Source organism: Tenrec ecaudatus, chromosome 1, assembly GCF_050624435.1.
Source record: "Tenrec ecaudatus isolate mTenEca1 chromosome 1, mTenEca1.hap1, whole genome shotgun sequence".
Lineage (NCBI taxonomy): Eukaryota > Metazoa > Chordata > Mammalia > Afrosoricida > Tenrecidae > Tenrec > Tenrec ecaudatus.
In genome coordinates this window covers 178,888,236-179,019,883 of record NC_134530.1, presented here as the reverse complement: position 1 = coordinate 179,019,883, position 131,648 = coordinate 178,888,236, and the positions used below count along the sequence as shown (strand labels likewise).

General features: G+C 46.8%; 1 protein-coding gene across 2 annotated transcripts; it reads left to right on the top strand.

Annotated features, from left to right (window-relative positions):
• The first annotated feature begins 22,868 nt into the window (after positions 1-22,868).
• Positions 22,869-113,872, top strand: ILDR2 (immunoglobulin like domain containing receptor 2). 2 transcript variants are annotated; one of them, XM_075564415.1, is made up of 10 exons: positions 22,869-22,975; positions 54,000-54,332; positions 55,373-55,492; positions 85,131-85,187; positions 88,243-88,389; positions 89,393-89,566; positions 99,251-99,364; positions 103,839-104,055; positions 105,389-106,046; positions 107,618-113,872. In XM_075564415.1, exons 1-10 carry the CDS (start codon positions 22,930-22,932, stop codon positions 107,651-107,653), a joined length of 1,902 nt encoding a protein of 633 aa, XP_075420530.1. In that variant the 5' UTR covers positions 22,869-22,929; the 3' UTR covers positions 107,654-113,872. The 2 variants fall into 2 exon arrangements, with proteins under 2 accessions (XP_075420530.1, XP_075420522.1); XM_075564407.1 differs by lacking the exon at positions 85,131-85,187.
• The last annotated feature ends 17,776 nt before the right edge of the window (positions 113,873-131,648 follow it).

The following is a 131,648-nucleotide window of genomic DNA, read 5'->3' as shown; positions in this document are numbered from 1 at the left end:
TGTATTTAGTCCTGTTGACCTCTCATTGGTTCAAATAGCATCCCTTGATTCTCTTGGATTTTCTACTTAAATAGGTGTTTCCCAGAGGAAATTACCTCATAGTTTGCTAAGTGTAGTATACATTTTAAAATCAGAAATGGGAGTTTGCAACATAATCATCAAATGGTTTTTCTGCATCTTTTGAGATCGTGTGGTTTTATCTTTTGCTAAAATAGTAGTAGTGGGAACATTTTTCTCATATCGAAGCAACCTGCTAGCCCTAGTATAAACACTCCTTGATTGTGATACATGGCTTTGTGGTGGTTGTTCATTTTGTTTGTGAGTTTTAGTTCTTCGAGCTTCTCACTACCACCGAGTTGCTTCAGACTCATAGTGACCGTAACAGGACAGAGTAGAATTGCCTCCTGTGAATTTCTGAGACTAAATATGGGCGTGGAAAGTCTCATCTTTTCCTCCTGGAGTGCCTGGTGGTTTGGGACTGCTGACTTAATGCTTAGCAACCCAACTCATAACTCATTGTGCCACTAGATTGAATTATAAATAATTTTGTGCTACCTTTACTGAATGTTGGTCAGAATTATGATAGTCCGTAAAATGAACTGATATCTTTTCCTCTGGTCAGATTGAACAATAAATATAATTTATCTATTCTTTGCTGATGTCAGATGGATCTTAACTAGAAGCTGAGAATACCAGAAAGATGTTTATCTGAGTTTTATTGACAATCCTAGGGTGAGGGTCATTCTTAAGAACTCTACTTCCAAAGAGCCCCAAATTAGAGAATCCAAATATTCATCAATAAGTTCATTGAGAAATTGTGGTACATACATACAGTAGGCTGTTGCTCAGCAACACAAAGGAATAAAACTATTGAAACACTAACATGGATGAACTAAAAATAGTAATTTTACTGAGGTCAAAGCTACTTGCATAAAAGAGCATATTTTGTATAATTTGATTCATATGAAACTTGAGAAAGGCAAAACATAGTTATAGAAATCAGATAAGTAGCTACCTGAGTCAGGTTGTGGGTAGAGGTTTGACTTGATAACGAGATACAGGTGGCTTGCTTCTCTCTCTTCCAGTCTCTGGTGCTCCAGGAGTCTCAGGCATCAGTGCAGCCAAGTCCAAGAACCACATCATGCCCAACAAATATTGAAAATGGCACAGAAATGGCATCAAGAAACTCCCATCACAGGCCTGGTGGGAAATGATCAAGGGTAAGGTTGCTTAGAGAAGAGGTATACTCTAGCCCAGGTGGCGATGAAGCATGGTGGTAGGGCAGGAGGAAAGTCAAGGGAGATGGAGGAAAGAGCTAGGAGTCAAAGGGCATTCATGGAGGTCTAGACAAAGACATGTACATGCAAATATATATAGGAGGATGGGGAAATAGATCTATGTGTCTATATTTATAGGTCAAGTATTAAGGTGGCGGAAGGACCTTGGGCCTCTACTCAAACACTCCCTCAATGCATGAATACCTTCTTTTATTAAATTGGAACTCTATGATGCTCACTCTCCCGACACAACGGCTGGAGCCAAAGTGGGTGAACAAGTAAATGTGGTGAAGAAAGCTGATGGTGCCCGGCTATCAAAAGAGATAGTGACTGGGGTCTTAAAGGCTTGAAGATAAACAAGCGGCCATCTAGCTCAGAAGCAACAAAGTCCACATGGAAGAACACACCAGCCTGTGTGATCGAGTGGTCCCAAAGGGATCAGTTACCAGACATCAAAGAACAAAAAATCATATCATTGACTGCACACCTCCATGATAGGATCGCTGAAGACAAATGGGTGCATAAGCAAATGTGGTGAAGAAAGCTGATGGTGCCCGGCTATCAAAAGAGATAGTGTCTGGGGTCTTAAAGACTTGAAGGTGAACAAGCGGCCATCTAGCTCAGAAGCAAATAAGCCCACATGGAAGAAGCACACCGGCCAGTGCGATCATGAGGTGCCAAAGGGACCAGGTATAAGGCATCATGCAAAAACAAAAAAAAAGATATGTGTGTGTATGTATGTGTATATGTATATATGTATGTGTATATATGTATATATATATATATCATATTAAATGAAGGGGGAAGTGCAGAGTGGAGACCCAAGGCCCAAGTGTCGACCAATGGAGATCCCCTCATAGAGGGGTTTAGGAGAGGAGATGAGTTAATTAGGGTGTGAGGTAGTATTGATGAAGAACACAGCTTTCCCCCAGATCCTGGATGCTTCCTCCCCCCAACTACCATGATCCGAATTCTACCTTGCAGGGCTGGATAGGACAGAGGCTGTACACTGGTGCATATGAGGGTTGGAGGTACAGGGAATCCAGGGTGGATGATACCTTCAGGACCAAGGGTGTGAGGGACGATGCTGGGAGAGTGGAGGGTGAGTGGGTTGGAAAGGGGGAACTGATTACAAGGATCCACATGTGACCTCCTCCCTGGGAGAGGGACAGCAGAGAAGGGGGGAAGGGAGACTCTGGATAGGGCAAGATATGACAAAATAACGATGTATAAATTACCAAGGGCATATGAGGGAGGGGGGACTGGGGAGAGAGGGGGAAAAAAAAAAAGAGGACCTGATGCAAGGGGCTTAAGTGGAGAGCAAATGCCTTGAGAATGATTGGGGCAGGGAATGTATGGATGTGCTTTATACAATTGATGTATGTATATGTATGGATTGTGGTAATAGTTGTATGAGTCCCTAATAAAATGTAAAAGAAGAAAAGAGAAAATAAAATAAAATAAACAAAGAAAAGAATGATGGCAACATATGTACAAATATGCTTGATACAACTGATGTATGGATTGTCATAAGAGCTGTAAGAGGCCCCAATAAAATGATCTTTTAATAAGAAAAAAAAAAAAAAAGAAACTCCCATCACAACCCTATGAATCACCTAAGGAGTGGACCATAAGTTCCTGAGGAACACATGCTTTGCCAAGAAGCACAACAAGGACAAGAAAATTCAGGCCCACACCACCAAGGCCATGGATGCTCATGCCAAGGCAATCAAGTCTGTTGTCAAGTCCAAGATCTTAATGGGCGTCAACCACAAGCTCAGTCGGCAGGCCTGCATTGCCTGTCCTAAACTTGGCAAGTAGGTGTGGGCACATACCGCCAAGGGTCAGAGGCTCTGGAGACCAAAGACCAAAGTCAAGGCTCAAAGAAAGGCAGCTTCTCCAGCCAAGGCCTCAACTCAACCTCAAGCTCCCAAAGGTGCTCAGGCTCCCACAAAGTAGAGTTCTCCATCTGAGGATGAGAATGACTGGGCTGCTGTTTGCATGGAGCCAGTGTCCTCCTGTGCTGTTTTTACAAATAAACCTAAAAGGTGTGGGGGGGGGGAGGGAGAAAGATACAAGGAACTTGATTGTGGTGATGGATATAATATAAAGGGTATATATTTATTAAAAGTAGTCAAGCTATATAGTTAATCTATAAATTTTACTAAATAAAGTTAACTTTTAGCTAATGTATCTGTAAATCATGCCTCCATAAAAATTAACTTTTAAAAGATCTCATAAATATATATAGCATTTCTTGATATTTAAATATCTATCCTCTAGTTTTCTCCCTTCTCACTCCTAATGTTATACCTTCATCCTTTTTATTCTTCCAGCTTTCCTAAGTTTGTCTGTGTGGAATGGTATGTGGCCACATCTAACTTCTGCTGCTCAGAGGGAAGGAACATCAAACCCAACACCAGGCTGAGCTGATTCCCATGAAGCAGAATTCAGATGCCTCCACCATACCTAGCCTTCTTTCCCCTACTTTAGCACCAGCCATCCCTCCCGCAGCCTCCTGCTTTTCTGCTGGTTCGATAATCCATTGCAACATAGGCCACAAAGGACTCAAACAATATTCACAATAAGGAGGGGTTATGATGAAGGAGGGGTTATGATGAAAGCTAACAGGTTAGCAGTTAGCATCAGTCATCTTAACACAGTTCACTTCTTCTCAGCTCTTCTTAGCCATGTTCACCGCCACTTCTACCTTGGATCCTCTGTGTCTCAGTCATGTCTCCCTCTGGCCTCTGTTCTGCTTAGGCAAGGATTACAAAGTTCTCTAGTGCTGATAATGCCCAAAGGGCACCCAACATCCTGCCTGAAGGCACTGAGCTTTACTCCTGCCGGGATACAGAAATTTCACTGCTCTGCCTTGTCGTCGTGTCTGTGCTATGGCAGCACTTCACACAGGAATCTGAAACGTGCTTCATCTATACCTCTTTTTTTTTTTAATTAAAAGATCATTTTATTGGGGGCTTTTACAGCTCTTATAACAATCCATACATCAATTGTATTAAGCATATTTGTACATATGTTGCCATCATTTTCTAGACATTTACTTTCTATTAAGACCCTTGGTATCAACCCTTCTATTTTCCCTCCCTTCACCCCCACCCTCATGAACCCTTGATAAATTATAAATTATTATTATTTTCATATCTTACACTGACCGCTATCTTCCTTCCCCCACAGTTTCTGTTGGCCGTCTCCCTGGAGGGGGTGTGTGTGGTTTGTGTCAATCATTGTGTCAATCTGGTCCCTCTTTCTCACCTTCTCTCCCCACTTTCCCCCTATACTTCTGGTATCACTACTCCCATTCTTGTTCCTGGACTCTATGTGTCATGAGCTCTTATCTCTTATCTGTACCTGTGCACATGCTCCGGTCAAGCCCTCAGTTTGAAAGGCAGTAGTGGGGTCATGGTGGTGGGGGGGTGAGGAAGCCTCAAGGAACCAGAGGAATATTGTGTTTCATCAGTGCTTTATTGTGCCTTGGTTGACTCATCCTTCCTTGGGACCATTCTGTGATGGGACATCCCATGTCTACAGATGGACTTTGAGTCTCTGCTTCGACCCCCCTCTTTCTCAACAACATATTTGTTTCGGGTCTTCTGATGCCTATTGACCAGTCCTCTCAACACCTCATGATCACAGACTGGTGTGCCACTTCCATGTGGGCTTGTTGCTTCTGTGTTAGATGGCCGCCTGTTTAACTTCAAGCCTTTAAGATGCCAGCTGTTCTATCTTTTGATAGCCGGGCACCATCAGCTTTCTTCATCACATTTTCTGCTGGTTGTGGGAAACTCTGTTCTTGCTTCTGCCATGTCTCATTTGCATGACAAAACTGAACAATCCTTAATTTTGAGAATTTTACACTTTATTAGCAGGCTGCCACCCATTCATTTGGTAGGAGTTACAAATATTAAGGATAAAAGAACCATACCAAGCAATTTCACATCACTGCAGTCTATTTTGTTGATTTTTTTAGCAAAACAAATTTGGATTTCAACAATCAACTTTATAATTTTCTGAGTTTTTTTCTTTTTTTCACTCATTTCTGCTTTATGTTTATTAATTCATTCTTGCTACTTTGGGTTATTTTACAAGTTCTTACCCCACCCCCAGTTTCTTGAATAAAATACTGAGTTCCATTCTTTTCAATCTCTTTGTTTATTGGTTTATTATTTCCCATTTCTGCTTTTGTTGTTTGATCGGTATTTTTGTTTTCATTTCTCTTTCTCTGGTTTCAAAGTAAGTTTTCTTCATTCAGTGTTTATTACCCTTCCAATTTAATATACATGTTAAGCTAACTTCTGAAATTAAGAGATTTTTAGATCCTCTCTTCTCAAACAAGAAGCTTAGAAAATCTCTTTTTTTCCCCACTCAATTCCCATTTCCATTTTCTGTATGGATATCACCAGGAATTTTTGCTTCAGATTTCTTTATTAATACAAATGATGAGACATACATTCATCTCACATACTTTGGACATGTTGTCTGGGGAGACAAGACTCTGGAGAAGGAAGGACATCATGTTTGGTTCCTAAAGAGGTAGTGAAAAAGAGGTTATCCACAGGTTATGATGGTCCACACAATTGAAAGTCTTTACACAGTCGATGAAACTCAAGTAAACATCTTTCTCATCTTCTCTGCTTTGAGACAACGTCCATCTGACATCAGCAATGATATCCCTTGTTTCATTCCTCCTGAATCCAGCCTGAACCTCTCTGGCAGTTTGCTGTCAATGTACTGCTGCTGCAACCGTTGTTGGGTGATCTTAAGCCAAATTGTTTTTGTATGGATATCAATGATAGCTTTCTATATTTTGAGCATTCTGTTGGGTCCCCTTTCTTTGGAATGAGCACAAATGGATCTCTTCCAGTCAGTTGGCCAGGTAGCTGTCTTCCAAATTTTCTGGGATAGACCAGTGAGTGCTTCCACTGTGTCTTAAGTGTTCAGAAATATTTCAGTGGGTATTCAGTCAATTTCTGGAGTCTTGTTTTTGGTGAATGCATTCAGTGTAGTTAGAACTTCTTCCTTTAGCACCATTGGTTCTTGCTTATATATTACCTCCTCAAACAGTCTACTGTTGACTAGTTCTTTCTGGTACAGTGATTCTGTGTATTCTTTCTGTCTTCTATCAATGCTTACTGCACCATTCAATATTTTGCCTATAGAATCACCCCAAATTGTAATTTGAGGCTTTAATATTTTCTTGAGTTCTTTCAGTTTCAGATATACTGAACATTTTCTTCCCCTTTGGTTTTCTAATTATAGGTTCTTAAACATTTCATTATAATACTTTGCTTTGTCTTCTCAAGCTGCCCTTTGAAATTTTCTATTCCGCTCTTTGACTTCATCCTTTCCTCCATTTGCTTTAGCTACTCTATAATTAAGAGTAACTTTCTGAGTCTCTTCTGACATCCACTTTGACCTTTTCTTTCTTTTAAGTGACCTTTTGCTTTCTTCATGATTGATGGTCTTGATGTCCTCCTGCAGCTCAGCATGTCTTCTGTCATTCGTGTTCAATGTGTCACATCTGTTTTTGAGATGTTCTTGAAACTCAGATGGGATAGACTCAAGGCCATATTTGACTCCTGTGAACTGGTTTTCACTTTCTTCAGCTTGAGCCTGAACTTGCATATGACCAATTGATGGTCTGTTCCACAGTCAGCCCCTGGTCTGGTTTTAGCTGCTGACGCCAAGCTTCTCTCCATTGTATTTCCACAGATGTAATCAATCTGGTTCTGTGTATTCCAGAAGTCCATGTGTATAGTTGCCTTTTGTATTGTTGAAAAGTTATTTACTATGAACAAGTCATGTGATTTCCAGCTTCATTTCTATTACCAAGTTCATATTTTCCAACTACCATTCCTACCTCCTTGTTTCCAATTTTTGCATTAACTATCAATACATCTTGATTGCATGTTTGATCAATTTCCAACTAAAGTGGTTGGTAGAATTCTTCAATTCCTTCATCACTAGTTTTGTGATTGGTGCATAAAGTTCAATAATAGTTGTATTGATTGGATTTCCTTGAAGTGGATAGCTATATTCTGGTCACAGCATTCGACTTCATGATGGATTTAGCAAGATCCCTTCTGCCAATGAATGCCACACCACTTCTGTTGATTGTCTAATTCCAAGCATAGCAAATCGGGATTTTCTGATTCAAAATGACCAATTCCAGTCCATAGGCTATCGATCTTGATGTGTTCCATTTCATTTTGTCAACTTCCAATTTTCCTAAATTCATGCTTCCTGCATTTCAAATTCCAATCATTGGAAGATTTTGCAGCTGTTTCTCTTTACCTTGAGCTGTGTCCCATCAGCAAATGAAGACCCCGAAGGCTCCCCTCCCATAGGCTTTACCCGACTTGCTTCACCCTTGTCAACTCCCCTCCAAGAGGTCAGCTCCTCTTCAGTCATATTTCCAGTGACCTAGGGTCCTAGGGCCTCTGGCCCTATCGCTGACAATATTCTGCTTCCCTTGTTTAGGCTTTCAGTATTTGACAATGTTTTGAAGCGATGCATACGTTTTTTCAGCAGCTTCTTCCTCTGAAGTGGGGAGCCAAGTCCTTCTTTGATGTCTATTCTTATTCTGGAAGCTCTGCTAGAACCTGTTCTCTTTTGGTGACCTTGCTGACACTTGAAATATCAGTGACGTAGCTTCCAGCATTACAGCAACACACAAGCCACCACAGTATGAAGAACTGGTGGACAGCAACATTACTTGGGAAATATTTGAGGCTTGCTTCTTGCTCCTTTTGAAGCTAGCTTTTATGCTATGTTGTTTGAGATCAGAGCGACATTTAGAACTCATTTTCCTTTCTATCAGTATAGCAGCTCTTGGAAGACTACCCAACATCCCATGACTCTGGAAGTTTTCCCAATTCGGCTGATTGGAGCACAAACTATCCCTAGTCAGGTATGGTTCCCAAAGGATTTTTCCTTCTAATCCAGTGGTTCTCAACCTGTGGGTCTTGACTCCGGTGGGGCGTCGAATGACCCTTTCTCAGGGGTTGCCCAATTCATAACAGTAGCAAAATGACAGTGATGAAGTGGCAACGAAAATAATTTCATGATTGGGGGGGGTCACCACGACACGAGGAACTGTATTAAAGGGTCACGGCATTAAGAAGGTTGAGAAACTTGTTGTGACCCTGTCAGGTGTTCTTTCCCAGGTGCCATGCAGTTTCTTTCAAATCATGCACTGATCAGTATTCAGTTGAACTTCAGGAAAGATCTCAAGCAAATTTCCTGAGATCTTGTTTGTGTGTGGGCGTGAGTGTGCCACATACCTTACTCTCTGTTTTATGGTGCACCTCTCTACAAACTGTAGGCAAGGTCACTTTTCTTGGAAATTGAGCTCTATCCCTTCCATCCAGGGAGATCAGTGGCTTCTACTTTAGCTTTAGCTCTCTGATGTTGTGTCCTGGAAATATTTGACCCACAGCATGCTGTGACTCACTTTTGTTTGTCTGTCTCTGCTTCTTTCTCTCTCTCTTTTCCCCCGACAAGGTTACCAAAATTCCCTGATGTTCGACATCTGAAGACATTGCTTCATATATTTGTTGTTAGCAGTTATTTTTTTGTTTGTTTGTCCTTTAAGCTATTTCAAGATGCAGGATAAATCTGTTCCTTAACATTTTGTCTTAGCTAGAATTCATTTTCCTATCATTTTAAAGCAACGTTTGGATCTAACACCTACATCTTTTGATAGGTGATCTGGGAAAACCTCTCTAAGGAACAGATGGCATTCAAGATGAGAACGGTTCAAAGACATGGAGCATGGCACGAGTCACACGAAGAACTGAAAGAAGAGTGTTACAGGCAGGAGGGAAGCATATGTGAGGGCCTCAGACAATAAAGGTTGGGTGTATGAGGGGGCATTCCCCAAACCCGGATTTTTTTCCCCAAAGCAGGAAAAATGTGTACTGCAGAAGTTCTGCCCATTGTAGCTTTATTCCATTTTTTGGGGGGGGTCTTTTTGAGGGGTTACTCCCTCCTATTAGGAGAGCAGAGAGAAGACAGGTTGATTCAGCTACCGTGTAGTTAGCATGGTGTGTGCTGAGGTCGGAGTGATCTGAGTAAGCCACTTTGAGTCCTTGTGAGGAGTTCAAATATTGCTCTGTGCAATCATTTAAAGATCTAAAATAAAATGACCAGGCTATGGTTTGCAGTTTAAGAAGGGAAGCCTTGATGCTCTTGGATGAGCATGGAGATGCCAGTTCAGAGGCTCCTCCTGGAGTCCATGTGGGAGAGATAATGGTGCCTTGGAAGAAAGATGAAGCAGCAGAGATGGAGGGTGGGTCTCAACTGTACTGTGGGAGAAAAATAAGATTTAATGTGGAAGTGAGAGAAAGAGAGGAATTCAAAGATTTTGACTTGGGTAACACAGTGACAAATGGTAACTTTTAATAAAATAGGAAGAACCGAGGCAGTGATAATACCAAGTGAAGGTGGGGTGGCGAATTTCCAAAGCGTCATCATAATTTCCATGATCTGATCCTGCCCCACTGTTATAAAAAATGTTTTTTTTCAATCTTACCCAAGTAAAATTCTATATAAACCGATCATTTGTCTCTCCTTTCCAACATGATTGCCTTTCCTATGCAGAAATTCTAGAGAATGGCAGGTCTTTGGTTGGTGTGTCTGTGTTGGACAGGTCAATCATGAGTTCAATTATGGACATCATCTCATGCTAATTTTGAGCTGCCAATTCTACATTCAAGTGGAGATGTCAAAGTGGGCAATTGGCCATGAAATCTGGACTTGTGGGCTGGAATTAGAATTTAGAAGCAAGCCACAGAACAATGGTCTTTAAATTCATTGGGGATGGACGAGATCACCCAGGAAGAGGGTGAAGAGCGCGGATGAAGTCCTGAGGGCCACCAGCATTTAGAACTCATTAGATAAGGCAGAGCAAGGAGACGTGGCTAAGAAGAAGCACCAGGGAAAGCAAGAGGAGAACGGTTTTGAGAAGACAGTTCATTGAGTCAGTAAATCATTTTTATGAGCCTCCTGGGCGCCAGTGCCTTGATCTATTCTACAGGACTAGGTGGAACAAAGCAAAATCCCCGTCTTCATGAGGTTTAGAACACACTTAAGACGTTAGGCAAGAATGAAACATTATATATAAAATAGAGGGTAACAACAAGTGCAAGGAGGAACAATAAAGCCAGATATGAAAGTAGGCATTGTGGGGGACAAGCTATGGGGGCTCAGAATAGGTTCTTATTTTAGGAAATGAATTTTCCCAAAGGCTAGGAAGAAGAGCGAATGCTAGCCACCCAGGTCCAAGGGGAAAGAGTATTCCAGGCAGAGTCACGGTCAACTGCAAAGACCCTGAGGTTAGAGCATGCCTAGTTCATTTGAAGAACAGCGGGGTCAATCTCAGGGCTGGAGGCTTTTAGAGAGGGAGCGAGGACCAAATCATACAGGACTTGCACAGACATCCTAAGGACTCTGGACTTTGGTCAAAGTTAATGATGACATTCAGTGCATAAAGTGTGAGGGCATTTGTAGCAGAACGAGTATCGTGAAAACCACCCAAGAAGACTTTAGCATTGCATGCCTTCTTTTAAATCAAGTTTAAGTTAAGGATCTCACGTTGCTCAATGTATATCGTCCCACCAAGGCTAGTAGCAGCTGGAGTAATAACTAACAATTTAAAGGTAAGTTGTAAGGCTCTGCTAAGCGCTCCAGAGGGGTCTCTCATTCCCTTACAATAGATGCTATGATCAAACCCCATTTTGGAAAAGAACAAATTAAGGCTTGGAGTGGTAAAGTGGCTTCCCAAGGTCACTCAGCCCACGAACGACCCTGAACTCTGCTTCTTTAAGACTCTTATTCCAAGTTGTTCATTTATAGTCAAGGATGCTTATCCTATGATGCTTTGCCAAAGCAAACATGGGAATTTCCAAGTATCTTCAGGACATTTCCTGGATACGCCATCACATTCTTGAGTCACTCAATGTGGTGTGAATGTTTCTAAATCGAACTGGTCAGTCTACATACATCTGTTAGGGACTGAATTGTGTATCCCCCACAATAGTGTATGGAATCCTAACCTCAATATCTGTGAGTATAACTCCATTTGCAAATAGGGATTTCTTTGTTTTGCTAATACAGCCCTAACAATGGAGAGCGAGTTACCAGGAGTCTCATAAACCTAGAGATGAGGGAGCACACACTAGGACAAGATGGTGCCATGTGAGGACTGCCAAGGAATCGATTAAAAAAAAAGGAAGCTGCCCTTATAGCCAGTGCCCTGAATACAGGCTGCTAGTCTCTAACTGGGAGAAAATCCATTTCTGTTCTCAAAGCTATTCATTTGTGGTCTCTGTGTTTCAGCAGCCCTGGGGGGGGCTAAGATAACATCTGACCTCTTATCAGGTGTGGATTCTCTCCTGATGCCTCCTAAGGTCTATTTTGCTTGCTGTTTGCTTATTCCTGCTGCCTAAAAGCCTGGCTTTGTTACATGTGTGGAGGCTGCTGTAATAGAATTTTTGCTGAAACAAAGGTCTAATCTTGTTCTTCTGCTTACAAGTCCTTGGGGGGGGGGGGGGTGTCCATTCTCTATAGAATGAAGTCCAGGCCTGCTTTTCTTGTAGCCCAGAAGACATACCCTGCCTTGAGATGGGCTCATGAACACGACAGAGAAATCCCTATTTCTAAATAAGCTGATATCCACAGGAATAGGGGGTTAGGATTTACAACCCACCCACACATTATGGCGGTGGGGGTGGCGGGACGGCACAGTTCAATCTGTAACAGCCTATCTGACAAGCACGTCTCCGGGCTATCTGACCCCCCCTTCCTTTGTGCCCCCACCACTATTGTTACTGTTTGGTGCTTTCAAAGCAGTTTCCACTCGTTGCAAGCTGACGGATAACGGAAGGCAACACTGCCCAGTTGTGTGCCGCCCTCACAATGATTGTGGTGTTTGAGCCCACTGCGGCAGCCACTGTGTCCATGCAGCTCAGTGACGCTCTTCCTCCTTTGGCTGACTTGCTACGTTACCAAATGCGATGTTCTTTTCAAGGACTCATCTCTCTTGATTACATGTCCACAGCAAGTGAGACAAAGTTTCTCATCCTCCTTCTTTTTTAAGGAACATTCTGGCTGGACTTCTTCCAAACGGATTTGCTTGTTCTGGCATTCCAGAGTACTTTCAATAGTCTCCACCGGCAGCCTAATTCAAACGCATCCGTTTTTTGTTTTTCCTTCTTCGTTGCACATGCATATGAGGCAATCGAAGATTCCAGGGCTTGGGTCAGGCTCACCTTAACCTTCAGAGTGATATCCTTGCTCTTTACCGCTTTACAGAGGTCTTCTGCCCAGAGCGATGCATTATTTGATTCCGTGACTGCTGCTTCACAAGCGCGGGTCACGGATCCAAATAAAGTTACCCTCTTGACAAGCTCTCTTGGTCACACCCTTATCGCAGTCTCCTTACGGTGCTTTCAAAAAAGGGCCAATTAAAACAGTGGCTTCCAATGGGATCTGTTAGGATCATTAAATTCCAAGCAGAGAGGTCAGCTCATAAAGTGACCATTTTGAGGGGACTCCAAAGGGGACTTCATAGATGTTCTCAAAGGACACAGGATGATCAGAGACAGGGCTTCTTAGAAAGAAACTTTAAGAAAATTGAGTCTTGAAGGAATGAAACTATGGGTAGAATAAGGAATTCCCCAAGGAGACTAAGGCAGGTGCATTACTGAAAGAACTTGTCTGCAACTCCCCATGATAGCAGACCCATGATTAAACACCTTTTATTTGGAATAAGCCCATGCATGTATGATCCAGGACTCTAGTGATACATTTTTACTTACTGTAGTATACTAGGGGTGTCAAAAAGTTCTTGAAACAATTCCTTTCAATTATCTTTCAATTCCATTTTTCCATGAGCTTTCTGAAGCCTTCTCATACAGTCACCATTTCTATGTGTAAGGCATTCACTCAAAATGGGGGTGTTGTTTTCATTAGTATCAGGTGCTATTGAGTCACTTCTGACTCAGCAACCCGAGTACAACAGAAAAAAATGCCGCCTGGTCCTGCGTCATCCTCAAAATTGCTGTCGCATTTGAGCTCATTGGAGCAGGCACTGTGCTCACCCATCTCAGGGCAGGTCTTCCTCTTTTCTGTTGCCTCTCCACTTTCCCAAGCATGATCACCTTTCTTCAGAGACTGGTCTCTCCTGACACCATGTCCAAAGTATGTGAGATAAAGTCTGAGCATCCTTGTTTCTAAGGAACATTCTGGTTGTACTTCTTCCCAGGCAGATTGGTTTGTTCTTCAGGAATGCCCGTATGTAGACATTTAAACCGAAGAAGGGAATGCTGCATGAGTTAAAATCAGAATTGGGGTAAGGGTGCAGAATGAACACTTTGGTGAAAAACCCACACCCTAAAACTCCAAGACAAAGGTCAAGTTCTTTAACACTGTTTTTTAATTTCCTTTTTTCTTTCTTTTTACTTTATAGAGACCCCTTTATTACGTCTTCAACAGGACAAGACAAACTCAATCATCTGGCTGCGGGAGCCCATCAGCAGGAGGCCCTAATGGAGTCTGTAGTACTGCTTTGGAGCTGCTTCCGTCCACGCTGCTCAGAGTACTGGCCTCCTCCTCCCGGTTCCCTTCACAAAGTGTGAGGTCAGTGAGGGTGCCCCTGTTCTGGCTCACTTCCTCCCTTGAGGCTCTGTCTTGGATCTGTGTCGGGGGAGAAGGCCTTGAGGAGATGCTTAGGGCTCCATGAAGCCAAATTCTGGCTTGATCACCAAGAGCTAGTGGCTGGGGTTTGGGTGAAGCACAGGCAAGTCAGGTGCCCTTTCGTCTTTCTCCTTGGGCTGAAAGGAACTTCTTTGCCACTGGAAGCAGAATCGACTCTGTTACTGACTTTAGGGAATGTAAATGCACGCCTGGTCTCTGAAAGACATAAACAGTGAAACAAGAATGAAAAAAACAAAACAAAAAAACAACCAAACTCACTGCCATAAGATTTACTCTGACTCACAATAATAGGACAGGCTAAAACTGTCCCTTAGGGTTCCTAAGACTCTAAGTCTCATTTTCCTTCCAAGGAAGCTAGTGGGTTCAAACCAAGGGTCTCCTGGTTAGTAGCTCAGTGCATAGCCCACCACGCCACCATGGCTCCTCCGTGAAAAAACAAACTGAAGTCAAACCCCAAGACAGACCGCAAATGACAAAGCAGCCGTACTTCATCTTGTGCTCCATGACTTACAGTGAAATTATAGGATGAGCATCAGCCAGTAAAGGCTCCCAGGGCTTCAACTGCTCACAATGAACTTGATTAACTGCTCACGATGAAGCTATGGAATGGCAGCAGGTGTGCAGTTGGGGGCTTTATAGTTCGCTAACGCCATAGGCCTGCCAAAACACCTGTCGTCCTTCTCTCCTTCCCCTAGGGATGCTCCAGACACTGAGTACGTTTTGGCATGCTATTCAACAATGTTTTCTTTTGTCCAGCAATTTTCTCTGCATTGTAAACATATCCAGAGTATAAAAACGTAGAAAGAAGAAACGATATAAAAAAATGACAAGCCTGTTCCGAGAGAATCCTAGTTACTCTCTTGTGATTTCCTTTTCCTGTTTTTAATGCATTTACCTTTGCTTTCCTATACATTGGATGGTCCTTAAGAATTGGAATGTATTGTCTCACAGTTCTGGAGACCAGAAGAAGAAATCAAGGTCATGGGCATGCTGATTTTCCCCCCGAGAGCTCTGAAAGAGAACCTAATGCATGTCTTTCCCCAGCTCTCAGTGGCACCCAGAAGTCATTGGCATTCCTTGGCTTGCAGCTGCATCTGCCTCCCTTATCACATGGCTGTTCTTCGTCCTCTGCCTGTCCCTGTCTACCGTCTCTGCTTTTATAAAGACACTAGTCCTGTAGGTTAGACCTGCTCTATTCCAGGGTGCCCTCCTAGCAACTGATTGACTTTCCAAAGGAAGACCCTGTTTCCAAGTGCCTGGCCTGAGTCATGGTATTTTCAATCACCTCATATGCGTGTGAAAGTTGGACATTGACTAAGGAAGAATGGTTCTGGAGAAGATTGTTGAAAGTACCGTGGACTGCCGAAAGAACACGCACGTCTGTCTTGGAAGACGAATAGCCTTGGAAGCAAGGGTAGCAGGGCTTCATCTTACACACTTCGGACATGCTCTGAAGAGACTGGTCCCTGAATTGCAGTGCTGGAGAAGAAGGACGTCAAAGGACAAAGCGATCTGTCTTGGACCAAGTGTGTCAGAGTGCTCCTTAGAGGACATTTGTCAGGAGAGACCCGTCTCTGGAGAAAGTCATCGTGTTTGGAAAAGGAGAGGGGCGGGGAAGGAGAGGAAGGCCCTCTAGGAAATGGATCGATATCATGGCAGCCACATGGGCTCGAGCACAGGAACAATTGTGAAGGTGCTGCAGTACCAAGCAGCGATTCGTTCTGTTGCGCATAAGGCTGCTAAGAGTGGGAACCAATTGCATAGCACCTAACAACAACAAGAAAAGTCCCTGCTAAGAGGAGAAGCGGGCTGTCGTGGTTATATGTTGGACTGCTAACAGTAAGACCAGCAGTTTGAAACCACCAGTTGCTCTGTGGGAGAAAGACGGGGCTTTCTACTCCCGTAAGGAGTTACAGTCTTGGAAACTCACAGAGGGCAATTCTCCGCTGCCCTGCAGGGTCCCTATGGGTCAGCAGCGATTCTGTGGCAGCGAGTGAGTGTGTTTCCCGGGAAAGTGGAGGGCAGTGAAAAAGAGGGAGTTCCCAAACAGGAGGGATTAACATGATCAACGGCTGCACCCATGAGCTCAAATAAGAATGCCCGTGCGGACGACACAGGACTGGCGGCGTTTCGCTCTGTCGTACATAGGGTTTCTGTGAATCAGAACCAGCTTGACGGGCACCTGACAACATTTCCAAACAAGGTCACATTCCAGGAATTGAGACCTCTGCATATTTCTTTGGAGGCCACGATTCTGTCCATGGCATTATTTTCTATCCTTGCGGCCATGCTATAAATAAAATGTCATGTTTTCCTTTTTTCCTCACATTCTCCTTGGCTGGGCCTTTCTGCAGCAAACACCATCAGAGGACGAACTCAGGAGGAGGTTCCCCTCTCCAGTGAGACGGGGCTCCAGGAGATGGCACGGCAGGTGTCCGCTTGGCCGGCACCCAGCACCGCTGAATCCTGAGAGAGCAGGCTCTTGGGATGAATGTGCCTCAAATGAGTGGCATGCGCAGCACCTCCTCCCAGCCGTTTACTTATTATATACTTACCGCTGTTCTTGGCAGTTCCATACCCTTTTTTTTGGCACTGTGCACTGTGCATTTGCATTTCCTTTCTTTAAACCACTTTCTTAATGAAAAGAATTTATTCCTCAATCCGAAAGGGCTTCCAGACTGAAAATATGCCCCCATTTCCAGTATACGGTACATACAGTCTCCAGTTATATTTTTTAACATTTAAATCCTTAGTTTAATGTAGATTTCTCAACGTGTTCATTCCGGGTGGTTTGGAAGATGAGGAGGAGGCGAAAGAGAACACATCTCAGCGGGAGCTCAGAGGCAGGCAGATGAACAGAATTTACAGAAGAAACCTGACCCCTGTATTTAGGCCGGACCTCTTATGATCCTCCTGGAACTCAAGATCAGAGAGAGAAAGAGAAACGGGACGTTGTCTGTGAGCCCCCGAAAGATGTGCATTAAGCAGGATTCATGTGCATGCATGCCCGTGTGTCTGCAGTGGAATCATGTTTTGAAGAGAATTCAGCTGCATTATATTTATAACCTTGTGGTTGCTACCAGCTACCAGCATGTCTCATTACAGTGGTTCACTTCCCATTTCTCCGTGTCCTAATTCTGTTCGGAAATGTGCAGATTTGATGGAGCAGCTTGTTAGGCCACCCCTCCTGCCAGCTCCGGTTTCCTGGGAATTCTGCTGCGGATGTACACAGGACGAGGCACTGTGTGTGTGTCTTTAGTTTCAGCTGGAAGCTGAGGTGCTGGAGATTCAGAGGCTTCCTTTTCCTATGATGAGTCAGTCTCTCCTGAAAGGTCTTGTTTTACACGACCATGACAAATGGGCACCTGAAGCTTACATAGGAATCCTAGTGGCACAAGGGTTAGAAGCACTCAGCTGTCAAGTGAAAGTTTGGTGGTTCGAGCCCACCAGCTTCTCCAAGGAAAAACTGTGGCGATCTGTTTCCATAAAGATAGATAGCCTTGGAAACCCTATGGGCTAGCTCTCCTTGCCCTGTGGGATCCCTATGCATTGGAACTATCTCGACGGTAGTGTGTCTGGTTTCTGGTTTAGAGCGTACATGAACTCTGGGCTCAGCTGTAGACATCAACTCGACAGCTTTCTTGGAAAACAAAAAGATGATGGTAGTGTTTCTTAGACATCAATGTGCATCAGAAGTATGGACTTGAGGAAAATGGTTAATATGCAGATCCCTAGGCCCCCACCCAGAGATTCTGATACTTTGGTGTTTTGTAAAGCCTGTTGATTCTATATATTTAAGCAAACACTTTGTGATTCTGATGCCCCCAACACACACACACTTGGAAGACCAATCCTTCATGACATACCACCATCAGTAAGGCCACTGGGCCAACCTCCTTCACCTGCTCCCCTCAGGGCGCATGTTTTCAATCACGAGTTCAACCCTTTTATATGACCTGGTCACCTTGGCAATGGCAATTGTTGTTGTTCTGTGTGGTCGCGTCCTTTCCAAATCATAGCAACTCGTGGACAGCAGAAGGACTTGCTGCCCAGGCGTGCACCACACTCACCACCAGCATGCTTGAGCCCACTGTTGCAGCCTGCGCTAATCCATTTCATGGACGGATGACCTCCTACTTCCCCAAGGCTGGGGCCCTTTTCTGAGGACTGGCTTCTCCTAGTAACAGGCCCAAAATGCATAGGGCCAGATCGCGTCGTCTTCACTTCTAGGGAGCATTCTGGCATCACTTTTTCCATGACAGGTTTGTTTGTTCTTCTGTCAGCCCATGATACTTTCAATATTCTTGGCCAACACGCTAATTCAGATGTATTGATTCTTCTTCCGTCTTCTGTATCCATTGTCAAACTTTCACATGCATACGAGGCAATTGAAAATACCATGGCTTGGGCCAGGCATGCCTTAATTCTCCACGGGGCATCCTTGCTCTTCAAATACTTTGAAGGTCTTGTGCGGCAGATTTGCAATTTCTGACCAACTTCAGTCTTTTCAGTTTATCATGGTATTAGCTACTGGTCCGGTTATGAAGACTTTGTTTTTCTTCACATTGAGCTATAATTCACACTGAAGGGTACAGTCCGTCATCAACAGTGCTGAGCAATAACAGATGTGCTTAGGAGGGGCATTTATTGCATTTTACTCCAGTTTAGGATCCTGAGGGATGGTCTGATGTACCATCCACTCTGGAAGATCCGGGATTAGACCAACTGGCCCTCCTTTCATACCACTGGGCAGATGTACAGAAAACAAATTCCCACAATGGTGGGCGAGGCCCCTTGACTTCTATGGCTCATTCTGGCAAAGTCTGACTGATCCTGTATTAAAGGGCACATAGAGACACATCTAAAGCTCACTTCTGTGTGCTTCCACCTTCCCTTCACACGTGCATTCAGCTTCTCTTCACCCAGCTGACCTCTTAAGCGTGAACCTGCCTTTTGTTCGAGTTTTGCAGACTGTCACTGCTAACTGTACTTAGCTATAAAACAGGGTCCAAGCTCTTTCTCACACATACACTAAGTGACAGAACCTAATACAAACAAAACACATCATCACTTCAAGTCCCAGGTCTAGGTGTCCATATGATATGGTACCCAAAAAAGGGCGTAGGCTTTGGAGTCACAAGAACTGAATATAAACCTTTACTCTGTCATTGACTAGCTACCTGATGTTGTTTTCTCTTCAGAATTAAGTGAGAAAGCTTGTAACACACCTTGAACTTTACCTAGATCATCATAGGCACCCCACCAACGTCAGGTGTCCACTTTGTTTTTACATTCTATTTTTCCTTTCTTATGTCTGAAAGCAAATAGTCCTCTCTCACACACTGTATTAGTCAGGGTTCTTCATTGTAAAAAACTGAAATTATTTCTGACCAAAATAGATAGAGGGACTATGAAAGAGTCTTTGGGTGGCTCAAAATTGTCCAGGAGGCCACAATCAGAAAACAGCAGCACAGCCAGCTCACACCTTTGGGCTGGGTGGCGGCTTTGCCTCTGCCACCCACCGTGGGCCTAGATTCTGGAGGCCACTGCTGGCCCAATGGCAGGCCCAGTTCTCCTCTGTCGGCTTCTTGCATCGCTTGCTTCAGATGAAAAAACTCTACCTGGGGAGATCAGCCTGGAACCTAAGCCTGCACTTCAGCTGGGTTATCAGGGCAGGTGTGAGGGTGGAGTGGTGGTGAGCATGTGCATCTTAACCTTTTGGCTTCTGGGGCTGGAATTCACCAAAAATAAGAATGGAGTTCCTATGGCAGGCAGCCTTATGTCTGCTCTCCCCTTCGCTCACGCGTTGATCCTCCTCCTTTCATGGCTACATCCTGCCGTTTTCTTTTTCTCATGAACTGGGTGAAGGCTTACAGAGCAGATCAGCTTTCCATCCAACCGTTCACACACATGGATCTCATCTCCTGGGCTGCATTCTCCACCGAGTAACAGCACATATGCACTTCCTTCACGGACTTCCTATGCCGATTGCTCATTCTTTCCTAACCCTCCTGAATTTTGTCCGTGGGGATGCTGCTCTTTTGACCTGACATGGTTGGTTATTCTAAGGTGTGTGTACCTCACTAGGGTTATTGTTCCCCTTATACACCTGTCGACAGTTGGGTTGAAACCTGGGCTCTGGGGGTAGATGACAGTGTCAGGGGTTCCATTTGTCCCTATCCAACCAGTATAACCTGATCTTTCTTAGGATTTTGAGTTTTGTTCTACATTTTCTCACACTCTGGTGCGTTCCCTTTTGCAGCAGCTGGTAGAAGTAGCCGGGCACCATCTAGTTCTTCTGGCTTCAGAGTCATGGCGATGAGGTTTGTGGGGTCCCTTAATTCGTCCGATGAAGTGTTTCCATGAGTCTTCAATTGTCATCACCCTTCTTTTCTCTGGATGGAGAGAGACCAATCATTGTGCCTTAGATGGCCACTTAGGAGCTTTGAAGACCCCATTTACTTCTCATCGAAGTAGCACCCAGACCTACCATAACACAGCCTTGTTGACTGTGCTATGTCGTTGACTTTGGTGTACTCAGAGACTGATCCCCGAGGCCCAGTGTTTGCTGTATCTAAGACATTTTCATAACGTTGCCCGCCTCGCCCCCGTGTACTTCAACACACTCACAGCGATACTTGCAGCAAAGGTGAAACTACAAGACTACATATAGCTGGGGGTGTTGTAAGTGATCCAGGAACTCCTCTCAAGTCTCAGACCACTTTGATCTCCGAAAATTGCTTTGCAGTCCAAAGCTTGCTCATTAAGCAGGTGCAATTCTATTGTCAGGACTCCCCCTCCTTCTCCCGTGCTCCCAAAGAGCTCTCTTTCTATTGCCATCATCACATGTATTCTGTTTAATGGTCTGATCTTCCTTCCTCCTTTCTAAGTAAGCTGCTTGTCCTGAAGGCCAGAATGTCTGTCTTATTCATGTTTCTGTTCTTGGTTCCTGACACCTAAAGCAGTTTCCATGGAGTTGATTCTGACTCCTGGAGCTCCCATGTGTCAGGGTTAAACTGTGCTCCATTGAGTTGCAATGGCTGCTTTTTCTGGAAGCAGATCTCCAGGCATTTCTTATGAGTGCCTCTGGGTGGACACAACTGTCCAACCTTTTGATTGGACATTTAATTAATGTCCGAATGCTTAATTAACCCTTTGTGCCACCCATAGTATCTATTAGGTGTTGAATAAGCATTTATTACCCAAAACATACATACCTCAATGATCTCTCCTTTTCTCCACCCATGGGAAAAAGATGAGGCTGTTTTCTCCCATTAACATTTATAGCCCCAGAAATCCCACACAGGGATCCGAGGAGTCAGGATGGATTAGATAGCAATGGGTTTGTTTTGGAGGGTTTCCTACAGACACAAAGCAAAATGGTCTTGTTTCTGTTTTTTAAAATCATTTTAATGGGGGCTTGTACAGCTCTTATCACAGTTCATACATACCTCCATCGTGTCAAGCGCATTTGTACATACGTTGCTATCACCATTTTCAAAATATTTTCTTTCTACTTGAGCCCTTGGCATCAGCTCTTCCTTTCTCCCCTCCTCCCTCCTCCCTCATGAACCCTTGATAATTTATAAACTAATATTATTTGTTCATGTCTTACACTGACCAATGTCTCCCTTTAAACATTTTTCTGTCCCCCAGGGAGGGGGCTATATGTAGATCATTGTGATCTGTTCCCTCTTTCTCCCCCACCTTCCTCATACCCTTCGGGTACCGCTACTCTCATTATTGGTCTTGAGGAATTTATCTGTCCTGGATTCCCTGTGTTTCCGGTTCTTATCTGTACCTGTGTACATGCTCTCTTGTAGCCAGATTTGCAAGGTAGGATTGGGGCCATGATAGTGGGGTGGTGGTGGTGGTGGTAGTGGAGAAGCATTAAAGAACTAGAGGAAAGTTGCCTCAAAGAAAAAAAATTTCAACTAAATAATCCATGTGGATATGACCTACAAGTTATCCAGTGCTGGACAAACACATACCATTGTAACGGTTCATTTCATCTAGCTGTGCATCTTCTTACTTTACAATGTTTAAACAAGGAAAAGTTATTCCGTGGGATCCTGCCTACCCTTTTCCATTCTGCTGAGCCTTCAGTTCCCTGCACTGCCAAAAAGAACCAGATTTGGGAGTGGGGGGGGGGGGGGAGGGTACGCAGCACAATCAGAATCCTTGCCTAGAGGACTGCTAATATAAATCCCATAAATTAGGCCAAGTCCTTGCATGCAGGTCCTCTGCGTTTGTCCCTCTGTCCGTCTCGCAGGTCAGCTTGGCTGCAGCACAACCACGCAGAGACTCTCCCGTCCTCGAGCCCCCAATCTGGCACTCCAGTTCCAGGACTGGCTTGGGTACAATCACCCAGCATTCCGGAACGATGGCTGCTTGGGGACAAGCTGCCACGGGGGCTCCCTGCGCGGCCTCCCCCGTGGCCCTCGCGGCCTCTCTCCGCCGCCCCTCTGCCCACTCCCCCCGGGTGGACTTTGCTACTCCGTGGTGACCTCGGGGCTGCTGGGGGCAGGCACGTGACCAAGAAACTTTGGAAGCGCGGGCGGCGGGCGGGCGGGCGGGGCGGGGAGGGGAGAGGGGCGGCGCGGCGGCCTGGCTCCCGGTGCGGGCGGCGAGGAGGCGCTGGCCCGCGCCTGGCTGCCTGCGCGTGCGGTGCTCCGGCGCGGCCCGGCGCGGGGGGCGGGCGATGCGCCGCCCGAGGCCCGCGCGATCCCCGGGCGCCGGCGTCTGCGCGCGTCCCCCAGGCGGCGCGGTCGAGCCCGGGGCTCCGCAGGCTCGCTCCCGTCCGCCGACGCTGCGCCGCGGCTGCCCTCGGCCGAGCGGCTGCACCGAGCCGCCGCGTCCCCGCGCCCGCCCGCTCCCGCCGCCCTCCCTCCTGGAGCTGCCGGGGAAGTTGGGGAAAATGGACAGGGTCGTGTTGGGGTGGATTGCGCTCTTCTGCCTCACAGGTAAGAGTCATTTTCTACAGGAACGAATAACTTTATATAGGTGTGTATCTGCGCAAACATATATGTATGTATCTAGAATTACCCTGTGATACTGTACACCCACCTGCCCCTCATCCTTCATTTTCAACCTGTTTGTGTTTTAAAGCTGTTGGGCCGGCTGGTTTCAGGGGGGGGAGGGGAATGTGTGTGTGTGTGTGTGTGTGTGTGTGTGTGTGTGTGTGTGTGTGTGTAAGTGGGTGATGGGGGAGGCCCGTCCCGGAGGGGGTAAGCCGGATGGAGACGCAGGTGTTTGGCTCTTGCCGCTGTGGAATGATTCTTCCGAAGTGTGCCTTTCCTCTCCCCACACAGCCCTTCCCCAGTCTTTTCCCGAGTTTGGAATGCTGTGAGTCTCGGGGAAAATCTCCTGGAAAAATGAAAGCTCCTCCGGGAGACCGATTAATTGAGAGAACTGATTTCCTGGGGGACGGGAGGTGGAGCTCCTTAATTCTAACCTACAGGGGTGGAATGACCCAAGGCATTCTCTCTGTGGCTTCCTTATGGGGTGCTAGGGAGCTGGGGTGGGAAAGAAGATGGGTTGGAGTTTAGGGATACTGGGTACCATTTGGACAGGGGTCCCACAGCTAGAGGAGAAGAGCCTTCCTAATGGAGGAACCCCGCCTCCCAACCCCCCCCCCCAACCCTTACCATCCGCGGTAATGTAGAGAGATTCCGAGTCAGTGCTCAGAGCTTCCGGGAAAGAAGGAGGGTTTCTCCCAGGTTCTGGATTCACTTTGTCCAGCGGGGTCCTCTGCTTCCTCCTCTTCCTTTTTGTGAACTTTCAAGGGCTTGAAGGATCCAACACGGTTTGATCCCTCATATGTTGTCTTGCGTGATGATGAGTCAGTATAGTTGGGGGACAGTTGGGGGGTCAGGTGGCCAGCCTTGAGAGCATCACAAAGCAGCCCTGTTGAGGAGGGCTGAAAGAGGTTTGATGGCTTGGACTGGGAAGAGGAAACCCAAGGAAGGTGGGATGGAGGAAACGGAGGCAAGGTGCCAGAGGATGAGGAGATGAGAGGAGGAAGGTGTGGAGGGCAGGAAAGAAAACAGTACCCCAAATTAAAACTTTGTCCCCCTGTCGGATTCCAGCCAGGAGCCCTGGTGGTGTTGTCAGGTAAGCGATGGACTGCTAAATGCACTGTTGGCGGGCTCAAACCCACCAGCTGCCCCAGGAGAACGAGGAAACTGCCTCTGTAAAGATTTATAGCCTGGGAGACCCTATATGTGAGTTGGCATCAGCTTGATGGCTGTAGGTTTGGTTTTGGTTTGGGGGCACCAGCCAGAGGAAGATTTGGAAACATCAAGTCAGCAGGAAAAGTGAAAAAAGCAGTCTAAATGTCATAGCCCAAGGTGATCATTGAGAGAAGGAGAAAATGTACTTAAGAAGAAAGGAAAAGATAAAAAGCCTTATTTCCTTTAGTTCAATATCATTATTGGTTATTCCAGGGTAGGATTCCTACCACTCACTCTTGTGCCCCTGATGGGTTTGGTTGGGGAGGGTGGGCCTCAGCTCTTCTCTTGGCTGCTGCAAGTTCATCCCGCCCACATTATTCAAATATGAATCATCCCTAATTTCAGGATTTGGCTGATCCATGCTCCCGCCTCCCTGGCCTCCCGCTGCCTTCCACTCCCACCCTCACTGATTCTAAACGTCCTTATCTTGCCCTACTCAGTTATTATATTTGAGGGCAAGTTAGGCCTTGAGCCTTTATCACGCCAGTCAGGCATCTGGGGAGGGAGGGGTTCCCAGGCCAGAAGGTGGTGGGATCAGCCCAAGAGAAGCATTTCTAAGAGAACAAGGGGACTCTTATGTCGCTTAACAGCTTATGTACGAAAAAATCTTATCCCCAGAAGGGATCATAGGAAATCTGGTCCAACTGTCTCATTTAATAGATGAGGAAACAGAGGCCCAGAGAAGCAGTATGTACAGCTAATCCCAGTTCTCCCAGAGCCCTGGCCAGTGTCTTAGAGCACCCTGCTGAGCAGCCTCTCTGGCTGTTGCCTTTTGGGATTTTTGTTTTGAGGGGGGTGTTGCTTTGTCTGTGGCTTAGGTCATCTGCACCTGCAGAGGCCACTTCTGCTGGCAGCAGGCAACAGGTTAGTTATCAGGCCATCTCAGCTGTCAGGTGGTCCGGACTTCTGTCTCTGCAAGTGCAGCTGGCTCCTGAGATCCTCTTGATCATCCCCTGGTGTCCCCTGCTCCCAGCTGCTGCCTGACCTCCCCCTCCCCCTCCCCCCATCACAGTGGCAGGAGGTGACTGTGGAGGAGCTGCCTCTGATCAAAGTAGGGGAGCTGACAATGGCGGCTGGGGAGGGGAGGGAGCAGAGAGGCACAGTGGAGGGTGAAATGCATTCAGGCTTGTTCTTCACAGAGAAACCTTGGGAGGAAAGGTAAGACATTTTAGTCCGGCTCAAATCCGTGAATTCTTCCTTGAGGGGGGCTGGAGAAAGGAAAGGACTGATTAAAAAAAATGAGACCCATTGCTGGGGGGGGCGGGGGATCATGTTAATTCTCTTCCTCCCTTCTCCCCCCCACCCATTTTTTCCTCTCGCTCTTTTTCTCTCTCTCCCCGCCCCTCCCCTGGCTCCTCTCTTTTAATGCAGGCTGAGCATGTTCTAATCAACACTTCCGTTTGTCCCCCCAGGCTCTAGCAGCTCCTTCCTTGTCATTCATTGCTAAACTCCCGTATTTCTCTCAGTTGTATATTTAGCCTCCTGATTTCTTATTGTCGTTGTGATGCCGCTTCCTGTAATAGATTGGTTTTTGTTGTTGTTTTGAATAAAACAAAATGCTAACCAGCTGCTATTTTGGCAACAGGTACCATCCAGCATTAGGACTAGAAGGAAGGCTCTGTCCCTGAACGTGGGTGGCCTCTCAGCCTTCCCTAGCAGCCAGGATGTAGAGCTTCTGGGGGACACGCTTGGAGTTGGGGACGTGTGCACCTGGAGACTCTTGTGGGTCTTGTCGATGGCTCGCTCTATTAGCATTTCTTTTGTTTCGCTCTGTAGTCCTTGGTCTGCAAGCATGTGGGACCTGTCTGCTAGTCTTCAGGACTGTGCTAGATGCCCAAGGACCCCTGGTGACGTCAGGGTAGCACTTTGAGCCCACCAGCTACTCTACAGGAGAAAGAGGCTTTCTACTTCTGTAAAGAGTTCCAGGCTGGGAAACGCACAGGGCAGCTCTGCTCTGTCTTCATGGGTTGTCATGGGTCACAGTTGACTTGCCTGCAGTGAGTCCATGCTCCTTGGGGTCTGATTGGTTCTGAGAATAAGAGATGAACAGCAAGCCCTTGCCCTCACAGGGTTGTCAGTCTGGTCAGTGACTCAGTATGTTTTCAGGTGATTTTGTTAGGCTGGGAGGCGAATTACCAGAAGGATGATGACCGAACGAAGGCATTTGTTCATGCACAGTGAGTTGCTACCATGCCTCAGGCATGTGTTAGGGTCAATAAGAGAATTGAGCCAACCCTGGGCTCCCAGGAATTCATAATGTGGTGGCGGAGCCAGGCCTATGGGCAGATAGATGGTGATGGAGTAGGATTGTACAAAAGCAGCAACAACTGTCGGCACCATTTTGGCATGTTTTGAAAGTGCTCCTCAACACCGAGCGGGAACGGAGGTTGCTCGTGACGGCATGAGGACAGCCTTCTGAATGGGGACTTACAGTGGTGTTAGCCCTGGAGACTGCTGACACTGCAACCTCCATCATCTCCTTGGGTTCTGTCGACCCTCCAATTTCCCTCTACCTCTGTCCTGCTTCCTGTCATGCAACAGACTTTGCACCAAAACCTCTTTCCATTTTATCACAGGGCTCCCCCATTCACCTTCCCTCCGGGCCCTCGTGCGTCTCCTAGCCTGCAAGAGGGTGGTTGTTTTCCGTGTTCCCACTGCTCTTTAGACTCACAGGGCTTCTACTGGGTGCGCTGGTTTGTTCAGATTGGTTCAGATTGGTTCAGATTGGTACTAGTAGTCTCAGTGCAAGCTAGTATGCAGGCTCTTCAGAAAGTGTGTAGAAAAATGGAATGAAATGTCGAACTTTTTGAAGCCCCTCTTTGTTCTGTTGGTATTCTTAGGAAGGACCAGTACTTGGTTAGTGGGAGTTGAGGGTTGGATTCTAATGCCATCTTCTCCAGAAATGAAGCCTGTAATGATGGCTAGGTCGCTCGAGGTGGTTTCCAAGGTCACTTTCACTCTGAGATAGTTCTGAACTTCTCCTTGGGCGATACATCTGGAAGTTGGAAATCAAAAGTAAAGAGCAGCATGTCTGCAGGCCCCGTTATCCTTCTCTCAGGAAAGAGCCATTGGCAGATGAGTTCCGCAGATTTCTTCATTCCTGTCGAACCATTCATGATTGGAATCAAAGCTGGGAAGAGAGAGCTCCTGTTAGGTTTTCAGAGGAACAAATGAAGGAGAGTCCAGTATTTGATGAACAGGATCGTGTTTGCTTTAAATAATGAAATGTGTTCACACTGGGGGCTAACAGAGAGAAGCAAGAAGGCCCAATAGGCTGAACCTACTCCAACCAACACAGCCAAGTTGGCCTTGTTTTTTTCTTCCAGGGTTCACCCTTTACCCCTCTCAACTATTTTAGTTCTTTGACTTCATTTTTATCCCTGTCAGGAATCTAAAGAAAAGCATATGGTTGTTAATTATCTTTATTAATTTCCAGGTTATAATACTTTTCTCAGTTAAATTGATTTTTATATACACCATCCTATTTGATCCTTCTAAGCATAGGGTCACTATGAGGGTGATGAGTTTGGTTTTTTGGAAGTGAGACTGGTTGGTATCGGTTACTCATCCCTAAGAAGACTAAAGTCTCAAAGGGAATGTGGCTGGTCTAAGTCTGTGATATCTCCTCATTAAAAGAGTAAGAAGCATGGTTGCTGACGTAATAGGACCTGGTAGTTTCAAATGCATGTATCCAAGGAAAGCTTTCTCCTCTGACAGAAGTGGATTGCACTAGAAAGACCATTTTAAATGGATACACTGTTTCCTGCTACAGGACATCAAAGTTTAAAGTTCATAGGATTTGGGAACTATTGCAGGGAAAGGGCACGGAGGGATGACAGTCAGTACACCAATGACGTCCGGACATGTGTGGGAAAGGAATGAGTGAGGAGTGGCTGGACCACACACAGGGAGCAGAGGATGTGCCCCAGTCACAAGCAGAAACTGTCAGGGCCTGTGTGGAAACGGCGCGTCCAGAACCCACACAGGACGTAGCTGTGGCATATGGGTGCTTAAAATCTTGGTCTTGAAGAGAGTTTTTGACTCTGCACAAATGAACGAAGGCATGTTGGATGACGAGTTCTTCATGGGCCAAGAAGCAAGGCTGAACCCAGAAGAACCCGCTGTAGCTGCTGTTCTCCTTCAGTGCCTGGAGCCCTGCAGGAAGTGGTGCTGAGTTAGAAGCAACACCTTCCCGTGCAGCCGAGATCCTGACGGATTAATCCTCCCGGGCCTTCACTGGAGCAGATGCAGAAGTTGGAAACTCCTCAGAGAGCCTGAGACGCCGACTGACTTGGATTTGGATGCCAGCTTCACATCTCTTACCTTGTTTTCTTTGGCTTTAAAAGGGAAGCATATCGACCTTATGAGGTTATTTGTGGTCCTTGAAACAAAACCATGTAAAACTCCTAACAAAAATGTGCTCAGCACTTTGGAGATTGGCTGACTTGAGTCCTTACTACGTGTCTTCTCATCCTAAGACCAGTTACTGTCTGGGTCATGGTGCTCGTGTGACTGTGGGGTCGTGTAGACCTAAACCACTCCAGTGCCACTCAGGCTTCTGTTTAAGGGTGCCTTCGGCCACATGTGCTCATGTTATAGTGACCAAAGAAAATCAAGCAACCAAGTGCATAGTCAATGCGTGGGAAGTATATTTTACCTCCAGGGAATGACGCAAGGATGGGAGGCAACAAGTGGCTGGGAACAAAGAATTGTTGCTGGGTGCTGTTGAGTCCATTCGAACTGATAGCAACTCACGTGACCAAGCCCTCCTAGGGCTTTTTTAGCTGCCCTCTTCACAGGCGCAGAGTGCCAGGTGGATTCAAATGGCCAACGTCTTGGTTAAACACCGAGTACCTGAAGGTTGTGCCCCGGGGCTTCGGGAACAAATGATGCATTTATTTACTGGATCGAGTCATTCACCAAATATGTTAAATTTCAGGGCCTTTTCAAGTCTGCATGAGGGGACTTTGTCTTAAATGAAGGAGACTGATGACTGAATAGGACATGGTCAGATACTGTGACATGAGCCCCTGCATGCTCCGACTGCAGTAAGAGCAGGAAGGGGCTCCTAGAGGCAGCGGGAGCGGCGCGGGTCCTAAAGGAAAGGCAGGAAGAGAGGATGGATGGAAGGTGAATTTGCAGTGGGAACAGTGTGTGTACGGCCAGGAAATAATGGGAGGTGTTTTGGTTTTTTTCTGGGCAACTACAAATCCTTTGGTATGGTTGGAGCATTTAGAGATGCAGGAGAAAGGGAGGTAAGTGACTCGCCTCAAAGAGGCCTTCGTGCTCATTAAAGTTGGTTGTCTAAGAAGTGAGGTGTCCTAATTAGTGTTCTCGGGTTTACTTCTCTTGATTGCTCTGGGTTTCAGTAGCCATTGTGTTGGCTGCACATTCATGATTAAAGGGTTTATTAAGGATGTTAAGTTGTAATACCAGTGAGAAATGCTCAGGGTAGTGGTTACTAGTACTCCTTACAAAGTTTCAGGTCTGTTATAAACGCTGTTGTAAACCTCAACCTGAAGGCATTCACCTTAAGCTCTGTGGGTCAGCAAACCACACTCCCTGAACTAAGTGCCCAGAGGCACCGCACTCCTGTAAGCCTCAGCTAAGGGCACTCAGCTCCACTTCTGTGGATCAGCAAGTGCACTTGGGGAAGTCCACCTTCCCAATTAAGTGCCCAGAGACACCCTACTCCACAAGCCAGCCTCCTGCACAAAAGCATTCATTGTAACTTGCTTCCTGGGTTGGGAAATCCATCACTCTCTTCCATGCTCTGCCTCCTGGTTCTGTTGCTGCTGCTCTCCTGGTATAGCTGTCATCTGGATCCAAGAGGTTCACTCCGCAGGGATCTCGGGTCCAGGGAATGCACTCCAGTCATGACTCTTGCTGGTAATAAGACCCTCCTCCTACTTCTCAGAGAGCTTATTTTATACACATCAGCATGGACTCCTGTTCACAATTACAGGTGAATCCTATCAGTATCATCCCCACCTTCTTACCAAATTCATGCAGAGAAAGGTCATTGGTGGGAGTTGGCGCCTTTGGTTAAAAGAGCCATGGTAAGTAATTCACTGCCCCGCCAGAAGTTTCTGACTCAGGGCAACCCTAGAGGACACAGTAGACTTTAACCTCATAGGGCTCCCGAGGCTTCAAGTTTATGGCAACAAAGTCCCAGGTCTTTTCTCCCATGAAGCCCCTGGTGGGTTTGAACTTCCCACCGTACCCTCAGCAAGCAGCCAAGCTCTTTAACCATGTCACCAGAGCCCCATCTTTTTAAAAAATCATTTTAATAGGGGCTCATACAACTCATCACAATCCATACATACATTAATTGTATAAAGCACATTTGTACATTCATTGCCCTCAGCATTCTCAAAACATTTGCTCTCCACCTAAGCTTCTGGCATCACCTCCTGTTTTTTTCTCTTCCCTCCCCACTCACACCTCCCTCATCAGCCCTTGATAATTTATAGATTATTATTTTGTCATATCTTACACTGCCAAATGTCTCCCTTCACCCACTTTTCTGTTGTCCATCCGCCAGGGAGGAGGTTATATGTAGATCCTTGTAATCATTTCCCCCTTTCTACCCCACCTTCCCTCCACCCTCCTATATTGCCACTCTCACCACTGGTCCTGAAGGGATCATCCGCCCTGGATCCCATGTGTTTCCAGTTCCTATCTGTACCAGTGTACATCCTCTGGTCTAGCCAGATTTGTAAGGTAGAATTGGGATCATGATAATAGGGGGTGGGGGTGGTGCGGAGGGAAGCATTTAGGAACTAGAGGAAAGTTGTATGTTTCATCATTGCTACACTGCACCCTGACAGGCTTGTCTCCTCCCTGAGACCCTTCTGTTAAGGGGATGTCCAATTGCCTACAGATGGGCTTTGGGTCTCCACTCAGCACTCCCCCTTATTCACAATGATATGATTTTTTTCTTCTGATGATGCCTGACACCTGATCCCTTCGAAACCTTGTGATTGCATAGGCTGGTGTGTTTCTTCCATGTTGGCTTGTTGCTTCTGAGCCAGTTGGCCACTGTTTACCTTCAAACCTTTAAGACTCCAGATGCTACATCTTTTGATAGCCGGGCACCATCAGCTTTCTTCACCACATTTGCTTATGCACCCATTTGTCTTCAGCGATAGTATCAGGGAGGTGAGCACACAATGATATGACTTTTTATTCTTTGATGACCAGGATCCCTTCTTAAAGGCTAGAGGGAAAGGGTCTTATAAAGGTCATAACAAGGTAGTGCCATGATCAAATGTGCCTTTTAGAAAGGTCATGGGGACCTCAGTGTAGACAGCAAATGAATAAATGTACTTCCAATGAGTCACTTTTGACGCATAGCCATCCTATAGGGCAGAGGAAAGCTTCCTCTTTGGGTTTCTGAGAATCTTTATGGAGCAAGTATCTTTTTCTGGAGGAGTGGCTCCTGGGTTTAATTCATTGACCTTGCGTTTAGCAGCTCCGTGCATGACCCACACCACCAGGGCTCGCTGGAGAGTAGATTTCAGATAAACTCAAAGTCATAGCCATTGAGTCAGTGCTGACTCAGGGCAACCCTGTAAGGACAAGGTAGAACTGCCCCCATGGGCTTTCAAGATGGTCACTCTTTATGGGGGTAGACAGCTTCATGTTTCTTCCAAGGAGAAGCTAGGGGTTTTGAACTGCTGACCTCAAGGTTAGCAGCCCAACACATAACCACTATGCTCCCAGGGCTCCTTGGAGAGTTCATTAGTCTTGCAGTTGAATCTCGCTAGGACATCCTTGCAGAGAGGCAAGGCATAATGAGTGCCTGCAGTCACATGGTGCTGAAGGGGCAGGAAGTGGACAGAGTGACCAGAGGTGGGGGTGGTAGGACTGGGTCCATTGGATGTAGAGATTGAAGAGGAAGGATGGGCAGAGATGTCAAGTTTTTTTACTTGGGTTGAGGAGGATGTATTTAAAAGCCATGGACTAATGCAGGAACAGAGACCTGTAAGGAAGGAACAATGTTAAAGTTTTTCTTTTAAAAATCATTTTATTGGGGGCTCTAACAGCTCTTAGCACCATCCATCCATCCATCCATCCACGGTGTCAAGCACATTTGTACAAATATTGCCATCATCATTTAAAAAACATTTTCTTTCGACCTGAGCCTTTGATAACAGCTCATTATCCTCTCTCCCTCATTCATGAACCCTTGATAATTTTTTTTTCATGTCTTACACTGACCACTGTCTCCCTTCACCCACTTTTCTGTTGTCCATCCCCCTGGGAGGAGTTAATATGTAGATCATTGTAATCACTCCCCCACCCCCTGGTCTTCTTCCCCTCCTGGTATCTTTACTCTCATTATTGGTCCTGAGGGATTTATCTGTCCTGGAGTCCCTGTGTTTCTAGCTGTTGTCTGTACCAGTGTACATGCTCTGATCTAGCCATATTTGTAAGGTAGAATTAGGACCATGATAGTGGGGGGAGAGGAAGCAAAAAGAACTAGAGGAAAGCTGCGTTTCATCTGTGCTACACTGCAAAAGTTTTTTTCAAGTTTTGTTTTTGGTATATTAAAGCACAGGCAAAGCTACTATAATAAAGAGACCCCCAAACATGGCAACTCACATGACATAATTGATTTCCTCTCTTGTAACAGCCCCATTGTGAACGGTCCACCTCTAGTGAGGGCGAGTCTGCCTTTTCCAAGAGGTGGCTCCAGGCTAAGGCTGCTCCAATTGTAGCCTTTTTCTCACCCCGTAGGTGGAAGGAGAGCAGATGTCCAGGGCAAGTAGATCGTCTGAGGAGCAGAGGGTGCAGAAGTTGACACATCGCTTCTCTGCACAACCCTTGGTCCTAAACTTAGTCACATGGCCACAAGTAGCTTCAAGGGAAGCTGTGGAATGAATGTAGTCCTTGACTGGTTTGGCTGGCCAAATTAAAACCCAGAAAGTTCTCTGCTCCTCAAGAGGAAGAAAGAACTGGTAGGCATCTTCACCTGAAGGACGATGAGTGATGAGTTTGAGGTGGGGCAATCAGCTGCATAATGAGACTGTCTATTTGGGTTTGGTGCTCAAGAGAGAGAGCTAGACTGGAAAGAAACATCACCCATAGACAAAAAGGTTGACAAAACCCTTCTTACAGGATTATCCTCTGTCCAAATGTCTGCTCCATTCCAGAAATCTGACCCATTTGAACCAGGACCGCTTCCAAAGTATTCTGCCCCGCAGAGCAGAGACTGGCCTCTTTTAGCTTTGCTTCTGTCCCATTGTAACAGAATATGAGTCAGCTAGAGGTGAGTCCATTTTAGATCGCAGGAGGACCGGTGAATCACACAGAAAGGAGATGGGCTCCTGGCTTTAATCTGCATAGTAGCAACAGAGAATGGGAAGGCAGGGCTCAGCTGGACACACGGAACATATGCTTAATGAATAGCAAGCACTGTGTGCACCGGCACCAGAGGTTCTTGCAGCAAATGATAACTGAGCCATGTCTAGCTGAGCAAGGGCGGTGTGGCATTCACTGTGGTCACATGGAAAGAGGGGCTTTTGGGGAAAACATGCAAGAGTACTGTCATGTTGCTTAGTCTCAAAATGGTACATCTGGTCACCCTAACCCTAAAGTGGACCAAGCAATCAAGCGCCTTGGTAGCAAACAAGAGAAACTAATTCTGACCAATTTAATCTGGAAAGACACTTATAAGAAGGCTGTTGATTACCTCACGAAATCAATGAATCAGGCTCTGAAAAAGGGCAGATACCAAGGGAAAGCCAACGATGTTTAGTATTCTTCTCTTAACTCAAGTATATCAGGAATGTGAATGATTCTCATTTCCGAAAAAGAAAAATGGGGGAGAAGGGAAAATTGAGCTGCATTTCTTTGGCTTTAAACCTTGAGCCTGTAAGTCAACATTTCCCAGGGCTTTGCACCCATCCTGACACAGCTAGGAAGCGATGGCTGTGTGTCCTTTCCTTGTCTATACTGTGGACCAAACCTAGAGTCCCTCCTACATGTAGAAAGCCTACGTATCAGCTGTCCCCCCACATTGAGAAAACATTATAAAAATGTGGAGACAAAAGACAGATTTCTTAAAGAGGACCTAAATTGAAGACAAGGAAAAGGTTTTTGTATCTCAAGTGAAAGAAAAACCTTGGGAGTCTTTAAGGCCAAGCTATACTGGGGAGTTCTGAGGTCTGCGTCTGCTCTGGGATTTAGAAAGTTAGGGAATGCTTGTCTCTAACATTGATAGTCTTCTATGATCGTAGCAGCAATCTCGGTTTCTCTAAAATGGGGCTGTACTTAGAGATCTGCCTCTCAAGGCTGCTGGCAGACATGGCTTACGACTAGTGGGGAAAAGGAACTTGCTTTGAGAAAAAGAAAAAAAAGAAAGTGCTAAAAATAAGAACTGCATCACTTTAGATGCTGCTTTGTTAATCTTTCAAGAGCTTAGTTCATCATATATAGAATCATTGTCTTTACATGAGAACTGGGCAGGACCTTCTTTTGCTACATGCAGCAAAGCGGTGTCTGCACTTGGAGCCGAGCCCGTCTTCCCTGGCTCAGTGACTACTTGCCCCACAGCGGAGGTGGGGGCTGCTGCTCTGAGGGGACCCACTGAAGGCTTCCCTCAGGTGACTTTCCCCATTGATTGACCAGAAGTCCTTCTCTCCACTAAGTACCTACTGCTAAGAAAGTCCCCTCCGACGCCCTCATCCATTTAGCTCCAATATTCATTTCTCAGTCTGTCCATTCCACAGACATTTTTGTGGATTTCAGTACACTGAGTACAAAGTACATATGTACAAATGTATGTGCTTGATACAAGTGATGTTATAAGAGCTCTAAGACTCCGCAATAAAATTATATATATATGGAGTACAGTCAGCTAACTACTGGTCCTTGCCCTCAGGGATTTGTAGATAAAAAACAAGTTTCTATTGGATTTCCATTAGGATCAGTGACTCACTTACTCACTGCCATAGAGTTGATTTGTATTCAGCAACCCTGCAGGACAGAGTAGACCTGTCCCTAAAAAGGCTGTGAATCTTTATAGGAACAGAAAGCCTCATCTTTCTCCCATAGAGCATCTGGTGGCTTAGATCCACCATCCTTGTGATTGGCAACCCCACAAAGACCCACTCTACCAGCAGAACTCCTTAGATGAGAGACCAGTAATTGTTTGAATCTATTTTCCAGCACTTAGAGTAATTTTTTGACTGAATTTTAATTGGATGATCCAGGACCATTTTCTGTAGGTCAGAGGTGTGATAACAGCGGACAGAATAGTCTAAGAGTGATGAGTTGAGGGACCGGCCCCAATCACAACTACATGGACACCTGCTCCTTCCCCCAGAAGAATTTATTTCAGAGAACAGCACTGAATCTGCAGCTCCAGGAGAGGGACATGTCTGCTCAGAGCACACGGGAGCAAATGAAGGGGGAGGAAGAGAGAGTAGAGCACATCCTGGCCCACCAAGCCTTGACAAGGAGATTCCCGCTCACAGCAGCCAATTCACAGAGAGGAACACTATGGCCGGCCCCACTATGAGACACAGCATCCCTCACTGACCCATAGCCTTACAGGGGACAACACTGGAGCCACAGTGTGAGAATTGAACCCAATCTGATCCCACCACACCAAGGCAAAGCACTGAGGGTGTGGAACAGAGCAGCGGGGGGAACAGAGCAACAAAGTCCCCAGGGAATGCCAGGGATAGACTTTGGGGCCAGGGCTTGGTACTCCATCAGACTCGACCGGAAAACACTCCTAAAGGTCAACGAATAGTCCTTGAACTAACTGCCAGCTTTTCTTTCTTGTTGTTGTGTTTTTTGTCATTGGCTTGTTGTTGTTTTCTTTTCTTTTGTTGCTTGGTTTTGCTCTGTCTTCTTTTTGTGCATGTTGTTATCACTGCAGGTCAGTCTAGATAAAATGAGCTGGATGAACAATCTGGGGGAGAAAACAACAGGACTGACAGTTCCATGGGGGCATGGGAGATGAGGAGGTGGGGGAAAAGGTAGTGGTGTTAACAAACCCACAGACAAGGAAGCAACAAGTGATCCAAATCCGTGGTGAGGAGGGTGTAAACCTGGTAAGGCATGACCAAGGGTAATGTAACCTAGAAGAATTGCTGAAACCCTAATGAAAGCTGAACGTGATAGTGGGACAAGAGGAAAGTAAAAGGAAATAGAGGAAAGAGCTAGGAGACAAAGGGCATTTATAGAGGTCTAAATATAGGCATGTACATATGTAAATAATTTATATATGAGGATGTGAAAATAGATCTATGTGCATATATGTATAGATTTAGTATTAAGCTAGCAGAAGGACATTGGGCCTCCACTGACTCCCTCAATGCAAGAATACTTTGTTCTATTAAACTGGCATTCCATGGTGCTCACCTTCCTGACACAATCACTGAAGACAAAGTAGGAGCATAAGCAAATGAAGAAAGCTGATGGTGCCTGGCTATCAAAAGATATAGCATCTGGAGTCTTAAAGGCTTGAAGATAAACAAGTGGCCACCTAGTTCAGAAACAACAAAATCCACATGGAAGAAGCACACCAGCCTGCGTGATCATGAGGTGCCAAAGGGATCGGATATCAGACGTCACAGAACAAAAAAATCATATCATTGTGTGCTCACCTCCGTGATAGGATCGCTGAAGACAAATGGGTGCATAAGCAAATGTGGTGAAGAAAGCTGATGGTGCCCGGTTATTAAAATGTATAGAGTCTGGGGTCTTAAGGGCTTGAAGGTAAAAAGTGGCCATCTAGCCCAGAAGCAACAAATCCCACATGGAAGAAGTACACCAGCCTGTGCGATCACAAGGTGTTGAAGGGATGCTGTATCAGGCATCATCAGAACAAAAACATCATATATATTGTGAATGAGGGGAAGAGCAGAGTGGAGACCCAAAGCCCATCTGCAGACAATTGGACATCCCTTTACAGAAGGGTTGCAGGGTGGAGACAAGCCAGTCAGGATGCAGTGTAGCAACATACAACTTTCCTCTATTTCCTAAATGCTTCTTCTCCTCCCCACCCTCCCCTCCCAATATCATGATCCCAATTCTTTATAATTGTGGTTAGGCCAGAGGATGTACACTGGTAAGATAGGAACTGGAAACACATGGGATCCAGGGCGGATGATCCCTTCAGGACCAGTGGTGAGAGTGGCAGTACCAGGAGGGTGGAGGGAGGGTGGGGTGGAAAGGGGGAACCGATTCCAAAGATCTACATATAAGCTCCTCCCTGGGGGACGGACAACAGAAGAGTGGGTGAAGGGAGACGTCGGATGGGGCAAGATATGACAAAATAATAATTGATAAATTATCAAGGGTTCACGAGGGACGGGGGAGTGGAGGGAGGGGGGAAATGAGGAGCTGATGCCAGGGGCTTAAGTGGAAAGCAACTTGTTTTGAGAATGCTGAGGGCAATGAATGTACAAATGTGCTTTACACAATTGATGTATTATGGATTGTGACAAGCGGTGTAAGAGACCCTAATAAAATGATTTTAATAAAAGTATGATGAGTGCTTCTGCAGGTGGAGATACCTCCCTGGGTCCTGCAAAATGCAGAGTGGTGTTTCTTTCTATAAGGCCCATCCCTCCTCCCTTTTTTCCCTTTTACAAACAGGACTTTGAACTGGTTCAAACTGCTTCAGTTATGGCCAGGGAAATGAAGCTGGAAGAGACCTGAATTTTAAAAATTCGGGCTAACAGAAATGAAAACCAAAATGAGAAAAACAGAGACAAAAGACCACGGTTCTCCATCCTGAAATGGAAGACTCTGAAGAGGCATAAAGAACTCTTCAAGAGATAGATCCCTAACTGCTTAGGCAGAGTAGACACAGATGTTGGGTGGCATTCCTCCACCAGTTGGACTTCAGAGGTGAAGCAGGGATTGATGTGTTCAACTCTTAACTCTTCACTCTTCTGGTCTTTAAAATCCAACACATTGGCCTTTTGGGGGGAATCTCTAGAGCAGCGGTTCTCAACCTGTGCGTCGCGACCCCTTTTGGGGTCAAACGACCCTTTCACAGGGGTCGCCTGATTCATAACAGTAGCAAAATGACAGTGATGAAGTAGCAATGAAAATAATGTGATGGTTGGGGAGTCACCGCAACATGAGGAACTGTCTGAAAGGGTCACGGCGTTAGGAGGTTGAGAACCACTGCTCTAGAGGGTGCTTTCCATCTATCCAGATCTATCCTGAGCTCAGTGTCAAGGTTCCCTTTGTGCCTGCATATGTACATATGCCCATGCATGCCAGTGATGGGGTTATTGGCAAACCTGCCTGCAGAGAGCGACACATTCAGATTGAGGGGTTGGCTGCCGTCTTTGAGCCGCTTGCTGTATTTCCCACTTGGAGTGCAAGTTGGTTGCCATGCAAAGCACACACTACCTTAAGAGGGAGATTACATTTCTAGCAGACCTGCAACCTCGAATTTCTCTTGTTCACTTATTGCTCCACTTGACTGAAATTTTAAGAACTGAACTGGGCTGAGCCAGTTTTAATTTTTACAAGCTTGTTCTAGACCACAGCTTCTTAAGCTGTGGATTGGGACCCCATGTGAGGTCGAGTAACTGACTGTGGGTGTTGTGAAAAAATTGGCAACAGTAAACAGTTTCTGAATGTGAAACAAGCAAAAATTAATTCAATAGCAAACACATCATCAATCTTAGGTGTTTCTGTCAGTGTTTACCTGTGTTGCAAATTTCGCCGTCCAAAAGGAGTTTCCAGGGGAAGACGTTTGAGAAGCTCTTGTTGGACAGTAGAGCGTATCTCTCCCCTCGCTCTTTCTGTCGCTGTCTTGGCGCTCGGCCTTCAGCTGCCGCTGTTCAGGTCTGCCACAGCGGCTCTCGGCTGTAAGATGAGCTCGCACGCGTTTGTCCTGCACCTCGCTTCTTTCCCTTCTCAGGGATTTAAAATTCAAGTCCCTTCTGATGTCCCTGGTGCCAGGACAGGCTGGGTGTGGATGTGTGTACACAACCTGCATTCTGTCTTTCTCTCTCTGCGTGTTAGATATATAATCGTTTGTCAATTTGATGATTAAGAGTGAACGGGTGAAGTCTAGTCTGTCAACCGGATCATAGCCAGTGAGGCCTCTGTGTGGGCATGGGCGTCTCCTGAAAATTCTGGAACTTTCCTCCTGGGAGGAGGAAATCTAAGCTGACTCCCTGGAGAGACGCACTACTGACAAAACACATGGCACTACGCTGACAGACCCGGTGCCCTGGGAACTGGAGCAGCCACATAGAGACCCCTGCCAGCGCTGAGATGCACCTACCACCACTGGATCCACAAAACTGCACCCACTGGTCTGTGATCTTGCTGCATTTGGCATCATTGAATGTATTTTGTGAGTCTGAAGAAGACTTTATAGATTGATATCAGACATAGGTGCTAATTAATATCGGATTTAATGACTTGATCTGGACTGGGCTGGGATGTTTTCTCAATACGCAATTGCTCTTGTATAGAAACCTCTTTCTTATACATCTATGAGTCTCCATGAATGTGTTTCTCTAGTCAACCCAGACTTAACACACTGTGTAGCCCTAGGAGTCTGTGACATTTCTCCAGATAGAATAGCGTATCTCTCTATTTATTTCCTGAGTTTTATTGACATAGAATTCACATATCATACAACTCAATAGCTCAGTCGTATTAGAAGAAGAGTTGTACAACCCTCACCACAATACATTTTTGAACAGTTTCTTCTGTCTTGTATTCATTGTTAATAGCTCCACAGTTCCCACCAACCTCTCCTGCCACAGCCCCAAGAAACCATTAATCCAGTTCCTGTCTACAGATTTACCTATCCTGGATTTCATGTACAGAAAGGCATGCCAGAGAACAACAATAGCCAAGTAAAACCTCAGTTGAAAAGAAATCAGGAAATATTAAAAACTAGAACAAATTTAAAATGTGTCAAGGGAGAGATCAAATGATAAGATGTTAAATTTTTACCTAACTGCAGCTGCAATAATCCACTTTCCAGTGCACGCTGTGTGGTAACAGGGCTGTTCACACCCCTGTTCCACGGTCGGAGGGGACTCGCTGAGGACTTAACCCACATGTATTTCCCCTTACTTTTTTTTTTAAACTGAAACAACTAAGATGGGGCCAAAGGGAGATCAAGTGGTAAGAGATTACCTTTTAGCCTAACTATAGCTGCCGTAAGTGAGTTTACAGTGCTCTGTGTCTGAGAGCAAGGCGACTCACATCCCTCAGTTATGGCCAGAGGGGATTCAGCAGAGGCGTCATCCATGTGTATATCCTGAAAATGGGTTTGGGGTTTCCATTGTCATCCACAGCTTTCTTCAAGCCAGGTGTTCACTATTTGAGCTCTAATTCCATTCCCTCTTCCATATTTGGACTTTATTGAGAATAGCTTATTGATAACTGGATCAAACCAAAGCTCACTGCCATAGAGTCATTTCTGACTTGTGACAATCCTATAGATAGAGGAGAACTGCCCCTGTGGATTTCCAAGGCTGCAAATCTTTATAGAAGCAGAAAGTCTCATCTTTCTCCTGTGGAACGGTTGGTGGGTTTGAACTTCTGACCTTGTGGTTAGCAGCTCAGTGCCTAGCCAAGAGATGAAAAATATTTCAGTATGGCTGGAATGTGTTTGGGCCAAGAAATACATAAGAATGTATACACCATACAATCCAAAGGATTTGGGTAGGGAACTGACACGAATAGCTACGTGTTTTTAAAAGGAATATCCTGGGGAAAACTGTGTGGACTGGATTAGACTGGAAGTGTGGGGACCATGTAGGAGGCTACATAAAGCCTAGGAGATCATAAGGACCTGTGTATAAAGAGCTGATTAAGAACCGGGGATCCAGTCAGCCCATCTGCAAGTGCTGGCCCGACAGTGTTAGTCGCCATACACACATTCTCTGAGAGTCAGCCTGGTCATCTACACAATGGGTGTAATAAACACACACACACGCACGCACACACACACCAGTTGCCAGCAAGTTCATTCCAACTCGTGGGGGCCCCATGTGTGCAAGCGTCAAACTGCGCTTTTGGTTTGCAAGCTTTGATTTCTGGAATCCATTCGTGTCTTTCTTTCAAGGCACCGCCAACTGTTTCAAACCATCAATCTTTTGGTTACTGGTCAGGTGTTTATCCATTTGTACCACCCTGGGACTTTAGTGTAATCATAATTATACCTATTTTATAGGATATTTTTGAGGCTTAATTAAGATCCTGGGTAAAAGTGCTTAGTATAATCTCTGACACATAGCAAACACGTAATAGCTATTATCTAGGATCAGGAATCAAGGACCGTTTTAATGGAGTGACAGTGGACGTAGAGATGGGGTAAATTCGAGAGATATTTAGAGTTAGTGACCAGCCGATGTAGCTAGGGACAGCAAGTTAATTGCCCAGACGAAGATTTCTATCTGGGGCTGGTGGGTAGGTTATATACTGGAAAAGATCTAGGGATGGAAAGAAGGTTGGCTTCTAAACAAGAATGGGGGTGGGGAAGAAGGAGATGATGAATGAGGTTTAGACATGTTTAATTTGAAGTGTCTGTTAAACATGCAGATGAGGCTCAAGGGAGTCGAGAGCCTGAGACATAACTGGTAGCTGGAATCATGGGAATGAATAAGACTTCTCAGATAAAATACGCAGATCAACACTAAAAAGAGATTGACAAGTTCTGATTTATTTCCCCTGCAGTAAAAGTTATAATGAGATATATCTATTATCATTCTGTGTAGACTCCAGCATAAGACAGAGTGTAGATTTTGCATTTGAGGTAAGTGAAATTGGGAAAAACAAAGCAAAGGTATTCCCAGGTCAAAACTCAGTGCCTTTGGGGACCTCAGTCCACTTGGCTATCTCCTTGAAAGAAAGTCCTGATGGGTGAGGGGGGTGGGGATGGGGGGAGGAGGAGGAGGAGGAGGAGGAGGAGGAGGAGAGAGAGAGAGAGAGAGAGAGAGAGAGAGAGAGAGAGAGAGAGAGAGAGAGAGAATGAGAGAGAGAATGAATGTTAGTGTGTGTGTATCTTGTAAGAAGTGGTATTTAAATTTGTGTAGATGGCATCATCCCTATTGGAAAGTGGACCAGTCACACAGGAAGGACATAGCAATACTCCACTCACAGGAGATGGGGGATGATATTAAGGTAAGAAGAGCAGAGTTCAGGACAAGACTTCAGGCCCAAGAGGGCATATGAATTATTAATGAGGACATCAAGATGGAACGCTAGTCTGTGGTATTAAGTACCTGGGGTCTGGGGTGCAGACTGGAAGGACAGGTTCCTATTTGCTTGGGCAGGGTAGACTCAGACATTGGTGGCATTCATCTGGCAGGTTGAAGCTTTTAGAGGTGAAACAGGGATTGGCATCTAGCTTTTCACTCTTATGGTCTTCAAAATCCAACACATTGACCTTTCCTGGGAATCTCTGGTAGAGTCCTTCCCAAATATCCAGATCTTCCCTTAGCTCAGTCTTAGGGTTCTCATTGTGTCTGTATATGTATGAAGTCTATATGTGCACACACACAAGCATGTGCTCTCTTTCTCATTTCTATGGGTCCTTTGTGATTGTGTGACTGGAAGATATCCGTATTTATGTCCATTCCAAAGAAAGGTGACCTAACATAACGTGAAAGTTATTTAACAGTATCATCAATATCACATGCAAGTAAAATTTAACTGATGATAATCCAACAACGGTTGCAGCAATGCAATGACAGGGAGCTGCTAGAAATCCAAGCTGGATTCAGAAGAGGATGGGAGGACATCGTTGCTGATGTCAGACAGATCTCTGCTAAAAACACAGAATTTCAGAAATGTTTCCTTGTCTTATTGACTATGCAGACACATCCAACTGTGCGGATCATAACATATTGTGGATAACACTGGTAAGAAAGGGAATTCCAGGACACTTCATTGTGCTCGTGTGGAACCTGTACAAAGACTAAGAGACAGTCATAGGAACAGAACAAGAGGATACTGCATGGTTTAATATCAGGGAAGATGTGCGTCCGGGTTGTATCCTTTTACCATACTTACTCAATTTGTATGCTGAATAATTTATCTGCGAAGTTGGGCTACATGAAGAAGAACATGGCATCAGGATTGGAGGGAGGCTTATTAACAACCTGTGATATGCAGGTGACACAGCCTTGCTTGCTGACAGTGAGGAGGATGTGAAGCGCCTGCTGAGGAAGACCAAAGACTGCAGCCTTCAGTATGGATTACAACTCAATGTCAAGAAGACCTAAAGCCCCACAGCTGGACCAATCGGTAACATCATGATATGCAGAGATAAGATTGACATTGTCAAGGGCTTCATTTTGCTTGGATCCACAGTCTATGCTCATGGAACCTCCAGTCGAGAAGCCAAATAACATATTGCATTGGACAAGAGCAAGGATGTCACTTTGAGCGTTAAGATGTACCTGAGCTAAGCCATGGTATTTTCAGTCACCTCGCATGCATGGGAAAACTGGACGATGGATCAGCAAACCTAACGAGAATTGATGCATTCGAATCCCGGTGTTTATGAAGACTATCCAAGTACTGTGGCCTGTCAGGAAAAGCAAACAGCTTAACTGTGGGAGAAGGCCAGTCAGAATGCTTATTGATGTGAGGACCCAAGACTTCATCACACACACTGCGGGTATGTCGTCAGGAGAAGCCAGGCCCTGGCAAAGGCATCATGCTTGGTCCAGCAGAGCGCGCGTCAAGAAGAAGACCATCACGGAGACGGACTGCCACAGTGGCTGCAATGAAGACCATTGTGACGATGGCAAAGGACTAGGAGGGGTTTCATTCTGTTGTGCATAGGGCCGTTGAGTTGGAACCGTCTCGGTGATACTGAACAACCACAACGATGAGCATACCATTCCCCGTCACCATTGAACTAGTAACGACATAGCCTACCATTCCTGGGCCCTGCACACTCAGTGACTCCCATACTGCCAGCTGGGCGTACTCCGCTCTAGGGTCCTAGCCTCCTAAACCCACTGCCAAGTCGATGCCAACTCATAGTACCCTACAGGACAGGGTGGAACTGCCCCTGTAGCTCTTTGCGGGTGTACTAAGCCCCACCTTTCGAGTGAGGGGCAGCTGGGGGGTTCACATTGCTGTCCTTACGGTGAGTGGCCCAACTTGTAACCACTGCATCATCAGGGCTCCCAGCTTCATAAAAGCCAGCGCTGTTCTTGGTAACAACAAGTAGCTACGCATACTGATCGATGATTATATAGAAAGGAGCCTTTGGTGGTACAATGGGTTAAGCACCTGTCTGCTAACCATAAGATCAGCCGTTTCTGTAGGAGAAAAATGTGGCAGCGTGCTTTCATAAGGATTTTTAGCCTTAGACATCCCACAGAGCAGTTCTGCTGTCTTATAGGGTAGCTTCGTGTCAGTCAACTCAAGGGCAGTGTGTTTGGGCTACTATATACAAGGTACTGCCCCACATGCTTACAAGGAGATCTCTAACCCCACACAGCTCCATCAGGTCGTTACTATTACTCTCACCTTACTCCTGAGAGAACGGAAACTTAAGGGTTGAGAAATTTGGCTGAGGTCATGCAGCAATGATTTGTTTCTAATTTAGGACTAACTTCAAAATCGATGCTGTAAGCCAGCGGTTCTCAATCTGTGGGTTGCCACCCCTTTGGGGGTCAAACAACCCTTTCACTCGATTCATAACAGTAGCAAAATGACAGTGATGAAGTAGTAACGGAAATAATGTTATGGTTGAGGTGTCCCCACAACACGAGGAACTGTATGAAAGGGTCACGGCATGAGGAAGGTGAGACCCACACTGCCTTAAACCATCATGCTTTAAAAAGGCAGATGTTTCTGAGGATGGTTTGTCACGAAAGAAGCTGAGCATTGACTAACCTCTATTAATAATTAAGGAAGTCCACTGGCTTGCACAAGTGGCCAATCTCATTTGAACAGAGAAGAGCTGGGAAGGAGGTTATTCTTAGTAATGGTCTGGTGAACAAAGTCCCTTACTTAACTGTCAAAAGGAGAAGGAAAGAAAAGCCACAAGGCTTTTGTTTGGCACCTGCCCTCTTTGCTGGCTTTATCTATCCCACAAAGACCAGGAAGTGGCATTTCCCACGCAGAACCTGAGTAGGGAACTGAGCAGCAAGGTGTATCGTCAAGTACACTGCATTGTACCGGGTATAGTGACTACTGCGAATTGAATTTCTTCCACCTCCCTGTCCCATTTTCACTACCTAGACAAGAAGAGTATGAATAGGGGCTTAAAGGAGAATTGCACTTCATTAAAAAACCCACGTCCGTTTAGTGCAAGGAGTAGCCACGTAGAAATGGATTTTCCTTATCCAGCTGTGTGAGTTCAGTGAAAGCAAACCTACTGCCATCGAGTCGATTCCACTTCATGGCGACTCTAGGACAGAGCAAGACTGCTCCTTGGGGTTGGTTGCTGTTGTTAGGTACCGTGGAGCCGCTCCGACCCATGCCGACCCTGTACACCCCAGAACAAAACACCACGTGGTCCTGCACCATCCCCACAGCTGTTCCTCTGCCTGAGCCGTGGTTGCAGCCACTGTGTCAGCCCATCTGGTCAAGGGCCTTCCTCTTCTCCACCTCCACTCTACCAGCATGATGGCTCTCTCCAGGGACTGCTCTCTCCGGACAGTATGTCCAAAGTGTGTAAGATGACGTCTCGCCAACGGTGCGTCTAAGGAGCACTCTGGCTTTATATCTTCTAGTACAGACAGGTTTGTCCACAATGCAAATGCAAACCCCAGTCTTTTACAAGAGTGTAAATCTTCACAGGAGCAGTTCCTTTTACTCCCGTGGAGTGATTTGTGGGTTTAGACCTCCCATGGAGTGGCCAGTGGGTTTGAACCGTCCATCTTGAAGTTAGCAACCCACTATGCCATCAGGGTTCCTTGTGTGCAGCAAGAAGAACAAAGTCAGACACATCGACATTTGGGGAATGTTAAGGGGTCAGTGGCACCTGAGAACTAGGTGTTGTCAGTGAATTTCCGGATGTGCATTTTCTCTTTCATGGTGGGACTGATCTGAATAATCTGGCTGAGGTAAGGCCTATGGATAGTGGGTCGTCTCCAGGATCCTGGAGGCTTAGGATGGGAGATGAGGGGAAAGGCAGGAAAGGTGAGGGAGGATTAATAATGGAGGCTCTACTCTCTGTCAGTGACCGTGGTCTATTCCGGCCTACTCTCTGTAGGTACTCACCCAGATATTGTGAGTAAGGATGTTCATTTTAAAGGTGAAGAAAACTAGTCTCAGAGATCCTAGAGATGTGGTCACAAATTCATGCATAGTATGTGACCCTAGGAGAGTCACCAAACAGACTCACTGCCACCCCCTTGATGCGGACTACGAACAAGCCTACCAGACGGGGTGGAACTGCCCTGTGGGTTTCGAGACAGTAACTCTTTTTTTTTTAATAGATCATTTTATTGGGGGCTCTTACAGATATTATAACAATCTGTAAATCAATGACATCAAGCAAATTTGTACAGATGCTACATCATCATTTTCAAAACATTTTCTTTCTACTTGAGCCCCTTGATGTCAGCTCCTCTTTGTTCGTTTTATTTAAACCAATTTATTGGGGTCTTGTACAGCTCTTATCACAATCCATCCATCCATCCATTGTGTCAAGCACATTTGTACAGATGATGCCATCATCATTTTCAAAACATTTTCTTTCTACTTGAGCCCTTGGTATCAGTTCATTTCCCCACTTCCCCACCCACCATCCCTCATGAACCAGTGATAATTTATACATTGTTTTTCATGTCTTACACCAACCACTGTTTCCCTTCACCCACTTTTCTGTTGTCCACCCCCTGGGAGGGGTTTATATGTAGATCACTGTGTTCGATTCCCCTTTTTTCTCCCCACCGTCCCCCTCCCCTCCTGGTATCTCATTATTGGTCTCATTATTGCACATCAACCTGTGGGATCATGAGGTGTCATTGGGGTCAGGTATTAGGCATCAAAGACCCAGAACAAAGATTCAAATCAGTGTGAATGAGGAGGAGTGCAGAGTGAAGACTCAAAGCCCACCTGTAGACAAATGGACATCCCCTTACAGAAGGGTCACAAGGAAGAGCTGAGAGCCAGTCAGGATGCAGTATAGCACTGAAGAAAAATACAACCTTCCTTTAGTTCTTTCATGCTTCCTCTCCCCCACTATCATGACCCCAATTCTACCTTACAAACCCGGCTAGACCAGAGCATGTACACTGGTACAGAGAGAGATGGAAACACAGGGAATCCAGGACAGATAACCCCCTCAGGACCAATGAGAGTAGCTCCTCTTTATTCCCTCCCTCACCGTACCACCCTCGTGAACTCTTAAAAAATTGTTGTTACTTTTCGTATATCTTACAGCATCCAGCGTATCCTTTCAACCACAGCTCTGTTGTTCGTCCCCCTCGAGGGCGTTATACATCCATCGTTGCTGTCAGTTCCCCCTTGTGCCCCTTTTTCTCCCCTCCTTCCTGTACCCACATGGAATCATTACTCTCATTACTGTTTCTGTGGGGTTTATCTATCCTGGATTCCGTGTGTCGAAAGCTCTTATCTGTACCATGTACATACTCTGGTCTAGCAGGATTTGTGAGGTTGAACTGGGGCCATAAAGAGGGTGGTGAGGGAGGAAGCATTAAAGAACTAGAGGGATTTTGTGTGTTTCGTTGGTGCTACGCTGCACCCTGGGTGAGTCATCCTTTCCCTTCTGTGAGGGAGTTTCCAATTATCAACAGATGGACTTTGGATCTCCAGTCTGACCCCTCACAATGATATTGTTTTATTTGATCTTCTGGTTCCTGAGCCCACCAACACCTCATGATCACACAGGCTGGTATACTGAGACTGTAACTGTTTATAGCAGTGGTTCTCAACCTTCCTAATGCTGCGACCCTTTAATACAGTTTCTCATGTTGGGGTGAACCCCCAATCATAAAATTATTTTTGTTGCTACTTTGTAACTGTCATTTTGCTATTGTTATGAATCGGGTGACCCCTGTGAAAGGGTCTTTTGGAACTGCTGCTTTAGGGGAATAGAAAGGCCTGCCTTTCTCCCGAGGAGCAGCGAGTGATTTTGAACTGCTGACTTGAGGTTAGCGGCCCAGTGCACAACCACTGTGCCACCAGGGCTCCTATGAGAGTCAAAAGCTTGTCTGCTTGTTGCCCAAACTATTTTACTACTATGACTCTTTTAATCAGTTTCTTCTGCATTCTTGATTCCCATATTATTTCCCATATTAATTCATTTGCTTACCCATTCCTTCATTTATATCTCTGTTGAGCACATGATAGGTCCACAATCCTCTGCTGATAACTATCAGATACTGTTGCCTTCACTTCTAACTTTGGCAGAATGCAGAAACCTTTTCCTCCAAATAAGAACTAGAACTAGTTTCTCATAGGCAGAGTCTCACTGAAGAGAGGCACTAGTTGGTAAATCAGACAACCTGAGGCCAAATATGGATGGCATCTTGCCTTTGTTAAGGGTACTTTAATAAAGAGGCCAAACCTAACAAAACTCACTGCCATCGAGTCAATTCTGACTCATAGTTACCCTATAGGACAGGATAGAATTGCCCCTGTGGGTTTCTGAGTCTATAACTCTTTACGGGAGTAGAAAGCCTCACCTGTCTTTCTACTGAACAGCTGGCTAGTGATTTCGAACTGCTGACCTTGGCAGTTAGCAGCTCAAAGCATAACCGTACATAAGAAGGAGCTCTGATAGCACAAGAGCTGAGCACTCTGCTGCTAATTGACAATTCGAACTTACTCAGAGGCCATCAGTGCCTGTGAAGATTATGCCCTAGAAAGCCCTGTTAGGCACTTTGACTCTGCCAACAGGTTGCTATATGTTGAAAACTGGCATGGCAGCACCACCACCAGGAGGGCGGTGAGAGAGTTTGCTCTGCAGGACATCAGCCCTGATGAAGGACGGGTAGTCCCAACTCCACTCTCTACTTCGAGCTACTTGGAGCAAATCTGGCACGCTCCTAGACTCAATTCCAGGAGAAAGATGAGACGTTCTACTGCTATCAAGATTTATAGTTTGAGAAACCCACTGTGGCTGATCTATGAGTGGGAATCGACTCAATGGCAGTGAGTTTTTGATAGTCAGTTCAAAGCCTTATGTTTTTTTATACATGCCTTCTTATGATCTTTCTATATAATTTCTTTTAGTCTGACTCTCATCCTCATTCTATTTTTATTTCTAACTTCAGATCAAGTTAGAAACCCTGATTCTCCCACTCATGGAGGAAGTTAATGCCCTCTTTGCTTGGTATTTCCAGATCTTACCATTGAATTTATGTAGGCCCTTGACCACTGAAACATCCTGGTCTCCCATGCATTGAAATTTCCCTCTCTTATTCATTGCTTTTTAAAATTGAGAGAAATATTCATCATTATTAGAAAAGAAAACACGGGTATGTTTATTTATTTATCTTAATTTATTTTTAATTGTGAGCGGGTGGGAGTGAGCCTTAACAGGTCATCAGTTTTTCATTCAACAATTCATGCACATTTTGCTTCATCTAATTCATTGCAGTCTGCTCAATACAACACCGCTCATCCTATCTCCTTCCTGTTGTGTCTCCTGTCTCCTCTTCCTTTCTCTCCAAACCTTTCTGAACTTTGTTATTGAGCAGATGCTGCCTCCTTGACCTCAAGTGGTTGATTATTCTAAGGTATGCATACCTCATTGGTGGGTTTTAAACAGTTTTATTGGCACTTCATCCACATGTCATACAATTCAATAATTCAATCATATCAAGAAGGATTGTACCACCACTAACATAAACTCAGTGCACCCTAAGCAAAAACTTTTCCACCTTCACTTATGGTAACTCTTCTTCTTTTTCAGTAGTTTTCTAGATATAATCACATATCACACATTTCCATAGTTAAATCACTATATAAAAGAGTTGTATGTCTCCCCCCTCACATTCATTGCTTGCTCCCCAAATCCTTTCATTGACTCCTCCCTCCCGCACAGCCCTGATAAGCCCTTGCATCAGTTATTGTCTCTGTGCATTCACTCCTTCTGTGCTACACACACTGGGAAACCCAACAAACAATGAAAAAACACCCCAAAACAAAACAAGAAGAAAATAATAATATAAAGGTAAAAATAAAGGGTAAGTAGGAAAAGACCACCACCAATATTTAAAAAGCCAGAGGAAAGGTTTTGCTCATGGTACAAGTGAGAACTATTTGAACCTCAAGCACATTCAGGTCGAGTCTAGAGGTAGGTCAACCAACCGAGTATCATATTCCACCATGGTTCGATCCACCACCATTGAATTTACAACAATCCCTGCCTGATAGCGAAGCTTTCAAGTCCCATGCCTGTGGTTGGAGCAGATCTGCCAGAAGCTTCATCTGACCAGATACTCTGCAGATGGATTTGGGTTCACACTGCCCTCCACCACCTTCTTTGAATTGAGTGTTCACAATTTAAGCTCTGATGCTTTTGCCTTCATCTTATTTGGATTTTGTTATCATCATCTTTGGATCTCACAGACTGGTGTACTTTTTGATGTGGACTTAGTTGATGATGCCTCTCATTTAGATGGCTGCTTGTTTAGATAAGAGCCTTTAAGACCTCAGAAACCATTTCAACTGATAGGCGGGCACCATCTGCTTTCTTCGCCACACTTTGCTGTAGCACCCTTATCTTCAGCGATCTCTTCATGAAGGCGAGGATCGAGCAGGGCCATGTTTTAAGAACTAATTGTTCTTGGATTGGGGCTAGAAGAAGTAAGTGGAGCCCAGAATCCAGCTGCTTGTCCACAGGTTTTGAATGACAGCTTTACTTTGGTGGTCATATTATGACAAAAACCAACCAACAAACAAAAGGCAGAAAAACAAACACACAAAAAAACAAAGAGAAACATTGTCAATCATCCCTCCCGGGGGGGGGGGGGGATAAGGTGATTGCATTGATAACATCAATAGTTTATCCAATCACAAAGAATTGTTTTTTATATATAAAATATTTTACTGGGGGCTCTTATAGCTCTTATAAGAATCCATACATCAATTGTATCAAGCACATTTGTACATATGTTGCCATCATCATTTCCAAAACATTTTCTTTATACTTGAGCCCTTGGTATCAGCTCCTCTTTTGTCCCTCCCTCCCCCACTCTCCCACCCTTGTGAATCCTTGATAAATTATAAATTATTATTATCTTCATATCTTACACCATTCCCTGTCTCCCTTCACCCATGTTTCTGTTGTTTGTCCCACTGGGGGTGGGGGTGGGTAAGTATATGTAGATCATTGTGATCAGTTCCCCCATTCTTCCTCATCTTTCCCATATCTTCATGGCTTCACTACTTCCATTATTGTACCTGAAAGGTTATTCTATCCTGGATTCCATGTGTTGAGAGCTCTTATCTGTACCAGTGTACATGCTCCGGTCTAGCTGTATTTGTAAAGTAGACCTGGGATCATGATAGTGGTGGGGGGAAAGCATTAAAGAACTCTAGGAATGTTGTGTGTTTCATTGGTGCTATACTGCACCCTGGCTGGCTTGTCCATTCCTGTCACCCTTCAGTGAGAGGATGTCCAATTGCAATGACAGAATTTAAGATACTGTTGTTATGAGGAGCTTATACGATTATAGTCCAATTATGATCTGCAGTCCATAAATTGTTGCTTTGTACAGATTGATTTCTAAATTGATTGAGCTCTGTTTACATTGAGCATGGGGGTCAGAGGTGGGTGTTGGCTGGTGTTCGGGGAAATTTCCTGTGTCATTTCTTACAATTGCAGATCCTTGCCTATCAGATTAAAACTTGTCACAAGGGAAGCATTGAGGTATTAAATATATGGTGGTTCTGGGTCCCTTTCATTGGATGCCCACTAAACCAGGGGTTCCACCCAAGATCCATTGGCCGCCATATCCACAGTCTTGGGGTGACCATCCTTCACTTCTTCTCCCGTCAGAGTATTTCAGTCCAGAACCAAGGGTACAGGTAGTTCTGAGGTAGGGCCTAGTCCTTCCGCTGGGTTTCCACGTTGAGTCTTTCTGGTGTGGCCCTTGGCCATGTTGCCTGCAAGGCCAGTGTTTAAGGTCATAATACTGTAAGCACTCTTCATGGCAGGGTGCAGCCAGGGTTGGGTAGAAGCATATTTGCAGTGTCTATCCAGGAACGTATCGTTAGTGTTTTTGTTCCCCTTCCAGACATGGGAGTGAGTTCAGTTCCAGACCTGAAGGGTAGCTAAGAGCCATAGTCATGGGGGTTCCATTAATTTTTATCCAACCAATAAATCTGGTCTCACTTATGATTTGCAATTTTGTTACAGCGTTTTCTCCTACTTTACCCAAGACCTAAAGTGGTCTCTGTCAGAGTACTTGTTGGTGGTCGCTGGGCACCATCCAGTTCTGATCCCAGGTTTGTGGAGACTGAAGTTCAAGTGCCCCATTAGTCCATTGAACTAATTGTTTCCATATGTCTTAAATTGTCATCACTCTTCCTCCCTCTGGGCGGGGAGAGACCCAGAGTTACACCTTAGATGGCTACTTACCAGCCTTTAAGACCCCAATCGCTCCTCAGCAGAATCGGATGTGGAGCTTTGTCTTTGTGGATTTTGACCCTGGTGTTCTCCAGGCCGCAGGTCCTGGACCCCCAGGCCCGGTGAACATCCTCCTCTGCTAGACGTCAAGTCTAGGGCTGTCCTTTCACCACTTAAACTTCTCACCTGCTTGATAGCTTTTCTTCCTTTCTCTTTTCATTACCCTTCAGAGCTTTTGAACGTGGTCTATTGCTTATGATCTGACTTTTTCATTTTTCTCAAAGCCCCTTTCCCCCATCATCTCTGTCCCCATTCACTTGCTCACCAGCTGGAAGGGAAGTCATACCTCCTGACTTCGTTGTCGTTATTTGTTGAGCACATACGTGTTCTCAAACCAAGACACCGAGATAAGTAGCTCACAGACCTTGCCTGACGAGTGTGATGTGGGTGACGGGCATACAAATAAAATTATTATTATAATAAATGTCTTTGTATGCTGATGGCACAAAGGAAGATGCAAGGAACTCTGATTGACTGCTAAGAGAAGGCGTTACAGAAGCCTCTGAACTGGGTCTTGAACAATGGAAAAGCATTCCCTGGGGAAACTTACCAGACATAAGGATCATCATGTGCAAAGACCCGGAGGTGTAAAAAGCTTGGCTCACAGAGGAAGCCATGAGTAGTTTGGTGTTCCTACAGCAAATAGAGATGGTATAAGATGTGAGGCTGTGCAGATAAGTCCTAGAGGGTTGGGCACCTGGGACACCTTGCCCAGGGCTTTGGAGAGAAAGAGCAGTCAGATTTATCACCTGAACTATAACCCAACTTAATTCACGGCCATTGACTCTATTCCAACTCATAGCAGCCCTCTAGCATGGAGTGGAACTGCCCCTGTGGGTTTTCAAGACTACCACTCTTTATGGGAGGAGAAAGCCCCATCTTTCTCCCGTGAAGCCGCTGGTGGTTTCGAACCCAAAGCGACCGTGGTGGAGTTTGAAGTGGAGGGGAAATACACAGAGATTAGATCGTGCTGACAGAGTGATGTTGGATATGAGGGCAAGGGTGCGGGTAGTTTCTGGACAGGGCGACCAGAGGCATAGTGATGCCATGCACGGGGATGGGGAAAATGAAAGGAGGGGCCGCCTAGGGAGAAGGGGTGGAGGAGGGGCTGGTAGCTGCGAGGTGAGGGCAAGGACACGGGTGCCGTGTGGACATGCTGATTCTGTTTTGCAGCCATGACCGAAGGCCTTCAGGTCACGGTGCCTGAAAAGAAGAAGGTGGCCATGCTCTTCCAGCCTACTGTGCTCCGTTGTCACTTCTCCACGTCCTCCCGTCAGCCTGCAGTCGTGCAGTGGAAGTTCAAGTCCTACTGCCAAGATCGCATGGGAGAGAGCCTGGGCATGGCCTCACCCCGGTCCCAGTCTCTCAGCAAGAGAAACCTGGAATGGGACCCCTACTTGGATTGTCTAGACAGCAGGAGGACTGTTCGAGTGGTGGCTTCAAAGCAGGGCTCTGCCGTCACCCTGGGAGATTTCTACCGGGGCCGAGACATCACGATCGTTCATGGTAATCTCGGGAAGGAGGGAGGTGGGTTCCATTTCCCCAGAGACCAAGGGATGTCAGTGCCTTACCTTCTAGCCCCTCAGGCCTGGGGCTTGTGGGAAGCTGGAGCATCCGAGATTTAGCAACTATCTTAGATGGGATGGTAAAGATGGAGGATGTGGGTCTGGAGAAAACAGAGGGGTGAGCTTTGGAATTGGTCTTTGTCGAGCGTCTCACTGTTTATTTTGAGAACAGAGCTGAAATGGGAGAAGTGAAAATACTTCTTTAGCCAAACATCCCTTACCTTAACATCAGCCTTCGTGGCTCCTCCTCGAGTCCAGAAAGCACATCTCCCTAAGGAGATCCTCTCTTGAGAGAAGGGATGAATGTCAACCCAGTTGTCGAGCCAGGTAGATGCCATCGCCAAGGCCCAGAGGGCTCTCTCCTCCTCCTAAAGATGTGGACCAGAAAAGGTTCCAAAGGACTGACAGGGTCTAATGCACTAGCCGAATGTGGAAGCACTCCTGCAAAGTCAGCTGGTCTCCACGGGCCCAGAGTGAGTCTTCAATCTACCTGGCTCGCCAGTGCCCCAGCAGGCCTGGCCCTCAGCCAGCTTGGACCCCTAAACCTAGGCTCGAACCAAACTGGTTTCTGGTTGTGCTCTAATTCTCCAGCCCTCGGGATGCCGGTTCGGGTTCGGGTTTTGTTCTCCTTATGGTAGCAAACAGCTTTTCTGCGACCATTTCGATAAAGAAATAGAACATTGCAGATACTGTGGAAGGACTCCCTCCTCTGCTTGCCCCCCGAGATCAATGTTTCCCTTTCAGAGTGGTTGTTTGTTTGTTTTTGATAAACTGTTTTATTGGGACACAATCCAACTATCGTACCTTTAATAGTTCAATCATATGAAGAGTTGAACAATCATTACCACAGTTGATTTTGGAACTTGTTATTTTTATATTCCTTATTACTAGCTAACTCCCTCCCTCCCCCTCCCCCAACCCACACTGTATCCCCAAGGAACCATTAATCCCGTCACTGGGCCCTTGTTCTTGTGAGAACAGATGCAGATCTTCAAATTGGCAAACTCCTGTGGGGAGACAGTGGGCTCTATTACTGTATCATCACCACCCCGGATGACCTGGAGGGCAAGAACGAGGACTCGGTGGAGCTGCTGGTGTTGGGTAAGTGCCACCATCTGCCGCGTGTTCATCGCCAACTGCTTGCATCGCATCCTCTCCCTCCACCTCGTCGGTGCCCCCCTCCGTTAGTGTGCGCTCGTTATGACAGTAACTGTATTGATAATGTTGACTCCTTGCCCCCACCTTTTAGCATTGTCCTGAGCGTTTCTCTTGCTTTCTTCATTGTCTTTCCCTCTTCCTCCCTTTGTTACCTTTAACCCTGAACCCTCTCTTCTGTTAGGCTTCCCTTGTCTTTATGTGCTATGATTGGGGGTCGGGGGGGGGGCATGGAAAAGGTCTTTGAAGCAGGATGGAGACTCCAAGGAGTGACACCATGCCACTGGTGTGTTGACATCTCCTGTGACTTAAGGTGTTCTTTCCCATCCAACCCCTCCACTTAAGTCATAATGTGAGCTAGAGAGCTTAGCAGTGAACGGGGCACAGTGGGGACAGCTCGGGGGACAGATGCAGGGGACGCATGCTCCACTGGAAGGCACACTTCTTGGAACCTCAATGTGTCTGGGTTCCTCGCAGAGCAAAGGTGTCTAATACTTACCAGTATTGATCTGTTCAGAAATGGAAACTCGTTACTCTGGTTCCTTGCAGGTCGCGCATGGGAGAAATGTCCCTGGGAGACGAGCTCCTTGTGTAACTGTGAGCTTTGGGCACATGTCTCGTGCTCTAAAACTGTTGGTTGAATGAGAAAAGGAGAACAAAACACACCGAGATTAAGAAAAGGCACTAGAGCAGGTAGGGCAGCAGACACACATAAGCCATGTTTCAAAAGCAACGACCTGCAACAATTGTGAGGATGAGGCGGAGTTCCTTCTGGCTGCTCATGGGGCCCCTGAGTCGATCTAACGACGACAACAACAACTTTAGTAAGCAGAGCGTGTGCCTTTTATGTCAGATTTTTTGTGTTTTTATACGGAATGAATATTAATTTTTACCTAATTTCAAAAAGAAAGAAAGAACCCTGTTGTAGCTTCATTGACAATGAGACGGCAACTTGGGGGAACATGTCTGATGGCTTTCTTTGAGAAGCAAACGAGGTTGAAGGTTGGCTGCACCCTGGGTGATAAGCCCAGAGAGAAAGTGGCATTTGCTGTTTAGTCCCTGTCATGACTGTGCGACTTTGGCAAAACAACTGCTCCTCCATCTTCAGTTTACCTTTTGCCAAACGGGGAAAAAGCCGTGTCTACTTGGTTGTTAATTCAGATACATAACCCTGGGGTCTAATATGTATGGCGGGTATGCTACCTGTGATTTGTAGAAGGCGGCAGTACAGGAGTCAAAGGCTCATGTTAGTTTTGTAAAAAACACAGGGAAATGCAATTTGGGGTTTGTTGTGACTACGCCAGGAGGGCCTAAAAAGATAAATTTCTGCTTAATCACACAACTCCAATGGCCAAGGTTGAAGGAGCAAGTGGCTCCCCGAGCCTGCAATTAGCTAATTGTGAGCCGTTATTTGGCCAAAGCAACCGTTTGCAGAGAAGTAATTGCCTGCGCAGGAAAAGCAGGCCAGGTGAAAACCACCCTGTCAGTGGTCCCAGGGGGCCCGCAAAGGTGGGGAAAGGAACCATGAAACCTCACCGGGTGGGGAAGAGAGGAAGGGCCTTCCTCTGCTCTGCGACTTGGGCAAAGAAGTGAGTCTTAGGACAAGAAGAGGCCAGCAGCCGAAAAGGGGGGGGGAAGGAAGGTGCAGATCAGAGGATGGCCTGTGATGGGGAGAAAGATGAAGGACAGAAGTCGGTGCTACTCGACAAAGACTCGCAACGGAAAACAAGGGAGGCTGCAAATCAGAACACAGCACCGGAGTATATTCGTGAAGTAAACAGATACGAGCTAAGGTTCTTGGGGGAGACATAATCCATTAGAGCACGCCTGGCCTACATTCAGCAGAGGGATGAGAATCTGGATCAGCCCAGAGCAGATTCCGGTCCGGTGGAGGTCAGGCATTCTGCCATTCTCCAACTTCTTCATCAATTCCGGCCATCCCCACTCTCGCACCCGCAATGGCGCCTTCTGCTTCTCTTCTAGGTTCAGTAGTCCATTGCACTGGCTGCATACAAGGGGCGCCCAAAAAACCCGATGCTCATTTGTTTGTTTGATGTGAGGGGACTAGTACATTCGGAGTTTGTTCCACCAGGTCAGACTGTTAATCAAGCTTTCTATTTAGAGGTTCTAAAAGATTGTATAACAGTGTGAAACAAAAAAGACCCGATTTGTGGCAGATGGGGCACTGGTTTTGCCACCATGACAATGCACCTGCTCACACAGCCTTGTCAGTGTACCAGTTTTTGGCCCCAAACCAGCATGCCTCAATTGCCCCATGTACCTTACTCACCTGCCCTCGTTCCGTGGGACTTCTTTTTGTTTTTGCAACTGTAGAAGGAAATGAAAGGACGGGGATTTGAAGACGTAGAAGAGGTAAAGGGAAAAACGAGAGAGGTGCTGTCAGTCATCCAAACAGATGAGTTTGAAAAATATTTCCCAGAATGTGGAATCTCAGATTTGACAAATGTATTAAGTGTAATGGAGAGTACTTTGAAGGTGATAAGGTTGTTTTAAAAAATAATTAAAATACATAGCTTTGGAAAATAATTGGTTTGGGGGAGAACCACACATAAATCATACTCATGAATATGTGGTTTATTAGGGAAGCAACAGGCTACAACTCAGGACTATGATTAACCGACGACAACTCAAGAGATAGTAGTAGTTCTTCAATCTAGATAGTTTCCGAACAAGACAGCTCTCAGCTTCTTGCAGCCCTGCCCTGAGGCAGGTGGCCCTTCTTTTGGCAGAAACGTTACAACTCTTGAGTTCCGCAAATAAGCGCACCCCACACTTCCAGCTAGTTCTCTCTCTCTCTCTCTCTCTCTCTCTCTCTCTTCTCTCTCTCTCTCTCTCTCTCTCTCTCTCTCTCTCTCTCTCTCTCTCTCTCTCTCTCTCTCTCTCTCTCTCCTGCTCCAAGGATCAGCAAGCCCACTGCAGCCACCTGACGCCAGTCTCCTGGTTCCTGCTACTTGTGCTGCTGCCCTGACTCACACGGTCCCAATAGTCTCTTGTAGAGCTTCAGTGTTAGAGCTCAATCTCGTCTGTGCCTGGGCAGGGACCCTGGGTCTCCGTGATGTGCTCAGCTCCGGGCTCTTCCTGGTGGTCGTGATACCCCCCTGCAACCTCTGTGCGAGTGACTGTTCTGTAAGCCTACTTCCTGTCACTTTCAAGTAATGACCGTGCCAGTCACTCGGTGTGCCTAATAATCAAGCATTTCCCTCAGCGTCACTTAATTCTATTAGGTGGTTTTATACCCCCTGTAAGTATCGTAGGTTAGCCAAATCTCTTGCAAGATTGTGACCAAGCCAATCATTTGGGGGAGAATTATAGACCCAAGGACAGAAAGTCCAAGTACATTAAAACCCACTGCCCTGTAGAGGGGAAATACCAAATTCTGCCATGTTCAAAGCATGATACATTTGTGTTGCAAACCTTAGGGCAACACTATTAGTGTTACTTATTTAAAGATTGGGATGGAATCAAAGAATTTTCTCAATGTAAAAAGCACTGCACTTACTTTCCCAAAGTACTTAATCCTACTAAACTACTACCCTGGAGTTGACTCTACTAATAGCAGCCCAGTGAAACAGTGTAGACCTGGAAGGCTCCAATCTGTGTGCAAACAGACTGTTGCTCTGGGTGGCTGATGGGTTTGAGTCACCGACCTCTATCAGCGCTCTGCGGCTTATTCTACTCCAAGGGCTCCTTCTAAGGGTTAGCAAGCCAACACAGAATCACTGCACCACCAAGGCCACTTAGCCTATCACAACACAACATCATCTTTGCCTGGACACTCTTCTGTAACAATTTTTCAAAGTAAAATTAAAGGTTATTGTCCAGAAAAAAATATTTTTCAAATTAGTTTCACAGTGCAAAACAATCTTACTGTTTAGTCGTTATATCACAGAGACCTTTATAGTTAGGTATTCTTATTATTTAAGATCCAGAGAGCAACCTGATTCCAGAGGTCAACCCCCAAGGAGGTAGTGGGACTCAGTGGGGAGATCGGAGTACATCGTTTGGCTCATTACAAGCTCTAGAGGCCAGCGGCCCCCCGTTGCATTTTATATGAGGACTGGGGAGAGAAACAGAGGTGTCGTCTAGGGAGAGAAGAACGGGAGCAGGGAGCTTGGACAGTGTCTTCCAATCTCTGTAGCAAACCTCTGTAAAAGAGGGCTTAGGAACTTACTCTGGCTGTGACAATGAGAACCAGGAGTGGGAGTTACAACGGGAAGTTCACGTCTGTGTGAAGGAAGAGCTATTGATATCCGGAAACCCGAAACCTCTAAAGTCAAGGGGAGATATTTTCAGGAGTAATGACTTCCATGTCCCTGGAGATATTCAAGAGGATGAATTTCTCTTTTTCCATCAGAATTGTATCACACATTTACGCATAGGAAAAGGTGCTCAACTAAATTACATTTAGGCTTCATTTTAGTTCTACAGCTCTTAGAGTAAGAAGTGGAAGGACATGAGCAATGTGACTTCCTTGACAAATGAGACAATGGCTTTCCAGGAATCTAGTCCTCGGGACAAAGAATAGGCTCGGTTACAAGAGCAGGCAGGGTAATGCTCATTCACAAGGAAGCCAGAGGGCAAGCGTCCTGGCCTTCTGCAGTAGACCTGGCCTCAAAGGATGAAACCGACGGGAAGGAGGAGAGGAACTGGATGGTGGCCTGGAGGTGCCCACCATGACCCTTCTTACTGGAGACAACCACAAGATGGGAAGAAAGAAACTCGCTGGAATTTCAGGTGGTCCAGCAGTAAGGAAACACTAATCAAACCAATAAATTAGATGCAAAGCTAAGAAGAGATTAATGTCCTTATTCTATTAACAAAGGTCAAGATGGGGAAGTTGACCAAGCAAGACTGTGAAGTGTTTTACATGTCAGACTAAGACATTTGGATTCCATCTTTTTTTTTTTTTACATTTTATTAGGGACTCATACAACTCTTATCACAATCCATACATATACATACATCAATTGTATAAAGCACATCCATACATTCCCTGCCCCAATCATTCTCAAAGCATTTGCTCTCCACTTAAGCCCCTTGCATCAGGTCCTCTTTTTTTTTCCCCTCCCTCCCCTCTCCCCCCTCCCTCATGTGCCCTTGGTAATTCATACATCGTTATTTTGTCATATCTTGCCCTATCCGGAGTCTCCCTTCCCCCCTTCTCTGCTGTCCCTCTCCCAGGGAAGAGGTCACATGTGGATCCTTGTAATCAGTTCCCCCTTTCCAACCCACTCACCCTCCACTCTCCCAGCATCGTCCCTCACACCCTTGCTCCTGAAGGTATCATCCACCCTGGATTCCCTGTGCCTCCAGCCCTCATATGGATTCCATCTTAAAGAGATTCCAGGGCAGAAAGTTTAACCAAGGATAGAGAAGAGGTCGCAAACACCAGGGTACCTGGTGCATGAGGAAAAGGACCAGCGCAGCACTCAGCACACGGCGAGGGCAGCAGGAAGGTGAGAAGTTAGGAGATTCTGAACCACAGTAGTGAACTGAGAAGAGACAAGAGAGAACTATCTCGGAGGTGGAGGCAGTGGTCTTGTAATTAATGTGTGTATTGGACAGGGTTCTCTAGAGAGACAAACCAGATTGCTAGTAATTATATATAAATATATTTATAAAGATAGATATATAATTCAAGAAATAAACCATTAAATAATATACAGATAGATAATACAAGAAATTAACAGTTAAATTATAAAGCAGTGAGACACTAGCAGTCCTTCAAGTTTTGAGAGCTGCCAGGTGCCAGTCCCCTTCTGTAGAGAGAGCTGGGCTATATATACCCAGGCAGCAAACAGCAAGGCAGGTCCCCAACTGTCATCAACTGTCAGTCCCCAGCTCCAGAGATGAACATTCCAATCATGTGGGCTTAAAGGGGCCTCAACTTACAGCGACACAGTCCACAGGTTAGGCATCCCACAGGTAGTGTACCCCTTTAAACTGAACAACCAAGGTGAGGCTCACTGAGCCATTTATCCCTCTGCCCTTCAGTTAATCCTACTTGTGTTTATCGGTCAGGCTGGCACAATAAACTATAGCAATGTGTAATGGAAACAAGACGAGTCAGAGAGGACACAGGGTTCCTAGCTAGATGAGTAGCCATTCATCAATTGAGAGAGAGGCTACCAGTGGAAAAGTAGGTTGGGGAGGTAGGAGAATAAATTTGGATTTTGAACACAAGATTTGGGTTGGATATGAGATGCCTGCAGGACCTCAGGTGGGGATGTTCTGCTGACAATTAAAAACATCAATCTGGCACTCCAGGGAAGAGTGAAAATTAGAGACAACACATTTGAAAATCATGAGTGACAGTCAAAACTATGAAAGAATGGATGAGTCACCATTACATAAAGAGTGCCAAGGCCAGAGCCCTCTGATTGGTCTTATATTCCAATTTGGTCGTATATTCCAGTTTTACTGGAGTGGGTGTCAATGTGGGTACCTACCTTATTTTCCCACACAAAATTGGGAGCTTCTCACTAGTACCAGACTGTGAGCTTCAGAGAAAGGGCAAATTTTCATTCACTTTTATACCTCCCATAGCTAGCAGAGTATATTATAGATATAGAGGCTTCAGTGGATTTTTAAACAATGATACATGAGCAGAATCTGTAATAATACTTCATGTGTTTTAAATTTTACCTAATGTTGAATATGTATTTGTTGAATTGTAAAGTGTCAGTACCAGAGACCTCTACCATCTCAATTAAAATAAAATGGCTTACTCTCATTAGTCATCATTCTTTATCTAGTTATTTAAATGATTACTATTATTAGTGATAAATCCATGGTTGCACAATGATTAAGCTTTTGGCTGCTAACCCAAAGGTCAATGGTTCAAACTCACCAGCCACTCTATAGTCATCTGCTTCTATAAAGATTTACACCCTTGGAAAGCCTATGGGGTACTTCTACTCTGTTCTATAGGGTCACTCTGAGTTGAAGCAGGTGTTAGGGCCGTGAGTTTTTCTCTTTTTGTTTTTAATCGTCTTATTAGGGGCTCATATAACTCTTATCAGAATCCATACATACTTCAATTGTGTAAAACACATTTGTACATTCATTGCCCTCTTCCTTCTCAAAACATTTGCTCTCACCTAAAGGGCAGTGAGTTTTTCTATAGACCCCTCGGGATCTATGATTGAAATCAAGGGAAATAAGCTCCAACTTTAGCATGAAATGCATTTATTGGAAGACTATCAAAATTGAAATGGACATTGGTGAACCAGGTTCAGGAAAGGGTAGTATATTAGGGCAACACTTGCTTCTATGAAAATAAGCCCCAAATCTCCATGCCTTGTCATAAATTAGAGGCTGTTTGGTGGTGGTGCCGTCAGCCGTGAGGCAGGTGGGGGCTCCCTTCCACGTGGCACTGTAGGGATCTGCCGTCCTGAAGGCCTTTGCACCCCGGCATGGATGGGAGAGACAGCGAGGAAGGGAATGCAGACTTTTTAGGGACAAAGTGTGTCTGTGGCATGGATCACTTCTCTGCTAAGTTGGCGTGTGTCCAGGAAGAAAATAAAAATGGTTTGACATACACTGCACTCATCTGCACACATGTCCCAGGGTGTAAGGAGTAGGAACTAATCATGGACCATATCTATAGGACTCCACAGCCAGGAATTTGATTTTCCCTGACCTTTCATTTTCCTACTCAAATCAAAGAATAAAAGTCTCAGGCGAGAGAGTGCTGTTGGCTCCCTTTGGACATATGCCCACTGGTTAGCTTTGGGAGATGAGGGGTTCTTGATAGACATTCAACCAAGATACAGAAAAGAAATAATTATCCAAAGAAAGTCAGGGAGCTGTTGCCAAAAAGGGGGGAGGAGTGAATGCAGAATGTCCAAAAGGTATCAAATGCCCACCAAAGCGATGCCGCTCCTATGCTTATTACCACCCCATACACTATTCATAAGTTATCATTCACAACATTTTCCTAGTAACCTTTTAAGGTCAAAGAGCAAGCATTAATTTCTCATGTTCCCAGTGAAGAAATGAACTCTTGGGTGTCATGACTCTATATGTTGATGCTCAAACCCAAGGGTTTGGAGTTCTAGTTTCATCCTCCCTCCAAGATACCACTGAACCCGTCTACAGTTGAAAACTACAGAACGCTCCCCTGTATAAGGCCATGTTAAATATGATGATGTGGTTGCTGCTGGAGGCCGTGGGCCATGACATGGACGTGGTCAAGATATGCTTTAGTAATTGATTCCATTTCTTAGTAAAACTGCCTTCAGCTGAGACCTGGGCCCTTGCTTCAAAGGCTCCAACGGATCTTTGGGTGTTGCTTCCCCATTGAGCTGGGCCCACCCTCCTTCTCTCCCGTCCTTCTGAGGAAGCATCTCAAACTCTCTGCGAATGCTTTGCTCAGAGGTTTCAGAAACATCCAGCCAAAGACATGTGATTCACAGATAAGAGAAGGAAAACCATTGATTGAACATGAAACACAAGCCAAAAAGCGCTCTTGACCACTCATTAATCTCTTTGATGATTCAGAAGGGTACAGTTGGGAACGCACACCCTGTTTGGGGCGCTTTGAGATGACAGTGACACATAGCTTGGAAATATTTAGACAGATGTGTGGGATCACAGGGCTCTACTGACAGACAATCCCAGGGGTGGTACCCAGAAATCTATCCCCCACCCCACCTCCCACGATTCGCCGTTGGTCTGGGATCAGTGGCCCGGACAGGCTGTTTATAACCTGGAACCATGCCACTGTTTGGATGGGAAGAAAGCTCCCTGGAGCAGCTCCCACCGGCAGGAAAAGGAGTTCACCACTGCAGGAAGGCTCATGCAGAGAAGTTATTATTTTAAAATCTAAAAGCGGCTTGCCTTGTTCTTACTCCTCTCTCTGCACAATACGAGGGCCTAACCCCTTCTTTCTGTTGGCCCATGGGGTAGCTTGTTGTTTTAAAGGCTTTCAAGAAGCAAAAAAGGGGACACGAGCCCAGTAGAAATGGGGTTGGGTGAGTAGTCACCCTGCCTCTGGACTGAAAATAGAATGAGAGGCTGTGAGCCAAGGAGGGTTTAGATTAAAGCTAAAGAAGACTTCTCTGATGGTAAATAACAATTTTGGCCATTGTGGGTGGTTGAAGGAAGTGATTAAAAACTCCCTCTGTGAATGAACTTTCAGCGTGGAGCAGGGTCTCGTACTTAGGATATCTAGATAAACAAAATGACTTTTTAAAGACCTTCAGAGGAGCTCTCATGGTGTAGTGGTTACTCATTGAGCTGTGATCCACATGGTCATTAGTTCAAAACCACCCGCAGCTCTGGGAGAAAGACTGGGCTTTCTACTCGTGTAAACAGTTACAGTCTCAGAAACCCACAGGGAGTCGCTATGCATCAGTATTGATTCGATGGCAGTGAGTTTGTTTCGGTTTGGTCAATATCATTTCTGTTTTTGAAAAAGAAATGATAGATGTGCATTATAAAAATGTCAAATAAAACCAAAAAATACAGAAGAAGGTATGTCCTCACATCTCACTGCTCAGAGTTCACTGTTGTGCTCTTCTGACTTCTGCTGGCTACAGAGACACTCACACTGGCCAGGGAGAAGTTGTGGGTTCAAGTTGCTGCCAGTCTAAGAGCCATCCTAGCCGCCAGCAGGGCAGCATCTAGGTACTCCCGTTACATTTGTAGACTCTCTGGCTTCGCTTCTCTTGCCTCTGCTCTCCTGGAGTTGGCTTCGTTCTCAGGTAGTCTTTGCCCACTTGTCAATAGTTGGCCAGGGTCTTCAACATCTCTCACCTCAAGAAGATGAAGTGCTTCTTGCCCCCTACGTTCAAAGAAAGTTTTATGACTGGGGATGGGCTGTGTGTGCCTAAGGGATTTAGTATACAGCCGGGCTCAACGGAAATATGTGAACTGGAGGGAGGAGGGGTAGTGTCCTATTGGGAAGTTAGGCCCTGTTCCCAAATGGAGAAGAGACTTCCAAGCAGGCAAAAACAGGCACTGTGGGCATTTTGTAGCACTTACTGCTGATACCCATTTCTGCGGCTTTCTAGGTCAAGTTCAGAGCTGTGCCAGGGGCCAGCATGAGGCATATGTGGTCTACTAGGAGCAGGTCTTCCCCAAACACAAAAAGGCGAGATCACCTCTGTTGACTGTCAGACTTGTTTCCCTTTCCGTCACCTCCCAGAAGCACATCTAACCTTAGCAAGGCGAGCACGCACACTAGACAATAACGCTGGAGTCTAGTATGTTTTTTTGTTTCTTCAATGAAATTATTGTCGTCGTTATTCTGATCTAAAATAAACCTTTCTGCCTATTAATCTTAAGAACATAAGAAATCCATAAATTTGGGGGAGGGGAAATTTTCAAAACTTGGGGCTTGACTTCAGGGTTAATTTTTTTTTTTTTTTACCAAAGTGTGTTCCCTAAAGCCAAGGCAACCCGCACTTGTGTGTCCCAGCTGCCTGCGTTTGAATCCCGCCCCATCCCCCTTGATTCCCGTTCTCGCGGTTGGAAGGGCTACCTGTTGCTAAGGCTCCCCTCCCCCTCCCTTTGCTATTCGCCTGCCCGCCCGCGTGCTGCTAACCAAGGAGATTTGCAGATTAAAATGGCCTCGGCTCCTAGAGTTCCCATGGCAACAGCCTCCTTGGAGGCCTTTGTTGTCTGCTAAAACTTTGATCTCTGAGAGTGGCTGCTGCCTTTCCTCTGGAAGATTTACAAACAGAGCCAGAGGAGGAAAGAATGGGTGGAAAAGCAGGGAAAAGTTCATTCCCCGGCAGAGGAAACGGGAGAAGGAATCGAGAGCCACCCGTTAGCCATCCAGCTGGTGCTCCCTCCTGGGAACGCCTTCGGACTGGGCTCGTTGCCCACATTTCATCTGTGGGCTCAGCTCTGCTTCTGATGCCCTGGCCCGGCATGGGCGCGTGGGGGTCATTCCCTACGAGGACGGGGATCATACTTTCTGACTGGAGTGGAAACCTGTGCCTTCATTTGCCAGCAAAGCCAAGATAACCTCACAGATCCCCCTGGAAGTGAATACAGAAAGCAAATGTGAGCAGGGCGTCCAGCCCTCTCTCTCCTGGCCTGGGCTGCCCTCCCTTCCCTCATGTTCCCTGGGCCTGGTTCTAAGAGCCAGAAAAATGTGTTGCAGGAAGGGAGGAGGAAGAGGGAGTGGTTATGTGACAAAAGGCATCAACTGAAATCTGGTGCCATCCCTAACAAGCATTCTCCCTCTGTTTTGGGGGTTCTATGGTAGAAGTTGTTCCTCCTAGACTGGACCCTGAAGGTGTCCTGTTGATGTCTTTGGTGTCATGGTTCTGTATTGAGCTGCTAACCACAACGTCAGCAGTTTGAACCCACCAGCTGCTCGTGGGGAGAAAGATGAGGATTTCTGCTCCTATAAAGAGTTAGACTCAGAAAGCCAAAGGGGGCAGTTCTACTCTGTCCTATGAGTTTGTTATGAGTCAGAATTGGCTGGACAACTGGGAGTTTTGAGTTTTATGCTTGAGGCTTGGATTCAATTCCTGGACAGTACACCTCAAACCCAACTACCACTTGCCTGCTGAATATAAGGATCCTTGGTGGCGCATCTAGTTAAACGTGGCTCTCTTAACCCAAAGGTCCATAGTTCAACCATCAAGCATGCTGTGAGAGAAAGCAGAAGGTATCTGTTGCTATAAAGATTAGCATCTCAGAAACTCTACGGAGCAGTTCTGTTCTGCCCTATACGAGCCAGAATCAACTTGATGACAGGGTAATGGTTTGAATCCACCAGCCACTGAGAGAAAGGTGAAGCTTTGTGCCTCCGTAAAGATTTACAGCCTTGGGTAATCACAATGGGCAGGTTTACCCTGTTCAATAAGGGTCACCATGAGTTGGAACCAACTTGATGGCAGTAGGGATTTCTATATGATGCGGAATAGGTTTCAGTGGAGCTTCCTAAGATGGACAAAGAAGAAAGGCCTGGCCATCAACTCAACCAATCAGACTGAAAATCTCATATTTCCTGCCCCCTCCCTCCTCCCAGCATCTCTCCCACCTCTCTCTTTTTACTTCACTTGTTGCTCCTCACGGTGGGGCGTGCAGGGCTGGGCTGTGCTCTGTCTCCCTGGGCATGGGGTGCCCATGAGGCGAGTCCAACTTGACAGCATCCTAGGAAGACTGCATGAGGAGCGGAGTGAGGGGGACAGCTCTTCCCGAAGGCACGGGACTGACCACCACCGACCGTGCCTTGTGCTCCTTCCAGGGCCTTCACACCTCTCAACTGCATCGCCTCCCCCTGGCCTGTTGGTAGGCAGCACGGGGTGGAGTCAGCGCTCCTCCAAGTGTGGTTTATGTTTGAGATATGGGTCAGATGTAACTAGCAGTTCTGCATATTATGTCCCTAGCACAGAGAGGTTACAAACTACATAAATGAAACTGTCTTGCCCTATAAAAATTACAATGTGTTTTGTAAAGAATAAAAATGACATAGCTGAGGTAAATAGAGAATGACACCTGAAAAAATGAAAACTGTGCTTGGATTATAAATATCTAGGCCATTGGTCTTCAGGAGGACACAACTTTGCCCCCAAGAGACATCTGGCAATATCTGGGGAAACTTTGGGGTGCTGAAACTGGAGTGTGACATTTTGTGAGAAGAGGCCAGGGATGTTGCTAAACATCCCACCCTGCACAAGCCAGCCGCCTGCCTCTTACACCCAACAAAGAATTGTCTGGACCAAAATATCAAGAGTGCCCGAGATTTAGAAACACTCATCCTGACCAAAAGTCAGCCTGGAGAGTGGATAATGTCACTGTGAACAGCAAGGGCTGCAGGGTCAGGCAGCCTGGACCGAGGACTGGGGTCTGGCTAGGGCTGTGAAAAGGGGGGAAGGTTCTAGTAGTTAACATGGAAGACCTGGATTAAGTGACACAGAACAGGAATTAAACACACACTAGCTCCTTTTCCATTTCTTCCCCTGCTAGTGTATTTGCCCCTGACGGAATTTTGCTCTGGGGCACCCTGGCCAGAAAGCCAACTTGACTTTAGCCAGTCTCACAGGCAGAGGCTTTCACAGACCACCTGTGGTCTGGCAAGCCTATTCCTAACAGCCCCGCATTTTCTCAGTAACGTGTGCTATGCCTTGCCAGCGGTGACCCTCATCTGCCCTGTGGGGGTGTTCCCACTCATGGGTGGGTTTAAGGCATTCTGTCCCAGCATGCTGTGTTGTGGCTGCTGCTAGAAGAGTCTATTTCTCAGGGACTAACCCTTTGTTAATTATCGGTTGTTTACTGCCTTAAAGGTTTACAGCCTTGAAAACCCTAAGGAGCTGTTCTACTCCATCCTGTAGGGTCAATGGGAACCAACTAGACCGCAGTGGGTGAGTTTTATTGTCTAGCAGAAAAGTAGTGGTTCTCAACCTTCCTAATGCCGCGACCCTTTCATGCAGTTCCTCATGTTGTGGTGACCCCCAACCATACAATTATTTTTGTTGCTACTTCATCACTGTAATTTTGCTACTGTTAGGACCCCCAAAAGGGTCGCGACCCACAAATTGAGACCCGCTAGATTAGACTGAACCGCCCACTCAGCGAAGGCTGGAAGGGTTTGGAGAGCACGTTAAGACTTGGGGAAAAGTTTGAGATGGGTGACCTTGTGGTTTATGGTCCAAACTTGAATCGCTTTTGAAAATGAAAAGGGAGTTATCCAGGCAAACTGATACCATCTCCGCATTTGTACAGGACGGCCACCTTATGGTCCTTCCTTTAATTGAAGAGAACAGAAGATTTGGAGGGCTTTGGGAGGCCAGGGATCCTTAGTGTGAGCGCACCATCATCTGCTGATCCCTCGCTGCTTGATTCCCGGGGACCTGTGGATGTGCCTGGGCCCCGGTTTGTGAAAATGGTTTGTACTCGACTACTGACTTAAAGGTTGGTTGTGCAGACCCAGCCAGTGGCGCTGGGGAAGAAAGGCCTGGCACCAGCTTCTGTAAAGATTACAGCTGAGTACCCTCCCCCCAAGGGGCCATTCTCCTCTGTGACGCATGGGGACTCCATGAGTTGGCAGGACCCCCGCGCCAACGACGGGTTCCCTTGGTTTATGACTGTGCACCTCTCCATTCGCCATCTGAAACAAGCCAAGGAGAGAGGGCGGCTTGAAGTCATAGTTACTGAAAACGTTGCCCTGCGATTTCTGAAGCACAACCGCCTGCCGCCCTGGGCACAAACGAGGTCTTGGAGGCGCTGTCGCAGCAGCCCTGGCCCGCGCGTCTTCCCCTCGTCGCCCCCGTTTGCGCTCCCCTTGCTCATCCCCGTGGGAGGAAGCGCGGCCGTCAATTAGCGCGCATTCCTGGCGGCCGCGCCGCCCCCGCGCAGTTGCCGTGGATACCCTGGCGTGAGCCCGGGCTGCGGTCAGCCAGCTCCATTGTCAGCACCCCGCGGCGGGGCGGGGGGCGGGTGTGCGGGGAAGAATGACTGGCAAGGCCCTGAAAGGCGGCGGGGGACAATCCATGTCCCTCCCCAGGCAGCTGCCGCTATTCAGTGCAGGCTCGGTTCACACGGCAGCTGGGCCTTGCCGTCGGCTGAATGGCCTTCTCCTTAGGCTCCGGGAACATGCCGCGGGCCTGGCCCCTCACCAGGGACTCAGGGCGCCCCCCACCCCCCACCCCCAGGCCGGCCGGGAGCGCTGACCCCGAGACTTTCAGAGCCCTGTGCCCCGCTGAGCGCTCCCTGGTTGCATACCGGAGCCAGTCCGGTCCTCAGTGTTCCTTGGGTGCCTGTGCCAGTCTGCGGGTGGAACACAGTGGACGTGAGGCACACTGGGCACCAGGCAGCTCACTTCTCTCCTCCATCTGCATTCCATCCAGGCCAAGTCAAGCATGCTATATTACTAACACCGTTTTGCTTCTCGTCACGCGCAGCAGGCGGGGAGGGAGTTGCATTACTATAGCTCTTTGCACACACAGCGCACTTTGCAATCATTTTTATTATTGTTTATTAGTTTGTAGCAGCATGGTGAATGCTTTTTAATTAGCTCCTGCAGCGTTCCGATATATGCAGTAATTATTTTTGGTCACAACTTTTATAAAGGTGCTCAGATTTTCGATGATCTTCAGCATTCCCTACATATAGAAATTACACAAGTAGCACAATGCTACCACAAACACAAACAAATTTAAGAACTCCTCACTGCAAATACTAGGAGACTAGAAAGCACTTGCTGTACATTTCTAAATTAAGGATAAATGTTGAAGAGCAGTGAGCTATGTGGGGGAAAGTACGGGAAGAGTGAGGGGACCCAGCTCCTGTTCCTAACTCCATCATTGACCAGCCTATAACCTGGGAAAATATTTTTTTTAGATTCACGTATTTTTACTTACCATAGAGATATTCTCCAGTGCCAGTTGCCCTAATTTGCCCTCTGGAAAAATAAAACTTATGAGATGTAATAGAAGTAATCGATAGTATATCATAGTATGCAACACCACCTTGGGAAAGATTCTGAACCTTCTATGGGTCTCAGGTTCCTGAAAACAAAGAGACCAATGTGGACCAGATTGCTTCTGATGTATTTCTACACACACACACACACACACACACGAAAATATGTATATATATCTACTTATAAAAATCTAATTATAAAATTCTGTAATGAGGCATTTATGGAAGTCTAGACAAAGACATGTACATGCAAATATATATAGGAGGATGGGGAAATAGATCTATGTGTCTATATTTACAGGTTAAGTATTAAGGTGGCTGAAGAACCTTGGGCCTCTACTCAAACACTCCCTCAATGCATGAATACTTTCTTTTATTAAATTGGAACTCTATGATGCTCACTCTCCCGACACAACTGCTGGAGCCAAAGTGGGTGAACAAGTAAATGTGGTGAAGAAAGCTGATGATGCCCGGCTATCAAAAGAGATAGTGACTGGGGTCTTAAAGGCTTGAAGATAAACAAGTGGCCATCTAGCTCAGAAGCAACAAAGTCCACATGGAAGAACACACCAGCCTGTGTGATCGAGTGGTCCCAAAGGGATCAGTTACCAGGCATCAAAGAACAAAAAATCATATCATTGATTGCACACCTCCATGATAGGATCGCTGAAGACAAATGGGTGCATAAGCAAATGTGGTGAAGAAAGCTAATGATGCCCGGCTATCAAAAGAGATAGTGTCTGGGGTCTTAAAGGCTTGAAGGTGAACAAGCGGCCATCTAGCTCAGAAGCAAAAAAGCCCACATGGAAGAAGCACACCGGCCAGTGCGATCACGAGGTGCCAAGGGACCAGGTATAAGGCATCATGCAAAAAAAAGATTTAAAAAAAAATTCTGTAATGAGAAGATGCCAGTACCTTAAACTAGGCATACACACTACCTTTGAGTCACTTCCACCTCATAAGGACCCTGCGCAGAGTTTCTTACATTGTAAATCTTCACGGTAGCAGACAGCCTAAGCTCCAGCCTCACCTTTCTCCCTCAGAGTAGCTAGTGGGTTGGAATGGCTGATCTTGGAGTTAGCAGACCAATGTTTAACCTAGTGCTTTTGGTTTTGACTCATTCCACACATTGCAGAATGTTTACCACCCCTCAGTGCTGCCAGGAGCCTTGTCCAGTCTTAGACCACCACAAAATGCCATCGGGCCATCCAAGAGGGTAGAAGCACCCTCCTCCAAGACAGGAACCACCAGGTTGGGGTACTTTCAAGGCAGTCGTTCCAGAGGTATAGCATGCATACAGGTTTTAGCCAAAATTGCTTTTTCTGTCTCTATACTTAAAACTTGAGTCTAAGCATTGATTATTAGTTCAAGCCTTGAATCCTAGGGGATGATACAGTACAATGGAAGTTACAGGAGTTCTGGACTTAGGACAGATTTGTTGTCAGGTCTCAGATCTGCTATCAAATCACTTGGCAACAAGAGACATGTTTAACGCATTGGGCCTTACAGAAGTGGGCTGATCATGCGTCAGTGGTAGCTGTGATGTCACCAGTGCTGATGGCCTTGTTGTCTTCATTCACTTCTGTGAACTGCTAACTTGGTGTCCTGTGAGGTTTGCCAGTAATATGCACAACCAGACCCTCTGTCCAGAAGCACCAGCGATGCCTCTCTCCACCAGTCCCTGGGGGTGTCCTTCTGCTCGCTCCTGTTTAATGTGCACCTGGGCTTCATCCCACCTCCAAGCTTTCCTCGGATGGCCTAGATCCATTTGCAAACATGCACCATATCTACCCCGTTTTCTCAGTGCCCAACTCTCCAAAAATACTTCTATCATGGTTTTCAGGAGAGCAGATGCGTTTCTTTGGCCCTTTAAAGTGTTAAGCTGTTTTTATGGCTATATTTTTAAGTGTTAAGATGTTTCTATAGCTATTTAGAATTCCAAATAGATTGGAAATTTCCCAAGGGTACACACATCTCTGTTTTTATTATATTTTCCTATGGCAACCATGCATTCAGTAAATATAGTTTACATCTATCACAAATCTGGGTGTAGCTTCTTTTTCTTCATATATACTTGTAAACTATGTAAACATTTCTCAGGATTTTCCTTTGTGTGTCTTCTACATTTTAGTTTCACATAAAATGTTAATGTCTTGAAGAAAAAGAATTATGACAGTGAATCATATCAACTACTTAATGTTAGACTATCTGAAAGTAACTATTAATAAGTGCTTTGGGCATTTGGGCAGTGACTATAAGCTTTCCTGGCTGTGATCTTTAGGGAAGTAGGCTGCTAGGTCCTTTTGCTCAGCCATAGGGCAGGTTTAAAGCATCAATATTTAGGTTAGGCCGTTAGGGGTAGGGTGCAAATCACGTGTACCATCTTGGAACCTTAATTTATAGACTAGTGCTACATGAACTAATGGCTTGGTACACAAAATGAAAGGATGCATAGCTTGTTCCTTCTTGTATTCTTATGAAGATCCTCGTTTGACTTAGGACCCCTAGAAGGCACTGTAAAGAATGAGCAGGGAGTCAGAGTTGAACCAGAAACCCAGTAGGCAACACGATGAGGACATATTTGCTACTGAAACACTGCAGCGTCCCATGGTTGAGATGTAGCCTCCTGCTGGGCTGCTGGAAGTGCCCAGGATAGAGCAGAGCCCCTGCCCTGGCGGGTTTCCAGCCTGCTGGTGGAGGTTTACGTGAAGGACTCACTGAAGCATGAGAGAGGCGTTCGCATGAAGGCTGTACAGTGGTCCTCGGGAGCCCTGTGGTCCCCTTCTCAATGCAGCTTTTTCCTAGGGCTGATTCCAGGGTCTCGTAGACTGTGTGTGGTCAGGATTTTCACGGAGCGGGAGACTGAGAAGTGGAGTCGCTGGTTATCTTAATAAAGAAGGGAGTCAACTCTGCCTTAAGAGAGTGGCCTGCCAAGAAAAGAGTATTAGAATCTGGGCGCAATGTCTTCAGGACACAGTTTGTTAGGAAATGGGCAAAGATGGTGCTGTGAGTAGAAAAATGGCAAGAAACGAGGTAAGGATTCTGTCCTCCGGGAAAGATTCATAGCCTGGTAGAACCTTTGTTAATGTGATGGGTGAGTGGATGGATGGATGGATAGGTGGACAGCCAGCTGGACTGGTAATAATCTGGAAGGGAGCTGATTCTCAGGAATATGTATAAAGAGTTCAATTATATGTATGGATTGCGATAAGAGCTGTACAAGCCCCCAATTTAAAAAAAACTAGTTCAATTGAGGCGGACCTCAAGGGAGCGGAGGTCAGAAATAGCTGGAATAGGGACCCATTTAGGTGCGCTAGGTACATTGTTTTATCCGTAGTGCACGCTGCTGCCCTGATGGTGCATCTGAAAGTCTATGAAACCGCATGGCCAAGGAGTTTGAGACGGTCTGATGCGAAACTGGTGTTGGTGTGGATGCATAGCTTATCCTATCAGTTTGGTCTGTTCATGCGGAAATTTCTAAGTAATGGATGCTGCAAGGTTTGGGGAAAACAGTTGAGTGCTTACATGAAAACGGTCTTTCTCCTGATAGTTTGAGCTTTGCTTTGAAAGGAACAAATATGGCCTTGAATCTGCAGGGTCTACTTCCCATCCTTTTCTCAGACATTAAAGTGACTCGTAATTACCACTCTTAAATGGAATCCTGAAAGAATGACAGTGATGCGCAAGTGTTGTTTAAGTGCTGCTGAAATCTGGAATATTTACTGCAATTGTTTAGACTCGGTAAGATCAGACCTTCGTTGGATGTGACAGGATGGAATAAGAAGGAAGGGATAGAGCATTTTTAACTAACCACAGCATTTCTTAGGAATCGTCAGGCAAGAAGCTGGAAGCATAAACTTATTTTCAGGAATGTAGGATTCAGGCATAAATCCACTCTCTGGAATGCCGCTAGGATTCACGTAAATAATGAAATAAATGTCAAGGCCTAAATCTAGAGATCTTTGTGTTCTCTCTGCCATTGACATGACAGTGGTATTATCTGCTATCCTACTATGTTCTGGATTCTGGAGACGTTTAATTTCACCCATTTTACTGCAAGAGCCTGTCACCCACGCTGCCCTGGGGCTAACACTATCCAAGTGCATTGTGGGAAGACTTCCCCTTCTTCTAAAATACTAGCTATTGGCTGTTGCTTCAGGGAGAAGAAGAATCTTGATGTACATCTCTCCATGGCAGTGACAAGCTCTGTCAATCTCCCCTCCATATTTTCAACCACCTTCCTTATTTTATGCACTCCGAGTTGGAACGGATTCATTGGCACAACAACAGCCTTACTTTAGATGGATATTTTTCCATCACAGAAAGTCTAAAGTAAAAAATGAAAGCCCCTTCATTATTCTTCCACAATGCTTATCCCAACTCCCCAGAAATAGAATAGGTAACAATTTGGTGTGTAATATGGTGGCTGTCAAATTTTAATGTGAACGTAGGAGCCTAAAGCTTATTGTTACCAGAATTCTGTTTATGGAAGCAGTGTCAGGTAGCCTAACAATCCGTGGGGAAATCTAGCCTCAGTGTTTTGTCAGACCATAAATATTCCTATATAGCCTGCAGAGTCTGGAAGTGCATGGTAACAGACATGTTTTATAGGCTTATCTAGTATTTTAAAAATACATTTGAATTGATGGAGTGCCGATCCTAATATCAAAGTAGATAAAATCTATCAGAAATAAAAATAGACATTACATAGTGAGAAAATGGTCACTTAATCAAGAAGATTGAACAATCATAAATATATAGGCACCCAACATCAGGGCACCTAAATATTTAACATAAACACGGAGAGAATTGCAGGGAGAAATAGATGGTGCTATAGTAACAGTTGGAGCCTTCAATACACCACTTTTACTATTGAACAGAACATCTAGAAGGAAGATCAACAAAGAAACAGCAGACCACCTAAGTGACCCATTTAATCAACTAGACATAATAACCACCACTCATCTCTCAATTTGCCACATTGTGGTGGTTTGCATGTTGCACTGATGCTGGAAGTTATGCCACCGGTACTTCAAATGCCAGCAGGGTCACCCATTGGTGGACAGATTTCAGCAGAGTTTCCAGACCGAGACAAGGAGAGTGACCTGGTAAGTCTACTTGATGGCCTAATGAGTAACATTGGGACAAGATCTGATACCGGGCTGTACTGTAAGCCCCTCATTTGGAAGAGCTACCTCATCAAAGCAATGATGTGCAGCTAAAGTACAACCTTGAGTATGTACCACCTGAATGTAGGTGGTGCTCAACCGTAGATTCGACACGTTGAACAGCAATGAATGAAGCCCAGACTAGTTGTGGGATGCCATCAAGGACATCATAACATGAAGGCAGAAGTGGTTATTAAAAGAAAGAAAAAATTGAATGTCAGAGGAGATTATGTGAAACTTGCTCTTGAACATAGAGTAATTAAATCAAAGAGATGATAAAGTAAAAGAGCAGGGAAGAACATTTTAAAAGGCAGCTCAAGAAGACAAAAGTATTTTCATGAACTGTTCAAAGCCCTAGAGTTAGAAAAGCAAACGAGACCATGCATTGACATTTCTCAAGCTGAAATTACTGAAGAAAAAATTCAAGCCTTTTGCAACAGTATTGACATGTTTATGGACAAAATATTGAATAACACAAGAAACATCTAAAGATGATGGAAGGAATATACGAGGGTCTCGATAGCAAGAAGAATTGGCCAATGGTCAATCACTTCAAGAGGTGGCGTATGATCAAGAACCAATGATACTGAAGGAAGAGGTCCAAGCTGCACAGAAGACATTGGTGAAAGTCTAGTCTCCAGAAATGGGCAAAATCGACAGAATCCTAAATGATGCAAAGCAGGAAGTGTTCACTTCTCTATGCTAAGAAATAAAGAAGACAGCTAGTTGGCAAACCCACTGAGAAAGATTCATATTTGTGCCTCTCCAAAAGAAAGGTTACCCATCAAAATGTGGTAAGTATTGAATACTATCATTAATATCATACACAAATAAAATTTTTCTGAAGTTAATTCAAAAGCAATACATTGACAAGGAACTGCCAGAAATTAAAAAGCAGATTCAGAAGAGGACATGGCATGAGGGATATCATTGCTAATCTAATTGCTCTTGACTGAAAGCACAGATTAGCAGAAAGATGCTTGCTGGTATTTTATTGACTATGGAAAGGCATTGGGCAGTGTGGACCATAGCAGGTTGTGGAGAAAGTTGGGAATGACGGGCTCAGGCAGAGCCTATACACAGACTAAGAGGCAGTTGTTCGAACAGAGTAAAGGAATACTACATGGTTTAAAACCAGGAAAGGTGTATGATATGGCTGTAATTCTTTCAGTAGTCTTTCATAGTTTGTATGAATGCTGAACATATTATTCAGAAAGCTGGAATGTATGAAGAAAAAGAAATGGCATCAGGATTGGAAGAAGACTTATTAACAACCTGTAGCCTACACTGTTGAAAAGGAAAGGGCTTTGAAGCTCCTGAATAGCAAAACCTTCGTTATAGACGGCCACTTAGTGTAAAGAGAACACAAATCTTTACAAATGAATCGGTAAGAAACATCAGTATGAAGTTAAGGATTTCATTTTACCTGACTTCACAGTCAATATCCATGGAAGTAAAAAAGAAATCCACCCCCGTCAAGACAGTTCTCACTACAACCCTTTATAGGGTTTCTGAGACAACAAATCTTTGGAGGACACAGCCTCGTCTTTCTCCCAAGTAGCTGCTGGTGAGTTTGAACCACCAACCTTACGTTTAGCAGCTCAGGGTCTAACCCACAGATACATTGGAGCTCCTTCCCTTGGAAGCACCAGTCGTTCCCCCCCCCACCCCCCAAAAAAGAAAAAGACACAATGTATTGCATTGGGCAAACCTGTTAGCAAAGACTTCTGAAACGTGTCAGAAAGCAGATGCCACGTAGAGAAGTAAGGTCCGGCTAATCCAGGCATGGTGTTTTCAGACGCTTCATGTGCATGCAAAAGCTGGACAGACAAGAAGGAAACCGGATAAGAATCGATGGCATGGCTCACATAAAACAACAGTTTTTAGGAAGATTAGGAAGACCTCAAAGATGACCCAAGAGAGGGAAAATCGTTAATATCAACAAATGAAGACACTGTGGTTGAAATCCAGAAGAAGAAGAAGAAGACAGCAACATTACGATTGATGCGATAGCCGCTGAAGTTGTGATTTCACGTGGTTTGGCATTTTCAATGTTAAGCAAACATCTGGACCTCAGCAAGCTATCAGCACCATGAATGCCAAAAGCATCGAGCAAAAAGATCAGCTGACTCAAAGAGATGATCTTTCCCTCCATCTTTTAAGCAAGAGCAAAACTAATCAACTCAGTTATATGGAGTGAGTCATAACTGTGCAAATGTCTGAGATTTGCCATTTTGCTCCAAAGAGCAAGTTCCATTAAAAATAGTGGCTTCAGAGGAGCTCTGTTAAATTCAAGGCAGAGAGGTGAGCTTAGAACATTACAGAAACTGATTTGGCGGGATTCCAAAGAGCTAATCTTGATAGATTTTCTCAAAGGACACATATGTCAATCACAGGGGCCAATTGGGAAAAAGATTTAAGAAAATGGAAATGTGTATTGGAAAGGACACCAGCAAAGTTACACCAAGGAATTTTTAATTCATTATGACCATGAAATACTCATTCTTCAAGGGAAGTCAGATTGCCTTTGACATTTGTGATGGGAAATCTTGCCCCTTCCACCCCACAGCCCTGACCTTGCCTCTTCAGGCTTATTTTTGTTTCCTAGACTCAACATTTAAAAGGAAGGCGATTTGAGTCCTTCGAGGATTCCAAAACTGATGTGGTGGAAACTACAAAGCAGAAAACTTGTCATGGAATAGTTAGAGAGATGGAACCACCCCTTCCTCTTCCTAGTTGATTGAGATGTCCAGCAGCAGCAGCTTCACATCTTGATGCTTTTGTTTAATAAGGTTCTGTTATTTTATAGTAATTCTTCTTGATTTACCTTCATACTAGAAGAGATTTATTTAGAAGTGCTCATTGTACACATTGAAGGGAAAAAACAACCAACCAAACAAACACCATTAAGTATTGTATGATTCACGTGTCAAAAGCCACTGCATATTGATTTCCTGATTATTGAATGTTTAATTACTATTATATCGTTTAGAAATGGTCATGACTTCATATTCTGAAATCCTTGAGCAGCTGACCATTGCCGTGCTGAGTTTCTAACACACAGTGCTATAGGAGCACACTTAGGTGCGGCCACTGTAGGACCATGATCACTCGTTGAGATTTGGCCTCTGACTCTGGTCTCTGACTCTGGCCTTTTGTGAGCTCTTTGGCGGAAGTTGGCCTACAGAGTCTCTGTCATGATCCTTTCTCCAGTATCCCATCGAGCTCTCACTTGTCGCTCCCAGGGCCTCCTCAGCAGTAGACCCATCTGACCACTTCGCTTTCATGAGGTGAAGGCCAGGAAGAAGGAGGTCTTCCTTGTCATGGCCCACAGCAGAGCTGGTCGATGGTGCTCACGCCATGCCTCTGTCCTCCTTGGATTATACTCTGGTCTCAATCCATCTGCCAAACGTGGACGATCATTCTTGCAGGAGACACTGACCTCACAAAGCTGAAGAAAACTGCAAAAAGTACAAAGAGCAGTGATCCTGTCTCCCCGTGACACTGGAAGTCTATATTAGATAATATTACATAATCATGAGTATATCCTATTAATATGTGATAAAATTATAATAATTAAAAATAAAATGATATAATATTATGCATTTCCACCAACAGAAATGAATTCACCTTCTCAAAGACAGACATATCCCCCTCTCCTATGTTCATGAATTCTCACTGAAATTCATAAATCACCATTTTAGGAGTATCTTAGTTTGGGGAAGGGCACTGGGGGAGGTGTAAAGGTTATGCACTGGGCTGCAACTTGCAAGCTCAGCTATTTACAACCACCAGCCACTCCAAGGGAGAGACATAAGGTTTTCCACTCCAAAACCCACAGGAGCTATGGCACCCTGTCTTATAGGGTTGCTATGAGTCAACATCAACATGATGGTGGTGAGTTTGGTTTTTAATTTTATTAATTGGGGGTGACAATGGTATGTGACATGAACTTTTCGGTCCTGCTTCCCTCCCAACTAATAACAAACTGACCCCCAATGAGGTGAGGCCTCCTCTAATGAAGTGGTTTTTAAGATAAGATACAAATGAGGGAATGAAAAATAGGCTGCAGTCATTATTAGACAGACACGGTGCCAAATTGTTTGGTAGACCAGATTAAATGATTGATAATCGTAGAGCAGAGCTTACCTTTGTCTTTGTCTTTGTCTTGGCGTCTGTACTTATAGTAACGGTCTCATACAATATTTGCCCTTTTGTAACTGTTGACTCACTTCACTCTGCATAATATTCTCCCACACCATCCATGTTGTGAGGCCCTTTGTGGTTTCATGAATGTTTTTTAAACAATTATGTGTAAATGTACTATCATTTCTTTAACCATTCTACTGAATGGTTTTTGGGTTGTTTCCAACTTCTTTCTATTGTGAACAGTGCTGTCATGAACATTGTGTTAGGCAGGGTTCTCTAGAGAAACAAACCCAGGACATTTATGATTATATATATATATATATATATATATATATGCACACATATACACGTATATGGATAGGTTTATACAGCAAGAAGGAAGAGAACAGCTAATTAGTACACACAGCAGTACAGAGGACTCAGTTCAACTCACTTTAGTGCAATAGTTAATATTCTGGAAGCCCTTCAACTCATATGGGCTGCCGAGTCCAAGGTCAAGGAAGCGGACAGCTGAGTCCTCCCTTGGGCCAGGCAGGCAGAGTCTGCACACAGGCAGCAAACAGCAGGGTGGGTCAGCAACAATCAGTAGCTCAGAAGCTTAGTGAAGCAGACCCAGATGGGAATTGGACATCGTACTCAAGCTATGCAAGGCGACAGGATCCACCAGCGTCAAGCTCAAGTAATGTATGCACCAGCAGTGTGGTGAAGCAGTTCTTGAAAAGGCCTCAAGCTCTAGCTACAAATCCATGAGTTGACTTGGCCCATAGGTAGTATAGCTCACCAGTTGAGGCAGAGACCTAGCTAAAGCAGCAGCATGCTGTTCTGATCACTAGAGAAGAAGAGAGAGCGAGGTGGGTCTTGCAGAGCCATTTATCTCTTTGCCCTCCAATCAGACTGTGACCTGATTAATCTCACATGTTCCTATTGGCCAGGTTGGCACAATTAACCTAACTATCACAAGCATGGCAGTGCCATATGTCTGTTAGGGTTAGGTCTCTGGTTTCTTTAAGATATATAAGCTGAGGTATTGCTAGATCATATGGGATTTCCAGTCCCACTTATTTTAGGGTAACACCATATTGCTTTCCATAACATTTGTCCATGTTCACAGACTCACCAGCAGTGTATGAGAGTTCCAGTCGTTCTGCGCCCTCTCTAGCATTTGTTGTTTTCCGTGTTTTGTTTTGTTTTGTTAATTGGGTTGTCATTGTTCTTGTCATCATTGTTTTGATTTGCATCTCCCAGATGGCTAGTGACTGTGAACATTTTTTCATGTGCTTGTTAGCCATTTGAATGTCATTTTTGGTGAACCATCTATTCATATACTTTGACCATTTTAATTTGAATTATTAGATTTTTCTTGAGGTCTTGCAATATTATATGGATTTTAGAAATTAGCCCTTATCTCTTGTGTCATTGCTAGAAATGTTTTGCCCAGTGCCTCGGCTCTCTTTCTGCTCTTTTGATGAAGTCTTTTGATGCACAGTGTCTTATTTTGAGTAGGTCCCAGTCATCTATTTTGTATTCCTTTTGAGTTTCCTTCATTATGTTTGATAGTTTGTGTGTAGCCTACAATAGGGCCCTTAAGTTTGTCCCTATTTCCTCATTGGTGATCAGTATAGCTCTGGGGTTGACATTTATGTCTCTGATCCATCTTGAGTTTGTTTTTGTACATGGGGTGAGGTATGGGTCCTGTTTCATTCTTCTGCAGATGGACATCCAATTTTGCCAGCACCATTTGAAGACAACCATGATCTTTAGATGCAAAATAGAGACCACATACCTGGGTAACTTATTCTCTAATGCACCTCAACAGACTTCAATGGGAAGTTATTTTCTGAATAAGCCAAAGCCTCTAAATGATATAGACTCTAGCTCTGTGGGCCAATAGTGGCCTGTGGCTGATGAGTTCCTGAACTGTGGCTACTGGAACATATTGAATTAATGAAGTTTGGGCTATATTGGAATAAATTTTAAAAGTACCATTAATTTCACCTCTTCTCTTTTTACCCTTTTAACGTGACCCCTAGAAAATCTAAAATTACCCATGTGGCTTGTTTATATTGGATGGCACTGTTATATACCCACTCCTGCAATAGACGTGGTCTAAGAGTAGACGTTTGGATAGACAGGAAGGCTGAATAGGTGTGGGAGGGCGAGTGGGAGTACAACTATGAATATATAGAGATTTGACAGGATATTTGTATCCGTGTATCCATGTTCCCTGCAACTATAACCAAGAATGTGGTGGAGCATACGGAGGGCAAAGTTATGAAAACTTCTCAGACAGACCAAACCCCTTACGGGAATTGATTGCTTGGCCTAGGGGATAAGGACCATAGTCTTGGGGGACACGCATGTCAATTGGTCTAACATGGTCCCCAAAGAGAAGGTTGACAGCCCACGTTGGTGAGTAGCAATTGGAGTCTTACAAGGTCATGAGCAGCCATCTAAGGTGAAGCTATTGGTGTCTCTCCATCTGGAGGAAAAGAGTGATGAAAATCAAAAGGTGTGGATACAATGAGTCCAGTGGACCAATGGACCACATAAACATTGGTCTCGACAGCCTAGAGGCCAGAAATACTCGATCGTGCCTGGCAGCCACCACCCCCTGCTCTGAAACAGATCACATTGGAGAGTAGGAGAAAACGATGTTGGAACCGAACTCAAAATCATGAGTCCAGGTTTACTGGTTGGTTGTAGACCGGTAGGACCCCCAAGGGTGACCTGAGTCACCCTTCAGGTCTGGGACTGAACTTACCCCTGTGTTAAAATAATCAACCCTTTAAGACCAAAGGGGCAGCATTTACTGAAGGACGAAGTTCAGAGTCTAGGGAAGAAGGAGGAGTGGAACAGGCAGAACAGGAAGATGTGATCTAAAGGGATTGCAAGAGATGAGTGGAAACAGAAGAAGTATGAACTGTTGGATGCAAAATACAAATTGCCTGTAAACCTTTATTCAAAATCATAAGAGTCTATTGGGCAGTCCTGTTAGAGAAGTACAAAACTGAAGTAGGATATGGCTTCACTTGGGTTGTTTTTCAAGCAGTGTGCAAGTTATCTCCAATGTGACTGACCAGCATGGTACAGATACCTGGAACATGAACGTGGAGACAAAGTGGCACTATGGCCTCCCCCTTGTCAGTTTATCCCATTGTGGTGACTGCGTGTAGTTATGATATTAGACACCAAGGGTATTTTCAAATACTAGCAGGGTGTGTTAGTCTGGGTACTTCAGAGAAACAAATCCACAGAAACTCATGTATAAGAGAGAATTTTATATAAAGGTTAAGTGCACATCAAGAAAACATCCCAACCCAGGGCTTCCCAAGCCCACAAGTCCAACATTAGCCCATATGTCCAACAGCAATCCACAAAGTCCTCCTCCATCTCACACAATACACACTATGACACGGACTGCAGGAGGAAAGCCTAATCAGTGAATGTGTAAGCATCTCAGCGCTGGCAGGGGTCTCCACACGGCTGCTCTGGCACCCAGGGCTGCATCGGGGTAGGTCCATGCAGCTTCTCTTTGGGGATGTCTTGCAGGAAGTGAGCCTTGCCAGCTGAAGCAGGGAACTGACCAAGGCAGTTGCACCCTGGTCCGACCATCACGAAGCAAGAGACCCGAAAACTAGAAAGGCGAGGCTCACTGAGCCATTTATCTCTCTACCCTTCAATTAACCCCACATGTTTATTGGCCAGGTTGACACAATAAACTAACTACCTCACAGGGTCACCCGCTGTGGGCAGTTTGGGCAGAGCATCTAGATTAAGAAAGACTAGGAACAACAGCTGAGTGACCAACTTCTGAAAATTAATCTCTGAAAACCAAAGGATCACAGCAGACAACTGTCCAGCTCACTAACGCTGGACGCATCATCAGGAAGGGTGATCAGTATACGAGAACACGGTGCTGGGCGAGTGCCATGAGAAGGACTGGCACAGTATGGTGGCAGTGGACCCAAGCATGCCGGTGTCTGTGAGGAAGATGCAGGACTGCAGCCTTTCACGCTGTGGGCTGCCATGAGTTGGAGTTGACTTGATGGCATCTAGCACCAACACATAGTCACCTGGACGTGAACAGAGGGTGAATGCAGTCCGCATGTCATTCTTTAAATCCGGCTGTTTTAAATAAGAGGACCCATCCCTTTCCCTCATCTTCCTGTGCCTTCTTTCCTGCAAGCTCTTTACCTTCACAAGCCTCTGATATCAACTTTTATGGAAGACCCTGCAGAAAGCATTTGGGTCCCTGTAACGCCAGCTGTGAATGCCAGATGGAAAAGCCATCCATATACATATGTACAGGACATTTCTGAAGCCAGAAGGAGTGTAGACAAGTATGTGATGGATCTAGCTTTATCTTTGCCTTGCCTTTGAGCATTTGAATCAGCGGAATATCGAGGATATAAATAGAGCCATGTAGGGAGATAATCCTGAGCTAAAACCAAATATGTACTTTTGTTTTTATATGGACAGAGGACTGTCTGTATAAGTGTATGGGTGTATGAAAATGTAGATGGAACGTTTGGATACAAATGGGTTTGACTTTCCAGTGAAGCGTGTGGGGAAGGATGCATAAACGGAGATGGTGTGTGTCCGTCTGCTCAGGCAGGGTTTTCTCCCACCAAAGCGGCGCTTTCCTCCTCCTAAAAATAGTTGGAGAGGAAGAGCTGGTTCTGCCTCCACCGGGGTTAGGTGCAGAGTGCACTGAGACAGCTGCCAAGGATGGATGGGGAGGGTCGTCCTACCACAAAAAAAGAGCAGCAGCGGCGCCGTGGAGAGCCGGCATCGGGAGCCAGGCCGTGAGCTGTATTTTCCTGTGGAGTAACCGCGTTCCTTCTTTCCTTCCACCTTTCCAGGCAGGACAGGGCTGCTTGCTGATCTCTTGCCCCGTTTTGCTGTGGAGATTATGCCAGGTATTCGGTCATTTAACTCTTGGTTTGCTTAATTTGCTTTTGCTCTGTCTGTCTTGCCTCTGCATCGGTCACTAATTGCTCCTTTCACGAATTTGCACATTCATCTGTATAGCTCTGTGATCTTTTCCAGGGTGCATTAAATCTTCCCCAAAAAGTCCTTAAATGCCACTTTTTTGGGTAACTAGGCCCTAACAGAATAATAATAATAAGGACTAAAAATAGGCTAAAATGGAGCCCAGTCCTTTAGCGTCAGGCGTGTAGGCTTCTCGGCCATCTCTCTGCCCCACCCCAGTATCTCTGCACCCAGAGAGCTACACGTACGCTTCACATCGTCACTGTTGGTGTGCCCTAAGTTATATATGTGCCCATCCTCTACTGGGCATTACACTGAATTGCCATTTTTAATTTTATCAAAACACTTTTTCAAACATTATGAAAACTGTCCACCCCCACCTCCTCCCTTGAAAAGCACATATTTATAGACCTACATTACTTTGGAGGCAATTTCATGAGACTTCTTGGAGAACCGAGTCCTTAGTGGTCCCCAGGCCATATATCAAGGGCACCTACCCCAAAGGATGTCTCCTTTATGTGGAGCTTCGTTTGAACACACCAGCTTAGACAAGCCAGCATCAGTTTGGTGTGGCACTGTAGTCCATAATGGAAGAGTTTCAGAGAGAAAGAAGGATGAAGTGTGGGAAACGGCCTGTCCAAGGAATGGGTCTGGTTCATTGTTGCTTTGGAGGGTTTCTCCCAAAGGTTTAGGAGCTGCCTAATAGTCAAGGGACCTGGTGGCAGAGTGAGTTACACGTTGGGCTGCTAACCAAGGTCAGCAGTTTGAACCCATGGGCCACTCCAAAAGAGAAAGGTGAGACTTTCTGTTCCAGTACAGATGTACAGCTTTGGATACCCACAGGGGCAGTTCTCTTCTGCCCTGCAGAGCACTAGCGGTCAGAATGGACATGGTGGCAGTGATTTGGGTTATCTTGGTTAGAAGTTAAGAGTCGCAGAGAGATACAAAATATTTCTGATTCTTGGTTTTGATTTGATTCCAGTTGTAAGAAACATCCACGTTCGCAGCTGAGCTTCAAAAGTTATTCGTCCATGACTTCTTTTCCCATTATCTGGCCAACCCAAGAAAAGACATTCTTATTGATGTTGACCCCCCCAAACACAAATTTTTTTCTTAGTTATCCCATTTATCCAAGTGTCCCTCAATTTGCAAGCATGTGTTTATCACAAAAGACAATGTTGCACTGCATTAAGCTAGATCTCATATTTTCCCATCCCATGAAAGAGTTGCTGTATCCTTTTTTTATATCTGGTCTAGGGGCCTGAGTTCCTCCCTTGCATGTTTCTAAGAATCCTTTCACAGAAAACTTTTTTTTCTTCCAAAAAAAGGAAATCTGCCAGTATTTCATCCTTGACTCCCTGACCCTTATTGTCCCTACCAGTAAACACAATTTATCTAAGCCTCCGGACTCCTATCTAGCTCAGGCTACATACTCACTGTGCTACTCTGTATCACCAAGGTCCAGGCCAGTGCCCATGACTGTCTGTTGTTCTCAGCATGAATGTTCTCCAAGACGGTTCTAGCTGGGGACAAGGTCTTCTCATGCCTTCTCTGAAGAGAGGTCGCCCTGGTAAATATGGTTGCATTTCAAGTAGACGAGTGGGCAGCTGGACGGGAGCTTGGGGAAAACATAAATTATATGACGTTTTCCTCTGAGGATTTTGTTATAAACAAAGGTCACCTTTTTATCATTATCATGAAACCCTTTATATAACAAACATCATATTCTCACGTTCTAGCTGAATGCCCATTTAATTGAAGGAATAGCTAATAACCAAAAATTGAGGGAAATGGTGTACATGTGTACTTTGGGCTCATTGTAAAGGGATTCTTGGTAGATGGCTTTCAACCAAAAATAAGTCACCCTAATCTGACGTTTTACAAGAAAGCATGGCTCTCTCCACTCTGTCCCCAGGTGGCTAGTCAGGGCTGTTAGCCAAGTCCCCAAAGCATGATATTCAGACCCGCCCTTATCTAAGTGAAAATAAGAATCGGTTTCCTTTGTGTCCTGGGTCTGAAGGCTCTTTCTTGCTCGTTAGCATGAGCAAATAGAGTGGACTTCGTGTCCGGCCTCCAGCAGGCTGTTACCATAGCAGAAGGGAGCAGATAGGCCCAGTAGACACCTGTCAGCCTTGCCATCCATCAGCGCTCTAAGCCACTGTGGCTCTTGGCTGCACTGGCTTTCCAGCGTGGTCCGTCGGAGCGTGTGATCACACCATGCCGTCCTCCGGGGACCGGATCAGTGGGCCAGGGTCTTCTCTGCCTCATGCTGTGCCTCCAGCTTTCCTGGGTCGCCGTGGTGTGTGGCGAAGGCAGAAGCGCTGACCTCAGCGCTGTGCTGCATACTGAGGTGGCACTGGGGACCCTTGTCCACAGAAGCCGATGGATGCATAGGGGAGTGGGCCACCCAACGTTCTGCCCTCGGGCCGTTTAGACACAGAGGACTTTTGTGTTGGTGGGGGAACTTAACCTTTTATAGTCCGGATTCTTTTGACTATGCAAATTGTATATTAAATGTAGAGGAACCAAAGCTTATGAATGGCCCCCAGGGATGGGAGGAGGAAAGGGGGAACCCATGTGTAGGGGCACCGGGCAGTGGTGACGGTTGCCCAGCACAGTGAGGTGAGCATGATGAATAGTGTTAAATGAGCTCACGTCTTATTGTACCTTTTTTTTAACCACAACTTAAAGAATGAAGCCTCTTACTATTTTTTAGCTCAAGAAAACCCTCCTGTTCGTGTCCTTGTCTGGTTCTGACAGTCTAGACAGATTCCTCCCTCCCCGTGTGCTGGTCAGTAAGTTGGTCTCCACCCGGGGCCTGCGAGGCTCGGACCTCTCACGCGGAGCGTCTCCTGGGTTGGGGGGCTCTGCCTGCTCTTCCCCAGGCCCTCCGCTGTGCCTCCGGTCAGAGACCAGTCCGAGGGTGGCCTGTTCTAAGGTGGGCGCTGTCTCCAGTGTGGCTCCCTCTGTGTGTCCCTCCAGAGTGGGTGTTTGTTGGTCTGGTGATCCTGGGAGTCTTCCTCTTCTTCGTCCTGGTGGGGATCTGCTGGTGCCAGTGCTGCCCGCACAGCTGCTGCTGCTACATCCGCTGCCCGTGTTGTCCGGATTCTTGCTGCTGCCCTCAGGCCTGTGAGTAAAGTGGCCCCGGGCGCCATGGGAGAGGGATCAAAGAACCCCCACCCCCACCCCACATCTGCCACCCCAAAAGCTTGGCCATTCCAGACCCTCCCCTGGCATGCCAGAGCTGCCCATCCTGTCTTCCTTCACCCCTACACGCTGCCCCTTCCTGCTTTTCACCAACATGGTTCATCCTGCATGTGGAATTCTCATGGATGCTAGGGTGAAATGACGAGCAGGTTCCGGAGGGCGAGGTTGGGGAGGTGACGTCTCCCCCTCTCTCTGAGGCTCTCCCAGGCACTCCAGCTACAGGGACCCTCCTCTGGCCGTCCCCTCTCTAGACGCAGAGCATGCACACTGGCAGCCTGCTTGCGTACCATCAGCCACCGGGCTTTGTTACCTCCCTCCCAGGGGGAAAGGAGCCTCGTCTGAGGATTCCCTGTTGGGCCTCACCAGGCCGTGTCCATGTTGAGCCCGGCAGCCCTGCCGGAACTGAACCGCGTCTTGAAGGAGGGAGACGCATGTCTCTCCAGTGTCTTTTGGAGGAAAGCCGTTTCTAGGCGGAGTCTGCTGAGACTCGGAGCAGGGGCCTTGCACCCCTGAAAGAGGCTCCCGGTCCTCCCGGAAGCGGCCCTGGCAGCCCCTGTGGTAAGCCTCCTAGGAAAGGGGCTGTGGCAGTTCCAGAGTGGAGTGAAGAGTGGGCTGCCGCTGCTGTCACGGGGACGCTGCTGTGACAGCTCCCAGCACCACATAATTACTCAGCTGCCAGGTACTCAACACGCTAATTCCTTATGTCGATGCTTTTCAGCAGAGCTGCCGGAATCCAAGACGTGATGGATCAGATGATCAAGTCAGGCCTGGACACACACACACACACACACACACACACACACACACACACACCGTGCGGCTTTAAAACCAGGAGCTTCCTTAAATGAGGCCTTGGAACTTTCGGTGTGAGGGTTGTGGAGGGTGGGCTGATGTAATTTCTCTTGCTCTTCGTCTCCCTCCACAGTGTATGAAGCAGGGAAAGCAGCCAAGGCCGGGTACCCTCCCTCTGTCTCCGGTGTCCCTGGCCCTTACTCCATCCCCTCTCTCCCTTTGGGAGGCCCCTCATCTGGCATGCTGATGGACAAGCCGCATCTACCTCCTCTGGCACCAAGTGACTCCACTGGAGGAAGCCACAGTGGTAAATGTAGCTCCCCGCTGCCCTGCCCCTCCCCTGCTCCAGCCCGACTTCTGCTTCCTTGCCGCTAAGTCTGGTCAGCTCAGTGATGCTGCTTTGGAAAACTCCTGACCTAACTCCAGAAATGGGTTCTTCCAGCCGTGCCAGCTCTCCCAGAGCATGTAGGCTTCCCAGCGGCTGCAGGGCAGTGGTGTTGCCCGCCTTTCTTCCCAGTCTCGAGACCTGAAAGTAGTAGGAGGAGGCACAGTGTCCCTTCCACCTCATCCACTAATCCATATCTACTTAGTGTGGGCTATAGTAGACACAAGGGATTCTGGGGGCTCAACAATTAAATGCTTGGCTGCTAACAGAAAGGTTGAGAGATTGAACCCAGCCACCTAATGATCTGCTTTTGTAACGATTACAGCCTAGGATGCTCTGGGGGACGGTTCTACTCTGTCACGCGGGGCGCCCATTAATCAGGATCAGTATGATGGCATCTAACAGCAACACAGTGGGCACCCTGAGGAATACCAAGAGGTGTAGGACCTGGTTTCCCCCTCAAGGAGCAGGGCCTCCTCAGAGCGAGCCACCGGGCATTCGAGAAACCTTGGAACGCTGGAGAGTGGCACTGGAAGCACAAAGAAGAAAGGGCTGGCGCAATCACAAAGTCTTCAGGGAAGAGGTGACATTTCAGCTTGGTCTGGAGGAATGGAGAATGAGGTGCTTAACATGGCGCAGCCGCATGCTGGGAGCAGGCACTGCCTGTGTTTGCCTTGCCCCAGCTGTGACCTGTGTGAAGGACGTGGACGAAGCTGCTGGAGGCATCCCGTCCAGGAGAACTCGGGTTTGGTGTGGGGAACACCGCAGGCAGGTTCCCGGGGGAGCGCTGACATGACGAGAGCTGCAGTTAGGAGCAGTTAATCTGGCACCAGTGTGTAAGGTGAGTGGTAAGTGGGCGGGAGGATGTGGAGTCAGACGCCCTGAAAAGTGCTTCAGTGTGAAATGTGAGCATCTTTGCTAAGAGGGAGTCCACTCAGATTGAAATGAGTGGGTCCATCCGGGACAAAGCCATGAGAGTTTAGGGAATGAAGATGACTCCAGGTTTTCTGGCCAATCATTGATATGGAGAACAGATTTGAGGCAGTCCAGCATGGAAGAATAGCCAGTCCACGTAATGAACTGCCACTGCCTGGCTACGGATGGAACGGATATCCTCAGTGACCAGTTGGGACTTGCGTTTTTCTCTCCCTGGAAAAGAACTACTCCTCACTTACCAACTATCTTGTTAAGCGACATTTCACATTGATGACAAGTTTGCACACTCACAACGTGCATCTGGCGATAAGGCATGGCAGCAAGGGAAGCAAGCACACGGTGGCTGTGATGGCTCAGGTTATGTGTCAACAAGCAGATAATGGTGTGATCAGGCAGTTATGGAACGATGTAGTCATCTTCCATTTGGTGATCTGATGTAATCATCCTTCATGTTCCCATAACCACCTGGTATCTGGAACCTAACTATGTCGATGAATGAGGAGATGTGTTTGTAGAATTCCGACATCTTAAGACAGGGAACGAGTCACAACTGAAAAGACAAACACTTAATGATCAAGGACACACAGAGAACTAGAGAAATGAAGACAACATCGTCCATTTCCCAGCCTAGAGTGAACTGAAGAGGCATTAATAGAAGCTGTCTCAACCTCTGTGTGTGCTGTGTCCCCTTTTTCTAATCTTTCTCCATCCTTCCCACTAGGACCCTTTCTCGTTCCCTTTTTATTTAGTTAAGTCTCACAATAAAATTACTCTTCTTCATCAAATGGCCAATAGTTGTTTCTTATTTTTAGCCTTTTTCTAATTCCCTGCTTCTTTCCATTCAATTGCTTGTTTCAATCCTACCACTATTGGGTTCATAAGGCTTCTTTTGGGTGCACGTAATAGAAACAGCTTTAAAAAGAAAGAAGACATATTATTTCACATAGAAATAGATCCCAAGGAAAGGTGACGTCAGGGTTGGGTAACGGAGCAGTTCAGGTGATGTCACTGAAGAGCCCAGTTCTCCGTCGTCGTTCTGTCATCCTGAGCGCCCCCCCCCCATCCCCCGTCTCTTCAGGGCTGCTCTCCTCGGAATGCCCTGTTGGCCGCCAGAGCTTCAGGTCTTCACTGTTCGGAGTCAGAGAAGGTTATGCCTCTTCTTTGCACCGGTGTTCTCCAAGAGTGTGGCAGACTTTTCCAGAAGGCCCTCATCCAGCCAGCTGACTTCCCCTTGCCGTTTCATTGGCAAGGATTGTGCCCTGTGTACATTTCTAAAAGGGACTGTGGTTAGCTTGTATTCTTCAGGACTCGCCTCTTAGGCCTACAGCACCTTACCTTGTAGGCGGATAGAGTGCAGGCCCCGTTGGCAAAGAAAAAGAGGAAGAAGCCACTAGTGTGGCCACAGCTAGTCCGGCCCTGATTATTATCGTCTGTCTTGTTGAATGAGGATGGGTGTCCTCATCCCACCCAGCCGGGCACATTTCAAAAGCCGTAAAGAGAGTCAGCAGTGGCGGTCAGCTAGTCCTCCCCTAAGAGAGGCTAAACTTAAGCCAGTGTTTCACGTAGATGCTTCTCTAAAGAATGTTAAAAATATTAAGAAATGCTGATTTATACAATTGTAATGTAGCCTGCATCTTTGCTTGTAAGCTACTTCCACTTTAGGGTAGTCATCTGGCACCAATCACCTGTGAGATTAGAGCTGCACACAGTACTCTCTTGAATGTTGTGTGTACGCAGGCTCCTCTTGGGAGCTAGGAATAGTACACGCCGTTGGCTGCTGAGTGGGAGAGTGTTTAGAGTCACCCCGTTCCTCCTCCCGATCTTGGTACCAGCTATGTGAGTCCTTCTCCCCTACCTGCAAACCTCAATCCCGCTCTCGGCCCTGCCATCCTCAGCAGATGACTCTTCTTAGAGAAAACAGAATCCGCTCAGATTTCCTCCCTCCCGCCCACACAGTTAAGCTGCTCCCACTCATATTGTTGTCCTCTTTCCTCCTGTCGCAGTGGAAGAGGAGTCTCTGCTCTGGAGCCAAAGTTCTCAATGGGCTCGCCACGCTCCACCTCCATAGCATCTCCCAGCTCCGTCCTCTCCCTGTCCTTCCTATCAGCTTTCCAAACATGCTCAAACTACTCCCGTTACAATACAGCCGTGTTCAAAGCCCTGATGTTACTTGCCTGTCCCCTTTCTCCTTTTTGCAGCCTAGCCTCTTGAGTTTTGAGAATTTAACGTGTCCACTTGTCTGCGCTCACAACCTCTTCTGCCTTGTGGTGGTTTTCACCACTGCAGAAACCAGCTCGTGCTCCGACTGCCTGATTGCTAAATCTAACGGATGCCTTTCGATCCTCACCTCCCTCGAGGTCCCCAAAGCATTTGCCTCCCACCCTGCCAGTCTTTCTTTGCCTTTTCAAACCATGCTTTGTTATCTTTCCTTCTATTTATGCTGGTGGCTCTTCCTCTACACAGCCCCCCACCCCACCCCACCCCCTTCTTGTTAAGTGGAAAGTTCTCTTTCTGGGAAATCTTATCTATTCCCTTGGCTTCAGTCACATCTCTATTCTGCTCGCATGTGTGCATGCACACGTGCACTCACACACACGCATGCACACCCTGTTAGCGCCAACTTCTCCTGCATCTCAGTCCCATTTATCCAAGAACCTTCTAGACACCTCTATCTGGAAGTCCCACAGACCCTTTCAACCAGGGCTTTACGCCTATTTATTCCATTCTGACTCCCTGCTGGGAATTGGCCTCCTACCCAAACACAGAAATCAGTCTGTGTTTTCACACGCTCTTCTGTGTGCTGAAGGAGCCCTGGCGGTGCAGTGGTTACGCTCTGGGCTGCAAGCACAAGGTCAGCTGCTCCGTGGGAGAAAGATGGGGCGTCCCACTTTCACACACAGTGGCCGTCTCAGAAACTCACGCGGCAGTTCTACCCCGTCTACCCTCGGAGTTTGCTATGAGTCGGCATTGACTCGATGGGAGTGAGTTTAGTTTGGTTGATGTGCACCTGGGGATCTGGTTAAGAGGTAGGCTCTGGTTCCTTCCAACTGGGATGGAAAGGCTTCAAAATTCAGCCTTTAGGAGATCTAGGAAAACTGCTACTTCTCCACCTTAAGTGGACTCCTGTATGTCTTACTCCCTCCGGGGATGGCGCACACCAACATCCGCCTAGTGGTCCAAACCAGACGCAGCTACTTCCTCCTCATCCTTTCCCTCCCCCGCACTTCCCTCATCCAACCCATCACCAAGTTCTTATCTTTACTTCAAAGTAATTGATGGGATGACTTTCCTCCCTCTGCACTGACATGTTCCTCGTCCTGGCTGCCTTCTCGTCCCTCCATTAGTGCAGTCGCCTCTACCTGGACTTCCACGTCTACTCTTGACCTGCCTCTACTTTATCTCACACCCACCTGGACGCCACTCCTCCTCCTTGCAAAGGCACCGCGGAAGCGAGTGGGGCTTTGAAATGCCAGTTTCAAAGCTAATAAGGGTGTAAATGCCTCTATGTATATGCCAACTGTACGTGTACAGAGAACATGCAAATTGTCACCGTCACTTCTCCCACAACTGAGCTGCTGTCACCCTGGGGGTGGCATTTGGCAGCTGTCCCATCACCCATAAACAGCCTTGGCTCATTAAAATAGGATGTGAAGATCAGGGCTCTCTCCATGGGTATCTGCCTTATAAGCTTTCGTAAGTTTCATACGCTGGATGTTCGCTGTAAAGGAGAAATTAGCTGAAAAATTATTGACCTTTGAGTGGGTCAAAAGTATCAGTTCAAAAAAAAGGTATCATCGCAAATCTTTAGCAATATGAATTTAATAAAAAATGTTATTTTGGCATCAAAGAGACCATCCCAATGTCTCTTCTCCACTACAGTAACAATTGGCAGGGCTGACAAATTAGAGGAGCTGATGTGTGAACAGCCACATGAACCAAAGGACCTGAACCATCCTGAACTTGAAAGGAGAGTCAATCATCCATTAACCCTGAGCTGAAACATTACCAGGAGAAAAGTCATTTTTTCCCAATATGCTGGACTTTGGCCAACAATCTAGGACATTTCTTATTAAAATCTCACCACACACTGGAAAGTTCTCTGATCTTCAAACAAATTACAGATAAAAATCAATCTGACACCATTCTAAGTGTTTTCACAAATCAAGAGGAAAACTTATAATGAGTGATATAAATTTTTCCTGCCTTCAATGAACTCAGAATCTAGTCGAGTGGGGAATGAGGGTTTATGAATTGATATAAAATAACTAAGAATTATAAGATACAAAGCAATATTCAACCCAAAGTGTGGAGTTTGAACCCACTAGCTGTGGCAGACTGCTTCTGGAAAGATTCGCCTTGGAAACGCTGAGGCAGCTCTACGCCATCCTCTAGGGAGGCGGGGGGTGGGGTGGCGGGGGACGACGACTTGATAGCAGCCACCGTGTGATGCAGGCTCAGGGGAGGAAAGTTCTCCACCAAGGTTCTCTGGTGTTTTATGTTCTCCTGAGCGCATGTGGACACACAACCAGATTCTCCCAGGATGAGGAAACTCGGTGCATTGCCATACCACTTGTAACTAACAATCAAACAATCAAACCAACACCTTCTAAAAACGAGAACTGCCTAGCTTTCGAGCTATTGAAATGGATGATACTTCTAAAGTCTAAAGGTACAGTGTTTGCCTCTCGGCTAACAAATAAGAAGTTAGGCTCCTGAAGTCATGACCTGGTGTGACAGAGGTATAACAACTGACACGGGAAGAGCTGAGTCTCTGTAGTGCCAGTATTGAAAGGCACAATCCCCACCTTCATCTGAGGCTGGGAATACATTGCTGTAACTTCTGGAGGACATGGTAACTTATGCATATGTACTCAAATCTGTGTCTTAATGAGAATGTAATCTGTTTTAATGACACAGAAAACAATCTCAGCTCCAGTCCAAGTTGCAATTAACCCTGGGACCTCCGGCTGTTGCTCTCGGTAGCTGTCATCTCTCACCACCGGGGACAGCTGGAACAGCGCTTCCTGTAGCAACAGGTCTCCCACCCCCACGACCTTAGTCTCTGTGGCACTGAGTGTTTATCACCTAGCAGCGCGTCCTATAGGAAGGACGCCTAGATAATGCCACAGGTGGCAGAACCAACCCCTTCCCTACTGGCTGCAAATATGCTTGTTTCCTTAATGTAAATGAAAATAATGATTATTATCAATAATAATACCTGCAAAATTTATCTGTGCCTTGGATGCTCCTTCAAGGTTTCCTTCTTCTGGCCAAAATTCCCCCAACAAACCACGTCTTTTTAATCTCACTTTGTTTTCTCTTGTGATACAGTTTCTAGTCATGGTCACTCCTCATTCATTCATTCATCCAAACCTGTATACATACACATGCATTGAGTGTCTGCAATGTGCCCGGCATGGCACTGAGCCACAAAGAACAGAGACAATCCTCCTGAAGTTTGCTCTGCTGAAAACACGCTTCCCAAAGAAACTGCTGACCCCACCCTCGTCCCCAGGCTGCAGTGACAAACATTTACTAAGTGCCTGCTCCATGTTAAGTGTAGCACCAGTTGCTCTGACCCAAGCCACCGCACATGCATGTGAAAAGTGGACAGCGAATAAAGACAATCCCAGAAGAATCAACGCTTATGAATTAGGGTGCTGGCGATATACACGGATATATACACATTTATCTATATATACACTGTGGACTGCCAGAAGAACAAACACATCTCTCTTGGAAGAAGTAAAGCCTGGCCCTTAGTATTGAGGATGGTGAGCCTTCATGCCGTGTTCTTTGGATCTGTTATCATCGGGAGAGACCAGTCCCTGGAGAGGGACACCATACTTGGTAAAACGAAAGGGCAGCAAAAGAGAGGACGGCCCTCAAGGAGATGTATGGATGCCGTGGCTGCAGCAATGGGCGTAAACCTAACAACTGTGTCGCGAAGGCCAGGGCGGTGCTTCCTTCTGTTTGTTGTACAGAGACGGCACGTAGCCACAGGCACATGGGAGCTCTCGACTGATGATGGGTGTGCCCTCTCCATCTTTAGTAGAGAAGATTAGACATGGATAAATAACTTGAACCAAACTCACTCCCTCACTGCTGATGCAGAGCAAGCAACCAAACTAGGGAATATTAAAACCCACAAAAGGACAAACGAAATGACTTGTCGATGGGGGGCGAGAGAGGCAGGAGGAGGGAGAGAGACACTTTCTCCCTCTAGAGTCAAGGCAAGCCTTGCGGATGAGGTGCTATGGAGCTTCACCCAATCATCTGCAGAGTCAGATGGGGCCTTCAATACCCTCTCGTCCCTGAGAGATTAACGGTGGGCGGTATTCGCTGCATTTTCTAGACCGAGGAACGGAGTGCTGGAGAGGGCATTACTTTTTGGAAGTCCCTCAGCAGCAGCCCGCTCACGTCCTCATTTCATTTCCCAGCTCTGTCTCATCCCTCAGCCATAACTACCGCAGAAGCGACAGAGCAGCTCCGTGGGATAACTGCCTTCTAATTGAACTGTCTGCGCCACGCTGCAAACGCCTCTGCAGAGATGTAACAGTGTGCAGCTTGATAAATAAAGTCACTTTGGCTAAGAATTGCTTGCGCGTGAGGAACAGGGATCTAACCTCTGATGAAGGTGCCACTAACAGGTGGCGCGGTTCACCTTCTGTTTTTAAAGCCACTCCACAATTGGAGACGAATGTCAGCTGCCCAGCATGTGTGCATGTGGAAATTCAGTGCACCTGCAAACGAGTGTGTGGGCGTCCTTCTCTGTCTTCAGTGCCTGGGCTGCGATTAGAGTACTGTGGAATTTTATATTTTAATCTTCAGTGTTAATAGCTTGGGGGGGGGGCCGGGTAGCATGACCAGAGAGTAAAATGTAGGGTTAATGCCCCAGGCACACACTGCCAGCAGCAACAATCTAAGGCAGTGGTTCTCAACCTTCTTCATGCCGTGACCTTTTAATACAGTTCATGTTGTGGTGACCCCCCAACCATCAAATTATTTTCGTTGCTACTTCATCACTGTCATTTTGCTACGGTTATAAATTGGGTGACCCCTGTGAAAGGGTTGTTCAACCCCCAAATGGGTCACAACCCACAGGTTGAGAAACACTGTTCTAAGGCATTCGCCCCCACTTTGGAACAGAGTACTGGGGTTGAGTGGTTCAGGTCCATCTCATCATACAGGAGAAGGCTGAGCAGCAGACTATAACAGTTGCTGTCACACCAACTCCAACACATGGTCACTTCGTGTGTGAGAGTAGAACTGAGCTCCACAGAGTCCCCAGTGGCTGTTTTTTTTTTGTAAAATAGATCGCCAGACTTTTATTTTGCGGTGCCTCTGGTTGGATTCTATCCTTCAACCCTTCAGTTAGCAGCTCAGCTGAGCCCAGCACCCAAGGACATCACCACAGACAATGGAACTGAGAAGCATCAGGTCCTGCCTCAGGCTTTGCTTCCTCACGCCCCGCCTTCTTCCTCTCCTCTTGTCCTAGACTTCAAGGGGCAAGGTGGCCTAAGACAACTGAGCGTCATTTAGACTCCCTGGTTCCAGCCCCACCCAGCACTGCACATTAGTCCTGAGCAAGTGAGACAAGTTATTGGGCCCCTTTGAGCCAGTTTTCTAAAACATAAAATGTGGCTGATAAGGTATCACACCAGCATCCTGAGGTATGACGAGCAAGTTTCCACATACAGCATTTAGCATTTAGCAAGTGTTGTCTACTACCATTGTTATGTTGTCCCCAACCCATTCATTCGTCTCTGTTCTCCCTCCTCCTCCTATCTCTGTTAGACCTGCCTGTGTCTGATCACCCTGGGGGCTGGGATTGGGCTCTGCTGATACTTAAATACCATGGGGCTTAAACAGCCTTTGTCCCTGACAATATGGATGGTGGAGGTGTAAGAGATGGTATTCTTTGTCATGATCTATTTTAGCTGGGGTTTTTTTTTGTTTTATCTCCGAAAATAACACCTGCTTGTGACCACATAGCAGGTTTAATTAATTATGTCCTAAATATGGCATTCCTCTGCCTAAAGGAAAAATGCTAATGAATGAGATGGGACCATGATTAGAAATCACCTGTTTTGCATCCTGCTTTGCCCTACTGTGACTATGGCCGATCATGCACTATGAGCTCCCCTGCCCTGCCCAGTTGGAGAATGGGCTACAGACACCATCTCCCTGGCGAATGGAGCCTTCTCAGCCACTTTTGTTCAGGTCCCTAATGTTTGGGCAACTGTTTCAAAGTTAAAATCCAAATGTTCTCTCACTAAGTGAAGGTGTGATCCTCACAGGATAGATAGTGGCGTGCGTCTTCCATCTACAAAATGGTCCTTTCCCACTGTGAGTATCCTTCCCAAGAGCTTTGAGAAGATGAACTTTAAGTGGAGTCTTGGGGAAATCACAAGATAGGAGGAAGCTAACAAACAACTAGAAACATGCTGTAATGAGTTACTGTGGATGCCCGGCTGGTCCTCCATTCCAGTGGCCCCATCTAGTAAAGGAGATTCAGATAGGGTCACGTATGGGTACATGCAGAGCATTAAGCCTGGATAGTTTTTAAGTGCTTGTTTTGGGGAGCTCCACGTCCTGCAAGGTAACGTGAGACAGTCTTCTCTGGATGTTTTCCTCTTGCAGCTCACCTCCTTCTTCTTTTCTCAACAGTTCGCAAAGGCTACCGGATCCAAGCAGACAAAGAGAGAGATTCCATGAAGGTTCTGTACTATGTGGAGAAGGAGCTGGCTCAGTTTGATCCTGCCAGAAGGATGAGAGGCAGATGTGAGCATCTTTAGTTTTTATGTGGTCTGAAAGCTGCAGGGATTGTGGGGGTTACCAAACTAAGGCAGCACGGAACGTGCCGTCAGATGAGGTGGCGACTCCGGCTCCGAGTGTGCACAGGGAAGAAAGCTGGGCAATCTTGGTTCCTGTTTTGTCTCTCCACTGGCAGGCAGTACTGCTGGGGCTGCCCATCCAATCCTAGAGTGTGATATATCGTAACACAGGCTCCCCTCCAACCTCTTGAAAGTATAGTCACGCCACGGAATTAATATATGGACGCTTAAGAATCTGCCCTTGGCGGCGTGCAGGCTTCACTGAGCACTGAACGTTTGGGCTGTGGATTTGGGCCGGGAGTCCCTGATGAAAGTGGGAGAGCGAGTCTGCCAGATGACTCCCATGCCGAAGAAGCGGCCTTCCTGGTTCTTCCGAGGCACCCAGTAGCAGAGGCGGAGGGGCGGCGAGCCAGAGGGCTGCCTCTTTTTTCCAAAGACCTGTTTAATTGCAAGGTCTGTAGGTGGCAGGGCCCCAACCCTTAACTCACCCATAGCTCTGGGCGACTTTGCAGCTGACACAGCTGATTGTTTGGGGTGGACCCCAAATTACCATCTCTCATGAGAGGCAGCACCAGGCAGGTCTGAAATGGAAGGGCTAATTATCGGAGGGTGCTGGCGGGCATGGGAGTGAGGTCACTCTGTCTTTTCTGAACCCTCCTCGCCTTGGAACCAACAAGAGTCTTGATGGAATTGTTGGGGCAACAGTCGCAGCCTGGAGGAGCTTTATTCAGATTAAGGACAACATATTCCACCCAGTTTGTGATTCTAAATCCATCCTGTCTGAGTTGTACCCATTGCTGCATCCTCCCACCGGCACTGACTATAAAAAGACCATCTCCAGATTGGAATGTTAGGAATGCAGATGTCACTGCACTTGACAAGCAAATTGTAAGACTGTTGTCATGGATCCCTGTAAGGGGCCAGAGACAGAGATGGTGATCCAGGCAGGGGATGTGGAGAGTCTCTGGGCTTAGGGGGAAATGATATAAATCAGGGTTGCAAACTCAAGGGTGGTTGGGGTATGAAGCAAGGCTCATCTGCTACCTTGATTAAAGTGGTCACCAGGGGCTTACTACTCCTGAGGCAATAGACTCCTAGAGTCCACAGGCTAGGTCAACCTCCGAAGTAAGCAAATTAAAGAAAAATGATGAAGTGTCAGAATGAGGACTAGAACCGCTCTCTGATTTCCAGTCCCGGGCTCTTTATCCAAGAGACTTTTGAACACGTTCTGAATGGGCCCGTGGTGCCATGGCCACAGCAGCAAACCTGTTCAGAGACCAGCACCTTCTAGCTTGTTGATCAAGGCATTCCTGACTCCACTCCCCTGGTGCTGCAGAGGAGGAAACTAAGGCAGCGGGGCACACTCAGTGCCAGAGCCAGAACTGCAGCCCAGACCTCCTGTGACCTGCAGGTTGACAGTCCCACAGTTGGCCAGAGATGTGGTCAGAATAAAGTGTTAAGTTCAGCCTCCTCTGCAAGGTTCTATTCCTGAAGATCAAAGTAAACTCTGGGTGAATCACAGAAGTGGGATAGTCTTGGAAGTCTCACGTAAAATGGAATTCACAGCTTTAGATGTGAGCAGGGGAGTACGATTCTGTGAGAATTTGGAGTCTCGAACCAAGGTTCATGGATTTGCTAGCCCGTATGAGCCTCGTTAGGGACCCTGGTGGTGCAGTGGTTTAAGAACTCAGCTAGCTGTTAAGCAAAAGGCCAGCAGTTCGACCCCACCAGCCACTGAAAGACATCACAGACTGCGTCCGTAAGGATTTACAGCCTTCAGAAACCCTATGAGGCAGTCCTACTCAGTCCCATAGGGTCACTTTGAGTTGGAATCAATTCTTTCACAGTGAGTTTATGATCCACGCTTACTTTGCCAATGAGTAGGGAGTTGGTTGGAGGTGTTTTTAATCTGGGAAGTCTTAGAGTAGGCAGAAGTCAACAAACTGCTCCCCAGCCAAATCTGCCCCACTTCCTGTTTGTAAATAAGTGTTTTTTGGAACACAGCCACGCCATTCAGCCAAGTGCTGTCCATGGCTGCTTTCCTACTAGGCGTAGTTGTAGTCAAGGCACTGAGCCGATTCAAACTGGTGCTCAGTCATAGCCAACACAGTGAAATCAGAACAAACCCTGATCTATAAAACATGGGTGTAGCAGAACGATAATCATAATAGAAAACAAACAAACTACGGAGCACTCTGATGAGGTGTGGTGAGCCCTTCCAGGACCCTGATGTGTGACACTGGATTATTGGCCGGACTGTAACGAGCAGCACACGTCCAGAGCAGGACGGATGGCTAGCATCTCTGAGAGGGCACCATTGTTGCTGACTCTGCCAATTCAAAGAGTTGGTTGCGCTGCAGCTCGCCCATTGCCTAAGAGGTGATTAATTTTCTAGCAGGGCGCTGGCCCATAATTTTTGTTCACATTCCAGCAGACCCACATTGCACAAATTCAGGTTCTACCCAATTTCCTTTCTTCGGACACAACTGAACCGGGAAGAACTGATTCAAAGTCCTTGCTGTAGCAACACGGTTCACAGAACCAAAAATAATGGCCACCTGGCCCCTTACAGAAAAAGCTTGCCTGCCTTCGTCATCGTGTCACATGATTGGGTGTCTGTGAAGTGGGAGATGCTATCGTTTGTGTTCAATTTGACAGAAAACTTCGTGTAATACACAGCCTGGTCACCATCCATAAGAATGGGGAAGCAGAGAGAGTCCTCACGACCCAGGGAATGAAAGGTCAAGTACTCCCTGAGGATCAAGGGAGCTTCTGAGCCAACAACATTGCTTTTCAACAGATCCACTGTGCCCATCTTTAAATTCTCTTAGTTACAGTTCCCAGGAAATTGGAAGATACTGGGGGATCATGCGAAAAGAAAGGTTTCACTAATCAATAGTACATGAGTTATTTTCCTTTAAATCAAGCACAAACAGGTCCATTTACCTGAAGAGGAAGAAAAGGGGGAACATAAAAAACATGTATTTGTGTGGGTCAGGTAAGGCAAAACTGGTCACAGTGATTACACTGACAGGCTTTCCGGGTAAACCTTGTGCCCTGGTGACACCAGACTAGGAAGCTGTGTTTAGATCTCCCAAGGTATTGTGGGTAAGAACCAGCAGACATTCTCCGCTGCTCCAAGAATGGGTGGGGCTGGGGAGTGGGGAAATAGGGAACCGGAGACACACATTTTTGCTTCCCACATGGCATTTTTGCTTACCTTTCACTCAGCAGCCAGGCCTTAAGCCTCAAAAATATTGCTTCTGATAATATTTTGAAGTTCTAACAGGCTTGGGAAAACAAATAGATTCAGTTACACTGCAAATTAGATTTATGAGATTTATGTTTTAAGTAAAAAAATGTAACTGATCCATTTCAGAGTTCTATAAATATGTAGCTTTTCCTTTTCTTTCCAGAACTTTGATTCCAGTCCTTATTCACATGTGCTTTTGCAAGAAACGACTTTAGTCTCATAGGAAATGAGATAACTCTCACCAAGCCTACTTCTTACATTTGTGGGGTTAGCACAAGAATACAAGCAGAAACCCTACAGGCCATAAATGTAACTCCTCCCCCTTTTCTTTCCCTCCCCCCCAAACATCTATGAGCCCCTGCACATACACACACCTGAGGAGGGGGAAGGCTACACAGACCCTGGAAGTGGTGCCCCTTGGGCAGGATATTCCAGGTTCCTGGGTGAGCACAGGCTAGACCCATGGGGGTACCGGCACCAGGTGAGCACATCCCTTAGACCCTGGGGACTCCTTGCTCTGTGGAGAGGACACAGCCAAAGGAAGCCAGAGGGCGGGACATCTGTAAAACATAGAGAGCTGCTGGCTGCTAAGTCCTCATCTCCTCAAACCAGGAGGCTGGAGCTGAGTCTCCTCCTATTGTCCCTCTTTGGTTCAGATTGGGGTGAAAGAAGAGGCTTTCTGCCCCATAAATATTTCAAAGCCTTGAGAACCCAAAGGGATAGTTCTACCTTGTCTTTTAGGGTCACTATGTGTTAGAATCGACTCAGTGGCAAGGGATTTGGTTGGGTTTTCTGTTTAAATGCCTGGGATCAGCACAGCCCACTGTACAGAAGGAAGAACGCATTTGAACACGGGGATAAGGAGGCGGTCCGCCGTAGAAAGCCCTGGTTCTGGGAGACCTGCCTTAGGTGAACCATATCAATTTTCCCCTTCCAAGATCAGAGTATGCAGGAAGCCTCCCTCTTTGTGACCATGGGAGGCCTCTAGCTAGAGCCAGCCTCTGCCGAGCTAAGAACACAAGGAGCTCTAGTCAGTTGTACAACCCACCCTGCACAGGACCGGGAGCCCCAGGAAGGACTCTGAGAGCCTCTGGTCTCAACCCTTAATAGAGCCCATCTCCTGTCTAGCGTGTAGAAAGCCCTGTCATGCCTGCTTTCGTGCCTACAGATAACAACACCATCTCAGAACTCAGCTCCCTGCATGAGGATGACAGCAATTTCCGCCAGTCTTACCATCAGATGCGAAGCAAGCAGCTCCCTGTTCCTGGAGACTTGGAGAGCAACGCTGACTACTGGTCAGGGGTCATGGGAGGCAGCAGTGGAGCAAGCCGGGGACCCTCGGCCATAGAGTATAACAAGGAGGATCGGGAGAGCTTCAGGCACAGGTGAAGATGGCTGTCAAGGGGCAGCTCTGGGGCTGAGCATGATGGGGAAATGACGGGGCAGATGAGGATGCTTCCCCAGGGCTCAACCAGCTGTGACCTGATAGCCTCTCTCCCGTCCTAGGCTGTCCTGCCCCACCTTCCTATGGGCTATTGAACTCCCTCTTCTCACACGCATTCAGCAAGATAGACTTGTCACATGGTATGTAGGCGCCCAAGACCCTTTGAATGAGGGCTTTACCCCCTCTAAGAACCTTGTTCACAGTTTCCAACATTTATCCAAAACCCACTGCCATCAAGCCCATTTCAGCTCATCTCACTACTGCCGACTCAGAGCGGCTGCTGGTTTCGAACTGTAGATCATCTGACCGCAGCCCAACCTGTAACCTCGGCACCACCAGAGCTTGCCATTCCAACTCATAGCCACCCTCTATACCATTTCGGAGACTGTAGCTCTTTAAAGTAGCAACCAGCCTTGTCTTTTTCCCTCCAAGCAGCTGGTAGGTTTGAACAGGTGACCTCCCCAATTACTGTCCAATGCTTATGCCACTCTGTCATTTTTCATCTTTTATCCGAACGGTAAAATGCCAAACACCTTATACGCTGCATTTAACTGTCATAGCAGCTTGGAAAGGTAGGTGGGCATTGCTGTTGTTATGTTAGCTGCCTTCGGGTGCCCCTGCCTCCCGGCAACCCCATGCACAATGGGGTCAGAGCATTGTGAGCCACGGGGTTTTTATCGACTGTGTTTTCAGAAGCCGATGCCCAGGACTTTCTTCCTGGTCTGTCCTCAGCCCTGAGGAGCATCACACAACATGCAAGCCTCTGCTGATAGACAAGGGATTGCTGCAAAGCACTAACATCTCCATTTTCGCTAGGAAAACTCAAACGTAGAGATGCCAGGGTCACCCAGCTGGCCAGTGTGGAGGGCAGGAAGTGCATGACCGCTTCCCTACTGAATCGCATCCTTACCAGCCAGGGCTTCAGTGGAAGGGCAGTTAGACACCGCCTTTCCCTTGAGTTTTCTGGTTGCAGGGGGCCCTCTCTGGCCTGCTGCCCTCATAGCTAAGTTGGCCCTTGCTCTTGGGGAGGAAAGAGCCTGTGTGTGTCACCAAATATTCCAGGGGGTCTAGGGTCACGGCTGTGTTGCAAGACACGACGTGTGCCGACGGAGGCTGGGTGGAGGGGGTCCTGCGGCTGTCAGCGGGACTTGGCACCATAAAGAGTCACCACAAGTGCGTGTTTCGGCACACTGGCCCCAGTACCCAGTGGGTCCCCTTAGCCCCGGGCCCGCCGTTCCCTACGTGCGCATTAACTGGCCCTCCTTTGCCCGCAGCCAGCAGCGCTCCAAATCCGAGATGTTGTCCCGCAAGAACTTCGCCACTGGGGTGCCAGCCGTGTCCATGGACGAGCTGGCGGCCTTCGCCGACTCCTACGGCCCGCGGCCCCGCAGGCCGGACGGCAACAGCCACGAGGCCCGCGGCGGCGGCGGGAGCCGCTTCGAGCGCGCCGAGGCCCGGGCGCTGGGGGGCTTCTACCAGGACGGCTCCCTGGAGGCGTACTACGGCCGGAAGAGCCGCAGCCGCGAGCCCCTGAGCGACGCCGCCGAGCGCGGCTGGCCGGCCGAGGACGCGCCCCTGCCGCGCCTGGTGAGCCGCACGCCCAGCGCGGCGCCCAAGTACGAGCACGCCTACCGGGGCAGCGTGCGGGAGCGCGCGCCGCGCGCCGACGGCCCGGGCCGCGCGGGCAGCCTGGAGACGCCCGCCAAGCGGGGCGCGCCGCGCAGCCCGCGCAGCGCCTCCTACTACGCCTGGTCGCCGCCCGGCACCTACAAGGCGGCGCGGGGCGACGAGGACGACGACGACGCGCCCGACGACGCGCTGCCGCCCTACAGCGAGCTCGAGCTGAGCCGGGGCCCGTCCTACCGCAGCCGCGACCTGCCCTTCCACAGCCACTCGGAGAAGAGGAGGAAAAAGGAGCCCGCCAAGAAAACTGTGAGGCCGTGTCTGGCGCTCCTCCTCCAAGTGGGCTGAGCTGGGAAGCACCAGGCAGGGGCGCCGCCCGCCCGCCCGGGCTCTAGGGGCCCCGGCTGGGCTGGGCTGGGGAGGGGAGGGGCAAGGGCAGGAGAGCAGAGTGGGGGGTGGTGAGGGGTGCCTGATGGGGTCAGGGCCTGCACGTCGTGCTTTGGGAGAATTTGGCAATGGGTGTCTTAGGTTTTGTGTTAGAGCTGATGAGCCCCGGCCGCATGGTCTTTATGACCTTCAAGGTCAGCTGTTCGAAACCACCAGCCCCTCCAAGGAGCAAAGACGAGGCTTTGTACTCCCATGAAGAGGGACAGCCGCGGAAACCGACAGGGGCAGTGCCACCCTGTCCTGTAGAGGCGCTCGGAGTCAGCCATGAGTTGTTGAGTTTTACATCTAGGCCTAGGTGAACTAAGGAAACAGGGGGCCCTGGAGGATTGAGAAGTGGACCGAAAGGAGATGGTAGATATGTGGATAACGGTCTAAAGACCAGCTCCCAGAAGCATGTATCACTCTGGCTTCCGGGACTCTAGGTACTCCCACTACCGAAGGGCTTCCCAGGTCAGCGGCAACTTTCCTATGCATGTTCTATGTGCATTACCCCACGAGATGAGTGTGTCACGTGCGTCCAGTTCCCAAAAGAGCCCTCCACGCAGAGGTCATGAGCCAGTGCTACCTCTGAAGGACTACTCAGTAATTGTCTCCGTTGGCACTTTCACTGAGTGTGAACGGTGACTGTGCCCTAATTGTGTGAAGGAAACCTTGATCCCTGCTCATTTCATTGTTTGGTAAACTGCCTTTTAGAAACATGTCCACTCCATCCCTCTGCCCCCCAATGTGAGCTCTGGAGGCCAGAGAAGTGTCACAGATGTCCACTGCAAGTCGCCAAGGTGTCTCTGGGCCCTGTGCTCCAGGGGGCACTTTGCCTTCTCCTCAGCTACCCAGCCTCTCCCGCTTCTCTGTGTTTGGTTTTGCCTTTGCCTTTCTGTGACTGCACGGTAGACATCCTTCTCGGTGTACCGTGAGGCCAGGGGACCGTGAACGGAAAAGAGTTGCCATCGAAGATAAGCAGCCAGATGGACTGACACGGTGGCTGCACCCGTGGGCTCAAACATCAGCACAGTTGTGAGGGGGTCACAGGACCGAGCCGTGTTGTCCATAAGGTTGCCACGAGTGTAAATCGACTGAGCTGCGCTTAACAACAACATCAAAATTAACCCCTCCAAAACAATGAAGGGCGTTTTGTTATTGCTGATGTAGAAAATTGTGATGGCAGAGGTGTTTGAGCAGGGAAGGACCTGCCATCCACACTTGTTGCCTGTGGAACTGCGGTGGTGTCATGGTCCCTCCTGTGACCATGGAACTACTAAGTTGAGTCGGGTTTATGTTAGCTTCGGCGCCAATCGAGGCATACTGACCCGTAATCCAAGGCTGTCTGAAACTCCCTCCAGGTCGGGGTGTGCGAGGCTCTGAACAGGTTACGGAGGCCGCTCTCTTTAATCCAGTCTGTGGTTTAATGTTGGCCTCTTTCTGCTCTTCCTCAGAATGACTTTCCAACCAGGATGTCCCTTGTGGTCTGATGCTTGTTTTCAAGACATCTCTATGGATGACTCGAAACCAGAAGGAGACTACAAGGACAAGCCACAAATCCAAGAGCCAGCAGGCCCAGCTCCGACTCTGGCCACCACCGGAAGATTTGCTGATCATCTGCTTCGGCAAGGGATGGGAGGCAGCCTTGAAGGAGGGCTGATTCCAAATCTCAGTGTCCATCAATCTCGCCTGGGAAACTTACCGAGAAAACCCACCACGTGTGAGAATATTCCCACAGACAGGGTTTCTCACCCACAGGGTTTATCCTGCCCAATCTCTGTCCTTAGCTGAACCAGAACTCCTTTTTCTGTTCCAAAGCGGAGTTAGCTGTGGATTGCTAATTTGCACGGGTTCACCTACCCTGCGCTTTACCGCACCTCCTGTGCTGTGCGTAGAGCAGAACCTATGACAACCATGACAAGACGACCTCCGGCTGGTAACGGAACATAGCTCTGAGGGAAAACACCCCTTGTGTCCCCATCACTTCCCAGGCAATGGCTGTCGTTACACTAAAATCAGAAGGCTTTTGTTGAGCTCAGTGACAGGGACCTGCTGGACAGTCACAGAAATGGCTGGCTCTGCTGTTCTCTGAGTGACGATTCTTGGGTGGCTGGGACCAAACAAAAGAGAGTCGCCCCTTTTGAAAAGCCATCAGAGTGGTGTTTACCTTCCCATTCTGACACCCTAAGCTGCTTTTCCTATTTTTGTTGTACGTGTCGACATCGGAGTGGTGGCTGTTAAGGGCTCTCCTCTTCCTTGTCCCCCTCCTGGACTTCCCACGGTTGGTGCCACCCTCCGTCCACCCTCTGGTTAGCATGTCATCCGGTGCCTTTTGATCAATTCTTGAAGTATACGCACAAGAGAGAAGAGGGAGAAGGGGAAAAAAGAGAAGAAAGCAGTCTCACAGGATAGAGAAGAATGAGAGAGAATTCAAGAGAAAAATAGCATATGGTCTCATGATATTTGAACGTGAGCCATTTCTCCCACAATCCTACTCAGTTTTCTCTGTCTGTGCTCCGTTGCTGTGTTTCTGCACATCCACACCTTCCACTCCAGGCCACCAGAGATGTGGCGCTTCCATCTCTTGGCCTGACCAGGTTGCCGCATTAGATGCTTCGGGGACGTGAAAGACACTGCTTTCTCAGGAAGGAGCATTCTCCACCCCTACCCTTGCCTACATAATAGATTTTGCCTAAATCCCAAAGCTAGACCTCTCTGGGCTTTGTCATTTGTATAGATTATGAAAATAGCCACAAACTCTTCAAGAACTTCTCAAGAGGTGGAGTGTGGCTGATTCTGGGGTTGGCCGTGGGACTTGATTAGGTCAAAGGAACAACAACAAACGCGACAGAAGCCGAGACTTGAAGAGGCCTGGCCTTACTCCTCTCAGGAGCACTGCATCCAGCACCGAGTGAACAAGGCTGGCCTGTTCTGCTGCACCAAACTCGTAACCCATCACAGGACCCCCAGGGGTGCAGGAAGTTCCACATTGGGCTGCTCACTGCAGGGTTACTGGTTCAACCTCACCAGCCACTCTATAGGAGAGAGATGAGGCTCCCCCCCCCCTGTAAAGATTTACAGCCTCACAAACCCTAGAGAGCAATTCTACCTTGCCCTATAGGGTCACAATGAGTCAAAACAGACTTGATAGCATCGAATTTTTTTTTGTTTGATTTGGTTTGGTTGGTAGCCTATCAATTCCTGCCTGATTGCAGTGAGCTCAGCCAAGACAGAAGAACTGCCTAGCTGAGCCCAGCCCAGTTAATTGATTCCTATTCGAGGCATAAGACGTTGGTGCACTCAGATGTTCATTTTCCTTCTAGAACACAGCTTTCCCCTCTTGTCTCCATATTCAGCCCTGAATGCTTGACTCTGGTCAGTCCTGCGTATCTCACAACCTCCACTTTCTGTGACAGACTTCGTTAAGATGGACATGTGGTCGAGGTAGCACTACAAACATGATGACTAGAAGACCGCGATGCTGGATCTTGCTATCTCATTCTCCCCGCAGTGGCCCGTTCCCTACCCGTGGATCCATGGCAAAGCTGTGGCCTACACTTACCCTCTTCAGAACCCCCTGCCTGGGCACAGGCCCTCTTTACAGAGGTCTAGTGCATTAGTATCTCGTGTACTTCATGGCATCTCGAAAAAGGTCCTCGTGGTGCAATACAGAAGAGGCTGGGTGAGGATCACAGGGATGAGTTGGCCTCAGTGCTGGGAGAGTGGCCTGTCAAAGGACCTGGCTGTGGCTTTGACCTGTTCCAGAAGATCCAGGACAGCTAAGTCCAGCGCTGGTACTCCCAAAGGCTGGAAGACACAAGCCATAACACTGGTGCTGAGTTCTGGATTTGCTGGGCTCTGGCCTCAGAAAGCCTAAGTGTTACCTGTTTGCTTGGGCCATAATTCTGATGGAAAAGATGGTAAAAACACCATTCCTTAGTCACCAGCTTTGGGTTTTCACTTGCTCAGGCAACTGGGGAGTACTGCGGTAGCGATTATCTCTTTAAATTAAGCACTGTGTCAGGCTTCTCACCACCAAAGAGCCCGTAACACCAGCTGCAGAGACCAAAAATACTGCTGTTACTAGCAGGGGGCCAAGTATGATTTGAGGGAGGGTTGAGAGGAGCCACGGGGAAGAGTTATAGTTGTTGGAAACCTGCAATTCCAGAGATGACAAAACTGCAGACAATTAAAAAATACAAAGATGATAGGTGACTGGAATAAGCCAGGAGTCAGGACCAGGTTGTCCTCTGTAGGGCTGTGTCGGTCACGCAGACAGCCAGGCTTCCCCTGGGGGAGAGAACAGCCATTTCTGGGTAGGTAGAAGGCCAGGTAGAAAAGTAAAGGCAAAGATGGCCACCATCGGTACCCCTGCCTTCTCTGCACATCTATCTGCTTCGCCCTTAAGAGATGGGGGTCTTGCTTAGGAGATACCCACAGCCGCTTCCTGTCCAGGTTTTCGTGGGGTACAAAAAAAGTCCTATCTGTGACATGGTCCCTGCCCACTGACATCCTACGGTTTAATGGGGGAAACAAGACATGCTCAAAGAATTAGGAAATTTTATACCCATAGGATGAAATAGTGCTATGGATCTAGAGGCTGAAGACTTTGTTTTTTTTCTTTCTTTTAAATGGGAATACTTTGATATCTTAAGTGCTGTGTGTCCATTCATCACCATGATTTGAAAAAGGCAACATTAGAAACTAAACTTCAGAGAGGTGAATTAGGACATGGAAAGGTGAGAGGCAGAGGCCCGAGGGCCGGTGCAGAGCTGCGGGGGGTGGGGTGGGGGATGAGTCAAAGCTGAGTCAGAGTAGCTGGAGGGAGGCTGGATGTGGAGGCGGGAGGTGGCCCCTGGTAAATGTGCTGCTGCTTTAGGCGGAGAGCAGACTCACTGGGAAGCTGAGTCCCCGGGCCATGGAGACAGTGATGTGTGTCAACTGGTCCACCCAAGCACGCTCACTGGGCGCGCTGAACCCGAGACTGGGGGCTCAAGTCTGTGGCTTTGAGTGTTGCTGCCCACTTTCACCGATGAACCTCCCTCTGTGCCTGGTACCAGACTGCATGTGGGCCAGGAAGGCACTGCCACTCAAGCCAGAGTCACTGGGCTGAACATACCTGGCCACACCTGTAAATATTTCTAAATCGTCTACAGCAACTTCCAATAAGCATTCGGGTTCCACCTTAGGCAGCCAGCCTTCCAGAGAGGCTGAAGTAGCAGATATTCGTGTCATCCATTATGTTAATAGGTGGAAAACCACCCTGCCATTCTCCAAGCCACAGCTTACGTAGGTCCTGAGACCCCCCAGGCCACAGAACTTTGCTGCTGGGTCAGTTGTTTGCAATGATTGCCTAAACGTAAAGAATTACTTAATGCTGCTGTGCAAAATGCACCCTTGGCCCTGCCTTGGCCTGGGGCCAAGCTTTGTACCCTTAGCGTGCATTTCAAAGGCTGCCCGCGAGATCTGTCTGGGAAATGTGCAGCAATGGGCTCAAACGGAACAATTCCGGCACGGTGCAGGGCCGGCAGTGTTCAGTTCATTGTGCACCGGGCGCTGTTAGTCACACCAACTCCGAGGCACGTAGCGAGAGCAGTCCCAACCAGCTGACGCCGAGGCCTCGCTCCGCTTTGCAATGCTTTGCTTCAGATGTTTTGGTAGGTGGGTGTCGGTCGCTTGGGACCCACAGTGGGGCAGTGCCCCACCCCTAACCCACTCTGGCTGTGACACTGGCTCACGAGGGTCCAGTGGTCGGAAAACTAAGGAAAGAGGACATTCCCCAGGAGCTTGTTCTAGATGTTTGCATTCCCACCTTAGGGGTCTATTCTGACAATCAGATTGGAAAACGAGCTACAGGTAACTTCTTATTCCCTTGATGCCATTGTGAGCAGAAGTTAGGTCATGACTAGAAGGGAAAGCCGTGAGGGGAGTCGCAGAAGTAAGTGGCTATACACATTCATTCTCAGCCACGCTAATCACCATCTAGATCTACCGCAAGACCCAAAGTGAGACAGACAAGACGATAAAATGTGTGATGAAACAGCCAGATCTGCTCCATCTACTCTTGCAAAGCCACATTGGAATGCTCCCCAAATCTTGCAGAAGTTTGACATTGGTTTCTAGATGTTGAAATCCAAACTCACTGTAACAGTTAAAATGCCGAAAGAAAGAAATAAGCCTAGTGTTTTTCCTCCACATGAGGAAGCTGATCCACGAAACCCAAAGAAAGGGGCTTTGACATCAGAGTGGAGCGAGGGCACTGTGGAGCTGCGTTCAACAGCAGAGGACGCTGCTGCTTGCATGGTGTTTGCTGTCTGCGACTGTTTGCGGGTCTCTTTCACACGCACTTCTCATCTTAGCCTCCCAGCAACCCCTGTGATCACAGGGTGGATGCTGTCGTCTCATGATACAGAATGAGGACCTGAGGTTGAAAAGGTGAAGTGCTTTGTCTATACACCCACTCCTCACTCACCGACATGGGTAGGTTCCAAAGACGGGAGTGATACAAAAAAGGTCTGGGAAAAGGGAGGATGATCACATCAGATCACAAATGGAGGATGCCCGCGACATCACCTAACTGGCACATTTCCTCATTATATGAAACTGAAATCATTGCCCTGCTAAGCCGACACAGGCATCCCAGCCGGTACTATCCTCACCTGGCACTTGGCATTCATTCGTGCCAGACATACATTGTTAATGTGCAGAACCGTTGGATAGGTTTCTTTTTCCTGTTGTAATGTGAACTGGCAGATAATGAGACCGACGGTAAGTGAGGAACGGATGTAGTCAGACCTTCACTGTGTCTGCCTAGGGTTCTTTCCAATTCTACAGTGTTAGTGGGACTGGCATCTGGTTCCTTCTCTTCGGAGCTGATGAAAACAGTCTTGGACTTGATGCTCCCATCTCATCAGTGTGACGAGGCTGTGAAGACAAATGCGACGGCTACTCCATCCAGCCAAGCGCCGTTCTTCAACTATGAAGAGACCGGCAGCGTTTTCGGGCATGTCCTTTCATGGGCTGCGTGTGATGGGGCAAGACGTGGGGAGCTGCTTCTGTGAAGATGGCGGCCTTGGACACCCCTGGAGCGCTTCTGCTCTGACCCGCAGGCTCCCTGGGGAATCAACTCCATGGCCCTCGGAGCAACAGTGCCAAGGGGAAAGTTTGGGGGAGAAAAATGTTTCCATTTCATACCAGTTTTTTTCTCAGCCAAATCACAAATGTATCCGGTGAGCACCAAGGAGGGGGTAAGTAGGGGGGCAGGCAGCTATATGGAAGGGAAATATCGGACATCATTACTGCATTTGGGGAAATTAAGTAAAACGAAGAAGGGCCAGCTACAGGCAGAGGCAAGGAAGATGAGGAGATCATTCAAGAGTTTAGATAAAAGTCTCGTTACCTTTTGTTGGTGGTTGGACGCGAGATTCACTCGATCTGACCCATTCCGTCTGGAAATGCTTAAAGGGCGCACGATGTTTCTCTTACGTTGGCTTAATAGAAAAGCCACTTTATAGCAAAGGTTTTAGACATTACCCCTTGAGAATTTTCCTTGTGGGAAAAATAAATGACTAGAAACAATGGGACAAAAGGGTCACGTGTCTGCGTCATGGGAGTCACCTGCCCACTTGTTTCTGTGCCTTGTCTGTGGCATCAACACTGACATTTTGTGTCACTGTTGGACCTTGTGTGTGTGTGTGTCAGATAAATAAAGTGAGTTTGACTAATATTTTAAAATCTAAATAAAACATTTTCACCTATTTTGGTTATCAAGAACTCATAATTGAAACAACTACATGGTTAATCATGACCTGATCGTAAACGACCTCAGCAAGAAATAGAATGCAATATTCAGATGACTGTAAGCACCATGATAAAAACCTGCCACGGAGGCCGTTCTGGCTCAGAGCAACCCTTTGGGACAGAGTAGACCGGTGTCCCTGGGGGTGTCTGTGGCTCTATATCCTTGAGGGGAGAAAGCTCCCGAGGAGCTGCTGGTGGGTTCGAATCACTGACCTTGTGGCAGTCTCAGCCCGGCGCAGAACCCTCCTGGCCAGTAGTGTGGTAGAGGGGAGTAGACTGATTACATGGGAGGCAGAGACAGAGAACACAATGCACGTTCTCACAGGTTTTAATAAGCCAGCTGAGATCAGTGTAGCTGTCATTCTCACGCGTCTCCACATTCCAGGGGAGCGGAGGGGGAGGAAAGATGGGTGGATGATGCGGATATCTAGCTCCTTTTCAAGACGGGCGCAAGCATTTGCCTGCTAGAAGTTTCACTTGGAGAAGCCAGGCAGGAAGCTATTCATGGGAGGGCACTTTAAGTTCTGGAAAATTTTGGTAAATTCCACGGCACCGTAGTTAAGATTAAGTCTTTAAGCAAAAGAAAATGCTCATTACTTCAGAGAATGTCACATCCTCCCTTTAGTGCCCAGGCCCTCTGAGCGGGCTTACAGCCTCGGAGGCTCTCGTTAAATGGAAAACCTGCCAATGTACAGCCTCCATACGGCTTCATTCATCTTTAATAGTTTCCTTATTTGCATTTTCTGTGTTCTGCTGATTTCTTCAAATTTATCTTCCAGTTCACCTTTTTCCCTTTCCTTTAGCTGACTCAAACCTCCTCCCTTTGAATTTCCATTAATATGTTTTTTTAATTTCTATAAGTTCAATTCAGTTCTTTTTCAAATATTGATAGTGTGTTGCTCCGCACTCTTACATCCAATTCTTTATTTCCTTATGTTTATTCTGTGTTTTATATTCAGTAACTTTAAGACACACCTTGTGGGCCTCATTTTGAAGTTTGTTAGTATGCTTTATTTCCTGGTGTGCTTTGTAGTTTTTAATTGTGAGCCCATGCTTAGGGGAATTTCAGATTACAACGGTGCGGTCAAGACAGACCGTTGCTGCTTCTTCACCATCTCCCTTCTCTGCCAGCCTTGGAGGGGCTGGAAGGAACCAGTGATTGAAGGCTGGGAGAATTAGAGCACCAAGTGCGAAACCAAGAAGGCTCACCGTTCTCTCTGTGACGACGCCATTACGCTTCTAGATGGGAAAAAGCCAGAGCTCTGGGAAAGGTGGAGCCATATTTTCAAAGTTTGGGGATGATAAAAAAATGGATATTTTAATTACTTAAATGCTTGGCTAAAAGTGAGCAGAAGACCATTTTTAAGTGCCCAAATAAACATGATCAATATTTCACCCAACAGCATCTTGAATGAAATTTTAGACAGTTACGGAGAAAGTATGTTTGTACCCTACCAATTCCCACTTGATAAATGTGGAAACCCTATGTTTTTATATATTTTTCAATTCAAAAAGTATGCTCCAGAGACATTCTAATAATAGTTAACACACCGTTTAGGTGAAAGTTACATGTTCTGCTGAACTGGTTTCCTGCAGCCTCCACGCGCCGGTTGTCGAGGCAACTGACGAGGCTCTCCGAGAGGAATGCGTTAGCCTGCGACGCCATCTAGCGGCACACACCCTTACAACGCCTGTCACCATGCCGAACACACGCAGGTGTGCCTTATGCTTAAGAGAGCGATGTAAAGCTGTGTCTGAATTCACCTGTGGCCAATAAATTGAGTGTACGCAGGAGTTCTTAATTTAGAAGTAAGTTTTTCAAATTTAGAACTTAAGGTTTTGTATTTCCAGAGCACACTTCTGTGGGTACCTTGGAGGGGAAGGCTCATGTTTCTTGCTTGGGGCTAATTGGGAATGAGGCACGCACCTCCATATCCTTAAATCTAGTTTAAAGTCTTCTTGTAACACCACTGGTGAGTTATAAGTGTGTTCTAAAATCAGATTAAACTAGTTATGCGAAATTACCAATGAAGGCATCTTTCATTAATAAGCACAAACGAGGCCATGTGACCAAAGGGTCTGTAAATGCAGGAATCAGTGCTCGCTCTTGCTCTGGTGCTTTCTTCCCAGAAACAGGAGAGAAAAGTCCACAGTCTGCTAAATGTTCAAACGTTTATTTACTTTTTAACAACCTCTGCTTTCAGGCAGGAAATCTTATGTTTGATTTGTTTACATAGCTTATGCAGCAGTCTCACCTTCCTGGCCCATTTCCCTCTTAAAATATTCCAGTTGAGCGTAGCTAGCTGGATGGATGGGTGGGTGGGTGGATGGATAGGTAGATAGATATAGATAGACTATCAAACCAACTTCTGCATGGCACTGTCCTTAGAAGAACCTATTGGTATTACTGGTATGTTTTAACCATCTGACTTTTCTCACTTTTTCATTCCAAAGAGGCAGCCATTGATGTTTCACCAAATGTCTTTCCTTTAGCAGCTGTATTGGTAAAAAATATTTTGGCTGCAAAGGACAGAACGCCCTCTAAGACAATGGGAGGTCAGGCGGGCAGAGGAGAAGGGGAGAGGATGGAGGCAGAGGAAGGGGGCAGGGTGGTTGGTTAGAAGGATCCTGGGTAATTCACAGGCTGAAAGAACTGCCAGGACCCAGGGCAATTCTAGGTCTTGATGTGGTCAGCATAGTTTCTCTCTCTCTCTGGTCATCACCCCCTCTACTGGCCTTTTACATTCATAACACTCCACAGCGAGGACAGGCAGGGACACAGTGGCTGTCTGTCGGTGAGCTACACGTTTCCAGCCACTGTGATGGAAGAGAACAGAGGGGCCTTGCTCAGGAGCTCAACCAGAAGAACTGCCCAGTTGGAACCCACCATTGTGGCCAGGGAGACGGAAAGTCCATGTGTGACCATGAAGAGGGCAGAGTGGGCTAGGAACATTCCTCCAGAGGTGGGAGACAAGCGTTATTCATAGCCGACTTGGGGTAAAGGTGCTGGGCAGACAAATACACATACAGTGTCACCAACAATGGCAATAACAAAAAACAACAGGGACCCACTTCTATAGCTCAAAAGACTCTTCCAATGGCCATAGTGCCCTTCCAGCTATCTTTTATCACCAAAAGTCTCAGATACAGTCTCCCTATCCAAGGGCTCAGGGAAGCTGTTTATACTGCAGTTCAGTTAAAAAAACAAAAGCATCTACCAGAGCCTTCCACTAACAGTCTGTCTCCCGTGTTGCACTCAGTTCCATTTGTCTGCAGAGATCTGCATCCCTGCCTTCGTCCTTGTCCTCCCTCCCCTGGATTAGTTCAGTGCCTCCTTTTGCTCTCTCCTCCATCAAGGGCTGTCTCCTACTAGCTCATCTCCTCCGTCGGCACCAGTGCTTACTGGACGCTTAGAAGAAAAAGCTCCCAGTGTGGAACAAGGCCCCCCTTCCTCTCTTAGTCCTGAAGAACAGGTGGTTCGGTGCTGCCCTGTCTCCCTCTTCAGTGTCTTCTGCACAAGCAGGATGGGATAGCATCTCACAGAGGGAAGGCGAGAGCCATTCTCTCCTCTAGGGCCCTGTGGCACCTTTCATTCCCCGTTCCCAGAGACGGAGAGCACCTTCGTTCCTTCCCCCACATGGACAGAAGCATTGGCGAGCACTTCAGCCCAGCCTAAAGCTGCATGAGCGAAAGCGGCTGCCCCAACGCCCACCATTTGGAGGTCATTCAGCCCTGCGAGGGCCTTCACCGGCCCGCAAGCCTTCTGTGTGTGCAGCCTGGGGCGTGGGAGAATAGGGCAATACACCTACAACCCCCTCACACTGACGGAACATTTGCTGGTCAAAAATATCTGAAGGTACTCTGAATAATTTATTGATACATATTATATAGACATATACCGTGAAGTCTGGGCGAGGCAGGACTTGGTGGACTTACCTCGCTTTTCTAGGTCTCGAGAGCTTCCCGCCATGGACAGGGTGTAGCCCGAGAACTTTCCTTTTTTATTGGCATCTGCGTGGAATTCGTGTCCATCCAACAGTTTATCTGGCTGCTTTGTTTCGTGGCCTTGGGTGTTCCTGCTTCCTGCCTGGGTCCCACTTTACATTTGTCCTTCTTTCTTGTGCCATTACCACCGTTCGATCCTTCCTCCTAGTGGAAAATATGTGGATTTTCCTCCTCTCACAGTTGTCCACCTTCCACAGGTTCTGGCTTTTGCAGGTCTTACTGGACACAGGCCTATGCCCATCTACACGCTCCCATGAGGGTATGGCAAAAAATATTGCTCCTGAGGTTCCAGTTCATATCTACTCTAGTTTATTCCAAAGTAAGCATGCTTTTAAAGCGTGTCCCTGTCATCAGTGGAAGTCTCCAGGCCAGTTCTCTCAGGAATACACTTGTTATGTCTCACCAGAGCGCCTGCCTTCAAAAGGAGCTCTGATCCAGACAATGCCTCCGGAGGGGCTCTGCTGGGTCCGTTCTACTTGAGACAGAGAGGTTGGTTCAGAAGATTGGGGGGATTGCTTTGGGGAACGCCCAAGGGTGTCATCGTGATAGATTTTCTTGAAGGATACAGAATAAACATGGAGACTTATTAGGAAGGGATTTTTAATGAAAGTGAAGACTGCATTGGTGATAAAAAGGCAGGGAAGCTGCACCACGTCATGTTTTCTCATCACAGATGTACCTGCTCATTCTTCCAGGATCGCCAGGACTGTTCCACCAGGATTCCATTGGGAAACCTTACTCCATCCACCCTCCAGCCCTGATCTTACCCTTTCAGACTTCTGTGTTCTCCAAGTTCAAGAACATTCCAATGGAACATGACTTGAGTCCCAGGGGGATGACAGAACTACCATCTTGATGTGGTGTCAATCAGAGAGGGCAGGATTCTTCAGGGAAGGCCAGGGAGATGGAAGCACCATGTGCAGAAGTGTGCAGACCTAGATGGAGGCTCTGTCGAGAAACAATACCGCTATTTAATAAAGGTGCCTGTGATTTCATAGCCATACTTTCCCCTTACGTTCGTCTATGGCCCTGGGTGGTACAAAGCGTTAAGCCCTTGGCTACGAGCTGAAAGATGGGCAGTTTGAACTCACCCAGAGGCTACTCAAAAGGCAAAATGCTCTCCTGGTTCCAAAGATGACAGCCTTGGAAAGCCTGTGGAGGAGTTCTGCTCGGCACACGTGGGGTCACAGTGAGTCAGCACTGACTCCCGGGCAACCAGCAACAGTACACACGTGCACACACACACATGCTTATACATAGGAGGGGGCTTCAAAAAGTTCATACAGCAATGAAATTAGAATGCAATGGGATTTTTCCCATGAAGTTTTGGAAGCTCCTTTGTATATATATCTTAGCTCTTTTACATTATGTGATCTTTTAAACATGTTTTTTTCCTCAAGAACTCAGCCATCATTTCCATGCAGCTAATATGTCTCACTCATGTGACCATTATTGTTGTGTGTGTTAGGAACTGTCGGGTCAGCGCTGACCCACAGTGACCCTATGCGCTACAGAATGAAGCACCACACAGCCCGGAGCCATCCTCACAGTGAGCCCATTGATGCGGCCACCGTGTCAGTCCATCTCCTCGAGGGTCTTCCTCTTTACCAAACATGATGTCCTTCTCCAGGGCCGGCCTCTCCTGATAATATGTCCAGAGTGGATACGACGAAGTCTTGCCATCCTTGCCTCCAAAGAGTGCTCTTGAGTTACTTCTTCCAATACAGATCTGTCTGTCCTTTTAGCAGTCCATGGCACTTTCAATATTCTCCAGCGCCACAGTTCAAGGGCATCCATCCTTCCACAGTCTTCCTTATCCAATGTCCAGCTGTCAAATGCATATGATGCAAGGGAGAACACTATGGCTTGGGTCAGGTGCACCTTAGTCCTCAAAGTAACATCCGTGCTTAGCAATACTCTGAAGAGGTCTGGTGAAGCAAATTTACCTAATGCAATATCCTTTTGATCTCATGACTGCTGCTTCCATGAGAATAGGTAACCCATGACACTAAATCTTCTTTCCATTCCAGCACTGGCAAAGCTCTAACATACAAACAGTGGATTCTTGGTGGGGAGAAAACAGTTTTAAAACCTGCTTGTTAAGAGCTGTTCCCCTAAGGAACCCGAATCTGTGCCCAAGGCACCCCCCGGGAGGGAACTCTGGGGACTCTTCACATTCCAATACCTCTAGCCAATGAAGGGGCCTCTCATGAGGATCCATCCTCGAGCAACTCAGGCCAGGTCCTGAGGAATTTCCCAGAGGAAGCCTCTTCTTCAGATATTTGAGAACTCTTGTGTATATTTTTGGTATGTCACAAGGAAGAGTCTTTGAGAATAGGGGGAATTGCTATGTCTCATCGTGGCAATTTTTTTTAATTGCAAGAACTTTATGTCTAGGGTTGTTTATCTAGAGGAGCAAGAGAGAGAGAGAGAACAGGAAATGGATCGTGGAGATGTGGAGGTTGGCACCTCCTAAAATTCTTAGTCATGCATTAGACTGGACGCTTCTAACACACATGGATGTAGGGACTGATGAACCTAAAACCAGTAGGCCAAAGAACAGGTCACTGGCTCTGAGAGGTGCCAAACAGACAAACAAACAAAACTCACTGCCATCGAGTGAGTGCTAACTCATAGTGACCCTGTGGGCTTCCAGGACTGTAGCTGTTTTTAGGAGCAGAAAGCCCAGTCTTGCTTCCGAGGAGCTGCTGGTGGTTTCAAACTGCTGACCATGTGGATTACAGCCCAATGAATGACCACTACACCACCAGAGCTACAGGAGCTGGCAAATGCCCAAATCTGCAGATCCGACAGCAGCTGCTAGCTCACATTCCTAGAACCAGAGGTCAGATGGTGACCAGGCAGATGTGGGAAGAGAACATCCATCTCGATTGAGCGCAGGTCACACTCCTGCAGAAACTCCCTGATATCCATCCGGTCACTGAATGGGAATAATGACATGACACCCAGAATTATGACGTAGCCAAGTTGACCCATGACATTGACCTTCACACTTTTGCTCTCAGGAATAGTTTAGACCTAATTAAATGTTTCACATTTTTTACTTTACGGAGACCAACATTTTTTACAAAGCTGCCAAATGCTCCTCAGCGTAAAAGATGACTGAACGTATGAGAACTCTAAAATGTAGGTAAGAATTAGTAAGAGGGTGCTATTTAACACTGGCCCGTGGCAGAGGGGAGGAGTCTTGGGGGAATCGTGGTGACTTACTGGGCTGCTACCTGCAAAGTCAGTGGTTCGAAACCACCAGCCACTTCACAGGAGAAAGGCAGGGCTTTCTATTCCATAAAGAGTTACAGTCTCAGAAACTCAGAGGGGCAGTTCTACTCTGTCATACAGGTGACTGTGACAAACTCACGGTGACAGTGAGTCTGATTTTGGAAAGGCAGATGGAGGCTGGCCGCAGGCAAAACTGACCTGCACAGATGACAGGGGATCTGGGAGCCTGGACTTTGTGGCAGAGGGCCATGAACTCACTCTGATTTCCAGACAAAATAGCCTGCAGGGGGTAGCACATCCACTGTGTCAATCCTGAACATGAACACAGAAGCCACAGCCTAGCTTGGGAATGATGATCAGTTCTACAAGGCCAGACTCTCAACTGTTTACTGAGAAGAAAATCATTTACGACTACCAGATGCCATCACATCCATTTCCACTAACGGCCACCTCAGGTGTCAGGGTTTTTAATGACTGCACTTTGGGAAGTGGATCACCAGAGTTTTTTTTCTGAGTCACTGCTGGGTAGACTCCAACCACCAACCTTCGGGTTAGCAGTCAAGTACCTTAACCATTTCACCACTCCAAGTATCAAATGGTCCAGTGGAAATGAAGTTACCTGCAAGGCTACACTCTGACTTTGTCACTTCCTGGCCTCCACGGTCTTCTAAACATGCAGCCTGGTGCCTAGAACACAGCCAGCTCTCTGCATCCCTGCTCCTCCAGGCCCTCCAGCTCCACTGCTACCTGGTCTCTCTCTTCTCTGCTGCCTTCTAAAATGCACAACCATTGGTAGTCCTTGGGTGCCCTGCAGTATCTTGCACCCCAGTACCTCTACTTTAGAAATCCTTTCTCCTCTGCTCTGGGCACTTCCTTTCACACTTTGTGAGAGTCTGTTTGTGGGGCAAGCCTGTTCCCAGCAGGCTGCACTAAGAGCCCGGTTCTCCGCTCCGTAGCAGCGCTCATCCCAATGCTGCATTGAGCACATTAATTCAAAATGATCTCTATGTCTGTCTACACATGGAAATGGAAGTTCTTTGAAAGTCGCGTTGCTTTTTAAATAGTCTTAATACTACCGTGGTGTGCAGCACACAATAGACTCTCCCTTGTTGGCTCAACTAAACCAAATTGAAATCATTTTATGATATTCCAAAAAGCTGTGGTCTCAGGAGGGCAGGAGAGTAGTTGTAAAAACTCCCACATGGGCTGAATCTGCCCAAGCACCCTCTGTCCAGGTCACATCTCAGCCAGCCCAAATGATCTCCAGCGGGTTCAGGCTCTCCTCTTTGCGACGTGCTGGACCAGAGGCTGGGAAACGTTTCAATGGGACTTTCCCAGAAGCTGGCCCTTTCATAGTGGCATACAATCCTGGAGGGGTTCGAAGGGCAAGAGATAAGTGTCACCTTCACTTATAAGCTACAAGCAAGCCCTTCTGAGACACTATGGGCACGGATTCTGGAGGGAGAACCACTAAAGGCCCTACCTCATTCCACTGCCAGCGGTGATCTTACTGTGACATGAAAGTCATAGGCCAGTAGCTGTTTGGGGTGATTTTCACTCTTACCCAGACTGCATTGTTATCCCCAACCCAGAGAACCACAAAAGGCTGTACCAGGAGTCCTCAAACTATGGCCCAAGGGCCACACGCGGCCAACTGAGGACATTTATCCAGTCTACTGGGTGTTTTTGCCCCGTTTTGTTTTTTACTTCAAAATAAGATATGTGCAGTGTGCATAGGAATTTGTTCATAGTTTTTTTTTTAAACTATAGTGCGACCCTCCAATGGGTCTAAGGGACAGTGAACTGGCCCCTATTTTAAAAGTTTGAGGACCCCTGAGTAAGCTATGCAAAAAAGGTACAGACATCAGAGTTGGACAACTTGATGGGCCAAAAAAAGGACACTGTCCTGATAGCAGTGAGGAAGAGGTAACCGAGCCACTGGAGAGAGCAACTTGGTCTCTGGTAGCCCCTGCACCTGCTCTTTCTCCACCAACATATCTGACTCTCCACTTCTTATAGTAAAGCCTATCCATGGAGATAGGACATATCAAATGACAGGCCCTCCCCAAACTCCTCCTCCAATGCACGCCAACTGCTGAAGAGTCCGCTCCACTCCTGCAGCTCTGTGGTGTCCAACATGGTCGTGCGTGAGGGGCAAAGCACAGCTTGATCAATTTAGCTGGAAAGCAGAGTGGGGGAGAAGATGATAAAAGATCATCGTCAGAGTGTTTAGAGGGTGGGAGTGGGGGGAAAGTAGACTTCTGGAGTAACTATGTGTATGAGAATTTAGGAAAGAGACTAAAGGAGGATTTTTAAGGATTTTGTGTTATGAATAAAATTCTCTTTGATAGGCTTTGAAAGTTTTTTTATATGGCCAGGCAGGACAGCTTTTAAGTCTCTCTTCTCAGGAAGACTTGCATCTTATTTTTTTTTTAGACTTGCACCTTATAATCTAGCACGAAGAGAATGTTTTTCAAAAGATGTCTTCATACTTGGCATGGAAACCAGGGAAGGAGAGATGCCCTGTTGTGTACAGTAGGAGGGAACTGATGAACTGGGGGGGAATGCTGCTCTGTGACCTCTGCAGCCCCACATCTCTGCTGGTACATCCCTCTCCAGAGTCACTCGTCTGGCCCTGCCTACCCCCAGTGACACCTGCTATTTCAGTAGAATTTTAGATTGCTCCTCAGCATGTTTCTGGGCATTATTTTTGGTCCTCATAACTACCCCGTGAGGAAAGTTGAACAAACATTATTATCTCTATTTTATAGAGGGGAATCTTGAGACCACAAAGAGAGGAATGACTTCCTTGCTGAAAACAGAAAAGAAGAGGATAATGTAACTAGAGCTAGAGTCCGGGCCTCCTGAGGCCTGGTTCATTGCCTAGTTTTTGTTTTGTAGAGAAGGGTAGAAACTGAACAGAAGAGCCTAGAGAAAAGAAAGAGTAGATTTTTAAACCGAGGCTCCTGAACACCCAGTAAGACAGGGCAAGAGATGAGGCTGACTGAAATCTAGTATGGGATTCTGGGACCTGCAGAGTCATTGAGAGCAGGCAGTTGCAGAAGCAAGTCTCAAGTGAGAGCTATAGACTGGGGCAATGGCAAATCTAACTAACTCAAAAAAGGAGAGATACGTATAAAGTCATTCATTTGGATCCAAAATAGAACTTCACAAGGATGGTATGGAGAGATAAAACTTATTTAACTCTGTAGCTTTTATTTAATTCTTTTATTAAAGTGGTTATTGGTCACCACCGTGTGTTAGACTTACAAAAGTGAACAAGAATAAGATAAATAAGCAGTGGGTTGCTAATTTACTAAGTGACTTACTAAGTGTAGGCGTGCTAACCCCAAGGTCACCAGCCACTCCACAGGAGAAAGATGAGACTTCCTGTCTCCATAAAGATGCACAGCCTTGGAGAGCCAAAAGGGTAGCTCTCCTCTGTCTGACACGGTCACTATGCGTCAAAACGGACTCAAAGGTGGTGAGCTTAGGTTTATTGAATCCACCAGGAGCACCGCAGAAGAGAAGACCTGGTGCTCCTCTCCCATCGAGATTACAGCGTCAAAACTCCTGGCCCAGCTCGACTCCACCTCCAGGTGTCCAGGAGTCAGAAGTGAACAGATGACACACGACCACAAGAACAACCCTCATGGGGCTCGGATTCCAGGGAGGGAAGTAGCCAATACACACATGAACAAATAATTACAAACCAGGTGCTAAACTTGAGGTGAACAGTTCAAAACCACCAGTCTCTCCATGGGAGAAAGATGAGTCTTTCTACTCTTACCAGATGTTGCAGTCTCAGAAACTCCCAGCGGCAGTTGTATTCCGGAAGTACGGTCACTATGAGTCAGAATTGATTTGATGGCAGTGAATTTCCTCGCTGCGGGGAAGAAAATAAAGCAGAGGCAAAGACAGCGTCCAGAGGGAACCATGTTAGAAGGGTGGTCGGAGAGAAGGACTCAGTATTGTGAGACTCACTGGGCAGTGCCCCAGACAAAGGGAGAGAGAGCAGGTGCAAAGGGCTTGGGGTGGACAGTGTCCGGGAAGCCGTGGTGAGTGGCACAGGGTGAGTGTGGAAGAAGGCTGGGGGGAGGGGTAGCCAGACCGGTTAGACCTTGACAGCTGTGATATGTGGCTGACTGACGCCAAACTCGTTGCCATCAAGTCGGCTGCGACTCACAGCAATCCCACAGGACAGAGCCGAACTAGAACTGCCCCCTTTGGGTTTCCAAGTCTGAACATCTTTATGTTAGGGAAAGCATCGTTTCACGCCACCCCCCCCCAGCCCCCACCAGAGCAACCGGTGGATTCCGAAGGCTATCTAGAACTCCCACAACACCTGACTGAAAGGAATCGCTGGTCCTTGACTTCCTCTCTTTGCCGTCTCTGGAATGACCAGCCATGCAGTTTGCCAACCTAAGAAACAGTCGAGCACATGACTGGAAGCAGCCTGAATCCACTTCTGAGTGACTTTCTGAAGCAGAACCGCCCTCTCAGGCTGGACTGCTATGTGGGGGAGAAACAAATGCCTATTTTACTTAATCGACTGCGCTTGGAAATGTGTATTCTAGCCAGCTTAGTCCTTACTGTAACTAAACCACCGAGAAAGATGAATGTTTCTTCCAAGCGAGGAATCGTGAGGAAGTCTGAAACAGATGAGAGGCGGAACCTGTGCTTTTCAAAGGTCCCTGTGGTTTTTCAGTGGAAACAGCCGCCTGCCGCCGAGTTCGCGGGAGAGACGAGGGACCAACAATGGCAGCAGTGGCGCATAGGCTGAGACGGGCTGTGGGTCTCACTTTGGAGGCAGCACGAGCAGGCCCCGTGAGGGATTAGAGTCCCAGTGGGTGGCAGAAAGGGAAGGCAAATATGGCGGTCTCTGGGACAGAGGCGGGGTCCTGCGGTGGAGGAGCTTCTGTGGAGGCTGAGGGGGGCGGGGGGGGGGGGGTCAGGGTGCAACAAAAAGGAGCCCTAAAGGAGAGCAGCCAGAGCAATAAGGACAGTCCCCATTCTTCTAATGAGCCCTCAGGGGGTAAGCATTGGGCTGCTAACGAAAAGGTCAGAGGTTCTAACCCACCAGCCACTCTATAGAAGAAAGAGGAGACCATTGGTTTTTTGGGTTTTTTTGGCTGTAAAGATTTATGGTCTTGGAAGCCTCACAGTGCAGTCTGTGAGTCAGAATCAAGTCCACAGCAGTGGGGGTGGTTTGGGGCTCTAGCATCCTTCCCAGTGAAGAGCAGGTTGCAGTGGGCTTAACCATCTGATCAGCAGCCCCTTCCTTCTAGCCTGAATTTGCTATTTATATCTGTCATGTTTAGACCGACTGGGATGAGTAACTGGACTTGGAGACAGCGACCTCTGGGTCATGCGTGATGCATGGAGGGAGCGGCCACCCAAAGAAGCTCCGGCCCTGTTGGAAAGGATGGGGGAAGGCCGAGGGGCCTGGGTGTCTGAGCTTGGGCTCTCTGTTTCTTCATTCCTCTGTGTGAAGAGGGAGAGCTAGCTGTGTCAGCGCTGACCAGAGGTTCCTTTTATCAAAGTCTCAGAGCAAAGGGGAGAGAGGTTTGCATGCATTTGGTGGCACAATTGCAGTATCTGTAACTGAGGGGTCCAGGGCAGAAGACTGACCCAGGCCCTGAACTCTCCCAGGCCCTGGTCTGCGCGCCTCAGAGCCCGCTGTCCGGTCTGCTGGAGAATGATCCTGGTGCTGAACACTGCCCCCTTTGATAAAAAATCGCTGTTATTTTGAACAACAAATTAGGATCGTGCCGTTGAGGGCAAAAGGAGGTGGGGGAGAGGAGCACACTTGCGCGAATCAGGTGGCCGAATCACAAGTCGCCCGCTGCTCTTTAGGGGGCCAGCTTCTCCGGATGGGCTCTTGTCCTGCTTGTGATCCCATAGGAAGCGTGCTCCAAAGGTGCTCCCAGCTGTTGGTAATCAGCCCTGGGGGAACCAGCCAGCCCAGGCAGAAGATCGCTTCTGACTCCGCGGGCTCCTAGCACTGAGTCTTTATGGGCCACCTGGTGGGTTCGAACCGCTGACCTTATGATTAGAAGCCTGATTCCTAACCACTATGCCAAGAAGCTCCTACTTTTTCAGGAAGCATTTGGCATAGTGAATTTTTAAAATATGCTTTAGGAAGGTAGAACAAGGAAGGTAGGAAGAGTAGAAAACAAGTAAATTTTACATTTAACCTTAGAGGGGAAATGAGTTTTGACCAAGGGGAGGCCTGGTTGGTACAAATGACACAACTCAGCGGCTCATAAAATAAAAGGTCATCCATTCCAACCCTCCTAGAGGGTCCACCATCATCTGCTTCCCACCAATTAGCCACTGGTTACTACTTTGGTCCTGGGGTTCCGACTCAGCACTGACTCCGGGACCACGGGTTTGGGCTTCAGTGTTTGTTCCTTTGGCACAGGGGTTACAAGCATTTAGCACCACCCCCACCTCCAGAGCACGAGTCTTGCTCGTTCACCAGTTCCCCCACCTCTCTTGGGCTCCCCAATCCCAGTTATCCCACTCAGAGTTAGAGGAGTCACCTCAGCTCCTGTCAGAGTCAGACTTCTTGGGTTCAAGTCTTTGACTGCCACTTTTCAGCTCTGTAAATTTAGGTGAATTTTAGCCTTTCTGACTCTCAGTTTCCCCATCTGTGAATGAGAGATTAACACTACCTGCCACACAGGGTGGCAAAATTGCCTCTCTACTGACAATTCCTGACACACAACCAGAAGGACATAAATGTTAAAGCGGCCATCCTATCCATTCTGACTCCTGGCAACCTCGTGATTCAGAAATAAATCTTCTAAGATACTAATATTTGTCAATGTGCTTCTGAGTCTGGTCGGTCCAATCTTCTGAATGCCTCTTGATTTGTTTGAGTGATGAAAATGCGTTCCTTTGTGTTGCCTTTTGCCTTAGTTCTCTACAGAAAGACCACGAGTGGAGAGCTTTAACAAACAAATGGGTTCTCTCGCAGTTTAGGAGGCCAGAGTCTGAATACAGGCTTGGCTCTAGAAGAAGCTGACTCTCTGTTCCAGCTCTGGAGGAAGGCCCTTGATCTCTTTACAACCTGTGTGGGCCCTGTGTTTCTTGGTGATCACGTCAAGCTTCCCCTGGAGGAAAGGTTCTAGGCGTTTCTAGGGGCAAAAGGACCCAGGTCCCAAGGACACACTATGCTCCCAGCTCTTCTTTCACAGTGATAGTCAATTCCTTCCTCCTCTGTGCCCTTCTCTCTCCTCTTAGCCCCAGTAAGAGAAAAGTTGATGCAGGACACACCGCAGGGAATCTCCCCTTGCATTAGATTAGGACTGTGACCTGAGTGAGAGCTACGTCCTACACTGACCCTTTATAATTGATTGGATGAGCATATCGGATCACATGAGGAAGGATGATGACTTTGTAAAATAATTACCAAATTACATCATTACATAACTACATTACATTACAGGCCACTGGGAATCATGGCCCAGCCCAGTTGACATATGTTTTTGAGGGATAAAATTCAATCCTGACAGCTCCCAACTGCTATAACAATAAACATGAGTTGCATACATAATTTTAAAGTTCATCATTTTAATAAAAAGTAAAAAGGAGCAGGTAAAATAATCTTAGTATATTTTATTTAACCCTTCATTTCTGAAATGCTATTACTTCAATTTGCAATCAATGTACATTGTACACTGCTTGTGTTTCTAAATGCACATGGATTAAAATGAAGTCAAATGGAACAATTCCATCAGTTGCCCCAGCATTCAATATGCCTGGTTAGTGACTGTCCTATTGGCAACACAAGTCTGCAGGTAATCAGCTCTCTTCTCCTTGTGGATGACTAATCTGTTGTGCTGCCAGCTGCCTGCCTTTCCTCCCTCCACTCAGGCATCTGCTCCTCTGGTCACACCAGACCACTTGCTCTTCCCCCAAACAAACCAGGTTCTTTCATGCTTCACACCTTTCCACATTCTCACTTCCTGCCTTAAAACTCTCGACCTTGTGCCCGAAAAAGTCACATGTGTTTTAAATACAAATCCTGCCAATTTTTCCTTCTCTGTTCAATTCACCAAGAGGTACCTCTGCAGAAAGGCCTACAGATCATTCTTAGGCAAAATCAGCCACTGAAAACCCTATGCGGTGCAATTCACATGGAGTTCTCAGGGTTAACTGGGCTTTAACTGTGTGTGTGTGTGTGTGTGTGTGTGTGTGTGTGTGTGTGTCAGCCCTCCTCGCTACAGGGCTTCCATGCCACTTTAATGCCTCTATTACAGCTAAACGATATTTTCTGCATCAAAGATTACCACACATGGTTTGATGCATCAACTGACAACCGGGCTGACTATTTGAATATCCGAGATAAGTGGTTTTTGTGATTACAGTACTTACAGTTTTACATTGAATTGCATTTGAGCATGCCTGGATGGCGAGCTCCTCGGGATGCTGGCGTCCTCTTCACCTTCCCAGCCCCGGCCGGTCCTGCTACAGGGTACGGTAAAGGTTGGCCCCCTGTGCATTTGCTAGATTAAACAAGGCGACTCGCTAACCCTGCATGCAGCAAGAGCCCATGGGAGGAGCAATCGAAATCAGTTGAACAAACAACTGTCATTTCCTTCCCTGAACCTTCGCTCCCTGTTGCTTTATGGAAACCACTCTTAGACCTTCAATGAGCTCGCGATCCATTTGAGGTGTACATAATTGATGACCATGAAAACGTCGGACAACTGCACAGGGAATGCATTTGGACAAGAGTTCAAAGACTTAAAGCAGGATGAATTATAAAGAGCAGAGGGAACGGTATCTTCCAATTAAGATGGAAAAGGCAGGGAGGTTTTCTGAAGGCATACATCATTTAGGTATTGGTAGGTTTAAGATGAAATCATTTCAAAAATACACAGTAAGAAGAGAACTGAGTGGTCAGGAGCTTCTGTGTTATTTAAGGAAAACCCAGCCTTAACAATGACTCTGAAACATCCCTGAATCCCAAGCAGGGTGAGAGGGTCCTCACAGCATTTACCCCCGTGACTCTGTCAGAACACCACTTGCATTTACTCTGGTCACCTTCTCTGCTAGACTGTGTGTCACCTGAGGGCAAAGACTGTGGTTCAGTGCTGCACCGCATTGCCTGGCACAATCCTGGCATTTACTGGGTGGTGAGTACTTTACTCCTCCTGGAGTTCAGGTCTCTGGAGTTCGTGGAGTTGAGGGAACCCACCCAAGCCACTTGCCTTTAAGGATCTCGTTTTTCCTAAGGTCACCTGCAAGTCGAACAACAGCCTGGGAAGCAGCTTAGTGGAGACTGTTTGGCCTCGGACATCAGGCATTTACAGAAAATTCTCTCTGTGCGGCCAGTTTCCAGAAGCAAGAACGTCAGGGTCTGGCTGGAAGCTGTGTTTTAGGACATTTGGTGTGGCATGTCCTTAATGACTCCGTTTTTATAACCAAGGGACTCAGAAATGCTTCCCGTGCTCTGATTCTAGAAAGAATGGAACATGGGAGGAATTCACAATGACCTGCAGGAGACGGTGCTGCCCGGCCTCCACTCGAGTAACCAACGTTCATGACCTCTCCGCACAGTACCTTCCCTATACTTGGCGAGATGCTGCCTGGCTCTAAGCATACGTATATTCTGTTACATGGATTTCTGGTGCTTCTCTGTGGATTTTGGTTTGAGCAGTGCCTGAGGTACATGTGTTCAATGAGTGAATCAGCGAGTGTGGGCAATTAGGGCACTACCCAGAAGAAAGCACTGGTTCATGTCCCAGTCCCCTGGGAAGGCACGCTCAGGATGAGTGGTCTGGAACAAATTGTACCTTAATCTTTTGCAAATCCATTGCTGTGCATCATTTCCCTGGTAGTTGGTTTTCAGCAGCACTCAGAAGATAACCAGCCCAAACCAGACTCAGTCACTTTAGGACCCCACACCTGCACAGCACCTTCCGGCCAACAGAGGTCACTTATTAAATTCCTCAGCAAAAGTTCCCAGTTTCCTGATACACAAAAATGCCAGACACTTCCTGTACACCTATACCTAAATGAAAAAGTGCATGTCCTCCAGATGGTTAAGCATTGGGCTACTGACCACGACCATGAGGTCAGCAGTTCGAAATTACCACTCACTTTTAGGGAGAAAGATGAGGCTTGCTACTCCTATAAATTTTTACAGTCTGTGAAACTCACAGAGCCAGTTCTGCCCTGTCCTACAGAGTCACTACGAGTCAGAGTTGGCTCTATGGTCATGAGATTGGCTTCTTGGTTTTGAAGGGAAACATACGTGAGTTCCTCCAATCTTCAGTCTTAGTCTCACCCCCACCCGCTTCTATGAATGTGTCACTTTCTAGTCCGTCACTCGATAAATCTGAAAAATCCCAGCTATTCAAGGAGTCGGGTCCACCTTCCTTGCTCCTTGCTCAGTGCTTTGCAACTAAGCTACTTCCTCTTTCTCAA

Coding starts and splice junctions, on each gene's coding strand:
- ILDR2 (XM_075564415.1), top strand. CDS start 22,930: ATGGACAGGGTCGTGTTGGGGTGGATTGCGCTCTTCTGCCTCACAG. Junction 85,188..88,242: donor TGCTGTGGAGATTATGCCAG/GTATTCGGTCAT, acceptor GTGTCCCTCCAG/AGTGGGTGTTTGTTGGTCTG. Junction 99,365..103,838: donor CAGAAGGATGAGAGGCAGAT/GTGAGCATCTTT, acceptor TCGTGCCTACAG/ATAACAACACCATCTCAGAA.